We start from the raw sequence: 144,179 nt of genomic DNA, 5'->3' as shown, positions 1-144,179 counted from the left end.
GTACTCTCATGGTGTGGCGAGTAGCTTGGGGGACTTGGCCCATATAGGGCAGTATTAATTTGCAAATTGCTTTTGGGAACATAGGCAAGCATAGCTAACATTGGTATTCGAACCTGTTTAAATGAAAATAGGAGCAGTTGATGTTGCCAATATATAATTTTCAACACGACTTGTGATATGTTCTGATGGAAATTGGTTTTTCAATATGTCGATATGGATCGTGTGAGGAAAATCATATATATCGACATTGAATGGTAGCCCATTATGGGCGAGATTTCAATACAAATATTGCTTGTCTAAAATCATAAACAATTTGCGTTTATTTAAACCAAGCTAATATGATCGCCAGTAGTTGAGTACAACGAACGCTCATTTCATTTCATTGTATACAAACCGTTACAATATGGCGCTAATGATTACAAGGACATGCTAGTCCTTTGTTGTTGTTGTTGCACGGAAGTGGTGGCAATGTAATGTAATATAAATATGGCGGCTTCTGTGATGCCTGTAAACCATTGAGAAAGGCATACCCAAAATGCGTCTGTTTTTTTAGCGTTGTGAGTCACAATAAATCTTGACTCGACCCCGCGAGTGCTGTGTCTTTTCTTAAAGGAGGGAAGACTTGAAGCGTGGAGATATATATATATATATATATATATATATATATATATATATATATATATATATATATATATATATATATTCACTTAAAAAACCATAGGTTTCACACATGTTATAGTTAGCTGGACATTTCACTCGTGAAAAACCATTGAAATTCCCCCGTTATAGTTAGTGCAGGCAACTATAACTCACGCGACCGCAATCCTCTGCTGATGACGTCAGATATTACATCACTGTATTTAGACACTTATTTACCCATGTCTTCTTCCATTAATTTTTAGCTATACATATATTACAAATATTTGTTTTTCAGAAAGACACATATGTCATCAGTGATGTAATATCTGACGTCATCAGCAGAGGATTGTGGTAAGCTTGCCGTACGTGCTCGGAGCGCGCCTATAGATATATATATTGATTTAAATGCTATTTTCTCAGGAACTACTGAACAGATTTACACCAGACCTGCAAAAGGCACATCCCTGACCTGAGGACTACCTCTCTGCCAAATTTATACTAATTCTGTTCAGCCGTTCGGGCTGTAGCTTGGACTAAAGGTCCTATGGAAAAATGCATGGGGAAAACGCGTTTTGGGACCCCCCCTTTTTCTCAGCCCCCGCTTGACGAATCCCCCCGAGACTTTCAGGGAAGGAGCGGAGCGCCCCACCTATTTCCAAAATTTCGCGATGATTCGACAATCGGCGCCAAAGTTATTCAAAATAGAATGTTGCGGATATATATATAAATAAACCATTGCAATTGTGATGGTCGTTTGCAACGGAAGATCATTACGAAAACAAAGGGAAAAGATGGGGCTGAAACGTGGAGGAGATGCAACGTGATAAGGTTCTCTCAAAACAACAGGATCGCCATTATCAAAACTGCAAACAAATTACTCACGGACTACCCGGTCTCTCCCTTCGTATCACCTACGTTGCGTGGATTTCATCGGCTTGTGGCGATGTTGTAGTGCGCGTTTCGCAGTTTAAATATCCTAAAAGGAAACCGTGCATTTCCGGGTGCTTACGTGAGGTCATGTGACCTGCGTAAGCTTCGCCGAAAAGGTAGACACAGAAATGAGACAGTGGCAAAAGAAGGCACAGATAAGCCTCTTATTTACCAAACATAATGGGCAATTCTTAAAGAAATTGTTGCATCTCGTTGTAATCGCTCTTCGTTATTCTTGACGATTTTTATATATTTTAAGATATTGTCTGGACTATCGTCCATGGTGGGTAGCGGGGTTTATGGGAAATGTAGTTTTTTTGGCAACTAGAAATAGGAGTATGTTTAATGTTTGTTGGCAACGGCAGATTTATGAATGGAGAGTAGCGCCGCCTGTATTATTCTTCATGGTGTGCATATATAATGTAGAGAAGAATATTACTAAATTATCGGCGAAGTCCCTACACAACCCCACAGATTATATTATGGTGAATAATTGGGACAGTGACCAGTTTAAGAAAAAGAAAAAATGGAGAAAAAAAATTTGTGAAAACATTTTTGAAAAATTGAAAACAATTGAAGAACATTTTTGGGCTTTTTTTGTAAAGAAAAATGGAGACATATCCAGGTGGATGACCGATTTTTTATATATAAAACTAATATGACTAGAAACAATATCATATTGATGGTTTCTGGGTGATGGTAGCAGTGAGGAGGAACTCCTTCATGTAGGCTACTTATCCCCTTGATAATGTAAAGGTGTCCCTCTTTCTTTTGGGAATTCTCGCCCAAATTGATGTGCGCTTAGAGAAATGGCTACTGAACGAATGTTGTGTTGCCTATTATAAGGACCATATACAATGTTGTCTCTTATATGTATATATATATGCATTTTATGAACCTGATTTTAAAAAGGACAAGAAAAAAGAAATAATGATTGAAAAACGACATTTTTAAAGTGTCAATGTCGAAAAAAAGCGAGGATGTATATTTGTAATGTTGGGTTTGTTCACTATGTCTCGTGGAGTTTTAATACTCTAGCTCTTTTTGGTATTAATTTGATTCCAAGGAATGGAATCATTAAGTACATGAATATGTGTTCTCAGGCGGTACACCCACCGTTGTTTTCTTTCAAGTAGTTTACTTGTTAGATCACCTTCACCTTTGACCTTTTCAATAACTGTCCAGTTGACATCCATATCTGTGTGCTGCATTTCAACATAATGCGACGTTAGTCTTGTGGCTGTGATTGCTCTTCTGATGGTACTTCTATGTTTACTAATGCGTACCTTAATTTTTCTTCCCGTCATTCCAATATACATCAATTGGCAAGGTCATTTGATCATATAAATGACCTTGTCACTATTGCAATTTGTATGTGTCCTTTGCTCCCAAGCGTGGCGCAGGCCCAGGTCAAGCTCTTTTGTATGTTTTTTCAGTGGGCATATTACACATGCTCCGCACGGGTAGTGTCCACTGACCGACGGTTGTTGCCAGAGTGTTAGTTGTTGCGATGTTCTTCTCTTTAAGTCTGTATGTATCAGGTTATCTCTCAGGCTTCTGTTCTTTTTAAAGGAGAACATAGGTCTTTCAAATTGCAATTTGTTTGATGTAAGGATCTGCCACCTCTTATTAATGATCTTCTTGACGTCATTAGATGATGTATTGTATGTCGTAACACAGATAATGGTATCTTTGGATTCTTTCTTGTTTTCTGACTCCAGTAGAGCAAATCTAGGTGTATTGCGGGCTCTCTTCTTAGCTTTTTCTATGACGTGTTTAGGATAGGCTCGTTCTTCTAGTTTCTTTTTCAGTATTTTTCACTTCGGTTTTAATATCTTTTATATCTTCGCAGTTCCTACGTATACGTAGAAACTGACCGACGGAAAGATTTTCCCGGAGAGAACGCGGATGTCCACTCTCAAAATGCAATAGGCTGTTTCTATCAGTCAATTTGGTGTAGAGGGAGCTTGACAGGCCGTTATCTTTCGCCTTGATTTTTACGTCAGGGAAGGAGACCTCTTTGTAATCATACGTTATGGTAAATTTTAAATGTGGATTCAACTGGTTGAGCCACCCATGGAAACTAGACAGAGTTTATGCATCTCCCTCCCAAATCAACAAGACATCATCAATGTACCGCCACCACTTACAGATGTAATTAGGGTAAGGGTTGGGGGACCAGATGTGCTGTTCCTCTATCTGGTCCACATACAGACACGGTATGCTAGCAGCAAAGGTGCTGCCCATCGAAGTGCCATGGACTTGGAGATAGAGCTGGTCTTCGAAACGGAAAAAGTTTTCCGTTAATGCTAGGCGTATCAACGTGATGATCCAATCAATTGGGGCATCCCAGGTCCACTGTTCTTGTTTTAGCCGGTTTTCAATTACCCGGATGCTCCCCTCTTAAGGGATGCTTGTATATAGTGCTTCTACATCCAAACATACCAACAAGTTGTTTGTTGGGTCATATGTGACATCCGAAATCAGGCTTAATAGATGTTTTGTGTCCTGTACATATGACTTGATGCATTTTACCAGTGGGCGAAAAAAACAGTCCGTATATTGAGAGAGAGGTTCCAGTAGAGACCCTCCACCGGTTACAATTGGTCTTCCAGGTGGCAGAATTCTTCCTTTATGTATTTTTGGTATCGTGTAAAACACTGGAACTCTTGGATTGTCAGGATTCAGAAACTCATGTTCTTTCTTATTTATCCATCCAGGCACAGTTTAAGGCTTCAGCAGTGATCGTAGTGATTGTTTTTTTCAAATGCATTGTTGGATCTTTGTTAATCCTTCTGTGGAATTTAGTGTCTGTAAGAAGATTGAGGCAGGAGGTTCTATATGCTGTTGTACTCTGAATTACAATATCTCCGCCTTTATCGGCGGGTTTTATGATTATGTCATCTTTCATACTCAAAGTTTTTAGAGCCTTCCTTTAATTTTTACTCAGATTGTCATAGCTGTTGTATTTTGGTGTTAGCTCCTCAATGTCCTTCGAGACACTTTCTTCAAAAGCAATGATTTCTGGAGGCATAAGTGAAGTTGGAGGGAAGAAATTTGATTTTAAACGTAGTGTCGTTTGGGAATTGTAATGCACAGAGGATTATTTTCCTAAAAAGAAAGTTTTTATACGTATCTTCCTGAAAAATGCACTTAATTCACAGCGCAGTTGGAATTTGTCCAGATATGTTGTGGGGACAAAACCCAGCCCCTTGTTCAGTATTGCTATTTCATCTGTATTCAGAGTCAAGTCTGAAAGGTTCACCACGAGTCCTTGTTGTTGTTCACTGCACTCTGTGGTCCTTTTGTCATGCTCCGTGTGTTCATCGGAGTGTTGCTGTCCTCCCATTGAACCTGTTTGATTTTACCACACCATTCATGTTTGCATATCAGAATGAGGCATAACAATCATGTTTGGCTTTACCGCAATATACAACTTCATAAAAATTGCAGATCGAAAAGCTAGTTGAATAGGGTTTGGAATTTAAAATTAGGTGCAAATAAATGTTTGCACCCAATTTAACTGCACTTAAAGTTGGCTTAAAATTCCACAATTCCACAATTGAAATCTTTCATTCTACATCAAGTCCAGGGAGACTAAAACAGTAGAAAACCTCTTCTAATAATAGAACATATTTCCATAATTATACAAAACTATTTTACCACTAAACCTGAACTAAACATAAATACAGTAAGCAAGAAACAAAGCTGAAGTTGAAATTAGAGGCCATCACCAACAACATAAGTTCTGGCAAAGTCAGTCGATCACACCTATAATTATCAGGTACATGCTATTGGCTTTGAATGGTTGTGTGCATTGCCATCATGCAAACTATGTAAAAAAATCCCAAATTACATTAATGTGTCAACACACCTGCACGCATGAGCATTCATGGGTAGCTATCTTGGAATGTGTTTTAATTTCTTAATGAAAAAAACATTCCAAGATGGCCACTGGTGCATCAGCAGGCATGCACATGCATAGTTGCCCATTATGGAATGTTTTTGGTTATCAAGAAAAGCATTCCAGGATGTCCATCTGTAAGTGAGCATGCAAGAGTTTATGTGCTGATGTGCTGAATGCCCTTCTGGAAAGATTTTGGCCATAAAATAGAAGACAAAAACATTTTAAGACAGTTGAGAGCCATTTTCAAAGAGTACATTAAACAATAAAGTGTGCATGGAAGGCTGCACAAGTGGATAGAGCCCCTGTTATAGTGTGCAGCTATGGGGTAACAAACATGAAAAAAAACTAAAGTGGAGAATGGGAACGGAAGAGAAGAGGTGCAAAAGCATTAAATGATCCTGGGGATGAGGAAAAGGAGAGAGTGGGGCCAAGGAGAGAGCTACAGGAGGAAAGTGATGCGCTCCCATGAAGTGCTGAAAGTGACATAAAAAAAGTTCTCTAGTAGAAGCAGTGGAAGGATATAACTAATCGAATTAGAAACAATGCTAAAGAAGAAATACTCCAGAGGTTGGACAACCACTAGAATAGGGAGGCATGCCATAGAGTTTTGGATGAATTCCGATTCATTCAATCTACCATATAGAAACTGGAGTAAATGCATGGAATGATTCATTGGGAGAACAAGACAAATGTAAACCCATAAAGGACACTGTTCCTGTGGCCAGGCGCAAAAAGTCACCGATGCCCAAAAAGATGAGAAAAGAGAGAAGAGTGAAAGGAAATCCTAGGTGAAGGACCCACTCAACTAATGGAAGACCACTCTTTGTCCTCTAATGCCCTCACACACCCTGAAGGGTGTCATGCTTCATCATCGGGCAGTGTTCCTCGTAGGGCCGGCGCTGCAATTCCCTACGGGCCCCCCGAAGGGTCACTTTATCGGAGATCTTTTAAGGACTGACGGATGATGCATGCGGGTGTGTGGGGAGTGGGTCCTCTGTGGAGGGTGAAGACAGTGCGTGCAATTGTGTGAAAAATTAATAAAGGGTCATCATGCAGCCAATGTAAAACAGATGTACCCTTAGCAGAGTCTGACTGCTAAATAAAATGTTCCCCTGAAGGCATACTATGCCCAGGTGTCATTGGTCACAGGTCGACATGTTTCGCGCCTCTATCGCCATAAGGGTCGTTTGCGCTTCTTCAGGACCAGAACTAAAATGAAAGTGCATGTGAAAGACAAAAAGTAAAATATCCTCCATGCAGATCAGGGCAGTAACCTGTATACCCTCACTGCGGTTACAGCGTAATGATGAAAGCCGCTCCTGATCAGTATCTGGAAAAAAAAAAACAGGATAGACAACAGGCATGTGCATCAGCAAAACTGGATGCATCATTCGTGTGCCATAGCTGTGTGCACAACAACCACATAAAATAGAGAAATAGGTACACGAGTAACACTGGTACATTAGTGGTGCTAGATGGAATGACACCCTAAACAACATAAAAATTCAATAAATATGTATGATAATAAATGATACTGAGAGATTAAGGGTTAAGTGCAGGCAAAATAACCTAAACTCCAACTGGTTCACGTCTGAGATAAATGCCACAGAAAGGGAGCGTTGAGTCCTTACCAAACTGTACCAAGACGATCGCTCCACAGACTGGAGGCATGGACTGCCCGCAAGTACCGGGCTGAAACGACAAGGATACGAACAGAAATACTGTCAATTGCGTATCCCCAGCTAAGTGAAAAGCCAACAAATAAATAAATAAATAAAGCTCTGTATTGAAATGACTGAAACTCGTAGTTAACTCACGGTTCTGCCCTGGTAGTGGCCCCTATAAGCCTACCCCATCCATACACTGCCAGTTAGCAACTTGAAAAGGCAGCGAACGCGGTTCTAGGAGTCAAGGGGCAGGCTTCTGGGCGGCTACCCTTTCCGGGGATACCGGATAAAGATAAAACAGGTTGCGCATGTGCAACTGGTGATCAGGAGTGCGCATGTGTGTAAAAGGAGAACTACTCCATATCCTCATAATGTATCCATCAATGCCGGCAATGAAAAAAAATTGGTTCATGTCGCCAAGCGTGCTTAAATATGCATGCAAAGCGCGTCAGGCTGCCGTGCAGACAGGAAATGTCGTACGCTAACCTCCGACACCATGCATTGTCGTGGGAGTGCACACGCAATGGCGATTCAGTTATAATAAACCGAATACAAACAAAAAGGAGCTTGATTATTTAAACACCCCTGCTGGGAAAAATTGAGGAAAGAAATAACAAATAAAGAGGACCTTATCAAAATATACAATGTTTTTAAAATAACTGTGTCCTATCGTTATAAAAGAAAAAATAGAAGACTCATGGGGACATTATGGATATACTAAACCCTATAAGCCCACATCTAACAGAGCTCACTATACTATGTCATATAGCAGAAAAGGGGGGGGGGGAAATTTGCCAAAAGTGTCGCATCGTATGAATCAATACGCATTCCACCACTGGCAGTATAGTGAGTCCTCGTGTACCTACAGGAAAAGAAAGAAGGGAAAGAATGGGTCCCACGGCTGAACCGCCGTACTTTATCTATATCACAGAAAAAAGAGAGGGGGGGACCAGAGAGCTGATTGAGGTCCACTGTCCATGCTCCCTATAGCAACATGTAAACCCATAAAGGACACTGTTACTGTGGCCAGGCGCAAAAAGTCACCCATGCCCAAAAAAACGAGACAAGAGAGAAGATTGTGAGAGGCAGTGTATGGATGGGGTAGGCTTATAGGGGCCGCTACCAGGGCAGAACCGTGAGTTGACTACGAGTTTCAGTCATTTCAATACATAGCTTTATTTATTTATTTATTTGTCGGCTTTTCACTTAGCTGGGGATACGCAATTGACAGTATTTCTGTTCGTATCATTGTCGTTTCAGCCCGGTACTTGCGGGCAGTCCATGCCTCCAGCCTGTGGAGCGATCGTCTTGGTACAGTTTGGTAAGGACTCGACGCTCCCTTTCTGGAGTTTAGGTTATTTTGCCTGCACTTAACCCTTAATCTCTCAGTATCATTTATTGTCATACATATTTATTGTTTCTAGGCAGCATTTTTATGTTGTTTAGGGTGTCATTCCATCTAGCACCACTAATGTACCGGTGTTACTCGTGAACCTATTTCTCTATTTTATGTGGTTGTTGTGCACACAGCTATGGCACACGAATGATGCATCAAGTTTTACTGATGCACATGCCTGTTGTCTATCCTGTTTTTTTTTTCCAGATACTGATCAGGAGCGGCTTTCATCATTACGCTGTAACCGCAGTGAGGGTATACAGGTTACTGCCCTGATCTGCATGGAGGATATTTTACTTTTTGTCTTTCACATGCACTTTCATTTTAGTTCTGGTCCTGAAGAAGCGCAAACGACCCTTATGGCGATAGAGGCGCGAAACATGTCGACCTGTGACCAACGACACCTGGGCATAGTATGCCTTCAGGGGAACATTTTATTTAGCAGTCAGACTCTGCTAAGGGTACATCTGTTTTACATTGGCTGCATGATGACCCTTTATTAATTTTTCACACAATTGCACGCACTGTCTTCACCCTCCACAGAGGACCCACTCCCCACACACCCGCATGCATCATCCGTCAGTCCTTAAAAGATCTCCGATGAAGTGACCCTTCGGGGGGCCCGTAGGGAATTGCAGCGCCGGCCCTACAAGCAGCACTGCCCGATGATGAAGCATGACACCCTTCAGGGTGTGTGAGGGCATTAGAGGACAAAGAGTGGTCTTCCATTAGTTGAGTGGGTCCTTCACCTAGGATTTCCTTTAACTCTTCTCTCTTTTCTCGTCTTTTTGGGCATGGGTGACTTTTTGCGCCTGGCCACAGGAACAGTGTCCTTTATGGGTTTACATGTTGCGATAGGGAGCATGGACACTGGACCTGAATTAGCTCTCTAGTCCCCCCCCTCTCTCTTTTTTCTGTGATATAGCACAAGACGAATGCCAATAAGAAACAATAACCAAAAACCAACAATAACCCATACCACTGCACTAACCCTAATATTATATTCTAGATTAGCAAGCTACCCATTGCAAAGCATTTAAATGCCTTATCAGGGGAAGTAAAAGCTATGTGAATTAAAATACCATACAATATGATAAGGAGTAGGCAAACTGGGACAGAGAAAAAAGCAATCCAGTCAGAGCAAGGGGCTAACACAAAGCCCACTACACGTGTTTATTAAAATTTAGGATGCAATATTAACTCGTTCCGTGCTCATGACGGAACCACGCCGTCATGAGCCACGGTTGCCGTGTGCTCATGACGGAGTGGTTCCGTCATGTTGTGGCCGTTGGCGGCCGCGCCGCCCACGCGGCGCTAATTCCCCGCCTGTGCGGGCGATTAGCGCTGTGGGCGGAGTCATGACGGAACCACTCCGTCATGAGCACAGCCCAACCGTGGCTCATGACGAAGTGGCTCCGTAATGAGCACCGCGCCACCGCGCTGCCCCCCCCGCACCCCCCAGCGCTGCGGCGGAATTTCCGACGCAGCGAAGGGGTTAAAGGAGTCTGTAGCAAGAACACAGAAATGGCATGTGGAACATAAGTCCACCAATTTCAATATGGACTTCAATATACTGCCTGTTACACTTGAGGAAAGTGTCCGAAACATCAGTACAATAAATATAAGCCATGGCTGAACATGCTTGAGGAGACGCTCACACTAAGTAACTGTAGAGGGACGCATTTGCTGGTCCACTTATCCTCTCCAAAGCCAGAATCCCCACCAGTCTCTGATAGCATCTCTGCCTCCGACCCTGTGCAGTGCTCCGTTACCTTCCTGCTAGGTGTATACTTTACATATATTACATTTATCAATATATACATATTTTGAGGAAGCTGCATTGTCCATCTCAAAAAAGTATTTTTAAGTGTAGCTGATAAAAATTTATGTTGGGTGGTGTCTCATCTAACTAAAACTTGACAGGCACTGATTAACCTATGGCGTATCAGCTTAGACAAACAGAAAGTTTGTCTTTTGGAATTTGCGAATTGGATATGCTTCATATTGAATAATGTTTTTGTGTGCTTGTATGCCCTTTTGTGCCGAAATAAAGCTGAATCAAATTGAATTGAATTGTATATGAAAGGCTTTAGAAGTGTCTGACATTAGGGATGCCTGTGACTGCTGTTGCTTTGGCATTATGAAGACTTGTCTTGAAATACGGGATACAGAGGCCAAAACGTGTCGACATTTTGTACATTGACCTACCCAGTTATCTGCTTAAGAACCATCAGTGTATAAAAAAAACTGTCTGCCAGTCTCTGAGACTCCATTGCGGGGTACCTCTTTCACAGAACCCTAAATAACTTTATTGGCTTCATGTTGCCACGCCTTTCACATTTTAGAGCCTGTGTATCTGTCATAAAGTTGCTCATGGAAACGGTCCTGCATTAACACGCAATCTTATCACTCCTTAACAACCTACTCAGACATTATGCTTTGCATCGCCCTGTTTATTCATTCCAATTTAGATTCACTCCTTCTCTTTTACACTTTCTAAATCTTGGAATTCTCTTCCCCTTATTCTGCACCTCTATTCCAACCATTTGACTTTCATGAGATTTATAAAAACTCTTCTTTTTTATAGACTGGTGCTGGTGCTACAATACTTTTACTGATTTTGTTTCCAGTACCAGGATGCCTGGAATGGTAGCAGCATGCTCTCAAATACAAATTCATACTACTACTGCTACTACTACTAATATTAATAATAATAAACATTATAATAAATATTTGGAATACACTCAGGCATGCAATATCCACAATCTGTTTGGTTTATAATTAGAATAATATTTGTATGCTACACTGTTATGAAAATTGTGAAATGCTTGAGGAAGCTGTAATTATGTTAATGCAAGAAATAAATGGTTTTATTAAATAAAATAGATTTAGCATTAAATGACTTGTAATTTCTAAATTAACTGGAATGCTAGCCATTGACCGTTGTCGTTTTTACACTCTTTTTTTTTTTACAGCCGTCGCATTCATGAGCACATGGTTTGTTCTTTGATCTTTTCTTTGCTCCATGTGAACATCTCCTCCACTTGTGTTGACCCTTCGTCCGCTCCGTATCGCTGTATTGCTTTTCATGGTGAGTTCTTGGCACCTGCCCATGTGCTGCCCGATTCCCTGTTGACTTTGGCCAGTTTCCTGCCCGTCATGTGTCTCTGACGTGCTGGCCAACGCCTTTCCTTGAACGATGCCTCCATCTTGAGTAGGTCTTCACTTTCTCCGCTCATTCTTTGCACTGTGATAGGTCACTTCTCCTGAACTAACCCTCTGGAGCCTCGGGCCAGGTCATCTGGCATCTTGGTCACAGTGCTTGGTGTGAGTCAGCCAATCAGAAACGCTCCAAAAGAGAACTGTCTCCTCGCGCAATCTCCAAGTAAGCTTTTAGGATTGGAGAACTGACACAGGGGATGACTCGCTTACAGACCCAAGGTTCAGGGAAGCTGAGTTCATTTGAAAACACATGTACTCTTTTTGTACAGACGCCAGCCTGTGACGTTGAGCACTTTCAAGGTTTGCTGTTGGCCAAAGAGACAAGTTGGGTCAACAAAGGGTCAGCGTTCTATTGTTAGCAACCTTTCCAAATTTGCATTACAAATGTTAGATTTTAGAAAGCTTGAGATGATTTTTGCTTTTCCAGATGTGCATAGAAAACTCTGCACGAAGTTAACTTGCATCACAATATTTTGCAGACATTTTCAATGTTGCATAGAAAAGCTTTGCAAAAGGCTAACCTGTAGAGGACATTCCGCGTACATTTTTTTACTTAGAGTGGGTTTAATTAGCTAATTAGTAATCTGTCTGTCTGTCTGTCTGTCTGTCTGTCTGTCTGTCTGTCTGTCTGTCTGTCTGTCTGTCTGTCTGTCTGTCTGTCTGTCTGTCTGTCTGTCTGTCTGTCTGTCTGTCTGTCTGTCTGTCTGTCTGTCTGTCTGTCTGTCTGTCTGTCTGTCTGTCTGTCTGTCTGTCTGTCTGTCTGTCTGTCTGTCTGTCTGGGGAGAGGAGTTAGCCTAACTGCTAGGGCGGTCGTCCTCGAATCTGGGGAACTGGGTTCGAGTCTCGGCAATGACGCTGAACATCCTGTGATTCTGGGCAAAACACTCAATCTCTCTGTGCCTAACAAAAAATATGAATGTGTCCTCATGTAACACAACTGGTGCTATGTAAAGCGCTCTGATACCCGATTCGGGTCAAGTTCGCGCTATATAAAACTCCGTTAAAAAAAAATTCTTGCAAGGGGGGGAAAAAACATCTCTGATTTGAAAGCCAATACAAACTAGGAAACTTCACACATGTCTTGAATGGTGGTAATTAGGGAATTTACAGAACTTTGCAGGTGTATCAAAATGGTTACACATCCGTAGTGTCAATAAGCAGCCTTGCTCGAACCTGGACGAGTTCTGCTCGCACGCTTGGCTGCAGTTCCAAAGTTTTGTTCGACCGTCTCTAGACCGTTACCTGATTTAATCTCTATTTTTGCTGCTGAAGGAGTCAAGAAAGACTCTGCTCCCTTTAAGGCAGAGAATGACAAGTTTGTTGTTTTATTATGAAGGAACGAACAGTGCCCTTGTCCTGACAAGAGGAAAAGTCACTTCAGGAAGTTCTCGGCCCGGTTGCGGTTAAACTGGGCTCCTGAATGGGCACTTCCGCTTCCGGTCCCGTGGAGCCATTCCGAACAGACAGTTTTATATTTAGACCCATTCATGTGCATATAAAATGACTGCTTTGTATTGCCTTCTGAAATATGTTGTCAGCTACCATAATATATGGGAACGAACGCATGTATTTTGGGAATTCTTTATTTGACTTGTTCAGTGTTGTACATCTGATTGCAATCTTGCAGGACATACATTTCGGTAACGTGAATGAGTCATGAAAAAAATATCTAGTTCGGATGTGCATTCAAAACTGTATGTAGCTCGATGTACACGTATATTTGTGTTTTTTTATAGGTAGAAAGCAGATTTGTAGGTAGATGAACTACTGGAGGTTGGACAGACAGACAGACAGACAGACAGACAGACAGACAGACAGACAGACAGACAGACAGACAGACAGACAGACAGACAGACAGACAGACAGACAGACAGACAGACAGACAGACAGACAGACAGACAGACAGACAGACAGACAGACAGACAGACAGACAGACAGACAGACAGACAGACAGACAGACAGACAGACAGACAGACAGACAGACAGACAGACAGACAGACAGACACAGACAGACAGACAGACAGACAGACAGACAGAACAGACAGACAGACAGACAGACAGACAGACAGACAGATCATTCAGTGGAAAGGTATATAGAGTTAATACCTACGCATGCCACCTCTAGGCACACTTTCTGCACTGGGAATTGGGCACTGAGACAAGTTCAACACATGCCCTCAGTTGCAAAAGAGATTTATTGGGTGGTGTTTGTAGCTCGGCATCATTTTTTCGAGAGGCTATGGCGCTCATTCTAGGCATTCTGAGTATGAAGTGGAACTAGCTCCTCTTGCTTTCAGGGGCAGACACTGACTCTCTAAAATGTGGGTCTCGTCCCAGTCTTGCTTTAAAACCCTAAAACTATCCTCGAAGAGGATGGTTGCCTGGTCTTCCCTGCACAGGTAGTTGAGATGACATCTCAAGGTTGGGCCTATCTTGTTCCATATGTAGTATCGCAAGCCATGAGGGTTCTTCCTCTACGTATCATCTGCCTGGACTTCTTTTGGCGCATTCCAGCTGCATGTTTGGGTTTCAGATTTTTCAAGGACTAAAGGACAGCTTTTGCTTATAAAGACGAGTCCATTTTCAAAGAGCGGCTTCAACAAAGACTATAGGGCCTTTAGTTGAAGCTTTTGGTGAACTGGAAGTCAATGGAATTATGTTATAATAGATACTTACATAGGCTGGATGACGGATGGTCAAATGGATGGATGGATGAACTGCTGGATGGACAGAAGGGTAAATGACTGGACAGATGGACAGATGGATGGATATTTGGGGCTATTGTACCATTCCGAGGAGAGTGTATTAACAACAAAATCATAGTTCTGATTTCAACCAAACTTCTTGTTGAACCCCCTTTGTAATAGGAGTTGAGACACAAAAAATTATCAAATATAACCATTCAAGCACCAATGTCCAAAATTCTCTGAGGTCATGTCACCATAGTCTCCAGATAGATCAGCCCACTCTCTCCTTCTCTTTGCTCTGCTTCTAAGGACTGTGTTCTTTCTGTTTCCTAGGTTTAAGCTGAAGCCCAATGGGGTCAGAGCCATTAAGTAGCCCCACGGCCATCTGGTAGAAGCTGTTACATAAGGCATAAGGCTCCACTGGATACCTGAGTCAAAGATGTTATATATGCACATGGAGTACCCAATGCATTGACCATGACATTCCAGGCCAATATTTAGTGCCTCTTCATTAAACATATCTGGCTCCATTTCGGTATTGAGTGACTATTACTCTATGCGCAGCACCCTGCAAATACATAACGGATACCATTTGTGTAGAACACAGCTGGCTCTAATTCTATACTGGGGTGAATGTATGACATTGGTCTCCATTCTGTCCATCAACTGTTTTTTTTGCATTTGTCACCCCGAGTGGGAAGGGTATGCCCAGACGTGGGACCCGTGCTCTCCATGCCACTGGAATCAAGCTATCCTGGCTGAAGAGGGGTGAAACTCTGAAACCGGTCCTAGGATGCTTGTTTCCAGTCCAGGGAGGACCTGGCTTGGCAGTTCGGGCTGGACTGTTCCCATGAGGCACAGGGTCAAAACTGATTTGCATATGGCTGGGTTCAAACTGGAACGGCATGGTGAGCAAAAAAACTATGGATTTAGGCCCAGATCTCTGTACTGGGGTGAATGTATGACATTGTTCTGCATTCTGTCCATCAACTGTTGTTTTTGCTAATTCTATACTGAGCATCTATATTTTCAAACACAGTAGATTCCTATTCTATATTCATTCTCTAGTTCAGTGAACTCAACTGATTTGGAAGAAACAATTTTATGGTACACAAACTCCAATTCTATATTGAGTAGCTACCCCAAAAAGCACAAAAGGTTCACTTCTACTTGTTGCCTGAACTCATCAGATCATTTGTGTTGTTTCTAGGCACTAGGAACAGTAGGTTTGTAAATCTAGAACGAGCCCCTTTTAAATGTAGCAGTTCGATATGTATTTATGCACCTCTTTTGTTGAACCCAGCATGATGGAATTGGACACCACATACCAAGAAGTGGAACACAATATGTTACAACTGTGCACTGAATACCAGTGGATGCTGGAGATTTGGGTCGTTGGCAACAGGTTTTGGGGGTTTGCCAGCTAAGGATGTGGGCGGTCTGGAGAGGGTCTTGTGATTGACAGGTGTATCAGCTGTTCTGTAAGGGGTTGGCGGTGCAGTAGGCTAGGAGCTGGGAACCAGGGTGAGAAAGACCTGCTCACTAAGGACTTGATGCTGGGGAGACCTGGCTAACTGAAGTGTATTCTTCATCTGAGGCAAGGGGCTTCTTTCCGATATCGGTGAGTCAGCGGTTGAGGAACAAGGCCACTGATGGATATAGGGTTATGGGCCCTGCTGTCCTTCAATGAATAAATGTATTCATTTGAAATCACGCATGGATCACCTCCTCATGGGTATCTCAGCACACAGTCAGTATAACAGGTTAAAAATGAGTTAAAAAAGAAGATTTTTAAAGGTTTCCTAAAATTATTATAGGCAGGACAGGTTCTGACATGAAAGGGCAGTTTGTTCCAAAGGGTGGGAGCCAGATAGGAAAAAGATCTTCCACCCCATGTAGGTAGTCGAATACGGGGGATTGGCAGTAGTTCTTTCTCACTGGAACGCAAGTTCCGAGCAGGGTAATATCGTTTGAGCCTCTGACAAAGGTACTCGGGACCCTTGCCCAGCCGGGCTTCATAGGTTCATAGGTTAGGCAGCACATTTTGAATATTATCCTGATCTTTTCTGGCAGCCAGTGAAGGGATTTTAGGAGGGGAGCAAAAGCTGATCTAGGTGGTTGATTACAATTTAACCACGCTGCTGTCTTTTGCACGACCTGTCTTTTCCACAATAGCTTTGCTGACTTGGTATCACGGTCTGAAGGTCTGCAGAGTGGTTGCTTCCTGGGATGGTATTATGGAGATATTGTTTTTCTGTTGATTTCTCTGTTTCAAGGTGCATTCTGTCTAGACAACTGCATAGATGCAGGATTTGTTTCAGCTACTACTCCCATTGTGATTTCAGCACCACCAATGAAGGAAATGGGGGTGGCCAACGGTTGGTGGGAAAAGAAATATATTGTTCATTCAACTATTTGTTCTTTGAGTGGCATGGGGAGTCCTGGACTTCTATTACATTTCTTTAGCAATTTGCATTTTTTTTTATTTTCATCTTTACTTGGTTACTGGAGAGGCCACACCCAGTGCCAAGATGGTTGTTGACAAAAATATTGAGTGGACAGAATATTGTGTCAAAAATATAAAGAACCAAAATATCGAGAAGGAAAGTGCAAATAGGTAAATGTAGATTTACTATTCCTAGCAACACATCTACGTACCTTGTAGATATATATATCGTCAAGGTTCATATTTGTGGAGGGAAGTATAGCAAAACTCTGTTTACCCATGGAAACACATCTTCACTCTATTTTTTACCTCAATATTGATATTTTGTCCACATGATATTTTTAACTCCATACTTTGTCTAAACACTGCCAAGACAACAGTCCAGTGCTATCAAAGCCTGATGTAGGCGTGGCTGTGAAGCGGACACACGCAAAGGCTGAACCCGAGGTGCTCCAGTGGAGTGACAAAGACAAGCCAGGCTGCAAAGATTTCCCCTATGTACTTTGGATGCCTGGTGTATCTTCTCACCAGCCCCTCTCTCTATTTTGAGACTTCTCAGAATAACCTTATTACACCCTTTGTTAGCCAGTCTTCTAGATCTATTTTATAAGGGGTTTATAACATAAGCACAGAATACAACAAGCACGCAAAACCTTTTAATTTTCTTGACACCTGTCAGACTCTTGGTCTTGTGCAGAAAGTTATTAACACAACTTATCGCGCTGACCATTTAATGGATCAAATTTGTAGCTCATTTGATTGTCTTTTTTAAACCGGCGTTCCTTGTCCTGCAATGGATCATGCTCTCTTTCTTTATAGATCGAGTTACCTGGCCCGCTACTACTATTGCATTTACCGAGGCCTATCATTCCAGGAATTATCTAATATTCAATTGGAATTGATCTTTGATCCTCTACCCCTGCTGCCCCAGGACCCTACCTTTGCAGCCTGTTTCTTTTCTAAATGGCTTCTCCCTGCCAACAATCAGCTTGCTCCACTTGAAAACAACTTTTTAAAGGTCACATCCCAATGTGCCTACAGTGGATGTTGTAAGATTTTTTTCATTAACGCTAGGAAAATCTCAAAGAGTCCTTGAATAGGCCTGTTCTAATCACTGCCAAAACAAGAGTGATTATGCCACTAGGTCATTTAAGGAAATTCTTAAATTTGTTAAGGACTCAGTCAATCTTATTTTGACCTCTATTCCTTCATCTGAGACTGAGAAGATCTCTCACTTTTTGTCTCCTCCAAAATTGAAAATATTTGCACATCTTTCTGGATGAAAAAAGATTTGGAAATGGCTCTGCAGATGATGTGCCTCGACTTTGAGTTCATCATAACATGCTGAAGATCTTTGACCCTCATCTCGGCACACAGGACCATCATGCATGTGCACTGGAGGTATATGTGATACAGATGAAGACATAGAGGAGGGCTCTGTAGTCTAGAAGAGCACACCATGAGTACTCTCCCTACCAAGCGTGACTACTGTGCGCTCTCCGGACTGTGCATAATGTATAGTTTCTTACCTGTCGGTGTATTTTTGCAGCTTGAAGACTTTCGGGATTCATTATGCTGTGCAATATTCCGCCATCTAGTGGTTGGGTCCGGAATTGTAGTATTTCTTCTCTTTTTTTTTTTCGTGGCCCAGGTGGGCGTCAACATACCACCATTTGGTGTCCTTCGTGACGTCGACGCTCTTCCTCCGGAAGCTCCCACCTTTGGTCGCCATCTTCGGATTCTTTTTTTCCTTCTTGTGTTACTTTTTCCCATCTAACCTTGTAAAGTCTTTTTTCACCTTCTGCCCCCCTTTATCCTCCTGTCTCATCTTTCTGGCGGAGGAGGGTGGGTTCGCTAGTGAATCCAGAAAGTCTTCAAGCTGCAAAACTACACCGACAGTTAAGAAACTATATGTTTTGCAGCGTGAATCTTTCTGGATTCACTATGCTGTGCATAGACTTTGTAGCGGTTTGTCCTTATAGTGGTGGTTGGGTGGAAGATGAGCACTGGTTACTGAAAATGTGTTGCAAGACCTTCTGTCCCACTTGCGCATCTTTGTTCATTTGGATATCCACACAGTAGTGCTTAGTGAACGTGTGCACTGAAGACCATGTAGCCGCTTGGCAAATGTCTTGAATTGGTGTGTTGGCTAGAAACGCAATCGTTGCTCCTTTCTTCCTTGTTGAGTGAGCATGAACTGCTCCTTGTAATGGTTGAGCTGCCTGTTTGTGGCAGAGCAGTATGGTTTGTGCAATCCATCGTGCAATGGTATTTTAGGTAACTGGTCGTCCCAAAAAACTGCTGGCAAAGGATACAAAGAATTGCTTTGTTTTCCTGCACTCTTTTGTCCTTTCCATATAGTGCATCACTGCCCTCCGGGCGTACAGTGTGTGTAAGGCCCTCTCTGTGCTTGTGGAAGGTTTTTGGAAAAAACTCGGTATTTGAATTGTCTGATTGAAGTGGAACTTAGACACCACCTTTGGCATGAAATGCGGGTCCGTTCTCATGACAATCCTATCACTGTGTATTTGCAGGTAGGGTTCTTGGAGCGGTAGCGCTTGTAATTCACTTACTCTTCGCAGTGATGTGATAGCTACTAGGAAGGCTGTCTTTAGCGTGAGCATATGCAGTGTAGCTTTGTGAATAGGTTCAAATGGTGCCTTCATCAGTTGTGTTAGCACTACATTGAGGTTCCATGCTGGTGCTGGCATTCTTCTTGGAGGTGCGATCCTTTTTGCTCCTTCTAGGAATCTTTTCACCACCTGTGAGGTGAAGAAACTTTTCCCTGTTTCTCCTCTTGTGTAAGCCACAATTGCCGCTAAGTGGACCCTTAGGAATGTGTAGCTTAGTTTTTTTCTGCAGTAGATGCGTTAAGTATCTTAGTACTGTTGATTCCTTAGTAATCCTTGTTTGCAGTTTCTCCTTACTGCACCATTCGGTGAATCTTTTCAACTTTGCTACGTAGCACGTTCTTGTGATAGGTCTCCTTGCCTCTCTGAGTACTGCCATCGTGCTTGCCGGTAGTTTGAGGGGTGCGAACTCTAGGTCCTCAGGAGCCATGCAGCTAGGCTGAGGCTTTCTGGCTCTGGGTGTAGTACTCTTCTGTTTTGCATCGTTAGCAGGTCCTTCCTGGCGGGGAACCTGTGTGCCTGCGTGCGTTTGTGACATCTCCATGATTTGTGAGATCCATGTTTGCCTGGCCCACTGGGGTGCTATCAGGATGAGCGTCATGTTGCTGAACATGCACTTGTTCAGTACCCTGTGTAGTAGCAGTAACGGGTGGAAAAGCGTAGGCAAATGTCCTTGACCAGCTTATCCATAGCTATTCCCCAGGGACTGTTTGCACGGTACTCTGGATGCGAAGTTTTGGCATTTTGCATTTTGGTGTGTTGCAAATAGGTCTAACGAATTGGATTGTCACGCTGCCGCTGCCGCTTCTGAATTACTGCTGCACTTTTAAAATATTGTCGGAGCACTTTGCTCCTTTTTCAAATTGGACTTGTTGTGTTGTTAATTTTTTCATAAATCGGAATTGGTGGTAACCTAATTTTTAATTTCATCCTCCTTACTCCCCCCATGTTCGCATTGCCTGCACATTAATAGAAATTAACACGACTCACCACTTGGGTGAAATTCGCGCCGCCTCACTCCCGACCGCCATCTTGAGTGTGGGCTTAGAGATGCTCCCAAGACGCCTCTGGGGGTAGCGCTCTAGTCTTCCCGAGTGCTCTTTGCCATACACTATTTAAAGGACTAGTATGCAAGCGCGCAGCTTGCATACTAGTCCGGAGGAGCGCCAGAGGAAGCCCGTCTGCGCCCGTCCGCGCCAGGACGGGCCCAGGGGCCAGTATCCCTCGTCTGCCTCATATTTACTCTATGGATACCCTTCGGGCTCTAAGGACAGGTAATACGGGGCTAGACACTACAACACTAGCTAAGCTTCGAGAAGAAGCTTTGCTGCAGGGAGAAGGCGAACCCAGTCGATCCAGGAGTTCGCCACACCCCCTTAGGTCCCGAGGGCTAAAAATTGCGACGCTGAACATGCGCTCTTTGCAAAAGCACCATTTGGAGGTTTTTTCACACCTTGTTGATGGCAAGATTGATATCCTTGCCCTTACGGAGACCTGGCTAGGTACTTCATCTACCCCGGACATACTGGCGGCATTGCCTCCCGATTTTGATGCGCTATGGTATAATCGCCTTAATGACTGTAGAGGGGGGGTGTCGCCATTTTATTTTAAAAAAGTCTCAAGGTGACACAGGTCGTAGCTGAAAACTGTGACTGTGCGGAGCTCCTGGGGATAAAAATCTCACTCAAATCCTCCTGTATTATGTTGCTGGTAGTGTACCGCCCACCACAGAGCTCGCCAGATTTTAATGATGCCTTCCTGGAGCTCTTGACGGATTTGGGCTCCAGATATAAATCCCTTATGGTGGTAGGGGACTTCAACTACCACTGGGATAAGGTACCTAGAGACCTTACAGAGGCAGAGTTTGAAAATAATCTTTCCTCGCTTAACTTACTGCAACTAGTAGTAGGACCAACGCATGTGAAGGGCCATACACTTGACTTAATTTGGTCTTCCATATCCCAGACAGAAATAACTGAGGTCAGTCCCTGCATATGGTCAGACCATTTTCTGATCATGTGCTGGGTCCCAGGAGACCCCTCACCTGCAGTGTCTAGTCAATTGTGGAGAAAGGTCCGGTCTTGGAAGAAGATAGAGGCAGACTCTCTACTTTCCACGCTGCTCTCCACTTCACTTCCTAAGACGAGGGAGACGAACCTAGACTCCGATACTACAGCCCTTTTGGCCTGGATCCATGCTGTTCTGGACAAAATGGCCCCTGAGCGGCTGGAGAAGACCAGAGCAAAAGGAAAGGGAGCACCGTGGTTTGATGCCTCACTTAGGGAAAAGAAACAAGCCCTCCGTAAGGTGGAAGGAAGGTGGAGACTCAGCTATAGCCCAGCGGAGTCGGAAACCTATAAAATACTTCTCTCAAAATACAAGGCGGATATCCTGATGAGGAAGTCAGCCTTCTATGAGAATAGAATTAGAGGGGCCATGAACAAACAAAGGGAGACCTTTGCGATCCTAAGGGAATTGACGCAGCTGAATGGGAAGATTCCTGCTAGTGACCAACCCGACTGTGACATCTTTCAGAGGTTCTTTCTTCAGAAAGTACAGGACATTATTAGGGACATCACGGAGATCCCAGCTGAACCTCTGCTGTCATCTTGCCCTGCTAGTCAGGAGACGATAGGGAGGTTGAACAGTTACCCATGTATTGACGAGGAGAGCTTGGCTGAGCTTGTCGGCCAAGTCAAGTCTGGCTCCAGCACGGATCCATGCCCCCCGAGAATCTTTCAAATGGCCCTGCCTGGTATTCAAACTCAGCTGTTGAGCCTACTGAACGATTCATTAGAGGCGGGCTATCTCCCAGTCCAGCTGAAGGAAGCTAGGGTTTCTCCACTCTTAAAGAAAGCAGGAGCAGACACCAAGGCTTTAAAGAACTATAGGCCTATCTCGCAAAATCCTGGAAAAACATGTTCTGAACACACTGGCCAGCCACCTGGAGGAACATGGTTTACTCCATGCCAGGCAGGCGGGCTTTCGGCCCCAACACAGCACAGAACTAGTAATGGCCACTGTCACTGATGAGCTGAGAATCAGGGCGGACAATAAACAGCCTTGTGCCCTGATTCTATTGGACTTGTCAGCGGCATTCGATACGGTCAGCCATACCATCTTGCTGGACCGTATCGCAAAGCTGGGAATAACAGGACAAGCGCTCAAGTGGCTTGAATCTTTTCTGACGGGTCGAACCCAGAGGGTGCAGCTGAGAGACCAGTTATCTGAGGCAAGTGATGTGACCTGGGGCGTACCCCAGGGGTCCGCACTTTCTCCCTTGCTCTTTAACATTTACCTACAACCCTTGGTGGAGGAGTTAATGCATAGGAATTGTCAAACTTTTAACTATGCTGACGATACCCAGCTATTGGTCCAGCTGGAAGATACAAGGGAAGCACAGGAATCGGTAAGGAATTTGCTCCGATTCACTGTAAATTGGATGACCAATAACCTTCTGAAAGTGAACGCTGAAAAAACAGAGGTACTGGTCATCACAAACCGAGTCAATCCCTGGTGCGATCTGTTCTGGCCCCCAGAACTAGGTATAACACCTATTCCTGGTAGGGTGGTCAAAAGCCTAGGGCTAAAGGTTGACGTAGACCTTTCCATGGCCCCTCAAGTCTCGGCGGTGGTGGGGTCTTGCACGGGGGTGCTGAGGCAACTGCGAAAGTTAGCACCTATTCTATCAGCCCCCACTCTGCAGTCCATCGTGTCCACCACAGTCATCTCGAGGCTGGATTATGGAAATGCTTTATATCTTGGCCTGCCGCAGAAGTTGTTGAGGAAACTGCAGGTGGTGCAGAACGATGCGGCCAGGCTGATCTATTCCCTACCTAGCAACTCGCATTCAACCCCACTTCTCCGGATGCTGCACTGGCTGCCTGTTAAGTTTAGAGTGCAGTTTAAGTGTCTTTGCATGGCTCACAAGGCAATTTTCGGCAAAGCCCCAGAATACATTAAACAGCGCTTGAGGAAGTACATTCGAGGCAGAACCTTGCGTTCGGGCAAGGCCTCCAATCTGATCCAACCCAGATTTAACTTAAAATCTAAAGGGGGCAGGGCTCTTTCTGTACTTCTCCCGCAATTGTGGAATGAGCTACCGGCCAGCCTGAAGGAAGACTCGCAGCTACTGTCCTCCAGGAAGAACTTGAAGACTCATCTGTTTACAAAAATCAACATCCTCGCCCTAATTGGGGCGGACGGCGGAGTGATCCAGGAGACAGCAGGTTATGTTCCTTTTCTGTGTGAGCGCTTAGAGAACGGCGGTGATAGGCGCTATACAAAAACACTATAACATAACATAACATAACATAACATATTTGCGGAGTTCCCCATTTGTGGAATACCTTCTGGATTTCTTGTTGGTTGATCTCCCATTCGTGGGATCCTGACGTCTGTCTGCTGAGCCAGTCTGCTTCTACATTGTCCTTCCCTGGTAGATGTATTGCTAACAGGTCTATTTTCCTGGGGATTGCCCATCTCCATATTTCCTGCGCTAGCAGGGAAAGTGTCGCAGATTGTGTCCCTCCTTGCTTGTTGAAGTAGAACATGGTAGTTGTATTGTCTGTTTGTATCAGTACTCTGTGTCCGTACAGCAGTTTCTGAAAGGCTTTTAAGGCTAGGAACACTGTCTTGAGTTCTAGGTAGTTGATGTGCTTTATTGCATCCTGATGTCCCCACAACCCCCTTACTTTGAGGTTGTTCGTGTGTGCTCCCCACCCCTTCTGGGAGGCGTCTGTTGTAATGGTTACTGTTGGAGTTGGTTGTGTGAATGGTCTCCTCTGTGCTAAGTTCTTTTGGTTCCACCATGCTATTTCGTGCTGTACTGCCTGCGTGACAACCACTAGATCCTCCCAACTCCCTGTCGCTTGTGACCATTGCTGCTGGATCCATTCTTGGAATGGTCTCATGTGTAGGCGAATATTTGGTACCAAATGTATGCATGATGCCATCCTCCCCATCAGTTTGATCTCTGTCCTCACTGTCAGAGCTTGCCCCTTGCAGTAAAGACGCGTCTCTTTGCATATTGCCAGAGTCGTCTTTGCACATGGAATCACCGTGCTCTGTATGGTGTTGATCTCTGCTCCTAAGAATATCTTCACTTGTTCTGGTTCTATTGACGTTTTCTCCCAATGGATTGAAAACCCCAGTTGGGCAAGCATCTGTATCACTATCTCTATGTGCCCTTTGCACTTGTGATATGAGCTTGCTTTTACCAGCCAGTCGTCGAGGTACGGGTATACATGTATCCCCTTCCTCCTTAGGTGTGCTGCTACTGCTGCCAGACATTTTGTGAAGACCCTTGGTGCAGATTTTAGTCCGAAAGCCAGTACTGTGAACTGGTAGTGAGTTTTGTTGATCATAAACCTGAGGAGATGTTTGTGTTTGCTGTTGATGGGGATGTGCAAGTAGGCGTCCTTTAAGTCGATAGTTGCCATGTAATCTCCCTTTTGTAGTTGAGGTATGACGTCTTGGAGCGAGGTCATCTTGAACCTTTGAGTCTTTATAAACCTGTTTAAGAATCTTAGGTCTAGAATTGGATGTAATGTTCCGTCTACCTTTGGTATGAGGAAGTAGGTTGAGAATACCCCCTTGTTCCGTTGTTTTTGTGGTACCATTTCTATGGCTCTTTTCTTTAGCAGTTCTCTTGCTTCCTGCATCAAGTGTGTCCGCTCTTTTGTTGAGCGCACTCTGACCCTTGGCCTTCTGTTTGGCGGTGGCTTTTCCAGGTCTATGCAGTACTCGTATTGTATGAGGTTTAATATCCATTTGTCTGATGTTATTTCCCTCCACTCCTGGAGGAAGTGTCTTAATCTGCCTCCTACTGGTGTTGCGTGTTGGAGGAACTGTTGAAGGTTTTGATTTTTTGTTGGTCCTTGCCTTGACTCTTTCTTCACCCCCTGAGGTCTTGTCCAGGTGTGCGTTGGTTTTGCTGGTGAGTCACTTTGCTGCGGGAGGCTGACTCCCCCTCTGGCCGTTACCCCTTCCTCGGCCGCGCCCTCGAAAGGATTGTCCTCGGGGCTGGTACTGCCAGTTCTGCTGTTGCTGCACCTGCTGCTGTCCCTGGTTACCTCCTTGATAACCCTGCTGGGAGGTTTGGTGTGGTGCCACAGGTTGATGATTTCCTCCGCTTGTTGGCCTCCTGGAAGGTGTTCCTCTTCTCATACCTAGGAACTGCAGTGCCCCTAGGGACCTTGCTGTTTCGTTATCTTTTTTCAGCTGGTTCAATTTGTCATTAACTGGTGCTCCGAACAGTTGTTTCCCACTGAAGGGTGTGTTGAGGATGTTGTTTTGGACTTCATTTTTGAAACCTGAAATCCTTAGCCAGGCATGCCTCCTTTCTGTGATCCCCAGCATCATCTGCCTGCTAGATGTCTCTGCTGCGTCTAGGGCCGACTTCAAACATGTATTTGCCATGTTCTTCCCCTCTTCTACCAGGTGGCTTGCCCTTCTCTGGTATTGCTCTGGTATGTGCTTGAGGAGTTCTCCCACTTCTTCCCAGTGCTGGTATGCGTGTCTGTTGATGAGTGCATTGGAATTGGCAATGCGCCATTGTATAGCTGCACTCCTTTCCACCTTCCTACCTATCAGGTCCATCCTCTTGCTTTCTTTGTCTGGTGGTGGGCCTGAGTTTGTGGGTATATTTGCTCTTTTCCGAGCCGTGGATGTGATGATCGAGCCGGCTGGTACTGACCCTCTAATGTACATGGGGTCTTTTGATGAATGTTTATGTTTTTTCTATGCTCGTGGAGTCACTGCCCTACACATGGCAGGCTCCTTGAATGCCTCCTACCCCTGGTCCAGAACACTTGGGAGCATGGGCAGGAACTGGCTTCTAGTCTGGGATGGCAACAAGGTCTCCAAGAGGAAGCAAGACTGGGGTTTTTCTTCTTCTAGCTGCACTCCATATGTGTCTGCAGCTCTTTTGATGACTTGGTTGTAGATTCCTATGTAGTCCGGCGGCGAAGGCCTCGACGGATATGATTCTACACCCTCTACCGGGGATTCGGCGTCGAGATCTTGCCACAGCAAGTCCTGAGCCTCCGAGGACGTCGAGTCTTGGTAAGTTTGATCATCTTCCTCCCCTTCGGCGCCGCCGTAGTACAGGTCTTCTTCCTGTTCCTCTCCAGGTTCCGGTGTGGTCGGTGGTTGGAAATCCTCGACACATCCTTCTGTTTCGGCCGTGGCTTTCGACGGTATGCTGTAGAATTTCAACTTTTCCTCGAAGTCTTTCTTGCGTTGCAAGATGTTCGCCATTTCAGCCTCGAGCCTTTTCCTTTTCTTTTCCATCTCGGCCGCGTGATCGGCTTCGAGGGATACGACTTTCCTTTTCGCGGTTGTCGACGCCGAAGTCTAAACCATTTTCGGGCCTTCGCCTTTCGACGTCGAGGCCTCTCTTTCGTGACTGCTCTTCGGCGCCTTTCCCTTGGGATTTCACCGCCTGGGGGTCCTTCTCAGAGGATCCGACGGTCTGCTTGTCCCTGGATTCAGTAGTCGACGTCGAGTGCTTCGATGGCCCTGCTCCTTTCGAGGACTTTGGCTCGCTTTTGCGAGTATCAGTGGAGTGTTTATGGTTCAACGACTCTCTTACCTCCTTCGACGTTTTCTTTTCGACCTCGACGACCAAGACGTCCTCTGGTCCCTCTGCTATGTTGTCTTCCTCTCCGCTGGAGAGTCCCAAATCTCAGAGCGATGGGGGTGTCCCCTGCATGTTGTAGTTTGCTCTTTTCTGCCTCTACCTTACTCTGAGGGTCGTCGGGGTGAACGCTGCACAGGCGTTGCAGTCCTCGCTTCGATGGTCGAGCGGCAGGCAGAGATTGCAGACCGAGTGTTGGTCCTTTTGCGCGTACTTGTGGTGGCAGTTCGCGCAGAACTTAAACGGAGTTTTGTCCATCACCGTGCCCAGGGAGCCCCCTATATGCAGATTCTCCATTGAAACGTCAAATTCTTTGATGTTCTCTCTTCTGTCGTCGACCTTCTTCCTTACTTGATCTCCGGTGTCTTCCCCGGTGATATATTCTAAAGTTTTCTTCTATTTTCATTGATTCTTCTCTCCAAAGTTCTTGGAGCTCCTTCACTGGTGATCCAGAACCAACGGCGGAAAAAAGAATCTGAAGATGGCGACCAAAGGTGGGAGCTTCCGGAGGAACCGCGTCGACGTCACAAAGGACACCAAATGGTGGTATGTCGACACCCACCTGGGACACGGAAAAAAAGAGAAGAAATACTACAATTCCGGACCCAACCACTAGATGGTGGAATAATGCACAGCATAGTGAATCCAGAAAGATTCACGTTGCAAAACTGTTAGTAAAAGCAGCAATGGCGTCTATACAGGCAAGTCAGACCTTTTTTACATGTCCTTACCAGGGAGAGTCTCCTGCTGGCCTCTACCATCTTTTAAAATTGGTCTGCCAGTTCCCTGAATCCAGGCCCTTTGCCCATCCATATGGGACATGGATGATGTGTTCATGCTGATGTATATGTGTAGAGAAATGTGTGGAGGGTATATAGCCTTCACAAGTTTAAAATGATCACTTTACCATAATAGAGAGACGTATCTGCTAGAAATTTGGAGGTATCTGGAGTGAGGAATGTATGACGTTACAACGTATACATTTACAACGCATGCCTTTACAATGCAGTTTTTACATTGCAACATCCTTTACAACGCATTCTTTTACATCGCATACCACTACATTGCATTCTTAAAAACAACCTTTACATCGCATTCCATTACATTGCAATATACCATTACAACGCATACCATTACAACGCATACCACTACATCGCATTTAAGGTAAGTGTTGGATAGTGGAGGGGTAATAATTACTATTCTAACTCCAGTGAGTGCAACAGTAGGGAAAGTGTTGGATAGTGTAGGGGTAAAAATTACTATTCTAACTCCAGTGAGTGCAACAGTAGGGTAAGTGTTGGCCAGTGTCGGGGTAAAAATTACTATTCTAACTCAAATGAGTGCAACAGTAGGGTAAGTGTTGGATAGTGTAAGGGTGCTATGCATTGTAATGATATGCGTTGTAATGACTTGCGGTGTAATGCCTACGTTGTAGTGACATGCATTGTAATGACATGCGTTGTAGTGTCATGCGATGTAATGGCTGCATTGTCATGTCATACGATGTAAAGGATGTTGCGATGTAATGACTGCAATGTAAAGGTAGTGCAATGTAATGTCTGTGTTGCAAAGGTTGTTTCCTGGAGTGATACACAGTAGATAAGGGTATTGAACGCTCCTCATCTTGTCTCTACATTCAAAGAATACATTATGATGCATCAGCTGTGGGTTCAAAGATGGTGCACTGATTTTATAATGTGATATTCCTATAGCCCAAAAGGAGGTTGTGAATTGGAAGAGAGATTGTAATTGTAATTGCATTATATAGCGCCTGCTACCCCTATGCACAGTGGAGATCAACGTACATACTACAAATCATTGCTAGCAGAAAGAGCAGTGTCTTGGATAGATTTCTGAGTAGTCAAGCAGAAAGGTCACTGATTTGGAGACGGCAGCACATCAATGGAAGACAAGCATGGAGTGATAAAGGCAAGCAGTAGTAGGAAGCCTGAAGAAGTGAATAATAGAATTATTGATCAATTGAAGAGGATAGAAGACCAATCACCAAAAAAGAACAGTAGTCCAGATGGGAAAAGATGGAACAACAAATGACAAGGTTTTCCTGACTTGCAAAGTAAGAAAACAAGTGAGTGGAAGGGAGAATGAAATAGAGGATAGCAGATGAAAAGGGTATGGAAAAGAAATAGGAGAGTTATCTTCCTGGAAGAAATAAAAAAAAGGGTAGACTCATCCAAGACGGAACGACCAGGAGGGAAAGAGACAGTTTATAGCTGAAAGTTGAAGGTATGATTATATAGAATAAGATAGAAAAATCTGCAAATTATCCAGAGAGAGGTGAAACAAATGGTTAAATGTGGAGAGGCAAGAGTGGGTTGAGGGTTGTACGCAGTGCTTAATTTGAGCAAGTGGTTTTCATTGCTCGGCACTGGCCTTTAATTGTCAACACCGGAGTTTATAGCACAAACCCGACCCAAAGTTATTGGAGTGCTTTTCATGAGCATAAGTGATTTGCCCAGAATCACAAGATGTTGATCCCACACCAAGAGTCGAACCTGGTTCCCCAGATCTAAAGTCATCAGCTCTGGCCTTACGCCATATCCTTGCCCCACTTGTGAGGTTTCATAGTTTGTACTTAGTTCTGTTATAGGCAGTGCTAATAGGAGCAATGGGCTGGTGCAAGCTGCCGCCTGACGAGAGCCCCTGCACTTATTTTTTCACAAATGAACCACTGTTGTACATATCTAATGGGTTAGAGTAGGGACTGTTAGGGACCATGGTTGGGAAAAGGAAGTGAAGGCATGGTCAGCACTGGTCATTTTATGTTACAGTGTGTTGTGTTGTTATGTTATGCAAGTGAAAAGTATGATAAAGACAAAACAGATATGTCTGAGATTGCCTAAACCGATGGACGTTCATCAACCCAGAACTACTCCACTGTTTCGGGCCAGTGTTTCACAAAGAAAGTAAAGAGACCTCCAAAACTTGTGTGATGGACAATTCACCCCACTTTAAAACAATACCCTCTCCTCCCTGCACTGGGTGCTATTGGAACAAAACATGAAGTGGAGAGGTATTACAAAAACCAGTGTTCCCTGAGGATCAGCTTATTTGCCAAGTTCTGGACAAGTTGTAATTTGGCCATTAAGTATTTGTGCATACTCATACATTTTTATAGCATTTAAGACATCAATAGCTACTGCCAGACAGAATAGGTTACAATAGGGAGATTCTTATAAAATTAAGCGAATATTGTGGATCACATCAAAAAAAGGTGGGACATTAACCCATTTAGGGTTGCCGGAAATGGTGCAGCCCCACGGTGTACATCGTGAATATCCGAGACGGAATATTGAACGGTCAGAACATTGTGAGAAGAATATCAAGGGACATCTTATTGAAAGGTACGTTTGTATAGAGTTTTTTATATGTGACTCCATATATACGTACCTTGGTGATCTGTATATGAATAGTAAATCCTTACCCTCTTTGTACACTTACCTCTTCGATAGTTTGTCCCTCGATATTCCTATCATGATATTCTATTCTGCCCGTTGATATTCTGCCTTCGATATTACATAGAAAATCAATAGATACAGTTCCAGCACTATTCATATCCCTGGATGTTTATGTTCCTTGGGTAATGTACACTTAGCAAATAAAAAAAAAGCTAATTACACCTGATTATTCTGGTTGCTGGTTTCGGACAATGAAGGGATGGAAAGGGGTTTTCACTTCTAAACAGAGGATCCCATTGGGCCCGCCATTTGCCAGTGATTCCTCTGCAGCAGTGCAACGTTACCCAAGTTGATACAAGTAACAATCGGTTCTGTCGGGACAAACAATTTCTTTGTAAAATTCGATATTCAATGAGAACAACGTGATTGATTAGGAGCAAGCAACATGAACACAACACAGAGTAAGCAAATTTATCTCATTCATAAAGAAATATTTTACTTCATATTTGCAAATTTTGTAATAAAGTCACGAATTATCATGACATAAACCCAAGTTGAATCCGTTAGACAAACTTTTTAAAAACTGTTATGTTAATCTTGCATCTTTTATTTTAGAGAGCCAGGTACCATAAAGCACAGTGTTAAGTTGCCTGCTTCAACATATTTGTTTTTCACCATTCTAGTTTTCTCCCATTAATTCATCTAGAGATATCCAGTGCAGAGCGATACGTTTTGTAGTCTTCTTTGAAGACCATTGATTTCACAATAAGGCACATTATTTTGAGCCTTATCTTGCTGTCTGTCTTATTCCTCATGTGGGCCCTTTTAGCTTTGTTGACTCTGTGCTGTTCTATTTATTCTATGCAACTGAAAATTTCACTTTCTCGCAGAACCGAGAATCCTCAGTGTTTATCCATGCTTACATTTATTCCACACAATTTATATTGATCCTAGATTATTTACCACTGGAAGAATATAACATTGCAACTTACACAGTTCTCTCATATCAGATCTTCATGCTTTTAGGTAAATAACTACTAAATGAAATAAGTTGTCCATGGGTTAGGGATTCGTTTCACCGATTAAAATTACTTTAAGATTTATGGTTTAAATCTTTTATTGAAATTTCAGGAACACACATAAAGCCTCTGACAGGTGAGATTATCAACTCCCTATGGACATAAAATGGGTGACCAAACCAACTACCATGGAAGTATGTATTGAGCATTGGGCACATGCCCTAAAAGGAAGCCTGAAACACAAATCACCCAAGTTGGAAGTGCTCACAGATGATATATGAAGCAAAGTCTGTGGCATTGGATCATCTCAGTTGACCATTGGATGATGAGCAGTCAGGTGAAGTAAAAGTCAATCTTTCGGTGACCTGCATATCAGCTTCATACCTTTAGTTAGTTTTCAATGTTCAGATTCATTAGATGATAAATGTGTTCCACAGATGCTGACTACAGGCAGAGTCTAACATCTGTTATACAATCTAAAGTAGCAAATGAGAGGAGATTTTATAGTAATGAAGATGAGTGAGCCTGATTAGAGTGGAAGTAGCCAATGCCTGAGGGCGTAGAGGATACATGTCCCCGTGATCATCCAGCGGCAGCTCCTCCGCTAAGGTGGAAAAGCATCGCCCCACTACTTTTCAGCAGATCAAAAAAGGAAAAAGGAAATAACACAATGTTATTATCATTTTATTTTTCCGTGCTGAAGCCACCTTTGGGGCGGGGCTTGACTGTTGCCACAGCCTGCAGAGGGAGGAGTGGTTAGTGCACTTAAATGCGCATGATGGTTTGGCCAGCTGTCTTGCGTGGCCAAACAGTCATGCACACTCAGCATGTTCTCCACCTGGCTGCATTACACAGCCTGGGTGGAGAACATGCACAGGCATACAGTCCCTGTCTGTGCGCCGAACCATGGTGCTCAAACGCATCACAACACTGCAGTCATGTTGGTGACAGCAGCGTTTTGATTGGTTTAGGGGAGCCTGTGTGCTTTTGGGAAGAGATGCGGAGGACAGACGACGAAGGAAGCCGGAGGCCATGGAGAGTTAGGTGATTTTTTTTTTTAACCCTCCCCCACCCCACCACTAACCTTCCATACCAGCCGCCAAGGTGATCATCAGGAAGATCTCTGCAGGGCGTTTCTGATGATGATGCAATCATTTAATGGTGCTTTTGCTGAGCAGATCTCCAAAGAACGCAGCGCTTGTAGGTCTTGAAACCTCTCAATTGAATACAAAGAACAAAGACTTCCATACCTAATAAGGTCCTCATGTCAGCTCTCCTGCGGCAGTCCTCCTGTCCAGCTTGCTTGCAGTCCACTACCCTCTGCTGCTTTTAGTTTTGTGCCTCCTCTGCTCGTTTTCTGATGTTTATCTGTCTATCTCCTGCTTGTTTTTCTGCCTCTTTTCTGCTCACTCATGCTCTCTATTTAGCCTGTTTCTGCTAATTTCTGACCTTTATTTTGCCTCTTCCTCCTTGTTTCTGACCTTTATTTTTCCCCTTCCTGCTCATTTCTGGCTTTTATTCTGTCTCTTTCAGCTAGTTTCTAACCTTTTGTTTTGTCTTATTTCTGACCTTTATTCTGACGTCGCATTCACGGCGCCCAGAAACTCCTAGAGGTGGCAGTGCAGCGCTATACAAATGCTGATTGATTGATTGAAAAATATCTTCGCAACACTTGGTTAACATTTATATATGTGATTCCAATGCTCAGCTTTCTCTGTGTACCTGGCACAGCTCTTTGATGTAATTTCTTATTCTCCAATTTAGGCTCCAAAAGGTTTGTGGTTCTTAATTAATAAAAAAAAATAGACACAATATTTGTGAAGATTCTTCTTCAACACTTGTAGCCATATTTCCTAGTAAGCAGCATGCTTTTCCAAGCACAAGCCACTCTTAAAGATCAATGGTGTCACCTACCAAGCCATCAGAAATGGCACCACAATTTATTTGGCCAAAAAACGTAGCACCTCTTTCTGAAACAGCCACATATGGAGCCACAGCATCTCTAGACTACAGACAAAAAGTATAAGAAAGCAAAAAACATTATGCAGGTTTTTAATATTTTTAAACACAGGATCTGACTGACATCAGAAATTATCCAACCCTCTTGCAATTATGATGTGTATACATCAACTTCTGAAGGCATCCCACCAGGGAACACCCAATCCTTGCCCAAGGAAGCAGATTTATTCCCAAATAATTGTATAACATATTGGGCAATTAGTCCCGGAAGTATAAATTCATCCTTTTGAATTCCAAAGGTGAATTTGAACTCCTCAGTCAATTTATGTTCATGAGTTGATCTTTCGCTAACACTTTAAATCGGACCCATTGTCCTTTTACCTTAGTAATTATGTTCAGTGTTGTTACATATATGCACAAATAAAGAAAAATTCTAGAAATTATTTAAAAGAATATTTATTTATGCCCAAACCAATAAAAATATCAAAAGGCAAATCTGTTAACATTCTTAATAAAATTAAATTACTTCATGACATATTATTGGTCTTTATTGGAAAGTGAAATAAATTGCACTTATAAAAAGTAGTCATAGAATGAAATCATTACAAAATTGGTGGGTGAAATTCATGGCGGGGAGTAGAAGTGGGCGCAGATTTGAAACTAAACTCTCAGACTCTTGACTTCACCAGGAGGTTTGGGATCCAAGACGTGGGGTTTAAGCAGTGTGGGGGCTTCAGGCGTTTAGGGTCTGAGGAGTCTTGGGGTCTCAGGGTTTTGGTTCCTGAAGGTTGGGTTCTCACGAAGGTCTGGGTCTCAGTGGTGGTCTCAGGAGGTTGGGGGCAGGAACAGTGGGGGGCAGGAGTGGCAGGATATCAAAATAATGTGGGACTCAGGAGGGTGGGGTCTCAGGAGGATGGTGGTCCAAAAGGATTGGCTTGTGGGGATGGAGGTTAAGGGTGGGTTTGGGCCACATGAACCAGGGAGTCTTGCGGGGGTCGCTGGAACAAAGAAGTTTGGTGGAGGTTGTCAGGGGAGTAGGGGTCTCAGTGGGTCTCCCTTGGGTGTACTGTTCAGGCCCAGCATACACCTGTTGTTGGCTCTCGAATGAGAGGCTTATTTTTGTTCTGAGAGTTAGTGGCCGGACACTGATGACATTTATTTAAATAAACTATAATACTACATTGCATAGCGATCAACAATGAAAGCCACCCAAGTGGCATTACTTTCCTATTCCATCAAAAAGTATGCTTTCACCCACACACCAGTTGATTCCATTAATATGTACATTGGCACTGGAAATTTGCATGAGGTCATTGGTGAGCTGTAGACTCGAAAGTTCTCAGAGGCCCCAAAGGCTGGATTACACAATCAGATTTGACAAAGCTCACGAATGGTGAAACAATCTGGCTAGTGTGAGGTTTGCTACACATTTTCCATTTTATTATGATGATGTGAACACATTTTTCAATGGTGATAAAAAAATCCTCTGCGAAAAAGCTTTGAGAAAAGAGGTACCCGGCTGGTCTCCTTCAAGGAACTCAAGACCCAAGGAGCTGTGAATATATAATCTCACTGGTTGGTACAAACCCTGGCCAAGCTGTCAAACCATGTCCCAGATTCATCTGTTTTGAAGCATCAAATTTCACTTTCCCCCCGACAGTCCTAGCAGCTGCTGAGTCACATATCCTGGTGGCTGTTGAGTTGAGGATCCGAGCAGCTCTTGCATTGACGTTCTCAACCACCGCTGAGTCCCAGTCGCTGTTGAATCTAAAACCCCATGGCTTTTCATTCGGCAGTCCCAGCGGCTCTTGACTTGTGCTAGCTCTTTCACAGGAAAGGCAGTGCTTGTGACAAACAGTCTTGTAAAGGCAATGTCTTACGCTAAAGCCAGTGCACACCAGGACTCCTGACGCAAAGGGACGCCGAATCCAGACTGATGATTCATTGGCGTGGAGGTGAAGATATATTCATCAGGAATGAACTTCAACTCTGGGGGACCATTAGCAAGGTCATCTGCATGGGTCTGACCCTAAGGGAGAAAAGCACAAGGAGACAGGGTTTAGACTCAGCACAGTGGGATACAACTTCTCTGACTAGACAGATAACAAATGTCAATGCCAAAGACAGCAAAAACCATGTAAAGAACTTTGGGGATTGATCTTTGAGCAGTATCATATCCCACTGGGTTTGTGGGGAACCCTAGTACCAGTCTAAATTTCTCTTATTTTTAAATATAGCCAAATATGTGAAGATGGTATGACTATTTGACTTTCTGTAAGGTGTTATATGTATCCTACAACAAATTCTACTCTATTCTATTCTATTCTTTTCTATTCTATTCTATTCTATTCTATTCTATTCTATTCTATTCTATTCTTTTCTATTCTATTCTATTCTATTCTATTCTATTCTTTTCTATTCTATTCTATTCTATTCTATTATTTTCTATTCTATTCTATTCTATTCTTTTCTATTCTATTCTATTCTATTCTTTTCTCAGATTTATAACAGCGCACGACTACCTACAAGGGCCACCCAATGCTATCCAGTAGCTATCCAAATAAGTGTAGGCTAGCTACTGTTAGTAGACCATGTCCAGAAAGCACTTGGATGGAGGTAAGAAATAGAGTTATATAGCTGAGGGTGCTTGTGCATTGAATCAGTGTTCAACCGTGTGTCCATTAAATAGTACGGCGAGATTGATGGATGTCTTGTCAAACTGTTTACCGTTCAAGAAGAGGACTAGTATTTTCTATATAGCTCAGTTGCCAAGGTCGCCATTCATGGCTCACCCATTTCACTTCTTTAGTTTAATAATCTTTAAAATCAGTTTCAATGCATTTTTGCTCCTGTGCAAAGACAATGAGTAGTTTAATGTAATCCTATGGAGAGTCAATTCAGGCAGCTTTTGATACCTTCCCTCTGGCTTAAGAGAACCCTGACAGGCAGAGGAAGTGGAGCCCCAAAACCTCCTAGGGTGGCGTACGGTAACAACCTCATACTTCCGGGGGTAATTTGGAACAGCAAAGGAATGGTTGTTTCTCAAAGTCTCTCAGAGATCTGAGAAGTTGGATTGTAACTTCTGCACACAGTTAAGACATGCTAAAGCAATCTCACAGGCTGGAAGCAACAACTCTTTGGAGTGGTGTAAAGGGGCATTTAAGAGAACAGATTTACAGAAGATAACACCTTATTTGTTTATCACTTCAACTGCTCTACAAAAGAATTCTTTCAGTAAGATTATTATTGCTAAAGATTCTTTATTTTAGATAATTTATTTTAATACATTTCTGATCCTTGATTTAATTTTCCCCATTTGTTAGTTTCTTCATTGGTCATTATGCACCGCCTGCCACTTGCAAACCACTTCACAGTGCCTCGGAAAACAAGCATTAGAAATGCAATAGGTCTCCTTTGAGTGAGAGCTATTGGCATAGCTCAACAGCTACTGGACAGAAATTGCCACTTTGCAGGTGCCGCACAGAGCTTTGCTCCGTGAAACAGCCTGAAAGCCTAAATCGATGTTGATAGCATACAAAATAAAAAGACAGATCAGGATGTCCAGGAGGAGCTGCGGACATATTTGGATGGCGAACTCAAGCAAATGAGTGAAATTGCCTGGGCGTGACCCAAGCATGCAGGCGGGAGATTCAGACCCAATGCACCAATAAAAACCCTGTATTTCTAAATGGCACAACAACAAACAAATGGCAGTTCATGGGTATGCCAAAATCCGATAGAGGAGATAACAACAGGTCTTGCAGGCAGTGCATGCACGCTACCTAGGCTCGACCTAAAAAGGGGTCATTGGAAGGTAGCAAAGGAAACTGAGACATGGAAGCCACATTCCAGTTTTGTTATCCAGAGGAAGATCATAGTTCCTCTGACCAGCCTAATACTTGGACAGACTTCATTCCCATGGTGTAACCAGAAAGTTGCTCCAGCGCCTCAGCATAACTTGTTTTTCCACAGTGATCGAATTTACAGTTATTGTATTGTACTTGCATTTATATAGCGCTTACTACCCCTGATGAGGAATCAAAGTGTTTTTTTGGTGAGTAGCACGCTACTTTGGAACTTGTAGAGGATTAGTGGTGAATTAGTATAGTGAAATAAGAAATTATTTTGAAGGGTGGATATGTTAGTCTGTTATTTGGATTGAGAAGGATAGTGGAGGGATAGAAGGGGGAATAGGTGTGCATTTATATAGCGTTTGCTACCCCCTGATGAGGTATTGTAGCGCTTTTAGGCGAGTAGCACACTACTGCGGAACCCAAAAACTTATCTTCGTACAGCCTTTTGATAAGCACGTAAAAATTTGGGAAAATCCTGATGGAACAAGAATTTTTAAAATCCATTCTGACCCGAAATAGACATGCTGTTGTCCAAGGGATGAAGTCAGGATGCTACTGAATTTTGGACCAAGTCTTAATAGGGCTTATGAACTGGCAGCATTCTTGTTGAAAGACACCGAGTAATCATGTCATCTGAGACTGATCTCAGGCGGTGAGATGGCTTGAAATTGTGGAAAAATTGAGACAGATTCGTATGTCCAGTCAGTAATGTAAAGATCATGAAAGCAACTTTCTGTTTTGGAGGCAGCTGGCAGGAGTGACGTGTTCCATTAAAAAAAAAAAAAATGAAGCCGGGTGTGGTGGCTCAGTTAACTAATGCGTCCACGATAGGGGCCTGTGTTTGACCTTGGAGTCACAAATTCAAACGGTGGCAAGTCCACTCAGACTTTCACCCTTCTGAGGTCAATAAAATGAGGACCGTTGAGTTGGGTAACAATGAAACATCTGTTATTCAGCCCAAAGGTACCTGTCTGGGTGAACATGTGCTTTACAAATACACATTTTATGTTATTTAGAACTACTTTTGCTGCTTGGTTTTGTACAAGATGAAGTTGGGAGTCATCTCTTTTCTAGAGACCTACGCACAGGTTTTTACAGTAATCTGGTGTGACAGTACTAATGAGCAGACAAGATTCACTTTGTGATGACAGCAGCATTCGCTTGTGGAGTAAACAAGAGTAGGGGGTCTACAAAGACTCCTCAATATTTTACCTTGAGAGCTGTGGTGGAGGGTCGCACGACTTAGGGATTCACTGGAAAGGTAACTGGTGTAGTTTACTAAAGAGTGAGTATGTGTTCAGGGTTGAACCACTGAGGCAGAGGTTGCTTTTTCACCTAAATTCTTGTACATGAGTAAACAATGAAGTAATGCCCTAGCTGTTACCACTGACCACTCTTAATACAAAAGGCATTTTGGTATGTTAAAAAGCAAATTCTCTCTACAACGGTGATAGTTTATAAAGCTGCTGCCTGTAAGGTTTAGCTAGCCATGGGTCAATTAATCATTCAGCATTTGTAGAGAATGGCACTGTCACCCCTGGGGGTATCTGGCCACTGGAGTGCGAGGTCTCTGTTGAAAAGGTAGATCTTGAGGAATCAGCAGGAAGAGGGAAGAAACTAGCAGGAAAAGACAAAACAGAGGGCAGAAAAAAGATCAGAAAAGACAAAACAGAGCAGAAGAGGGCAAACAGAGGGCAGAAAAATTAGCAGAAAAGGCAAAATGGAAGGCAGAAAATCCAGCAGAGAAGGCAAAACAGAGGGCAGAAAAATGAGCAGAAAAGGCAAAACAGAAAGCAGAAAAGGCAAATTGAGAGGACAAAAAAACGAGCAGAAAAGGCAAAACAGAGGGCATAAAAACGAGCAGAAAAGGCAAAACAGAGGGCATAAAAACGAGCAGAAAAGGCAAAACAGAGGGCAGAAAAACAAGTAGAAAAGACAAAACAGAGCAAGAAACAAGCAAAGGAGGCACAAACAGAGGGCAGCAGGTAGACAGGCAGCACAGGGTAGCAGACTGTGGGCAAGTGGGAGAGGAAAACTGTAGCAGGAGGAGCTGGCACAAGGCCCTAAATGCAATTAGAATATTGTGGTTTTGTTGGCACTTTGTGATGAAAGCAGCATTCCCTTGAGGAGTAACCAACAGTGGAGGGTCAAAGATAACTCCTATATATTTTACCTTGAAAGCTACGGTAGAGGGTCACCCAACATAGGAATCCAGTGGAAAAGTAACTGGTTTAGATTATTATAGTGTGTGTGTTTGTTTTGAACCACTGAGGCAGGGGTTGCTTTCCCTCACCCATTCTTGTACATGAGTAAAGACTGAAATAACGTCCTAGGGATTGCTTGTTGCAGTAAATTTGTACTCGTATTATGGCACTTTATTTTCTCTGCTGCTAACATACCTTTTATTGCACTTCTATTAACATAGTGGCTGCAACTTTGTTCTGATTTTTAAAGTGTTTTGAATCTTCATCAGGTCGCCTATCAGCGCAGCTCCGAAGACACTTTGTTCTTATTTCGCATCCTTTTGAAGGCCTTTAACAGCGTGGGGGCTTCTTTTTTAAAAACTGAGGCTGAAGGAAGGAGGACTTTGGCTGTGGCATCTGATAGCCATGTGACTGAGGAGGGTTCTAAGCACTCTAGTGTCTATTGAGGCTGGCTACCAGCAGAGGCACTGGGCGGCCGTCAGTGGATTGCTTGTTGCGGTAAATTTGAACTCGCACTAGGGCACTTTATTTTCTACTGCTGCTAACATACCTTTTATTGCACTTCTATTAACATACTGGCTGCAACTTTGCTCTGATTTTTAAAGTGTTTTGAATCTTCATCAGGTCGCCTATCAGCGCGGCTCCGAAGACACTTTGTTCTTATTTCGTCTCCTTTTGAAGGCCTTTAACAGCGTGGGGGCTTCTTTTAAAAAGACTGAGGCGGGAGGAAGCAGGATGTTGATCGGCAGTGGTGTCTGATACTCAAGTGATTAGGGAGGGTTCTAAGCACCATTTTGGTCAGCGCTCTAGTGTCTATGGAGGCTGGCTACAAAAGCAGGGGCGGGGTGCAGCAGCGGACGCATGTACCGGGCGTGCTGCTGACACGCTAAAGGCACACCAAAGGCAAGCCCGTCTACACCTGTCCGCACATGAACGGAGCCAGGGCCAGGACACCTATCCCTCACAGGCTAACATCAATATGCTATACTAAAAGCGATCTAAACGTACCTACGCCTTGACCTTGTCAGAGCTGGAATGGGTCCTTAAATCTGGGGAATCTGGACACTAGATGTGAGCACTGAGGCTTTGCACCTTCAACCCTCTTGTCCATAGCAATTACTATTAATCAGAACAGAGGGCTCTCAGAACAGGATCCGTTTACATTTCTCTCCTTGAACTGTAGGTCGCTGGCTAAGCATAAGATCGAAATACATGATTTGTGGAGGAACTTAGGCCAGATGCAGTTTCCTTAACCGAAACATGCCTCAATGAGGATTCCTCCCCCGATATACTCCAGGCCGTTCCGAAAGGTTACACGGTTGTTAGGCAAGATATGCTACAGCCGAGAGGGGGGGGAAATTGGAATAACTTTTTTTTAAATGATCTTAAATGCTCTCTTTCTGACCTCGCTACTGAAGGTTGTGATACTTAATTTTTCTCCTTGACCCTCTCCAATACATTTGCAGTATCAGAAGTTCTTATCTATTGCCCTCCGGGGCTGGCATCTAGCTTTTCTACCTCACTAGCAGACACCTATCCCGCCTCATAATACAGTACTCCAACCTGATGGTATTAGGTGATTTTAATATTCATTTTGATGACCTGAGCTGACAAATTTCTAATGTTTTACTGGGTGATCTAAAATGTTTACAGCTTTATTAGTGAATATCTATTTCCACACATAAATCAGGTCATATTCTTGACCCCCTATTTACCAATATGGGAACAATGGACGTTTGTACACCCATTCCAGTAGTGTGGTCAGATCATTTGGCCATCCTATACATTTATTTGGTGTAAGGACACCATCGATCCTTCCCCTTGCCCCCATATGGGCCGTAAAGGGTCTAAAGTTACTCCAAAAATGCTCAAGCAGGTTTTGGAAAATAATAGCTTGACCCTGGATCATAAGTAAAGCTAGTTTCCAGCTGGATACCTGGTTAAGAGAGGCTCTTGACCAGATTGTCCCCCTGGTCAAAGAAGCTGCCGGAAGACGAAAGCCCCTCCACAGGGTGGTTTAACGATGAACTATTTTTGGATTAAAAAAAATTGGAAGAGGCTTGAGCGCCTCTGGGGAAAAACTATGACCCCCTGTGTTAGGGCGAACTACAAATTGGCTCTTAAGACATACCGTCTGCTTATCGCTCAGACACAGAGCTATCTCAGCTTCTAATAACTCATCACAGGAAGTCTTCCAGACTGTAAACACTCCTATATCATTATCTTCTGTGGCACCCTCTTCTCTGCCCTCTGAAGAGAGTTGAAATGTACTTGCTTCCTTTTTTGAGGAAAAAGTTGAGAAAATCTACCTCTCCTTTCCTTTTAGTTTTTTTTATAAATACTTTTTATTTGATTTTAATTGCGCACAAAGTATTAGACAGTTCCATTAGCTATTAAAATCCACATAAGAGTTTGTACATGCATTTTAGTACCTTATCATTTCAGCTGTAGGCACTGTCACCGTTGATCGCTGTATCTACTTCTCCTTTCCTATATAAGCCAGATGTCACCACGGTTGAAGATGTGGGCTGATTCACCAGTCACAAGCATTAAGCTAGAACAATTTTGTCGCTTATCATCTACAGAACTGACTTCTCTCTGCTCTATTTTTAAATCTGGTTCACTGGCGGATGTCATCTCCCCCACCATTTTGGAGCAGGGTTGCAAGATTATCCAATCTGCTGTCTGTGAAGTGATTAATCTCTCCTGTCCTCTGCCTATGTTCCTCAACAATGGAAACACGCCATGGTGGTTCCTCTGTTGAAAGAAAACATTATTTGTCCTGTCTAGGCCTGATAATTATCTACCTATATCATTATTGTCTCTCTTTAGCAAATTGGCAGATAAGCATGTGAATAGGCAACTCTCCAGTTTGTTTGAAGATAATATGCTCCTGCACAAAATGCAATCAGGCTTTCATCCAACCTACAGCACAGAGTCTTCTCTGTTGCTTGCCTCTAAGCCTGCTAGGCGGATTATGGATAAGGCTATAGAACAGCCTTTCTCATGTTGGACCTCAGTGGTGCCACATTTGGTACTGTGTCTAATAATATTTTAATTAAGCAGCTTTGGATCAGTGGCATTAGTGACAAATGTGTGGCTATGGCTGTATTCCTTTTTGCAGGAATGCACATTTCAGGTGACACAACAACCCTTTCAGTCATCGATTCGTTCCCTACAGCAAGGAGGGATCATCATGGAGCCCGACGCTTTTGAATATTTATATCAGCCCCTTGGCTGCAATTATCGCGCAACATGGTTTCACTATCATTCCATATGCTGATGACACTCTGCTTGTCATCACCTTGTCTCACAGTAATAAACAAGCGGCCACCTCCCTTCGCACATGCTTGTCAGACATTGCTCTGTGGATGGACCACAATTGCTTAAAACGTAACACTGGAAAAACTGAGGTTCTGGTATTAGGCAAACACATCAATATCTGGTCCAATGCTTGGTGGCCAGACAATTCTGTTCCTTTACCAGCTCCCAAGGTCAAGAATTTGAGCATCTGATTTGATGTGAAACTCTCCTTTGATGCCCAAATCACCGGCCTTGCTGACAAGCGCTTTGGGATGTTGAGATCTCTTTAAAAAGTTCATCATTTTCTCCCAGAGTATGCTCAGAAAACAATAATTCAGGCTCTGGTCATATCACGTTTGGATTACTGCAATGTTCTTTATTTGGGGTCACCCAAACGCAACTGAACATACTCCAATGGGTACAGAATGCAGCACTGCTTGGCCTTCGAAGACGAGCTATCAGCACCCCACTAAAGAAGGTACACTGGCTGCCTCACCGACAGAGAGTCACTTTCTAGGCTACCTTTTACTGTTTTATGGCGCTGTTCACTCAAGGCCCAGCCTTTGCAGGCTAGGGTTACCCCTCATGCTCCAACACGGAATCCTAGGTCGGCCACTGCTAAACAGGCCACGGTTCCAAGATTAAAAAAAAAAAAACACGAATTGGTAGTTGCACTTCTAGTTATTTGGACCCTGAAATCAGGAACTCACTACTATTGGAACTCTAGATGCCCCCCTACGTGGGGAATTTTAGAAAAAAACAGAAGACATGGCTATTTGGATTTCGCTCCCCCTTGGGAATGCCACTTGGTATTCCTTTGGTTACCCAAGTAAACCGATCCATGGACTATCTAGGACAAGCCCTGTACCACCCGTGCAGTCTTCAATGTGATGGAGTTGGAAGCTACAATGAAAAATGCCATAAGTTGCTGAGGAGCCTATCAGTATTAAAGCTGCCAGATGTGTATCATCAAGGGCTCCAAAGGCCTTCTCAGATATGGTGATGTGTGTCAGCTGGAGGCTCTTGTTGGTCTAAATCCTTACTGTTTGTTGTGTATGAGGAATAGTTCTTGACTTGGTTGTTACAGCTGTCTCTTCATGGCCCTTTATAGTTTTTTTCCTCAGTTAGTAGATTTAAGATGAAACATTAGATAGACAGATCATTTGCGTCCAAATTCTACTTGTCAGAGACCACATCATGATGAAGTCATGAGTTAACATTGTCCGTTAGAATCGGATTTGTATGTGGGTGGGTGTTTTTGTGCTTAGTATTTTTTTATCTTAAATCGGGGCATGTGGTTGTATGTATCTTTGTTTGAGGTACTGCAAAGTTGTAGTGTGAAGTCACCTTGCCTTTGAGAAGAGCACAATGCTGTGCTGGAATTATGCAATACACTGTGCACGTGAGGGTACCACCAAGGGCCACAGTGGATCCTTGCCTGAGAGAGAGAACCCATGCTTTCCCCTAGAGTACTCCAGTGAGTTAACTAAAAGCCAGGACACACAGGATCATTACTGTTTGCCTTACCTGTGATGATGGTACCATGCTATGCCCAGAGTACTGCGATGTGCCACTGGGTTCTGTCTTCACCACTGTGTTGGTGTCGGAGTGCGTGACGGAGGCAGGGGAGTTTGTGGCTGATGTTGTTGGCCCTGCAAATAGAATAAATAGTAGCTTAGAAAAGCTGTGATACCCTTTGTGTTCCATTTTCCACCTACCTAAAAGGTTTCAGATGTGTACCTTCTGTGTGCATACCTGAAAACAGGGCACCAGCCCATATGTTGTGGACAAGCGCTTACACAGAGAGGTTGTGGCATCAACTTCTTTGTGTAAGACCCTGTCCATACTGTAATTCATCCAGTGGAGACTGGCAAAATTAACAAATGGTGCTGGCCACGGGCCCGCCATCCAGTGCTCCTCTCCCCACACCGATCCTGGGGGTGATGAGGAGCAGGAAGGAAAGGGAAGGACTTCATTCCAAGTGCAGCTCGGATCCAACCAATCCTGGAGCTGCTCCCAGCATGAGAGCAGCTCCAGGATTGGTTGGAGCAGGCTAACCCAGCACTCATTTAGAGGCCTGTGTCAGCAATCCCCGGCTGTTTCTCAGCCCTGGGATTGCTGGGTCTGAAATGCACATTTCGGATAGGTCGGCTGTAGACACCTCGATAATCTGACATACACACTGATCCCCGGGAGACATCATGCAATCTGCAGGAACCTGCGCCGCCCCCACCCTCACATTCGAGCAGTGCAGGTCGGCGGCACACAGAATAATAAAATGGTAATGATCATTTTATTATTCTGTGTGCACCGCTGCACCAGCACGTGGTGCGACACTCTTCCGCCCAAGAAGAGAAACTGCTGCTAAATGTATCCACTACTGAGTGAGAAACCAGCTACCATAAAGAATGAAGAGGGTCTCCGTCCTGGACATCATAAACATGCTACATCCCAGAGGGTGCATCCTACAGACGGACACAGAAATGGAGAACATGCTCCAAAATGAAGACACCTATGCTATGATGAGATCCCTAGACAGACTGTGGTGGGAGAGTCCACACCCACTATTTCTACCACTCTCCGCAACCACAACCTTTGATACCTAATATCCTTGCAAGCATAACTTTCCACTTCTACCCAGGCATAAACCTATTTGTCAATCACTCATCAATAGACACCACTCTTCACATCCATCAATCTTTCGGGACCCAAACAACACATCTGTCATTCTGCCTGGGAATCAATCTCCCTCAAATCACTTTTCCCAGGCACAGCCCTCCATGCCCATCATTCTCCCTAAAAACAACCATCCACATCCACTCTCCACAATCACAACGTTCTATGTCGATCAGTCTGCCAAGGATCAACCATCCAAGTTCATGACTCTCCCAAAGCATGCCCTCCCAAGTCCATTACTCTCTCCCCACTCAAAACCCTTCACTTCTATTACTTTCCTATGGCACCAGGTTCCTTGTCTACCACTCACTTCCGGCACATCCGCTACATCAGTCACTTGCTGTTGACATGACTCTTCACTTGCATCTCTCTCCTCTGACATAGCACTCCATGTCCATCTCTTTCCCCAAGCTTGACACTCCGCCCAACACTCTCCTCAAGTACAACCATCTACACCTAGCACTTTCCGCAAGCACAGCCATGGTGAAGTTTGTGACTCCAAGTTCCTCACTTGACTGAAAAGTGTCATCCTGGAAAGTTCATTGCATCTCCCAGATCCGCAGGTCAGTGCTTAACTTGATCCGTGGTTTCCGGTGCTCGGCACCGGCACTTAATTGTGAGCACCGGCGCTTGTGACAGTCTGCCACAAGGTGGCACTGTCTAGCTAATTTAGATATGACTACAACAACAGTAAATTATTAATGCTATACTCATAAAAAATTACTATTACTTGCCTCCCAAGCCATTCTTATAGCTTTTGGAACCTGAAATAGTCCAAATTGTCACACTTGTAGGAGTGTGATGGTTAGTAGTTGTGTTGTTACAATCATTGGCAGCATGGCTGGGGCAATGTGTGTTGCAAGCTGCAAATTAGAAATTACCAAATGACCAAGAAATTAAAAAGTTACCAAGTACGAGAGTGGCATTGGAAGGCCGGTAGAGCTGAGATAGAATCAGTCACATATAAATAACTGATTTGCAACAGCCCTTTCAGGTCTTTTAGAGACTGAGCAACTCTGACTCTGCCTCATCCGTACCAGCCTGCAGTTCACTGACTCTACAAGCCCTACTGGATTTGTAGTTATCATGATATGTGACTGAATCTGCCTTAACCATGGCATTGTTTCAGAAGCCTGGCATGATGTGCAGCAGCGGCACCTCAGCTACGGCGGAGGAGAGCTGCCCCACCTGCCTGCAGCCAAAAAATAAAACAATAATAAACCCTTGTTTAATATCATTTTATTTTTGATCTCGGAGCCAAGGCTTGGGGGCGGGGCCAGGGGATGACAGGGTGGTGGAGGATTGGTTGCACTGCTGTTCAGTGCTCATAACGGTCTGACCGGCCATCTGAGGCCGGTCAAACTATCAGGCGCACTGAAGCTCTCTCCAAAGTGAGCTGTGTTGCTGGTTTAGAGAGAGCAGGCACAGACTCCCAGTCTAACTGGGAGCGCAAATCATCGGCGCTCAGGCCAATCCTGATGCTGCTTTCAGCAGCATGCCGCAGTGGACTTTAGAAGCCTGTTCCTGCAGTGAAGAGGGGCGCGATGCGGCAGGTAAGTGTTTAATTTGGTTTTTTAGGTCTCGCTGAGCTCAGCGCATGCGCTGGCTCGGAGAGACATTTTGTATGTGGCTTTTTTAAGTGCTGCTGGCTGGCCTAGCGCTTGCGTGCACGTGAGCATGCATGCGCGCTGCCGCCATGCGCTAGGCCAGCCAGCAGCACTCAGGAACGCCATTAGCGCGTCATCGCGATCACTTTCGCTTTCACAGCGATCGTGATCGCGATGACTTTCGTAGCATTGGCCGCGCACGTACACAACTCCCGCTTCTCCCCCTCCCCCACCACCCCGCGCGCGACCAATGCTTGTTCTCTTTTATTGCTTTTTAAAATATATTTTTAGATCAACAACATCTTATTTATGTGGCACAGAGCACTACCTATATCAATTATAAATCTGCTTATTTATTATATTAAATACGAAACTACCCGATCATCCTTTTTTTTTTAATTGTACGTGCGGTCAACAGCTTCGTCCACGCCCATCCTCCTGTCCTCAAACACTTTTCCTGGATTTGACCTCACGCCTCTGGTCTCTGCGGGGTGTGTTTTTTGATTCAAGGCTGCCTCAAATCCCTCGGCACGCAGTCGCTGTTCTCGGTTGGTGCGTGCAGCTCTTGTTAGGGGCTTATTTTTTCTGGTTTGTTATTATGTCAGCAGGAGTCCTCTGTGAGTTTACAATTGGGTTCGCGATGGAAAGTGGGCCTTCTCCTGACAGCGCTTGTTTTCGGTGTCTTTCAAACAGACTTAGATTGTCTTGTTTTGTATTCTGTTTTTGATGTCCATTTACAGGGATTTATACCATTCCATTTTGGGCTTAGTGCTTTTCTAACTAGTTTGTCTTTGCTCCCCCTTATTACAACTTTGAAGAAACCCCAGTTATCCAGTTCCCCGCAGTCGCCTGGTGCTATTAAAAAACATGCTTTTTCAATTTGATCATAACAACTCCTCAGTTTGCACTCTCTCTGTGCGGTTCCCTTGACCTGCAGTATTTTTCTTTCTACCAATCCTGAAATTACTTTTTCATTGTCCACCTGCTGCTCTTGAGCCAGTGTGCTTCGAAGCTGGAGGTCTTCCATCTGAGAAGCATAGATTGATTTCTCGCCCTCCTCGTCAGGGCCCCTCAGCCTATCTACAATTTTCTTTGCAATTTGTGGCCATTTTGCTAATTTGAGCGGATGGGTGTGGGAGCATGAGCTCCTCGTCTTGATCGATAGCAGACTGTTCAAAGTGTGATTCATTAATTGATACATTCCTCACTGGGTATGGCCTCTTTACATTATTCTGTGCAGGACACTTTGTATGCGAGGAGCCATCAGAAGAACTTTAGCTGTGCTAAGAGTCGCTGGGCGCACTTTTAGGACTTCATTCCATAATGTTCTGCTCTTAATCAGGCACATAGTTTCTTCAAAAGATATAGATATGGCCAGACACTGGGTGGCTACTTTGTCATACTGTATGCAATTTGCATTTGCATCTGTATGCAATTTGCGTACTGTATGCAATATGCAATTTGCCTGCTGGGGTTATCCTTCACTCATTAGCATAGCTACCCTTTGAGTATCTAGTGTACAAAAGGATTTACTTAATTTATTGAATTGGGATTAAATAGCACTTTCAGCCCTGGTACACCAATGGTAAACAAAAGTATCTAGCATGGATACTGGCCAATAACCACGTATCGCACCGGCCAATAACCACGTATTGCACCGTGACTCAGCAAAAAGGCCTTGTCCTTCTGCCTTTATTCTTTGTCCTTCTGCCTTTATTACTTTATGAGCAAACATTAGGAACAATTAGAAAAAGGCTTAGTTCAGTTACTGAATACTATTAAAAAGCATTAACACGACCCCCCCCCCACCAAAAAAAAGTGTGGGCAGTGGGTTAGGATGAACTGGTATAAACACACAAAAAATGGCACTGTACATCCAATCCTAGCCTTTCCACTTTACCCAAACACATTTGCATTTTCCACAGAGGGCAGTCCCTGGACCTCTTAAAAAGAACCATCACTGTTGTGTTGTAGTGAGCCAGATGGAAACTAGTCAGCCAGATGTGCTTTTCAATCTCAGCTTCCCAATGCAATCAAATTGCGTGCTTTGGCGCAATCTAACGGCCCTGCTCCTGTGTTTTCTATAGAGTGGACGTAGGCTAGGTTTAGGCGGAAAGCAGGCAGTAAGTGTGAGATAGGAAATCTGGACTTAAAACCGACCTTCATTGAGTATAAACCGATATTCATCAAGTATCACACTTGCTCTGTCAGACCGTGCCTAGTATCAAGGTCGACTCATTAAATTATGGTATAGTGGGAAATTTATGTGCAGTTCTGTTTCAGTTTTCATTTTTCTACTTGACCAAATGTTTGATCTTGGGCATGCTATGTTTTCCCTGTGCGTCTGTCACCTTATCCTCCATTACACAATCTGGCTATTGTAAAGGCTTTAGGCATTCAACTTGTAGTTTCGGGGTACTTCCCCAGGGATTAAACCCCTTCACTGCAAGTGTTCACATTCCTCTATATTAGCATAACCAAAGGTAAACCTATGGATGAAACAGCATTATGCAGGATACCTTCTGGCTGCAGCTCTCTGTTATTATGTTAACACTAGGGGTAGGTGTAACTAGCGTAATTCATTGTAGCGTAATCACGCGGAATTACCCATGAGTTGCGTGAGACTACACATAATCATGCGAGAAGAGTAATTCTGCATTTAGTGCTATTTCTTAAGGCAAAAATGGCTCCTCACTTACAAAATGGGCACGAGAATGCATTTTGTGCTAAGAATAGTGTTAAATGCAACAGAATGCGAATAGTGAGTGGGAGCAGCCGCTCACGCTTGCTACAAGTGCTCAATGGGACATAATTTTCCCCCAACTTATTCCCGGCCTTTAGCACTGTTTTCTTTGAGCATATTGTCTCCTTGCATCCAAAATTGGTGTGAGAATGCATTTTGCTCTAGGAAGCATCACTAAATGTGCTCTTAAGGTCGTATTTTCCCCAACTTTCTCCCAGCATTTAGCACTATTTGCTTAGTGCAAAATGCATGCTCGAGTCCAAATGGATGGAAGTATGCATTTTGTGCTAAGAAATTGTGCTAAATGCAGTAAAACACAATTAGAGACCATGAGCGGCCACTCACGCTTACTAAATGTGCTGCTGCAGAAGGATTTTTCCTCCCCCACATTACTCATCATTACGCAAGCAGGAGTAATTTCATAATTATCAGTAATTCCCAATCAACGTGTAACGTGGAATTACTAAAATTATTTCGACGTAATTGAATTTATGCCCAGGCCTAGTGAACACATTCAGGCTCCTCACTAACCCTGGGCGGACAACTACGCTACGCTCGCATAGTTTGCGTAGTTTGTGCTACTTCGCGGTACGCGAATTGCACGTAGCACAGTGCAAAAATGCATAGCGTAGTGTAGTGTAGTTGGCATTTTTTGCTCGCTCGTGGTCCTCAACGTCAAGGTGGCGTCCGCGAGCGAGCAAAATGACATCCCGCCAAGACTTTTTCCTCGTTCGTGATCAGCAACATCAAGTTGCCGATCGCGAGCGTGGAAAATAAACCTCCCGGCGAGATTCTCAATGCAGGGAGGTCAGGTTTCTCATTGCGAGTGGTCGCGTATGTTCCCAACCGCTCGCGATGAGAAACTACCAGTCCGCATTGAGAAAGCTGCCGCTCGAGTAAAAACCTACTCGAGCAGCAGAAAATGACAGCTCGCACTGTGCAAGATTCCGTTTTCAATGATTGCACAGTGCGGACAAGCATCCGGCACTGTGCAATCATCGCGAACAGCGCACTACGCAATTCGCGTAGTGCTACGCCTATCTCGCTTAGTGCAGTGCATTTTGCGTAGCTACGCATAGCGCTACTACGTGAACTACGCCCAGGGTTACTCCTCACAGCACATCTGCACAGCTCTTGTTTACAGTGTCAGGGTTTAGATGTGCAGGCAGCCTGCTGGAGGCTTCCTCGTATGCCTAATTGGCTCACCTCTTGCTGGCTAATAATCTGCACCACCACCAGCGCAGCACTAACTCTGCACCAGCGCAGCGCCACCTCCGCATCAGTAAACCACCACCAGCGCAGCCCGACCACAGCACCATGACAGAAGCAACTCAGCACCAACACAGCACCACTTCAGCATTAGTGCAGTATCACCTCAGCACCAACACAGCATCACTCAGCACCACCCCAGCACAGCAACACGAAAGCATCACTTGGCACCACCTCCGCACAAGCACCACACCACATCAGCATCACCTCAGTATTACTCCGCACCACCTCCGCATCAGCACTGCACTACCCGAGCATCACCACAGCACCACATCAGCACAGCACCACCTCCTCATCATCAGTGCACCACCAGTGCACCAACAATGCAGCACCACATCAGCACAAGTGCAGCACCAGTGTAGCACCACCTCAGCACCAGTGCAGCACCATCTTAGCACCAGTGCACCACCACCAGCGCAGCCCCACCCCAGCACCAGCGCAGACCCCACTCAGCAGTAATTCAGCACCAACACAGCACCACTAAAGCATCAGCACAGAATCAGCACAGCACCAGTGCAGCACCACCACCTCAGCATGGCTCAGCACCACCTCAGCATGACTTAGTACTACCTCAGCTTCATTCAGCATTACCAGAGCATTCCCTCCGTACCAGCACACCTCCATCTCAGCACCACCTCAGTCTGTCTTTGGGATCTGGCGTCAGTTGAGTCTCACCTAGTGTCTGTCCGCTGCTCGTGTTCAGGTAATATTTCCAACCTCCACCCTTCCGTTGATTATTCCACCCTCCCCAACAAAAAAAATCTATAACAAATGAGCATTGGAACACGCACAAAGAATTTGCCAGCATTGCAAGGACAAAAAAACTAGAAGACATTCTTTATGCTAATTCGATTTTTAATAGGGTCGTTCAGTTGTACATAATGTCCTCTTAGTTATATATAAGGTAACAAAAATGCTTATAACACTTTTTTTATTGTAACTTTTCAACATGCCACACTGCTCTATAACATAGCTTAAAGACATTGGCAAAGCCAATAGCTTTGGCTAAACACTTATAAGGTCCCAAAGGCGAGACCTATTGACTATGCCAATGCTTGTTTTTTTGGCCATCCATCCGTCCATCTCCCCCATCCCACCTCTCTATCGACACACTGGCCCCTACTGATGATGTGGCTGTTGCCGCTTCATCTTTCAGGGACAGTGGACTGCTAGGTTGAACCACCTCCGATCTTTGATAAGTAAAAGGTAAGCGTACCTGAGGAGCTCTTGGCGTTACTCTTTGGTTTCCGTTTCCTGGTCTGGATACTTTCTTTTTTCATGGCCAGCGGTCGCGGCACCTTGACACAAAAGGAAGAGGCGTTAGCATGGGTATTTAAGTGGCATGTGTGTGAGTCAGGTTGTACTGGTTGCATGTTTTTAGCTACTGCCTTAGAGCAACATTTCCTTCCTTTCAGTGTGTGCCTCGTGTATTGCTTGCTGTTTACCCAGACCGCGTGGCTTCAAGGTTCTTGTCCTTCACCATGGGCTATTTACATCTCTTGCAGACCTTGGGATGGCCTAGTGGAGGCCTTCCAATCAAACTAGACCTTGCGGGCCTTGGCGGGCTCTGGTGGGTGTGACCGGCATTTCCAACACATCAGGGCTTTGCGGAGCTTGAAGGAGACCATCCCACCCTAACAGACCCCAGTGGGCCTTGAAATTCTCAGCAGAGGAATTTCCATCACACTACGCCTCAGCAGGACTTGGCAGATCTGGGAGGAGGCCTTCCTTCCACAGTGGACCCCACCAGACCTTGGCATAAGTTAGGCAAGTCCTTCACAAGCAGTAGCGGAGCTATGGCGCCATGTGCCCGAATGCAAGCAAGGAAAATGGTACCTGCAATCCATGGTCTGATTGGAAAACACAGTTTTGTTTGGAGCCCAATATGACCCTCACACCTCTGAGCCCCGGTGCAACTGCACCTTCTGCACTATTGGTCACTACGCCCACGTTCACAAGTCATCTGGCCTACTTCCTGCTTTCCTTTGCCAGATTGTTGACTTAGAGAAAAGCGAATAGAACAGCCCTCTTCTCTTTAAGTGTTCTGAAAATTACAATATGCTGTATTTATGAGGGCTCACATGAGAGAGTGGCTCAGTGGGTGGCCGAAGCAAAGTTCTGTGAATGATGTTACCATACGGCCTCTGGTCCCTAAGCAAGGTTGCCGAGTGTGGTAATAGTGATGGAAGAGCTCGACCTTCCCTATTAAATGACACGCACTCTTGGCAGATGATGCGCACAGTCTCCTTGGTATTATGTCAAATGTACTGTACACACCTCGGGCTCTGCATGCAGTCCAGTGGCGGCTCCTCCATTATGGCGGAGGAGTGTCGCCCTCACTGATGAAAGCCAGCAGAGTCAAAGGACAATAAAATGACAATAAAACATTTTCATTATCATTTTATTTTGCATCCTGCAGGCGGCCTGCCAGCTGAGCAAGGGGCGGGGACAGCCAAAGGACCGGCATGAAGCACCAGGGAGGAGGGGGGAGAGTGGTGGGCACAGCTTAGTGCACATCAGGGCTCGAGTCGGGGTACCACGCGGGTGGACGGCGTCCCCCCACTTATTTTACCAGGTTTTTCCGGGTGGACGCCGTCCCCCCTGCCCAAAAGCTGGACAGCATTGTGTGAGCAGAGAGCCCGGGTGGGAGGGAAGTTTCCCGTAAATTACCAAAGATATGCTAATATTTGTAATTGGAGACTTTAAGAGGCACCGGTGGTGTGTGCAGGCTGGAGTGATTGGGAGGCGGAGCGAGCAGGCGTTGGCGGTTAACGCTTGGAATGTGTGTCCTTCTGTATCTTGTGCACTTCGTTGTGCAACTGGGGCACCCCCTCGGGGGAGTGGGGGGGAGGGGGGGTTGCAAAGGACATCGAGGAACAGACCAGGGGTAGCAGTGCTGTGAAATGCCCCGTCATCTAAAGGCATATGAATACTCATGAGATTCCTGTTGTGACGTCACTTCCGGTGACAGCGTCCCCCCACTTCTTTTCATGAGATTCCTGTTGTGACGTCACTTCCGGTGACAGCGTCCCCCCACTTCTTTTTTTAGGACTTGTGCCCTGGTGCACATGACGGTTTAGCTGGCCTCAGAGGGCCGGCCAAACCATCATGGACATTTACCCTTTCTCCACCTAGATGTGTCGTACAGCTGGATGGAGATACCAGCACAGGCTCCCAGTCAACACTCCGAGCACTGAACCAAGGCGCTCAGACCAATCCCAGCACTGCTCACATGCTGGGAGCCTGCGCAGTGTGTGTGCAGCAGTTCCTTGAAGGAGGCAAAGTTCGGGAGGAAGGTGGCAGCCGTCGGAGCAGGCAAGTGCTTTATTATTTATTTTTTTATTCTATCTTTTTTTTTATCCTTCTCCGCCCGCCTCACCACTTCACAGTACTAGCGGCCGCTACTGACACAGTCACAGGCTCCCTGGCTAGGACTAACAGCGAGTAATCTCAAGAACAACCCCACACAGCCCCGCCCTTTTTACGGTTTTCAGTCAAAAGTTGAAACCTGGAAGTCTGAAATTAAAAGTTTGTAAACTCAAAAGTTTGAGTTAAAGGTTTAAAACACCTAATTAGAAAATAATGAAGTCTACGTGATTGTCAATTAGTTGAAATGCCACAAAGAATAAATATTTTCCTTTTTTTCAAACGTTACATTTTGCTGTCATAGGTAATACCAGATGCTAAGAGGTACCCTAACCGAGCAGATCTTAACCAGTTGCTCAGGGGACCACTGAGGATCTGTAATGCAACTCGACTGCTTTGAAATATAAATAATATATAAAAATTAATAAAGTGTATATAAATGAAGAAGCAAAATCTAAAACTGAAAGTGCTAAAACACTCTTTAAATGAGAAGGAATTTTCAATTTGAGGCTAAAAATTAAGTTGGAACCCTAAGCTTGCTTCGTGGGAGCAGTACAAGTGCATCAAAGAGAATATAATTTGGAAGATGAGTGGCCTCAATAAAATTTAGAGAAGTTCCAATCATCTCATTAAAATTAAAATTTTGATTTTTTTTACTATTTGTTTGTAAATTAAATATTTCATCATTTGTGTATTTGATTGATGAATACTTGTGTCTGTATTTTTTTGTATTGTTTTGCAGTTCAAATCAGCGAAATAGCTGAGCCCAGGGTTCCAGACTTACAGTAATGACTAAGTAGGGGTCACCGGATTCCTATAATGTTTTAGTGGTGGTAGCAGCGGCCAGTGCAGATAAGCACGGTGGGGCGGGGCAAAGCGCTGCGGAGGGATGTCGACAAACAACGGAATAGGAGTTATTTAGTTATTTATTCCTATTCCGTCGTCTGTCGACGTCCCCCCTGCAGTGCATGGGGGTCCACAAATTCAAAAGGTTAAGAATCCCTGCCCTAAACCTTTAAGAAACCTCCTCACATTATTCCCCTTATTTTTCCACATTCTGTAATGTGTCCTAATCTAGTCCACACCCCTTACCCTGCTACTTGCCCCATTGCCAATCCGAACCCTAAACGTAAGCCTAACATGAACCGTGTCCCGCAGGCTACCATTAAACCTACCCTTTTAAATGTAAGCCAACCATAACCCTAACAAGTACCCTGTCACCACATCTAACCGTAACACTAACTCAGCACTAACACTTTCCCCAATCCTAAACCACACTTTATTCCTAACCCCTACCGTCTCCCTAACAAAAGCTATACATTCTGAAATGTGTTAATGTGAACATATTTTAATTATTTCATTTTTTTCAGAATCTGCTTTTTTAATTTGGAGCAAATTGCTTTCTGATAAATGTTTTTTCGAACTTTAAATTTCAAACTTTTGACTGAATGGCGTAAACTCCATGTACATTCTTATATGTCGCAGATGGCACCCGCCTTCCCCAATTGGCTACATGGGGAGGTTCCATGCAGCGCACATCTATCCTATGCAACTTTATTTAAGAATATAGAGGTAGTCACCTACCCCATGTAACTTCATATACAAGCCGCAAGCGTTGCACACCGGCTCCCCTTCCGTGTTGCGTCTCCACAGAGTGGTGGTGGTCGTATGGCAGTTGGTGCAACAAAGACCAGCGCGTCGAGAGGAGGACTGCAAAAAGAAAGAAAGGACAAAGCATGTATCAGACTGGATCTTGGCCTTATGGGAGCAGTTTCTTAGATTGTCAACATGGAAAAAATGCTGAGGTATCTGGTTTCGAATTAAACCCTCAGGACTTGGGTACTTTAGGAGAATATTGTAGGAATCCAACTATATTGATTTATCTTATTTACTTATTGTCTTCTATAGGGCAGACTTCACCCAACTCAGTTTCAGAGGCACAACAGCACTACCTTCAGCATCTGTACATTGTTCTTACACATGTCAGCTAAGAGTGCACCATAGCTCAGATAAGAGAGTAAAGAAACAGTTAAAGGGCAGATAGAGGATAGAAGTGAAAGTAGAGCAGGAGATATACAGTTCAAGGTGAGAGAAACAGATATAAGTCACTAGTGCTCATGAGAAACGACTATCATTGAGATTTACATCCAACAATATTACGAAACTCACTGATAATGTCATATACTGCCCCATTTAAACTCAACAACAGCACAAGGTAAACTTGGTGATATCCCAGTGCAACTCAACTCCTATGATGTCACAGTAATCATAAAAAAAATTACAGTGTTATATATATATATATATATATATATATATATATATATATATATATATATATATATATATATATATATGTATGTATGTATGTGTGTATACATATATATATTCACTTAAAAAACCATAGGTTTCACACATGTTATAGTTAGCTGGACATTTCACTCGTAAAAAACCATTGAAATTCCCCCGTTATAGTTAGTTCAGATAACTATAACTCGCACGCCCGCAATCCACTGTTGATGACGTCACATATTACATCACTCATGACATGGTCAGTGGCATCACTCATGACATCACTGATGACATCATCCTTGTGATAGAGTGGCGGTCGCATGAGTTATAGTTATCTGAACTAACTATAACAGGGGAATTTCAATGGTTTTTTACGAGTGAAATGTCCAGCTAACTATAACATGTGTGAAACCTATGGTTTTTTAAGTGAATTTGCAAGGTTTTTTAAATGCTAATTCCTAACTATAACGTGTGTGAAACCTATGGTTTTTTAAGTGAATTTGTAAGGTTTTTTAAATGCTAAGTTATGTATGTTTTATTATATTTTTTATATATTTATTTTACAATAAGCTACCTATGTATATAGTTATAGATTGACTGTATCCTGTAATATGGAACGGCTCATTTAAAATGTTTTTTTTTTTTAAAGGTTTTTAACCGTGCGCGCACCCAGCGATTTTTTGAAAAAAAAAAAAATGTTTTTTTCACTCTTCGGGGTCCTTCAGGGACCCCCTGACAAAGGCTAGGGGGTCAGGAACTCTCTACCCTGCCCCCTTTTCACGTTCTCCACCTTTCTTTTTCACTGTCACACACAAAACATACAAAATGGCGGCCGACACTTCCTGATTTCGACCGATTCGAATGTTGACTGACATGTAACCACCAATCAGAATTACGCTCGCGCACGTTATGGTGCGTGCACGGTGCGCGCTTATAGATATTTAGGTGCTTTTAAGTGCAATTTTCTCAGGAACTACTGAACAGATTGACACTATATATGCAAAAGGCACATGCCTGACCTGAGGACTACCTCTTTGCCAAATTTCAAGTAATTCCTTTCAGCCGTTCGGGCTGTACCTTCGACTAAAGGTCCTATGGGAAAATGCATGGGGAAAACGCGTTCTGGGACCCCCCTTTTTTCTCAGCCCCCGCTTGACGAATCACCCCGAGACTTTCAGGGTAGGAGCTGAGCGGAGCGCCCCATTAGTTTTGAAAATTTCACGAAGATAATTCAACCGGCGCCAAAGTTATTCAAAATAGAATTTTCAGATTTCCTATGGGAACTTGGTCCTAACTATAACTATCTACTGGCGACCGCCAGTAGATTATATATATATGTATAATCACATTTCGAGCTGCTGCTGAATTCAGGTGTGTGACACTATTATTTCCCATACTGAACCTTGGATCAAATTTAAAACACCCGTTTCAGTTAGGGCATCTCTAAAGAACACTTGCAATTTCGAATCTCTTCTGCCAGCACACACCAACGGACTTTGACTTTCTAAGGCCAACAAAGGGAATTATGGGTCCTGTAGTTCCAAGGAACAGCAAAACCAAAGCGCCACGGACATTGGACCACACTCCCATGTGATGCCAGTAATGGATTCGTTCCACAAACATATTTGCATATTGACAATTTAATTATGCTCTACTTTTTACGGGACTAATTGAAGACAATTGGATGGCTGGGGTTTTTTTGCTTCGCATTTCCAGTGCAGCAAGTGTTACATAATATTGTGCAGCCCGATTTTATACACTGCATTTTACGCAGTTCTTATTTTATTCTGCTATCCATCTAATTAGGGTAGCATGTGATGAGAGAAATGGCACCACATCTAAACAGTATATACCCCCACCACTAATGAACAGATGTTTGTTTTTTTTAATCTCTGTGTTATTACACTGTAGAACTGTTATCCATTTATAGTATGGCACTAAGTATGCTAATGAGACATTGTGTCGAGATCTTTACACATTAGCTGACACTTGGAATATCGGCACTGGGCAAAGTTTAGTTGAGACTTGCCAGTGACCTCGTTACATCTAGTCTTTCCACCATGTTTATCCATGTTTGAAGGAGTGGGAGGGCGCTATATATATCCTCGATGTGTTGGTGTCATTTGGATTGATAAAGCCTGCTGCGCAGGCGAAACGCGTCTCTCTCTCTTGTGGGATCGAGGGTGACCTGAAACATCATTAAATCAGCCCCATACTCACAGACCGGTGTGCGTGCCTCTTCTTTGGGGAAGTAGGATTGGTGATGTGATATATATATATATATATATATATATATTTTTTTTTTTTTTTATACATATCAAAGGTGTGTTGTATGACTTGGGTAAACCGGAACTGTTCACCAGCCCGGATTAATTTGTAAAGAGGATGTCACAATGGCCAAAGAAGCATTTAGCGAGTCTAAAAAAAAAAAAAGAGAGGATTGTTTCATACTGGAAAGCTTTAGCAGGCACTATGTCATGGAAAAAACCCCAGGTCAAATGAAATTGTATTTTACATTGGATATGCCTATCTTGCACAGACGTTTGTTATCCTATTTCCATCTATACTTGTTTCCAAAGCTTTCAGTCGGCTGGCATAAGTCATCAGAACCTGCCATTTGCACATGTGATTTGGTTGCTGCATTTGACACTTTACATGTTGCTTTTATCTGTCCTAAATTTGCTAACTTGAGACAAAAGTATATTATCCACTACTTTTGCCACTGAATTTTACCCAAGTGAGGCCTGCTCTGTTGCACCTCCAATTTTTAGACAATTGTACTGTTTGTTTTTATGTATCTATGTTTTTAGCGGGGGTGTTTCATTCTACTTGTTGAAATAACTCTTGTCTTATTTTTGTGTCTTTTATATACTTTGTACTTTATTGGCTTTTAGGATTTTCTGTGATGAATCGAATTGAGCGAGTTTGATATATATAAATAAATATATATATATTTTTTTAAAATATGTATGTATATATATATATATATATATTTGTGTGTATATATATATATATATATATTTATATATATATATATATATATATATATATATATATATATATCTTCACTGAAAAAACCATAGGTTTCACACATGTTATAGTTAGCTGGACATTTTACTGATAAAAAACCAATGAAATTCCCCCGTTATAGTTAGTGCAGGCAACAATAACTCACGCGACCGCAATCCTCTGCTGATGCTAATACTGTATTTAGACACTTATTTGCCCATGTCTTCTTCCATTAAATTTTAGCTATACATATATTACAAATATTTTTTTTTCATAAAGACACATATGTCATCAGCAGAGGATTGCGGTCGCGTGAGTTATAGTTGCCTGCACTAACTATAACGGGGGAATTTCATTGGTTTTTTTATCAGTAAAATGTCCAGCTAACTATAACATGTGTGAAACCTATGGTTTTTTCAGTGAATTTGCAAGGTTTTTTAAATGCTAATTCCTAACTATAACGTGTGTGAAACCTATGGTTTTTTCAGTGAATTTGTACGGTTTTTTAAATGCTAAGTTACTTTACGCCATTCGTGGCGTGCGCGCCCACTTAACGCAGTTTGTTCCGTAACGCAGTTAGTGCCGTGCACGCACGGTGGGCACGCGGTGCGCTACGCGCACTGCGTGCCCACGTTAAGCTGGATGGGCCATGTACGCACGATGCGCTTCGCGCACCGTGCGCACATGGAGGACATATTATGCGCTTCGTTGTGAAAGGTAATCTTTTAAATTTTTTAAAACAATTATGTGCCATGCAAAAAAGGTGCCCTTCGGGCACCATTTGCCCACGGGGTGGGGAGAGTGTGGATGTTTTTTTTTTTTTAAATTATTTTTACCGTACGTAAGCGATTTTTCAAAAAAAAATAAAATTGTCTTTTTGGCCTTGGGGGTTCTTTGGGGACACCTTCATCAGGGCTAGGTGGTTAGGAGCTGTCCAAACAGCCCCTTTACATGTTTTTTGCCTTTGTTTTTCCTCCCACCCTCAGAGTGCGAGAGAGAAAATGGCGGCCGCCGCTTCCTGGTTTCGACGATTCGAATGTTTACTAAGATCTAACAGCCAATCAGAATCGCGCTCGCGCACGTCACGTACGCGTACGGTAAGCTTACCGTAAGCGCACGGTAAGCGCACGGTAAGCTGGCTCAGATATATATATTGATTTAAATGCTATTTTCTCAGGATCTACTGAACAGATTTACAGCAGACCTACAAAAGGCACTTCCTTGACCTGAGGATTACCTCTCTGCCAAATTTCATGTAACTCTGTTCGGCCGTTCGGGCTGTAGCTGTGTCTAAAGGTCCTATGGAAAAATGCATGGGAAAAACGCGTTTTGGGACCCCCCTTTTTTCTCAGCCCCCGCTTGACGAATCCCCCCAAGACTTTCAGGGTAGGAGCGGAGCGTAGCGCCCCACCTATTTTGAAAATTTCGCGAGGATTCGTCGACCGGCGCAAAAGTTATTCCAAATAGAATGTTGCGGATTTCCTATGGAAACAGGGTCCTAACTATAACTACCTACTGGCGACCGCCAGTAGGTATCACACAAAAGTAGAAAGTGGTCAGGAAAAAGACTGCCCAGCGCCTTACAGCCTTACTCACTTCTACAGCACGAAACCCTCACTGATGTAGTCCAGATTAATATTGATTCAATGGGAGGATAATCATCAGTTATCAGAAAGATAGATAATTAAATGACAAGGTACTCAAACGCTTTATATAGTTTTGTTTCTTTTATTACATATTTGAATAGAAACATAATAATCTTCAATTAGAGCACCGCCACACAGCCAGCACATGTTTCGAGGTACCACGTCTTTTTTAAGGCCAAATTCAACTATATGCCCATATTCAGATTAAAATTTCAGAAATCCAAATTCATAACTTCCCCCAATTTAAGGTATCTAGAGCTGTTTGCAGCAACCCTCCGAACACAAACAGGCTCTCGTGAAACTAAAAAGAAAATATATATCTATCTATCTATATCTATCTATATATCTATATCTATATATATCTATATATTCACTTAAAAAACCATAGGTTTCACACATGTTATAGTTAGGTGGATATTTCACTCGTAAAAAACCAATGAAATTCCCCCGTTATAGTTAGTTCAGATAACTATAACTCGCGCGCGCGCAATCCTCTGCTCATGACGTCACATATTACATCACTCATGACATGGTCAGTGGCATCACTCTTGACATCACTGGTGACATCATCCTTGTGATAGAGTGGCGGTCGCGCGAGTTATAGTTATCTGAACTAACTATAACGGGGGAATTTCATTGGTTTTTTATGAGTTAAATATCCACCTAACTATAACATGTGTGAAACCTATGGTTTTTTAAGTGAATTTGCAAGGTTTTTTAAATGCTAATTCCTAACTATAACATGTGTGAAACCTATGGTTTTTTCAGTGAATTTGTATGGTTTTTTAAATGCTAAGTTATGTATGTATTATTTTTTTTTAAATATATTTATTTTTCAATAAACTACGTATTAAAAAATTGGTTTTTTTTAAATGGTTTTTCACCGTGCGCGCACGGTGCACGCACTCCCGCGATTTAAAAAAAAAAAATGTAAATGTTTTTTTCTGCCTTCGGGGTCCTTCAGGGACCCCCTGACAAAGGCTAGGGGGTCAGGAACTCTCTACCCTGTCCCCTTTTCACGTTCGCCAAATTCCTTTTCCACTCTCGTAATGAAAACAAACAAAATGTCGGCCGACACTTCCTGATTTCGACCGATTCGAACGTTGACTGACATGTAACAACCAATCAGAATTACGCTCGCGCACGTAAGGGTGCGCGCACCGTGTGCGCGGCTATAGATATGTATGTGCTTTTTACTGCAATTTTCTCTGGAACTACTGAACAGATTGACTCCATATATGCGAAAGGCACATCCCTGACCTGAGGACTACCTCTCTGCCAAATTTCAAGTAATTCTGTTCAGCCGTTCGGGCTGTACCTTCGACTAAAGGTCCTATGGGAAAATGCATGGGGAAAACGCGTTTTGGGACCCCCATTTTTTCTCGGCCCCCGCTTGACGAATCCCCCCGAGACTTTTAGGGTAGGAGCTGAGCGGAGAGCCCCATTAGTTTTGAAAATTTTGCAAAGATTCGTCAACCGGCGCCAAAGGTATTCAAAATAGAATTTTGAGATTTCCTATGGCAACACGGTCCTAACTATAACTATCTACTGGCGACCGCCAGTAGATAATATATATATATGTGTGTGTGCATGTGTGTGTTAGGAGCCACTACAATTCTCAATTAATAGTTAGGAGTACAATCAATAACTTGCACAACAGTCATACAAACTGTAACTTGTACACCAAATTCAATGCAAAAGACTAGGAGTATGAGAAATTTGAAAATAAATTCTTCATTTAGAGCTACATTTTAGCGTGAAATTCGTCCTTGAGTCAATTTTTCACATGAGGATGCATTTCATGATTATAAAAAAGAACGAAAAACACATGTAGTGCAAGGAACAGACCCTCACATTCTGGCCATCTATGTTATTCCTGTGCGCTTACTATAAATGTTTGCAGAAATCAATGTGTAATTATGTAATATGGTGTAATTGCTTAATTCTGGGAATTTCACGTAACACAAAATTCCTAAAAATATGGTAATTATGCGAATGTCATTTAAATTTCACCTGGGCCTAATTAAGACCTCATCCATAATGAAAGAGATGCAATTACAAATGTTACAAATCACCTTACAGATGACATTACATATCACATTACCCCTTACCACATTGAGAGAATGTATTGTCTTTAATTTATTTGATTATGTGTTGTTGTTTAATTACATTTAGTTTTTAGGTGTTGCTCTTTATCGGTGTAAATATTGAAGGTTATAAGCATTGCAGTTGGTGTGCAATGTATGCTGTGCATGGCTGTTGTGCGAGTTATGGATTGTAGTTCTAACCAAATCTTGTCAACATTGTTTTTAATCTGTAACTATTACTGCACTTTAACTGTGCTTTTTCAGAGAATTTCTCAAATTTCCTTAAATCCATATATTGAGCTGTTATTACCAACCCTAAGCATATATTTACTTTGTTTTTTCTCAGCTATTTTTTGTGACGATATATAACATCCATACAACATCCAAGAGTTGCCATAGGTTCCAACCACAGTTGAGCACAGCTTTTGCCGGCCCTTGGCAAACCCTCTGCAACAGCCAACACCCACAGTGCAAGGCTGAAGGTCATGTGCACCGGGTTTGGTCACAGAGCCTTGTCTCCACAACCTGCGCCCCACAATCCACCATCCACAAGCAGCCAACTACTGCTGTGCATGGTGTTGTGCCGTTTACGGTGGGACTGCAGCTAAGCGCTAATCGAATCTCGCCTCTTGCAGCCAAACACCACATGTGACGCTTGAGTTTTGAGATGTTATCAGTCAAGTCATCAATAATGTTATTTAATACACTAGTAGTGATGTAATATGTGAAGTCATAAGCATTCCATGGCAATGTGCATTATAGTTAGTTCAGTTAACCCATTACTTTTTAGGTCTCACCTGGGCAGCACGTGCACTGCCTCAAGAGACATGCTGCATCTACTGTATGGCATTTCAGCACACCCATCCATTTGGATTGGTTCCTTCCTATGCCTTTCGAAATTCCATCGATTTTGTTGGCGGATAGAGTACATTTGCCCCTCCTTTTGCTGTTTTGGTCACGCCCTGGAGACTGGCCCTGTCACATGGATCACTTCACTATCAGTAATATAAGTTAGTTTCGGCACACTACTTTTTCTTTTGCCTGTAATTGTTTTGGTATTCTGAAAGCGCTCAGCCAAGGGCTGCAAATCATGTCATTATCTTGTTTTCCACTGTCTTTGGTTTCACCGGTGCTTTTTCAGCAGGAGCCTATGTTATTTTTCATCCTTTTCTGGTTTCATTAGCTCAAATGTCCAAACGTAAAATAATATACTTACTTATTGGAAGTGTGGTTTAAGAAGACGGCCGACAGTAGGATCAACCTATTTACATAGCGCTTTTGACAACATGATTATTTTGATACTATTTAAGAGGTAAACATGCTATTGTTACTCCATTTTATGAAAATGGAAGAAGCTTTAAGCTGCGCACTTTCAACTTTTGATGCTTTCTTTTGGGTTTCAATTGTTGGTGTAATACAACCAATATCGAGAGATGCCTCCTTGTGCTCTCCGAATGTGGCATGTAATGTGAGGTTACTTAACAATATATCCGGCAAGTAGACAGAGCAACACCACCTCACCACCGCAGCACCACCTCAGCATCAGAGCAGCACCACTTCAGCAACAGTCAGCGTCACTCAACATCACTTCAGCAGCACCACCGCAGCACTAACTGAGCATCACTTAGCAGCACCTGAGCACCACCACAACATCAGCACAGCACTACCTGAGCACCACCACAGCAACACTCAACACCACCTTAGCACCATCCCAGCATAAGCACATCACCGCCTCAGCACCACCTCAGCAGCAACTCTTCAGCAGCAACTAAGCACCAACGCAGTACCAGTGCAACATTAGTGCAGCACCACGTCCATACCAGTGCAGCATAACCTTAGCACCAGCACAGCAGCAACTCAGCATCACTCAGAACAACCTCAGCATCACTTAGCACTACCTGAGCACCACCTCAGCACCACTTTAGCATAACTCAGCACGAGCTCAGCATCAGTGCAGCACCACCTCAGGATAAGGACAGCACCGTATTAGTACAGCACCACCTCAGCACCAATGCAGCACCACCTCAGCTCAAGCACAGCATCACCTCAACATCAGCACATCATCTCAGCACCAGCACAGCACCACCTCTGCATCAGTGTACCACCACCATTGCAGCACCACCTCAGCAGCAGTGCACCACCTCAGCACCAGCACAGCATCACCTCAGCACCAGCACAGCATCACCTCAACATCAGCACAGCACCATCTCAGCATCAGCACAGTACCACTTCTGCATCACTGCACCACTACCAGCGCAGCCCCACCTCAGCACCAGTACATCACCACTTCAGCAGCAATTCAGCACCAACGCAGCACCTCTTCAGCATCTGCGCAGCACCATCTCAACATCAGCGCAGCAGCATCTCAGCACAGCACCAACTCTGCATCACCCAGCACCACCTGAGCACCAGCACAGCACCACCACCTCAGCATGAGTCAGCACCACCTCAGTATCACTCAGCACCACCTCAGCATCCCTCAGCACCACCTCAGTATCACTCAGCATTACCATAGCAGCAACTCAGCACCAACACAGAATCACTTCAGCATTAGTGCAGCACCACCTAAATACCAGTGCAGCATCACCTCAGCACCAACTCAGCACCAGTGCAGCCCACCACAGCATCAGCGCAGGACCACCTCAGCACCACCTCAGCAGCAACTCCGCAGCAGCAACTCAGCACCAACGCAGTGTCACTTCAGCATTAGTGCAGAACAACCTCCGTAACAGTGCAGCATCACCTTAGCACCAGCACAGCACCACCTGAGTAACACCAAAGCATCAGCGCAGCACCACCTCAGCATGAGCACAGCACCGCATCAGCGCAGCACCTACTCAGCACCAATGCAGCACCACCTCAGCTCAAGCACAGCATCACCTGAATATCAGCACAGCACCACCTGCGCATCAGTGCATCACCACCAGTGCAGCACCACCTCAGCACCAGTGCACCACCTCAGCACCAGCACAGCACCACCTGAGCACCAGCACAGCATCACCTCAACATCAGCACAGCACCGTCTCAGCATCAGCACAGAACCACTTCCGCATCAGTGCACCACTACAAGCGCAGCCCCACCTTGGTACCAGTGCATCACCACTTCAGCAGCAATTCAGAATCACCCAGCCGCACCTGAGTACCCGCGCAGCACCACCACCTCAGCTTGACTCAGCACCCTTCAGCATCATTCAGTACCACCTCAGCATCCCTCAACACCACCTCAGTATCACTGAGCACCACCACAGCACCACCTCAGCATCAGCACAGCATGATCTCAGCATCAGCACAGCACCACCTCCTCATCAGTGCACCACCACCAGTGCAGTACCAACTCAGCATCAGCACAGCACCACCTCAGCACCATCCCAGCACCAGTGTTGCACCACCTTAACATCAGCATAGCAACATCTCAACATCAGCGCAGCACTACCTCTGCATCAGTGCACCACCACCAGTGCAGCCCCAACTCAGCACCACCTGAGCACCAGGTCAGCATCACCCGAGTCCCAGTGCAGCACCACCACCTCAGCATCGCTCAGCACCAGCAGAGCATCACTCAGCACCAGTAGAGCATCACTCAGCATGACCACCGCATCACTCTGCACTACCTCAGCACCAGTGTATCACCTCCTCAACATCACTCCACACCACCACAGTACCACCTCAGCATCAGGACAGCACCACCTCCGCATCAGTGTACCATCACCACCAGCGCATCACCAACTCAGCACCAGTGCAGTCCCACCACAGCATCAGTGCAGCACCACCTCAGCAACAGTGCAGTGCAGCACCACCTCAGCAGCAACTCAGCACCAGTGCAGCACCACTTCAGCACCACCGCAGCACCAGTGCAGCATTACCTCAGCACCAGTGCAACACTAACTCAGCATCACTCAGCACCAGTGCAGCACCACATGAGCACCAGCAGAGCATCAGCACAGCACCACCTCAGCACCAGTGCAGCACCACCTCGGAATCAGCACAGCTACACCTCAGCACCACTACAGCACCAACTCAGTATCAGCACAGCACCACCTCCTCCTCAGTGCACCACCACCACCACCTCAGCATGACTCAGCACCACAGAATCACTCAACATCATTCAGCACTACCTCAGTATCACTCAGCATCACCTGAGGATCACCTCCGCACCAGCACACCACCACCTCAGTCTACCCTTGGAATCTGGTATCTGTTGATTCTTCCCTAGTGTCCGTCCACTGCTCGTGTTGTAATTTAGGTACTATTTCCCAACCTCCACTCTACCCTTGTTTATGTCCCCCATAACAAAAAATAGCTATAACAGACAAGCATTAGAACAGGCAAGAAAAAGTAGCCAGCCTTGCAAGGACCAAAATACTTGAAGACATTTGTTTATGTTCATTCTTATTTTAATAGGGTCGTTCAGTTGAACATAATGTTTTCTTGGTTATATATGCTCCATAACATAGCTTAAAGACATTGGCAAAGCCAATAGCGTTGGCTAAACCCTTATAAGGTCCCAAAGGCGAGACCTATTAGCTATGCCAATGTTTGTTATTTATTCCAACACCTAAATATAGCGTCACTTTAACGTTTGATTTTTTTCAAGTGGGAAAAAAGTAAGTGAGTGTGTGTGTGTGTGTGAATTAAAAAAATAGCTTTATTGTGCGGTATATCTGTTTGTTTGTTGTGACCAAAGTTGCACTTGAACTTTTTTAATGGAATTCCAGATTCTTTTTTAAAACACACATTCATAATACATACATACAAAATTATCTTTTTAGCAGAATAAATCATAACTTTCCTTTGACACTGTTTTCTTTGAGTGAATTTCTGGAGTGGTTTGATGATATACTATGAAAGCAAGAACAGCTACTCAAGGGCTCTGGCAGCAGACAGGAGTGATGGGCTGCAGGAGTTGGACTTTGGTCACGCGCTGCACTCATCACCCTGCAAGCGACCAATCGCAGCTGGGCACGCCCTCTGGTAAGTGCAGCGGAGGTTGGCCTCAGGATCCTGCCTATGACCAGGCTCCATTTCCAAGCCACCATGGATGGCTAGCAGCCGCGGTCGGTAGTAGGAGTAACTGCAGGGCGGTGACGTGGGCAGGGGGAGGGTGGGGGTAGTAAACTATGGATTACGGAGGTTTACAGGTAATTTAACATATAAATTAATAAAACGAATTTCGTTGCGTGCACTGCATCCCCAAATGCGATGCAGTGCACGCAACGAAATTCGTTTTATTAATTTATATGTTAACTTACCTGTAAACCTCCGTAATCCATAGTTTACTGCCCCCCACCCTGCCCCTCCCCCTCCCCACGTCACCGCCCTGCAGTTACTCCTACTACCGACGCGGCTGACTGCTAGTCCCTTCTGAGCACAGCTTTCATGCACTGAAGGGGCGGGCTTTTTTTGCTAAAAAAGGGAGTGATATAAAACCCATTGGGGCATATTAGCAAGACCGGCGACAAAATTAGCTAACACAGCGATAATGGGCTTGCTAATATGCGTTATAGAAAAGCCCAGGTTAGATGTGCAGGACATCTAACCTGGGCTTCTATTGGAATTCTATAACGCATATTATCAAGCCCATTATCGCCGTTTTAGCGGCAGTTTCCTGTCGCTAAAACGGCAATAATTTTATCGCCGGTCTTGCTAATATGTCCCATAGTTCACTGGGACGTGGAAATATGCAAAATATGTCATGGATGCCTTTGAAAATCAGGTTTCAACATAAAAGGCGGTGGGTGGATACACCACTCAGCAAAGCATTACCATTGGAAGGGGCAGAAGGATTAGGTAGTAGTGGAGGCCAATTTATTAGGCAGGTTAGCTAACTTATGCAAAAGAAAAGGCAAATTGTGCAGCATTATGTTGCACCTTCCCTGGTAGTATTATTTTGATCCACTTGAGAATGAAGCAACTTTATAAAGTAATTTCGCGGCAAGTGCACAGAATCCATAATTAAAGTGAATGGAGCAGTCTGAGAATCACACAATTGCATTTTCTCAAACAATTGTAAATTGTTTTATCAACATTCTGTTAAATAAAGATAAAACCTGAACATTCTGATTCCAATTAGCGCCCATTGTTAGCTGAACCTTGTAGAAAGCACCTTCTCCCACCCCTCCCTTCCACAGAAAAGAATGCGCTTTTTAAAGGAATGTGTTGTTTTCTAAAATTCTGCATTCCTAACTACAAAATTAAAAGTATTTATTGCAGACAACTAAAGTGAGGCAACGTACTTTACCCACTTTTTGTGTGAATAATTTTCAAGCTAACGTCCCACACAAACCGTAAAAAAAACATAATGAGTGACATGTAATAAAGTCCTATATACCTTAATGTTCTTGTGATATTTACAAACTATTCACCCTTGGCCTTGATGTTGTCATCAGAACCCCTTAATGGCAATATTGGGTTTAGTACATGGTAACCAGTTAATTATCCTCTCTCTCTTTTTAATCCACAATGAAGACATTCATTAATTAATTCTTTAACAACATGGACCATAAGCATAATAGTTTGGGGCCAAAATGGCGAGTATTGCGGCTGCAAACATTACATTTTAAAGAAAATATTTGCATTATCATTTGCGAAATCATTGCTGTTGCCAATAAAAAAAAAATTAAAAAATGTTTTAGTAAATAAAGGTTTCTTCAGAGGACTCCTGGATCAGACAACCTGGCAACCCTTCTGTCGGTTTTGGCTGAAAGAGAACTTGTAACAGGCACCAGATTATGCAATAAAGTTTTTTCATCAAAATCTAGCAGCATGTTTGAGAATAAAGAAGAAAAGCTGGGCTATTTCAAGTGTATACAAATGTGGAGATGAAAGGCATGTGTGCTTTGAATACATTTCTCTGGTGAGCTGGGTTTTGACAGAGAGCATTTTTATTTCTTATTAATATTTTTCTCAGATGACGCGCGACAGCCGCACTGTAACAAGCTGACATTCGGTTTACGCTCCAGAAGTGGTATTTTCCAGTGGTCCATTCTGAGGGTATTTGTACCATTTCCTTTTCTGATGCTCTTTATTCGTAATAATTGAATATGCTAATTACACATAGCTCATTATCGTATGAACTTTACGTTCTTTTTGTCAAGGACATTTTCTGATTTGAATCTCAACTTATCATTTTTGTATGTTACTGCGGGATTTTTGTTTTCTTATCCTATCTTACTTTCTTTTTTTGTGTTATTCATGCCTATTTTTCATATTGTATCTTTGCCTTTTTAGATTTTTGTGCAGATAAGTGATTATTGATCATTGTTTGCTAACTATTTTTAAAAATGTAATAAAGAATTGAAATATAAAAAAAGACTCTTTGCACATGTAAATATGAGTAATTTACGTTTGCACAAGTTAAAACCTTCCTTACAAAAATGTAAAAAGCCTGTGTAAGCCAAATGAATGAGAGTAGCTAACTTGATTATTTCTGCAGAATTTACACGCTTTTGAATTTTATCTCAAGTGTCACTTGTCGGAATCCTCATGGGTGTAACAGAGGAGTTGTCATGGAAAATTTGGAATTCAGTATTTATTACAATTTTGTGGCCAAATTTCTCCTATTTGTGCTTGAAGAACTCTGAATCTTTGTGATCACAGAAACTCCCTAGTCGAAAAATGAACAATACCAGATCAAACTTCTTAGGGCAATAAAATACTTCATTCAAGATTCTGACTTAAAATCTGCGTCAAGTGCTAGCTAGGATGAATGAATGTGCTCTTTACATGTGTCGGACGGGTCCATAGGGCCCTCAGACAGTGCCTGATGGGCTGGGCTGGCGGTCAGTTTGTGGGTTGGATTTTTGGCTGTTTGCGGGCCTGCTTAATGGTCTAGTGAGTCACCTTTTACTATTGATTTCCCTGACATTGTCACAAGCGTTGCCTGCAGCAAGCACAAATGCATGGAATTCCCCATACCTTCCAAATCCCCTATACAGTGGGTCTTTATAAATTCAAAACTGCCCAGATTTGCAAATATAAGAGACGTTTCGCTTTTTGATGCGTTAATGGGGGCCACTTTTATTTTGGTGCCCGGCTCTATTTTTTGCCGCAGTCCGGTCCTCCTCTCTACTGGGTGGTATCCCTCAATGTGGTGCAGCTGCAAAATTTGTTTCTGGAGCTGTAAGATCTGAGTACATCACACAGGTTCTGATCAATTGACTCCCCAGCAGGTCTGCATATTAATTAAATGAAACCTTTGCATACCAGACCTCTGTATTATCAGAACCACAACTTGTCCAAACAGGAGGAGCCTAATCCCTGTCATGCTTCAAAAATTAGCAGTTTGTCCTTCCAGGATAAAGAACATTCAAACAAGCCCTTCCAGGAAGCCCTGGCAAGGTATGTAGCTCCATCTTCCCAGTGATTAGAACCAATACTACTTGTGATGTATTTAAAAAGCCATTTAACCTTTTTCAGTGGCTTTAGCTACTATCAAAAACCTTTTGGTACTATTTATATTGATGTTTCAGATCCCTCACCGCCCCCAGATGTCAGTATCTTGTTGACTCATTTGCACTTCCACTAATAATAAGCTTGTATTCTATTTTCATATACAGCGGCGGCTGGAATGGATCAGGGGTAGCGGGGCTGGGGGGAGAAAGAAGAAACAAATACACCTACCTAACTGCGCCTCTCCTCCGTCATCTCTCCACATTTCTCTGGGCCAGTACGGAAGCAGGAAGCATACAAGCTCCCCTAAGCCAATCACAACACTGCAATTCAGCTTTGTGATTGGACTGAGCAACGTCGTTCGGCGCTCAGTCAGGCAGTGGGAGCCTGTGCATGTTTTCCACCCAGGCTATAATGCAGCCTGGGTGGAGAATATGCAAAGTGCGCATGACTGTTTGGCCAGCCCAAGACGGCCAGCCAAACTGTCATGTGCACTTGCAGCGTGCCCACCACTCCTCCCTCTGCTCCTCTGTGAGCAGTGCAGCCCGCCCTGTAAACCTGCCTCAGCAGGGAAAAATAACATGATAATAACATCATGTTATTATCATTTTATTTTTCCTAATTTACACAGCTGAAAAGCAGTGGGCGACGTTCCTCCGCCTTAGTGGCGGAGCCGCCACTGCTCATATAATTGCACTCTTTGTCAATCTGACACTGTATTTGTATTGGATATCCCATGTGTTACCCTTGTAACTTTTGTTACTGTTTTTCACCCCCACATCAGATGCAAAATGCTCAGGTAGCCACTCCAAGTCTAGTTGGTGGTTTATAAAAATAGCGAAATACATGAATACATTATCAATATGTTTATTGACAACCAATAAGGACCAGGTGTGACTGCTACAGAAAATAGGGAAGGTTAGCAAATACCATCACAAGGTGCACCTTAAGTACAGAAACAGACATAACGTTCAGGAGTCATAAATTAAACCTATTTTAGTAAATTTGTCTATCTCCCTTTTTTGTTGGTCGGAATTGAATTTGACAATTTATAATGGAGATGTATGGTCACAGACAAGAAAAACTGAATATTTAATTAGAAAAATCTCCCATTTAAAGTCCTAACCCCCATCTCCCTCCAGCAACCATACGATTTCCAAGTGTTGGTTAGAAAAATGTTAACAAGAAATTAATATTAAAAAAGCAAACCCCACTTCTTATGGAAGTTTAGGTACGTTTTTTTAATCTTACTAGGACAAGACTGCAACTTAAACCATAAATATAATGCAAAACATATTGGTAAGGATTATAATATATTTTAATATAGTCCAATATTAAATTTTAGATCAAATTAAGAAAGTAAATGGCATTTGGGATAACATTATCAAAGTGTTTGAAAGGTGATTTTACCTAATTTGTGTATGAGCAGGTTATCTTAAGTTTGCTTTATGGATGCAACAAAAGTGAATTTATCTGTTTCTCAAATGCTGATATTTAAAAATACATATGAAAATTGTTTTTGAAATATCTCCTTCAAATTGAATCATATGTGACACCTGTATTATTTAATACTTTAGGTTTCATTTTGAAGAGCATAAGACCTTGAAGTGTATTTCTTTTCAATCATTTGATTCTAAGCACTGTTGTCTTTGATAGCGTACATTGTCTATCAAAAGAGAATGTGCTGAGCACGATGAAAGTCAGGTTTTGATACTAGAGATTTGAAGCTGTCAAACAGGTGGTTTGTTTGCTACATCCAAAGTGCTCTCAAAACACAGAACCCTATCCTATGATCAGTAACATATACCACTTAAAGCATAAAAGAGATTAGAGTGAATGACAAAAGTTGTGTAACTAACAACAATATTAAGTTATATCTATGTCAGTTCTTAGATTATCCCTCACTATGCAATTCACAAAACTGGGCAAGGCTTAACTTAAGAATGTCTTAAGTTTGAAATATAGAAAGATAGTATTGACAACAAAGAGTTACTTTTGACATTGAATAAAAATGGGGTTTAATTTATGTCATGGCTAACTTATGACAGTGGTATAAATAACAGTCATGAAATTGAAAAAGGTAAAGATAAGCAAACATTTTTGTCTGAGCACAAATATTGTTCCACAAAAACACCTTTTTGTTCTACCACCTATCCTGTGAAAATGAGATGATTTAAGTTCCTGCACACACACAGTCAACCTCTCTTACTCCACCAATTTGGACTTTTAACTTAGTTCTAGCTAAACTGAACATGCATGTTATAAAACTTTTGGGAATTTCCTTAAAGAAGTTGGAGTGTGTCCCAATAAACAAACAACAACACCCGTCCCCTTCCATCATCTAACTATAACCTTTCCCTCTTGTGAATCTTCCTTACGACTGACCACTCCATGTTGTTATGCATCATTTGTCCCTAACAAAGCAGTTTCAATGAAATTTAGCTGTGCATGTTACAGACCCATGCTATTTCCTGGCACTGCTTCAGAAGAAACATTAACTAAAGAACTTGTTGTGATATGACTGGAATTTTTAAATACAAGCTTAGCAACTCATCAACATATTCCATGGATTAAAGAACCAAACCACCCTACTGGCTCTCAGGTGGAACAAAAGGGGCCTTTCAACCTACAGCTCTTTGTGGCAGTGGAACCCAGAATTGATTTCCAAGTATTTTGACCCTGCACAAAGGATTGACGAATAAGTAAAGTTGAGACTAGGTGCAAAAGCTTGCCCTTACTATATTCTAATGTGGAATCACAGTTTACCAACACATAGAGCCTCTATCAGAAACAGTGAACATTTAAACGAGGGACCTGGCTCAGAGAGAAGCTCAGCCAGTCATTGGAGCAGAGTCAAACCATCTGTACAAGAAAGCTAGTGAATAAATATAGGGACAACTAATTTGGATGGCAGAACTCCACCTGCCTATGGTCTACAACACAGTGTCACCAAGAAACAATCTGAGCTGTGATAATAATATCCCCATCAAAAACTAACCTCCAAAGAACTACGGCTTCATCTCCTTGGACTATGGGCCTAATTATGATGTCTTGTGGATCGCCACCGACAAGCTGTTGGTGACAGTCCATCCGACATCTAAGGCTGCGGTCCGACCGTTGAATTTGGATACTGGTAGTCGGAGATCATCAGGCGAGGGGAAAGACCGCAGCCTCCGACAGGCTCAAGGAGCCAGTTGGGGAGGCGTTCAGGAGCCTAATCCCTACAATGGGGTGGTCCCCCGTGGAGGCACCGCCATAGGGATTATGATGTCCCTTTCCCCTCTGCCTGTACATGGTGCTCTGACCGCCATGGAAAGGCAGTCGTAAAAGGACTTTGGGGGCTCCTCGCAGGGCCCCTGTCCCCTGTGGGCCTTCGCTTTGGGGTCAGGGGGGGCACTTGTGGTGCCCTCCTAAACATCCATGCACCGTATGGCAGGAACCACATGGTGCAAACATCCCCTGTTCTATTGCGTCTTGTGCTGCTGTCCTTTCACGGGCTGCAGCACAAGACGCAATAGAAACAGACATGTTTATGAGTGCCTGCACATCGGTCGTATTGTAAATGACCAGTCAGACCCACCAACCTTGTGGGATGGTCCCATGCCTGAAATGATGGCCATCGTAATGATGGCCTATCTTCTTTAATGTAAGCCATTTATTCTTACCATGACCTTCCGTGAAGGTCTCAGTGTTCAGTCTTTCTGATTATTGTGCATAAAGCCCACAGAAGTGACCGCAGTATGACAGCAATGGTGATAAAGAAAAGACCTCAAATACACAAGTAAAGAAACAGAGCCAAAAATTACTTCCGCCGACTGAATTCAGTTTGAAAACTGAACATTTTGCTTTAAAGTAATTTTTATCTGAATACAACTCTTCAACTAAAAATGGCGGTACATTTAAAGATTCAACTGGTAATTTTTCCATATATTTAGTTTTTGGCACAACTTAGCATGCGAAAGGCTGCATCTCAGAGTGCTATAGTAGAATTAGGTGTACAGAATGCTCAAGGGAAATTTACGTTATGCTGGTGTAATCTTGCGTAATTTCACTAATTTTATATTACTCTTGTTCTATGATATCTCCAAAATTATGCTATTACACCACGTTGTATAAATATTTGCTATTTGCAGTAAATATGTAACACAATTGCACAGGAACAATGCGAATGACAGAATGCAAGCGCTGTTGGTTACTGTGCTTGTGTTTTCTTGTGCTATTTTTTAAGAGCAGGATGTGCCCTTGTGTCCAATAATAGATGTGAGGATGTATTTCATGCCCAAAAAGCAGTGCCAAAGGTCAGCTTAGAAGTTTGCACCAAATTTCACATCAGTTTTCCAAACTTTCACTTACAGTGGAATCAGTCGCGTGTGGGCATGACTTTACCTCATCCACATTACCTTTAACAAACATTTACTTGTCACATTTACCTCATGATTACAATGATCTAGTTTGCCATTACATTACCTTTATTGTTACTACTACCTTGTCTATTAGTTAATTTAATTTACCTTTATTCAACTAATATAATTAAATATTTGAATATTTACATATGGTTATAATTACCATAAAGGGTAGGATAAAAGCTCCTTATTGTTTAATTAATTTATTTTACTTTAATTTTTAATATATAATACATATTTAATATTAGGGTTAGCATTACATTTAGATTAAAGGTTCTATATTTTTGTAATTTATTTCAAATAATATATTTAAATATCTAACATCGACTAGCGTCTGCATTAGAGTTATTGTATCTGATTCTTATCTTTCAATATAATTATGTTTAATTGAATTTGATGTAATTCCTATAATTAAATATGTAATATTGGCTAGAGTTATGGTTAGCGTTTGGTTGAGGTAAGCATTTTATTCAAACTAGTTTAAAGTATGTAATAAAATAGAATATTTAATATTGGCTATGTTAGGGTTAGAGTAAGTGTTCCTTATTTTTCACATTGAATGTAATTAACTTAATACTGAAATAATGACAGCTACCATTGCTAAGGTTAAGAGCAAAATTAAGTTAACATACTAATATTGATCGGAAGAGGTGTAGTGCAGTGGCCAGGGTGGCTGACTCCGGAACACGGAGGCTCACGGTTCAATCCCCGGCACCGGCGACAGTTTAGCCCAGCACCTTGTGACTCTGGGCAATAGCTCGCTTAATCTTCCCGACGGTCGTCAGCGCCGGTACACCTCTCAGGAGGTAGCCGTGCGCTTTACAAATGCTGGTATTTCATTTCATCAAGATTGTTTGTTGTCATTTATAGACTAGTGATGTAATGGTAGATGATGTATAAGCAACAAGATAATGGTTGAAGAGGTAATTTCAATGAAGAGGCTGGATAGCATACCGTGGTGATGTGGAGGGTGGCGGCCCATGTGCTGTTAAGTAGGGAGGAGGTCAACCAGAGTGAAATTTACTGTAAATGGAGCGACTGGGGTACCACGGGTTAGGTAAGAAGGATGCTTGTGTACAGTGTGGTCCGGAATGGTGTAGCTGATGTACAGTGAGGACTTGGGTAGACTGCAGCTGGTGCACTGTAGAGTTTGGATGAAGGTGAACCTTGTACAGTGATGTCAGAAGAAAGACAACCCATGGGGGTGAAGTGTATAATTGAAGTTGTTACTGGAGCTTATGTACAGTGGCGTCAGCAAGAGCCTAACCAAGTCATGGTTAGGTGTAAACAGGAGTTTAATGGTCAATGGGAAATTAGAGATGAAAGTCAGTGTGTGGTGGGTTAGGAAGTGGACATTGGAGCACAGTAATATCTTGAGACGGGGCAGTCAGTGTTCAGACAGTTCTCAAAGGGACCGTTGCAATACTGTTGGATAAGGGAGGGAAGTTGTTTACAATATTGTGAAGAGGTGTGGAATTACTGGTGAACACTTGTGCTACACCTGGAGGATCTCCTTGTGTAAATTGGGTCCACGTGTGGTAGGACGAGCTCATATTGTGCAATGGGATCTTTAAAGGGGGTCTCCAGGGATTCAGTGGTTGCTGCTGGAAGGGAATAGGTGACATTTGTTATACAGACGGACAGTCAGTGTATGGTGACGATAGCGGCAGAAGCTGTAAACTGTAGACCGTAGCTGCAGGAAAATAATCATAGAGGCCAGCTTGAAGGGATTTGGAATTTCATGTCATATTTATACTCATTTATTGGTTACATCTGCAAGTAATCTGTCTTTGAAGGACAGAGGTAAGGGGTGGTTGCTCATGCTAAGATGGTAGCTGGAGCTCTCTGTAAAGGGGATATTCCATCTAGGAGAACCTTTGCAGAAACCTTGGAAACATTCATATGAAGCAAAGCTTGTAAGCCAATTTATTTGTGGCCTTGAGATTATGTTTAAGAGGTACCTGAAGACAACTGTAATAACAGAAACAACAATTTGGAAAAACTGGCTCTCCCACTGTACTAGAATTTAAACCCTTAAGTTAAGGTCAGAGTTAGGAATGACAAATATTAGATATACCTTCTTTGAGAGGTTTCTAACACACTTCCATTAAGGTGACCTGGCTAATGAAGGCATATTGAGATATTCTATACAAAAAAAGTTGCTTGAAGAAGAAGTACTATTTTTATTGGTGTTAACCAGGGTCTGAATTCTGGATTCATTTCGGTTGGGGGATAACAGTGATCAATTGTTGGTGAATTGTTTGAAGATTGTGAGGCTGGAAGCCCTATATTAAATTGATGACACGAAATGCAAATTTAAAAGCAGATTTGGGCTTGTGTGATAGATCATGTACATGGAACTACATGTCACTGAAATATCTACTATCTCTTTAATGGCGGGAGGTTAGGCGATAGATGCTATTGAGGTTGGGGTAGCTCATCTAGCAGAAGTTACAGGGGTCTGAATAAACATTCATGAACGGGAAACGCCAAATGCTCTCTGTTTACCTGCCGTACAAACTCTTATTTAGATTAATTTGTGTAGCTCCTTGATTCAGGAGCATGCATAGAGACTGCCCCCAAAGTTAAGGAAAACCAAAATTCCAACATTTAATAATTTGTTGATGTATATAATTAAATATGAAGAGTTTATTTTATGTCAGAGAATGTGGAACATTTGTAGGTTCTGTTTGTTTGGATAAATTGTTCTTCAAATAGCGTTTGGGACGGTATATATTAATATGTGTAAGGAAAATTTGTTGTATTGTTTTGTAAAATGTCTTATCGGGTGTTGTGGTTTATATGTATGATTGTTTGGCCATTCTGTTGGCATGTAACACAGGGACATCTTAAGGATTTTGGGGGCCCGGGACGATTGTATTTTGGGGGCCCCGGTTCAGAACAGTTTTGAATTTATGATCCAGTTTCACCTCTTACATGCCCTCTTTGGCCTGGTCATTGACAGTGCACAAGCACACTCGTCCAAATTCTAAAGTTGTTACATCAAATATTCATGGACAGTGATGTGTGTTTTCAATATAGTCACTCAGCAGCAGCTCACTAATATTGCTGCAAATATAATCTGTGACACCCTCTTATTTCTCATATATGAGGTCCTGTTATCTAAAGGAAACTTTATGTATGGATGTTGCAGAAGACATAAACACAACATTTCGCTGCAAAATGTCTGTAACAGACTTTCACACATCACTCACATCAAAAATAAATTAAAGAGAAACATTATTTGAAACAATCTGTTGAAGAATTATTCAAGGTCATCCGGGCAAGATTCTGTAGAACAGCTGACTTTATCAGGGGCCCCCCCCCGAAAGGCTCCTGGTCCAGAGCCCACTTTGCCCATGCCTTAAAACGTCTCTGATGTAACAAACCTAAAAGAAATTCTGAAAATACTGCTGACTCTTAAGTGAAGGGCACAAGATGTGGAGTAAAACCTGCAGCCATGGAGGGATAGTGGAGGTGGTGGGGTCTGGGTGTAAATTGACAAATTCAAGTAGAAAGGGGGGTGGTCTTACCAGTCTCTTCTGAGGCTTGATGAGGGGTCGGTTGATACCATTCATCTTGTGGTAGAGACCACAGGCGTTACACAGGTAGTGCCCGGTGCCATCTCGCCGCCACAGTGGAGTTGACATCGCCCCACAGTTCACGCACTCCCGGCCTTCCCCGGGAAACTCCTCCAGGTACTCTGCAGGGGACAAAAGCTGGTGGTTAGAGGCAAGAAGCATCCCTCTCTAAACTATGGGATCTACATGCCTTTCGTGTGATGGACAGGGGGTGAAGAGATGCTCTAGCGGCAGTACCATAGGCATCTTCACTCCCTGCCCTAGAGGCTGAGGAAAAAGTGACACACCTGAAGCATGGTCAGTTTCTGCCAGAGACCAAGAAGGTAGTCAGTCGGGACATGCCTGAAAAGAGAGAAGGTCTGTCTGTTGTAGCTGAAGGAGGCGATCAGAACGAATACGCGTTAGGAGGGACACTAACCATGTGAGAGAATGGGGGGACCTTGGGGAGATCTCACGCGTGAACTGGGCCGCTCTCCTACACACACATGGGGGGGACACTTTATGTTAGATAGGGCTCTCACTGCATGATTTAAACAAACATTCATTCATTCATCCTTTATACGGCATGATTCAGACAAAAAATGCATTTGAAATCCAGGTGTCCTGCATTTGGAAAATGTATTCAGAGAAAGTTCTTTTTGCATAATTTAAATAATTTATTCAAGAACACTCTAAGAATTTCATATTATCTTCATTCATTCCTAAAGTGAGATGATTTGTGATAAATTTAACAATTTATGGTGGAGGATTTTAGAGAAATGTAAAATCACTGTGTCCTCTTCAGAGAGATTTAGGGTGAAAGTTAGTATCTTATTTATAGAAATTTATTTTGATATCTTACACATTACATTTGACATTATCTGCTTCAACTAATACATTTGAATTATTTTGGACATTTTGGGCCTTCATTTTAAAAGCATCTGCAAATTTTCAAAGCCTGTGTTTATCATTTTTGTAACCGAGTGTTTCATTCGAACACTTTCTGTAAAGGAATACATTGTGAATTTTGGATCAAAAAATGCAGGTATATGTCTATATAAAATGGATAGGATTGGAGGGAAAAAAGTAATTCATCCATTTAAAATTTATTTTAAGGGGTATTAAATGCCAAAGTCAAGTTACTGCAGGGTTTTAAAACATTGAAATGGCTAAAAGAAAAAGAAAGCAATGTGGGGTTTCGTAATATATTTTCTGTTCGTATTTAAGTCTGTGACATTTTCAAACTTATTGTGTTTGAGCAAAGCGTTTTAACTATAGATCCTAGTAAATTTTAATATTAGGTTTTGCACATTTTGTTTAGAAATAAATGCATTTCAAAGTAAAAATGTTGATCTTCCAATCCTATTTCGTCTTTCATCCCTGCTCTAGAAGCGGCTGATGGGGTGTAGGCACAATTGTCAGCTTAAAATGCATCATCCCAACTCTCTGATTAGCACTGGATGGCTCTCTGAGGACGTCAGAGTCAAACTTCAGTCCTCCATGATGTAGGGTAACCAGGACAAGCCAGACGCGTGTGTGTGTGTGTGTGTCTGTGTGTATAGAGTCACACATGTACATTATATATAGCCACACATTTACAAGCCATGCGAACATAACATTAGCTATGGCAGGACCCCTACCCTGAGCCCCCCTGCTCTCCTCCCCACTGCCTCCCCTCTGCTGCAGCACCCATGCAGCCGACCTGAGTACACCTTTCAATTCTCCTTTGCAGGATAACTTGACCTTTGTCCCAAAAACCAGGGCATGTATTTAAAATTAAGGAAAGCATCGGGACACCTGGACAGTCCTCTGAAAACCGGGACTGTTATCAGATTTTCAGGACTCCTGGTCACCCTACCATGATGGCTTGTCAAGCTTCTCAAGGCCCCTGGTCAAGGCCACTGACAAACTGGGATTCATCACAAAACCTGTTTAACCAGCACTAATTCATATCCTTGGAGGTAAATAAGGCAGTGCTTGATGTAAACACCTTTTACCACCGTACTGTCAAAGCATCTATCTGAAGGCGGGAATCTGTGACGAGAAAGTTTGTACACATACGGGACACATACGGGGCATTTTGTTGTGGTTATGATGTGTTGGTTTGTGTAGAATTATTACAATGTGTTGTACTGTGGCTGTTGTGTTCACATTTAGGTTGTTTTGTTGTGTTGTGCCCTGTTATGTTTTAGTTGTGTTATTTCGCTGTGTTCATGGTCTGGTGTTTAATTTAGATTTGTCAACAAACGCTTCTAAATTGCAGCCAAACGCAGCACATGCCTTTAAAGTTATTACGACAAGCAACCACTTACCACTGGCTACAGCGGTAAAATAGCGCTGCTGCAGCTCTTCAAGTATTCAAAACACCCGTCAGCCCAAAACTGTGGCAGAGTGGGCTTAAATTAGCACTTCCAGGGCTCACTTTATGTGATAATGCAAATTCAACTAAACTGCATTAGGTTTTTAAGAGGGTCATTTTCTCAGCTACGTGTGCCCCCATAGATTGGCTGGCGGACATTGGTGGACAGTGTGTTGGGACCGTCCTGTCCAGGCGGAAGCCTTTGTTTTCAACGTGACTTTTAACTAGAAAGACTTCTTTCTGTTGTGGTTTTAAAAAAAAAAAAATGTAAAAAAAGCAGTCATTTTCTGCAGCATATATATATATATATATATACATATATATATACATAATATGTGTATGTATGTATATATATGTATGTATGTATGTATGTGTGTGTGTGTGTGTGTGTGTGTGTGTGTGTGTGTGTGTGTGTATATATATATATATATATATACATGTATATATATATGTATATATATATATATATATACAATAAACTATGTCCAGGAGAATAAATCCTTTTCCTCTTTCTTATTCTAAGGGTCATCGTTTTTACAGGGATGATCAACAAAAATATACATTTCGGAGAGCGCGACGGCGGTGTTTTCTTTTTGAATTAACCTTGCAGTGTGTGTTTTTCATGACTTCCCCGGTGCTGCTGATGATGGATGTGATGTCATTTCCTCTGCGCGGATAGTTTGTGTTGCATACTGTCCCCCGCCCCCTCTCGCTCTGCCCTCCTCCTCAGTCAGGGCTGTAAAAATAAGACATGGGCCAGTGTTATTATAAGATGATAAGAGAGCGGGGGCTGGCTCTGGAGGAGACCCCCATCTCCATCACAGGCTGCTGGCCCTGACTGCTGGCGACAGGCAGGCTGGGGAGCTCGCCGTGGAATGTCTATGGTTGATACCGGACTTGGAGCGGGGAGAGAGGAGTGGTCCCACACTCCATCAATCACGGACCCGCACTGACAGGCTGTCAGGGGAAAGGGTCAGCCGTCCCAAGTCCCGCCCCCTGTCCTCCAGAGCACCCCCTCACCCCAGACAGAAGGACTCTTTCCGGGTAGCTGGGGTTCACGTCCCACGCTATGACATCATTCCATGTCCCAGGCCCTTCTGCACTAGTCGTCCCCCCGGACCCAGTAAACGCTCTTTCAGCCAAACCCTCCGCGTATGTCCCCTTTCTAGGATCACAGTGGCATGCAGAAATTGAAAATTACACACATGTATCAATAACTAATATTTATGAAGCGCTCCCCTAAGCTCAAGTGTCTGTCAGCCCTTCAATAATGGAGCGTTTTTTACCCAACGGAACATTACTCTCATCGACCTTGGAAGGACGAAAGGCTGAATCGGCCCTGCCAAGATTCGAGCCTGTGGCCTTCGTATACACAACGATCTCGGCAGTAGACACTCATCACTAGGAACTCTTTGGCCATTCGTCGAAGGAAACATTAGTCTGATGGTCTATTGTTTGTTGTGGAAGGAGTCAAACTTATAATCGTGCCCATCGTTTGCCTGGGGTACGCTGTGGCTTGGAATAAAAGGCCATGTGACTGTAGCTGCTGCTGTAGCATGAAATATTCACATGCAATATATTAGTTTACACCCTCGCAAACACTAACCCTCCCAAATGGTTACATATGCTGTACTCTACGACGAGAACGTAAAACACCATAACTCCCCCATTACACTTCTTGTCGCATCCCATTTGGTGAGCATGCTTGCTAATATGAGTGACTGCTAATACCAGGGGCCACATTGGCGGTAAACAACCAGCTATATGTGCAGGGACGCCGCTCAGCACCGGTATCACAAAAGGTGGCTCCTGGAGAGTACACTGGCCGCAGAATCTGGGCCTGCCAGACACTTCACGATGATTCTGAGTGGCAGCCGTCTTACGTCAGGGGTGACAGGTCATGGACTTTTGCTGAGCCCATGGCGCTTTGGGTTCAGGACGTGGAACTTATGATTGCCCTCTGAACCAGAGCCGGTGGATCATATGGTCTTAGCTTTGGGTTCAGGACGTGGAACTTATGATTGCCTTCTGGACCAAGGCCGGTGGATCATATGGTCTTATACGTGGATCTTGCATTTGCTAGACCAGTTTAAGTCCCTCTATAGTCTATGGACGCGACCGAACACTGTTTGGTCGCATTCCAACATTTCCCTATGGGAGCACGTGTTACCGCCGTAATCCAGCAGTAGTACATGCTCCAATAGGGAAATGGGAGCATTGATGCCCCCTTGGCCCCCAACCAGAGGAAGCGCACACAAGGGGGCCCTGCCAGGGGCATCCAAACACGCTTTCCGACAGAGTTTCCATGTTGGAAAGGCTGGCATGGAAACCCTGCTGGAGAGCATGCATCGTAATCCCAAGGCTGGAAAGGCCGTCCTTTGGGATTATGGGCCAGCCTCCAACTCACCGACGGGCTCCCGTCAGAAGCCAGCCGGAATGACCGGTCGGTTTCAATTCCGACCGGCGGATTCATAATCCGCCGGTCGGAATTGAAACCGACGTAATAAGCCCCATAATATATCAAGTCAGGGGATGCTCACTCTGTTACCTTATGCACAATTAATTTTCTGTGATGCAGAATTTTCAAATACTCAAGGCTACCTTTAATATGGAAAAATATTTTTTTGATTTGCTAATAACTTTAGCACCGTTTGGTGGATCTTCACAAATCTTAACAAGAAAAAGTCCCATCCACATCACCCCCGCCATGCACAGTGTTGTCATCAATGTCATTTCAAATGTCATCAGTTATGTTATCAATGATGTCATAGGAGGTGTCATGAGTGATTTAATATGTGAGGTCATTAGCAGGGCATGGCGATGGCGTGAGTTATAGTTACTTGAAATAACTAGTGAATTTCAGTGTTTCTCTAAATTTAAAATGTTACATTTAAACTGGCATTTTCACCGAACTATAAGGTCTCTTTAACCTTTGTTTTTTTTCAGTTAATTTAAGAGTTATTTTAATGCAAAGTAGGATATTAGTAACATACCTAACTCTAGTGTCACATTAACCTTTGTTTTCTTCAATGAATTTCTAGTGGTTTTGTTAACGTAATGTAATATTTTGTTCCCATATGTTACTATGCCAAGCCCCCCGCCAAGTATGGCCTGCGGCAGGCCCTGCACCCACCTCCTACGAGCAGCTAATGCCCCGCTGAGGACAGGCACTGCGCTCAAACCCCTCAGGCAGCCAACCCCCACCACATATAGCGTTTGGCCATGCGAGGCGTGGGATTGGCCCAAGCCCTGTCGGCAGCTTATCCCAGGCTGTGCGTGTCATATTTTTTCCAGTCATGTGGGAATCTTTTAGGAGCCAGGGATGCCTTTCGGCTCCCGAGGGATCCTGTGAGAGTCACGTGGGATCACTGCAACCCACAAGTTCCAGGGGGTCAAGGTACCACTACCCTGCCCCCTTATACCTTATTGTTTTTTAATATTTAGGACACAGAGACCAAGTCCCCATGTCCTGAGATGGCAGCCACAATATTTCTCTTCATGTTGCGGCCAGCCAATCAGAGCACAAGCTCCTGAAGGACTCTTGCAAGCTTCTCTCTCCAGCTGAAGTAAGAAAGCTAATGGAAAATGAGGCCCCCTTGGCCAATCAGACCGCTCTATTATTTGAAGTTCCGTGATCGCGGGTCTCCCACGAGAGTCCTGCGAACCCAACCGTCACATTGAACCTTAATTTTTAAAATTTTCTTCAAAACAATTATAACCAATCCCACTTCAGTTTTACTTCAAGTTCATTTTCGAAATAATGACTAAGATGTTATGTGGAAGAGGATGAGAAAAAATAATAAAATACACAGATATCACAATCATAGGCATTTGACTGTGGGCTATACTCATGTTAGACTTGTAAAGCAGCAGAGCCTTCAGATATCAAAGTTTTGGAGGCCCAGGCTGTATAATAGTTTTACATGGAGATAACCCAGTCAGAATACTGCCTCCACAGGCATCTTGAAATGCCTCCACAACTGCAAGAAATGATCCTGTATGGAGGTAAAATCAGCAAAAAGTCCCAAAATCCGCTCAAATAGTTTCTGAAATATCATGACATTCCAGATTGTCAACTTTGTCATTTTCTTTGGAAACAGCCATTTTTACCCGAAGGCTTAGTTTTGGTTTTAGTAAGTAAACTAATTTTGACCCGGGGCACCTCTGCTTCTCATTTAATAAAAAAAAAAAAAATCAGTCACCAAATGCAGCTTTTGAACTTCGAGTCCAGGGCGTTATATGGCCATACAAATGGTGGTAACGTGCTAGACAAATGGACATAACATAACATGAAAAAAAGTGTATTGCACTATTTTTGCATGCAGTTGAAGATGAACAATTGAGTGTATACAACAAGCCTGCTGAGCAGCATGTACATTTAAATATATGTATCATTTCTGAAATTTATGATTTCTGTATGAGTGTATATTTTATATCTCCAGTTTAGGATGCACATATAGACAGCGGCAGCTCTTTCACTAAGGCGGAGGAGACTCACCCCACTGAATGTAAACGGAAAAATAAAATGATAATAATGCAACTTTAATAAAGTAATGTTATAATTATTTTAATTTTCTGTAAGGAGCCCGAGCCAGGTCAGGGAGGGGCTGGGCTGTGTCACAGGGAGAGGGAGGAAGAGTTGTATATTATGCACTGAAGTGCGCATGACAGTTTGGCTAGCCGTCTTGCGCCGGCCAAACAATCATGCACACAAAGCATTGCACAGCCTGAGTGGGGAACATGCACAGGCTCCCAGTCCCTGTCTGAGCGTGGAACCACAGCTCTCAGACCAATCATGATGCTGCTGCCACATGACAGCAGCGTCGTGATTGGCTAGGGGAGTCTGGAAGCCTGTGTGCTTCCGTGCTGCCAGGAGAAGAGAAGCGGGCAGAGGAGAGGCAACGGCCCTTCAGGTAAGTGACATTTTATTATTACCTTTTTTGTTGAAATCGAGCCTCCCCTCCCCCAGCCCTACCACTACATTTCCAAAGCAGTTCCACTGCATATCGATATATATTATATTGCTACTTGTAAATGTATCTGAATGTGTATATATTTCAAGTAAACTATTTTGCACATGCAAGGTGATGTACACCAGCACCCCAATACTGGTGACTCGCCCTGCTTCACACTGGTGAGTCAGGCCGTGTGATACAGCCAAATGAGTCCCATGGAGTCAGGTGTTTTGCGGCCTTGCACTGTCAGTCCCACCATTGGTGGTCTCCTTGGCCTCCCATGCAGCAGGACTCAGGTGGAGGTGCGTGAGAGGGACGTGTGGCAGACAGGAATGTATCTCAGCTTTGTAGGTTAAATATTCAAAATAAGACCGGTGTGTCAAAGAGACAGTCTGATTGTGATGTACACACCTGGGTTGTAATGCTGAAACAGGCATAATTGTAGAAATTCTTGGACTATTTTGGTATCTGTCAAGATGGCGTCCACAGCTGATTTAATGCTGACCTTGGCACATATTGGTAATTCTTACAATAATTTAGGGATCTGTGTCATGTTTGTGCCCGCCCTGGTATAATACTGGCCTTGGCATAATGGTAGTCAATTTGGTCATAATCTTTAAGGGGGTGCTTGAAAAAGTTGGAGAATGAATGCACTAGAGAGGTGGTGCCTTCCATGCTGGCTCTTTAACTGGCTGCCACCTCGAGCACTCAACGATGCTTCACCAGAAATGGAATCAAAACACCATATATGTACCAGATGCACTTCAGGAGTCACAGGCGTTTCTATGTAGAGTGTTGATTCCACATGTTCTGTTCCCTTACTGTCTCAGTGTTTGAAATCTGTCACTCAAAGCTTCTCTCATTCAATCTACATTTCACAGCCAGTTGGTAACAGAGACCACTGCTAGTTATTCTGTTTACCTTTGGTAGTTAAGGCTGTCAGCAGCTTTCCTCCCAGTGCGTCAAAGGTTAGTCTAACAGTAGACATAGAACACAGCATGGCACACACCTAACACAGCTTAAGTTATGCTTAAATGGCTGCAATGGTACCCAAATAACCCCCTAATATACATGCCACACAACGTTCCGCATGCAAACAACACAGTGCAGGCATGCCATGCAGTTGGGTGTGAACATGCTCACAGCAGCCCTTGTACTATATGACAACAGACAGAAATGCCCTGCACATGAGACAGAACACCTTACACAAATCCACAAGATACAGATATACCACACAAGTGGGTATGAGGGTGCCCACAACTGCATTACACATACTATTAGAACACATCACCATACAAGAGTAAACATCAAAACAGAACTCGGAAAGTCCATTCAACACAGCCCATTTGTACCAGCAGGTGGGTTTCTGGGCTCTGTAGCAACACCCAATATCTACAGTTAACACACAAACATGCTAGGCAATGTGCAATGTCATGATCCCAGTTACCATGTATACTCCATTGCCCCATGGTAGATTCCGCAGTCACAATAACTACCTTAAAACTCATCTAATTATCAATGAGATAATATGAAATATTCTCCCACCGCCTACTGTCTACTACATCTCACAAACATCAGACAAGCTGTGCTCGAATCCTTCAAAACTGTGCAAAGACTGAACCTGATTGGTGCAGCACGGCCACACCAATGGCAGGATGGGTGCCCTACCTAGAACATAAAATAACATACAATAACATGTTTTTTGCCAATTTATCTCCACTGTGAAGATTTTTTATACAGGGTGACAACCATGATGGAATGATGCTCATTGGTTTCAACATCATCACCTGTTTACTGCAATGACGTCATCAAAATGGTCACTAAATTTTACAGTCAACTACATACTATTGCCTTTGCCACATGGCAGCCGTGGAGGCAAACAGGGTGCCATTCTAAAAGCAAAGATGCAGGTATCCAAGCAACAGCAAAACCTCTCTGTTGCACATTCAAAACACAGACACACTCAATGTAGGGCTTGGAGACATGTTCGATGTGGCTAACTTTGAAAAAATGATTTATAATTAAATTACAACTTGGTTCAATTTAATCACATATGGGGTTCTTTTGTAGGATCATAATGACTTTGTTTATATATTGAACATTTGCTGCTTCTGGGTTTACGCTTATTTTCTCCAAATTGATTACATACATTACTTTGTTCTCTTGTAATATTAATTTCTACTTTTTTTTAGTTGTAAACAAACTTTATTCATTTACAACTCATTCACCAGTATCATCTTTAGGAGGAAACAGTGCACAACAGTTCTAGGATAGTTGTGATCTATATCTCTACCTGGAGAATCAATGAATTTCTACTTTATATTGTTATATACTAGAAGTGTTTTGTATGGAACTGAGGTACTTGTACTTCTCTTTAGTTTTTTTGTTTTACTCTTTCTCGTTTTCTTCATATCTCATAATGTACCCTTGGCATTGTTTGTTTATATGACGCTACTTGATTGTTGATCATTGTTTATATAATTTTTTTAACATTTAATAATGAATTGACATACAAAACACAGACACACAAAGAATACTCCAAAAAGCAGACACACAAATAAGCCAGACATTTATTAAATATAATGGCCCCAAGTTGTGTGGTCTTTATTCTTTTGACATTTCTGTCTTTACTTATTCATGTTCATGTTTTGCTCATCAATCGGGAATTTATCCATGTTTATTTTTTGTGAGTTGAAAACATGAATTTGAAAGCACCCTATTCTAATACTTATTTCAGTGATAAAAGTGCATTCACACTTGGATGCCTGTCGAATTTTAATGATATCTGCAGCCATAAGTGTCATGGAACAATACGTTAATCATTGTAATGCCAACGAATACACACGTACAGCTATTTCAGTTCCATTAGGAAATATATGTTCGTTTTTAGGTCTGGCTACAGACAGTTTTAGCTGTCTGTGGCCTTCTGGCATCAAATCTTCAAAAAAGTACAATAGGAGATCCAGAGAAAAAGACAGAGAATTGGCAATGGGTCATCTCCCTTCAACCAAAAGCTAATCCTTTGATGGGCTGTCCATCAAGGCTATGGTCCTTTATGGAGGTTTACGTTTCCCCATGGTGTTCCAATTCAGTTTTGGTGATGAGATATCCCCAGACTAGAGCTAGTGTTTACTTTATGACATATTTACTTTGCTGACACAACAATTGAATTGCCAGTTAATGTGGGGGTTTTTTGGTCAGGAAGTGTGTGCTCTTTGTATACTTTAGCTTGTCCTAAAGCCACAGTGCAATTCACTCGTAACCCTTGCGCATTCATTTGTGTTTTTTTCCTTCCAGGCACCATAGCATGTTTTTGGATTTAGGGTTTTCTTTCTTCAAAAATTAAAGACATGTAGGATCACAGGCATACTTAAAGATGCAACTAAAGTAGTGGCCTCTAACAACGGTATTTACTATGCAATCATTTGATGTGACACCTTTTAAAGTCAGATCTTGCTACACAAACATCATCTCCTGGCTCATTTTTACAACACACGTAAGTTTACAGATTAACTCCACTAATGACATCTTTGCAGCTAAGGGTCCCAGCCTTCCATACTGTTGTAGCCCAAGATGTTGCTTTGTTATGGGATTGCTTTGTTTTGGGATTTTAATTTGGAGGACAGCGGTGCAGCACATACAAAATCACCCAAATATTGCCAAACAATTTCTATATCAAAATACCAGTCCTACTGCCCTTGCCATTGCTAATTTTAGCTTGGTACACGAAAACGTGCAGGGCCATTGTTTTGACCGTCATTGAAAGTCTCAGAAAAAAACTAAATTTCTCTTCTTCTATGTTTTAAAAAATTTGAATAGATACGAAAATAGACTCTTTTCTGTGAGTATTTATGTGTAAAAATGGAAAACTGAGTGCCTTTAATGTAATGTAGCTGTCCCAGTGGATTCATGTGATTACTGCATGCGCACACAATCCTCATCCTGGCTGGATTTATGTGAAGTTCTTAATATGGCTGGTCCTTCAGTTCTCTTCTATACGCCCTGGACAGTAGCAAAGGTACGGGGCACATCCCCTTGCACTGGTTTATGGGTTTCCTGTCAGCGTTTCAAAAAGCCCATCATCGTACACACTTCACCAGCAGCGGCCCGTGGAGGGAGTTCCGCGGGGCGGGGGAGGGGCAGGGGGGAGGGTAGTAAACACCGGAATATGGATGAATGGAGGTAAGTAAACAATTAAATAAATAAAATTAATTTTGTTGCGCACACTGCATCGCATTTTTATTAATTTTACTGTACTGAGGGCTATTTGTATTTCAATGGTTTTAATTAACTAGGCAACTATAAAAATGAAGACATGTCCATATGGACAGTTCTGCTTGGCGACCTGCCTTCCCATAGCTCTAGTTTTTTTCTTTGCTAATTTTCCACCTCTCAAAAAATATTTTCCTCTTGTGGAAACCATTTAACCCACACCACCACCAAGTGTATTCAGAGCCTTATCTCTTTCCCTTTCCCACAATGGAAAGAGATTCAATTTCCATGACTGCTCTTGGCAGGAGTAAATCGCTGACCGTTTCCAGGGTGGGAAAGGGTTGTGAAAATCTGGTTAATATGTTTGTTGGTGTTCACAAACTTTCAGAGCACTTCTGTCCTGGTAGGATTACTCCAACTTCTGCGGTCAGGAACCTCCTAAGAAAGCCTTATATAAATTGAAGGGTTTACCGGATCAGGAGTCAAATCAGTAGCAAGGCTCTTCAGGGCAGATGACATCATAGATGATTGGGCTGTACAGGCTCAACACAGTGAACAGAACTCAATTTAAAGGCCTTTGCCTAGTATACAAATATGTCTTTGATTCTAGAGCATCTTAACTGAGAGAGGCCATCTTTCCCTCCAAAGAAAGATGATTAAGATTCTCTGCCAAGGGCCTACTCAAACCTTTCCCCTACTGGCTATCCAGCATTGGAGCAACAAGCCCATGATATGTACTTTCATATATATTTTGGATAAAATGTTCCTTACCAAATGACAGATGTTGGTGTATGACTCGTCTGTTTTCTTCTTTTTAACCTCTCTGAATATCCTGTTAGATTGTAAGTAATTGGTGTCTAGCGCATAGAAGTGTCTTCTTCACCAACATCACCATCGTCAACATCATTACTCCATCTCCAAGGCTACTTCCTCACGTCTCTTGGCCCAACCACCTTAGGGGCATATTATCAAGACAGGCGATAAAATTATCGCCGCTTTAGCGGCAGAAAACTGCAGCTAAAACGGCGATAATGGGCTTGATAATATGCTCTATGCAATTCCAATTGAAGTCCATGTTAGATGTGAAGGACATCTAACCTGAGCTTCAATTGGAATTTCATACTGCATATTATCAAGCCCATTATCGCCGTTTTAGCGGCAGTGTTCTGCCGCTAAAGCGGCGATAATTTTATCGGCTGTCTTGATAATATGCCCCAAAGTGCTTTGGGGCAACCATTGGGTGGCACTATAACGATCTGCAATACAACATCATGTAAATACCTTAAATAGGTGAAGTTGATGCTTTTATTCCCGCTGAGGAGAAGGGATGAGGTCGCCTTGAGCCCAACCAAACAAATTGTTTAACTTATTGTTTACCTTGCCTCCTAGATTGTTGGGGCCCAAAAGTTTTCAAAAAAAATCAGAAGTCTGCACCTGCATGTTTAGAGCCTCACATGGGTGCTGAGGTCCCACTTATTGCAATTTACAAATATTTCTCATAGCACAATTGGAAACTGGTGTCATTCACCGGTTTCCAGGCATACTACTGGAAAACCTGTGGATTATAGCACCCAACAAGGCAGAAGAATGTCCATATGGCCAAATCGAGATGAGGAGCTACACACATGGGCAAACAGCACAGCGGGCCCAAGCACAACCACCCCAACAAAGTTAATAAATACTGTCTCAAGATCTAAATCCTCTTATAGCCCGAAAAACCATATAAAACCCAAATTATCATTTTACGTGCAAAACATTGAAAAGCAAATTTCCAAAGGGTGCGAGAAGGAAAACCAGGTCCAAATGGAAATGAACCAGCTATCTTTAAGAACCATCCTAATGGGCAAAGAAGTTAGACCACTCCAAAATTGTGTCCTACACAACGGCAGGGTCCTCGCCTCATGGAATGGCTCAGTGATCTCGCCAATATTCAAAGGGAGAGACAGAAGCAAGTACAGGAATTACCTCCTAGTGGTGCTGGTAGACAACGAAGCAAAATACTTCGCAGGAAGAATTAGGAGAAACAACAGACTTGGGCTGAGGAAAATGATATAATCACACTGTGCCCGACTTACTTCACCAAACAAACAGGGTCGTTAACTAACATCATGGCCCTCTCCCTGCTGAGTGACTTCACAATTTCTCACAAACAGCCTGTCCATCTATGTTTTATAGATGATAAATCCGCATTTGACAGGGTAAGCCGCAGCAAACTGTGGTCAAAACTTGAGGTTTGGATTGTTGTCAGCAGCCTTGCAAGAGCACTTCAAATGCTGCATACAAACACGTGGATTAGGATTAAACTGGGGGGTGGTTCCAGACTGTCCATGATTTTACCGGTGTGGCGCCGCGGCCAGGGCAACTGACTCGAGAATCTGGGGATCACGGTTCGATCCCCGGCGCCGGCAGCAGATTAGCCCAGCACCATGTGACTCTGGGCAATAGCTTGCTCAATCTTCCCGACGGCCCTCAACGCCTAGAGACCCTTATTGGTGATTGTTCGCGCTTTACAAATGTGGATTATTATTATTATTATTATTACCAACAACTGAAGGACTAAAACAGGGCTGTGTGCTGGCTCCAACTCTTTTTAACCTGTTCCTCCGATCTTCTGCCCTTACTAAACAAATAGAACAGTCATGCACCAAAAAAGGGAGGAATTTTGCTATCAAATTTGCAGTATGCAGATGACTTAGTTCTGGCAAGTGGGTCACAAGTGGGCTGCAATGTCTTCTGGACGCAATCTTGGAATAGCCAATAGGAATGGATTGACTATAAACTTGAAAAACACTCATACCTTAACATTTAACGCGAAAAAAATTGAACAACTACAATTAGTACCTGAGAAGTGAAAAGGTGGTACCAGTCCATGTGTATAAATATCTTGGAGCCATATTCAATTCTAATGGAAGGTTTGCAGCTCAAATCGACGAAATTAAAGGAAAGGCAAAGCACTTGCGGTCGGACTGGGCTTGCTGCACCGGAAGACAAAGGGCTCTTCGCTCTGTCCTATCCTGCAGGTGGCACAACCAAAGATTTCCCTACGCTGACTTATCGGAGCAAGGCTCTGAGGGGACGGGACAGTATTGTGCTGGAAAACAGTCTCAAAAATCTTTCTGTCCATTTTCCACCTGCCGATGTACACGTCTCGTGCACAAATTAGGTTGGAGTTCGGCCTGGTAGAACAACTTTGGGCAGGCAGGTGGCTTTTGTGAACTGTTGGCAAAGCCTTAAACTCACAAAGGAAGGCTCATTGGGCCACCACCTCTGGATGGGAATACAGGGGAGGGATTGCTCACCTATGAGAGCTTTCCTACAAGTCACTCGTCACCCTTGGCCTCTCTCATCCACATGGATCTCAAACTGGAGCTGAAAAGAATAACAAAACTAAACACCAAAGCACTGTCTCTTCTGGAAGACGAGCAGTCGCTGGCAAGGAGGAGCCAAGGATGGCTAACACTCAGCAATGATACGAAGGTATCCGCTCAAGGATATTTAGCGATACATCATAGCAATCACACCAAGGAGCAGTTCATAAAATTCAGACTGGGCATGCTGCCTGGATCAAAACATTATCCACCTTGGAGAAGAAAGGAAAGCAGGGAACTCTGCATCTTTGCAGACAAGCACCACGGGACATCATTCATGGGCTGTGTCTCTCCTAAGCCACTCGATGATCGTCAGAAAATCCTACGAAAAGACTTCATCAATAGAAGGATAAGATCAGTGGCGTAGCAAGGTCAGGTAGTACTCGGTGCGGAATTTTTTTTGTCACCCCCGGCTTGACAAAATGGCAAAAATATGTGTTTAAAACACATATTTTTGTCTTTTTGTCACCCCTCCTCAGTGATGACACACGGGGCGGCCCACACCCACCACACCCCCCTTCCTACGCTGATGGATAAGATCACACAGAGAGGCTGCTGTTGCATGTTTCAATCCTATGGACTTAAGACTGAACTGTGCACTGGTATAAGTTCTTAGGAAAGTGGAGAATAAGGTACAGGCTGTAGGATGCAAAGAAGCAGAGAGGCCCAGCAAGTAGGGTGTGACTCAACTATTGGAGCACTACTGGCATCATTAAAGGGGTGACATGCAAGGGCTTCACAAAGCTTAGGCACAGCTGCACTTGTATACTGTGATCACTAGTTGACACGTCATCAGTTAGGCGTTGGATGGAACATGTTGCACAGAATCGAAAGCTCCTCTTGCGGACTGCCACTAAGGCGCTTTAAATCCACCTCCTCCGCACAGCATGCCTCCTTCACTGGTAGAGGGCGCCAGCAACTTTTCCCTACTACTTTAAAGATTTAATCTGCATAGTCCTAGTAGCCACTCGCCACTTACCCCCCTCTGCCTCTGCACCCAGGTTTCAGGTGAACTGTCAGGAAGTCATTTAATAGTAACTGGGGGTTTTACTCGGCTCTTACTCTGTGCAGAGACTTGGGCTACTTTGTTCTATAATAATTGAATTCTTATTGGGAGATTTGCACACTGTTTTATTAATGTATGTTTTTACCCAACAATGGGTAAATGGTAGATTATAAAGTTTTACCGGTCTTTTTTATTACTTTTACTGCACTCAGGGCTATTTGTATTGCAATGGTTTTAATTAACTAGGCAACTAAAAAAAATGAAGACATGTCCATATGGACAGTTCTGCTTGGCGACCTGCCTTCCCATATCTCTAGTTATTTTCTCTGCTCTTTTTCCACCTCACATAAAATATTTTCCTCTTGTGGAAACCATTTAACCCACACCACCACCAAGTGTATTCAGAGCCTTATCTCTTTCCCTTTCCCACAATGGAAAGAGATTCAATTTCCATGACTGCTCTTGGCAGGAGTAAATCGCTGACCGTTTCCAGGGCGGGAAAGGGTTGTGAAAATCTGGTTAATATGTTTGTTGGTGTTCACAAACTTTCAGAGCACTTCTGTCCTGGTAGGTCTACTTCCTGGCCCTGTGAGTTGATTTACTCAGACACAAATCTTTGTCTTAATAAATATTTTAAAATTGATAAAATACTTTTGTACATTCCATAAGTGGTTTATACTTATTTTTTAAAAAGCCTACATGTGTGTGTAAGCTAAACATTCACAAATACCTTTGTGAATGAAGCCCCACATGTCTACACTAAAACAGCACCAAAGTGGGCACAGCTGTGCATGCTTTGTTAGGCCAGATCAGGCGAGAGGCACTTGAGATTCCAAATTCTGCAAGCAATACAATGGGTACAGGTGGATGCTGAGGGTTCGGGGCAGAAAACAGGCATGAAGGAGCCCATTCTCTTTTGTGCATGTTTCATAGTTCATTTTACAATCATGTGGTGGCGCTGAGAAGATACCTGAGCTCAGGAGAAGTGTGTGGCGGGGACTGGGGAGAGCCTCACTCACAGAGGGACGCGCCAGGCACGGCGCACTACAATGCCTACTCTTCCCCATTGTAATACAGGTTTTGGAGGAAGACTCCTGCCTGGGTAAGGGGTTATGCACAGTGGGCAAAAATGATTCCACCCTGTATTGTTGCCCCCTGTACGCCTGTGCTCATGAGGTGCATGAGCTCTGGTGAACAGACTTTCATTCCTACTCTAAATTAGGTATCATAGCACACCTCTTTTTCTGAATTGACCCTTAGGCATAGATGTTGATTCTCCTAATGCCAATGGTAGTGGAAGTTGCGGAGAGGATGTGGTCTAACGGCTAGGGCGGTCGACATCAAATCTGGGGAACTGGGATCGAGTCTCTGCTATGACGCTCAACATCCTGTGATTCTGGGCAAATCACTTAATCTCCCCGTGCCTACCAAAAATGAATGTGTCCTTGTGTAACCAACTGGTGCTCTTGTAAAGCGCTCTGATACCCAATACCTTCGGGTCAAGTTCACGCTATGTAAAACTCTGGAAAAAAAGTGAGTTCAGGCATGCTTTGAACCCCAGTGATCTCACCATCACCCCTCTTGCCTACTGTGCATTGCTTCACTGTCCTATTCAACCCGCTAGAGAGCTAGAAGAAGGGCAAGCAGTGGAAACTGTGGAACGTAAACAGGCCTCCAAGAGTCCTCTTACCTTTGTCCTCCTGCTGCTACTACTACTCCTAATTGACTGCTATGTCCTTAAACCTAATCTCTGATCTGCTGGTGGCATCAGCTGGTGCTTCTCAAGTACTCAAGGCAAAAAGCAGGAGCAAAGTCTTTTTTCCTCATTGGCAGCTCACAGTGGATCTGCTCACTTGTAGATCTCATGAAGATCCAACAAACTACATACTTCAGAAAGGCTTTAAAGGCACATTTATTTGCATAAATTCTCCTAGGCTCGAATTAGAGCTAGCGACTAGTCTCTCCATGGTAGGAGTTTTCAGCTCTACGTACTTCTTCGACTGGATTAGAAGGGTGGAGGTACCAGGACGTGCTAGCATCAGAAGACTCCTGCACCTCCTACTGCACGTTTCATCAGACTCCACGAATAAAAAAGTAGAAGGCGAGTGCCCACTGATTTAGGGCCTCATTTATGAAAAGTGTTGTATCGCTGCGTGAAAACAGCAATGTAACACTTTTTACTGCGCCCTCCTAGAGACAACACGGATGCCTGTATTTACTGTACGGCGCTCCATGACAGATACATCAGGAATCTTGACGTATCTGTCGGCGCAAAACCCATGCATTGCTGGATTTGTGTCATAAGAATGACTGAAGCAACTCCAGCAATGCATGGGAGAGGCCTAGACCTATTGCACTGCGTCACCCTAATGCCTGCTGTGAGGCAGGCATAAGGTTTTGACACAGTGATGTCCTAGAAGTGGCGCAGTGAACTGCCAGCCTGGCCTTCCTCTTTCAAACAGGCCCCTTGGTGAACCAGGGCTTACATGCAGATGATCGGCCCCATGAACCTCATTTAGGGTTTGACCTGGGTGGCAGCTACTTCCGCTTTGTCCTTCGGTACCCCGGGTGCTGATCTTGCTGTATGTGATCTCAGGAGTTTGGAAGCCAGTGTCCAAAAAAAAAGCATTGGCAAAGCCAACAGGACTCATCTTTCGGCTGCTTATGTTGACCAATAGGTTTGTCAATGGTTTTTGACGACGGACGTTCATCGGCATCGGCAAATAGAGAAAAAAAAGCATTTTGGTGATGCTGTGCAACATTGGCAAAAGAAAGAAAAAAGCTTGTAAAGACACATATCCATCATGACACAGTAGTCATTTTTTTATTTACTGTTCAAAGATGACAGACACCAGACTAAAGGGAGACATTTAAAAACAAGATTAAATGTGTGCGAAAGTTCTTTTTGAAAAAGGAGTGACCCTGCAGCCGTTTGTAGCTACCAGGACCTCTCCAAATGAAAAAGTAGTTTTGAAAGAAAATTAATGCGACATGGAGGATTACCGGATGAGTGTTAGAGCAGCGCAGCAGAGAAGGGGCACAACACAACAGTGGAGCTGACGGGGCAACAAGTTACAGAAAATGAATGCTTCTGAGTGACGGCCATCAAGGTGAGGGTAAGGAGTGGAGAGATACATTCACTGAGGGGAGCAATGGGAAACAACAGAATAAGATTGAGGGCAAGGGGTTACAAAAATAATGAACCAGACGGGCAGGATTTCAGATGAAATGGATGAGCGGGTGGGTGCAAGCCATACAAACATTACAGGAAGAGGATGGAAATTTGATGGCAGAAACAGCATATGAGAGCGAGCAAGAAAACACATGCACTTACAGCGCTCGCTGGAACAAAAAGAAAGAAGTAGTTCCCTGAATGTAAGAAGTGAAAGGATCCATCTTACCAAAAGGCTTTTAGACAAGCAATGGTCCAACAGAGGGACAGACATAAGAATAGAAAGGAAGCCATCAAATAAGAAGCAAGCAAATGAGAGTGACAAGAGAGCCAACCAATGGTAAGCAATGGGCTAGCCATAAGCCCTCTGTAAGTTTTTGATGTGGTCCACAAGAGGTCTTTCAACAACAGAAAAAAACTACCTATAGGGGGGACCTAAAAAGTAAGCATGGCTCTGAGAACCCTGTTTACTTTTACTGTTTCCACTTATTGCCCTTTCCCTAGCCACTCCGGAGCAAATAAGAAGCTTTTGAGGGGCTAGGTGTCTGACAAGAGATCCATCCTGTGAGACAATCAGGGACAAAGAGTACGTCATGACATTTCCACTGCCCCTGGCGATTTGGTAAATTGACGTCCACTGCGTTCTCTTGCTCATCTGTGAGGTGCTTACATCACTTAACAGATGTTCGGATCTCCGAGTACGGATCTATAGATTTGTTGTACTGTGCACCTTCCCTTCTGAGTTACATCGGGGCCACCATTGGATTATTGTGGGGGTTAAAGGCAGTGCTTTAAATGGGGAAAAATAAGTGCAGGTACTCATTAAAATAGAGGTGTGGCAAGTGGGCGGGGCTAGGGGCGGGGCTAAGGGCAAAATATGATCGTACATAATTACTTCTGTATCAGTTGCAGCACATATTGAAACACGTGAGAAATGTGTTTCTGTAAAAAAAAAAAAAGATTTACTCATTACACAAAATGAAAGTCATGATGGCACTTTCACCCGAATGGTGGCTGCGCACCTGATTGACAGTGCAGGGTCTGCCCTGTCCTGTTAATCACAGCGTGGCACAAACCCTCTCACCCCCCTGCAGTTTGGGGACTTTCACCTGGGTGCTGCTGGAATCTTTGCCAGCAAATCTGCAAAGGCTGCTTCAGCCGAGTTAATTAGGAGAAAACTAACCTGAGCCTGCCGTGCCGCTGATCAGGGTACCGGTATTCTCCCTGCCTACAGAGAAGTGCCGGTACTGACTTTAAAAATATTCGGAAGTGCCGGTATTCAGTACCGGCGAGTACCGGCCCATTCAAAGCACTGGTTATAGGTAATTTTATAATGTGTGGTTTTATGTGTCTGTACATACATATGTACTAAGTGAAAAAAAAAAGCTATATGTTTTCATTAGGGGCGAGGGTACAGCTTCAAACTTAAAAAATATACAGTCTCAAATGTTGTGCAAACATGAGGTAAATTGTGATACCAAAAGTATCATAGCGCTTTATAAAACCTAGGTTACCACGAAAAAGGTGTTGTATCAAAGGTAAACATACACGTTTGTGTAAGTTTATGCTTTTTCAGTATTCACAAAAGTGCATTTTGATATTAAGTTTATGAGTGCAGAGATTCCGCAGTGGGGCAGAAAACTCTGTACATAAAAAGATAGGCCTGTCCTATCTTTTTTATGTGGGGAGTTCTCCGCCCCGACTGTGAGTCTCTGCACTTGTAATCTTGCTATTAAAATGCAGCTTTGTGAATACTGAAAAAGCGTAAACTTACACAAACGTGGAAGCTTACCTTTGTGATTCAGGACCTGAGTGTGTGGAGAACTGCTCCCGGTGACTTAAGAATGTCAGACTGCACATCTTTTTATAAAAAAATAAAGTACGTATTGGTTTTAATGCATGTGGGTCCAGAGCATGCAAGTTATTTTTGTCACTCTGTGTAAATCATGACATGCTCAATTCTCACAAAGCCATCGTGAGCGCCAGTTAGTAAACTATTGAGACAAAATTACACCGGCAGTAGTTAGCAAAAGTAGTGCAAATCGTACATCTTTAACTCTTAGGGCACATGGAACAGAGCCCACGCACATTCACTCCTGAAAAACAATATACAGAAAAACATAGTGCATCTGCGGTGAATGTGCCTACATTAATCTACATTCATTGAAAAATCCCATTGTGTCTCGATACTTTACTGACATGCACTCACAACGCCCTTGTGACAATTGCACATGTCATATTTCCCACAGAGTGGCAAAAAGACTTAGGGCTTGATTTGGATCTTGGCGGATAGGATACTCCATCCGCCATATTACAAGTTCCTTAGGATATAATGGAATTGCAATTTGGCGGACAATATATCCGTCACGTTTGTGACGGAGTAACCCTGTGCGCCAAACTCATAATCAGGCCATTAGTTCGCTCTGAATGCATCTGCATTATAAATCGGGCTCCCGGTTATATGGTATTTATTTTTTTAACATTTCCATCTGTATTTATCCATATTTATTCTTTTAACATCTTTTTGGTATTTATCCATACTTATTTTGTGTTTTGGGAAAAAATGGAGCCATAAAATGGTATATTTCTACATTTATTTAATTCTTGAACGTACGCTCATACATGGAAGCCTGTCACAATTTAGCAGCCACGTATAACAAAACACTACACTCACAGGTACATATTAGCAATATACTACAAATATATGTTAACATATACCTATTTAAGGAAATCCCATCCTCTTTTTGAACTCTCCATGATGTCAATCTGCTCAGGTGTTGCCTAGAATTCATGAAAGAGAACATGGAGAGTCTCTCACAACAAGCACCATTTTTAGTATTTTTCTACTTTTAACAATAAATACAGACAGGAAACCCATTGTTTTCTGTGTGTATTTATCTGTAAAAATTAGTAAAAATGGAAAAACAGCAGCCTTAATTATAAACTTATCAATATGTACTTTAATTTTTTTAAGATGTGCAGTATGACTTCTTAACTGCTGTGGTTGGTTGGAGGGCCTAGCCTCTGACTAGGCTCTCTGCCCATCCTCCGCGCTGGCCAACCCCTGCTGTGCACAGCCTTTGGCCTTACGCTGCAGGGCCTGGTCTAAAACCAGCCCTTCTGCCAAAATCCTGTGGGGGGCCAGCCGTCATGTGGCACATGGCCTTTGGCCAGCTGCTGTGGTAGTTGGCTGCAGTTGGCCATGTGCTGATCCCCAACTCCCATCGGTGGCCTATATCCACTGAACAGACTTTGGTCAGGTACCCTGGGAATCCCACAGTCACCACACTTGTCCTTTAGTCATGCACTGCAGTGGTTTGTTACAGAGGGGTACGCGAGATTGACCTGTTTTACTTATTTCCTTTTTTTATAATTATTTCTCATTTTCATGATTAGTATTTTTTTTAATACTATTTTTATGAGTTTATGTTATGTTATGTTATGTTACCTGTTCTTGTAAAGCGCATGGCTGCCCCAGCAACGGGGCGTCCTAGCGCTAAGGATAACAGGGGCAGACAGGGTAGAGAATTGAAGTATAGATTGGAAAAGATCCATGTCTTGATCATTTTCCTGAAGGCCCAATGATCCTGCGAGCAGCAAGAGGAATAGAATTCCAGAGGGCAGGTGCCATAGCCTTAAACGAGCGTCCCCCTGCTCATGACCTGCGAACTCTCGGGACACAGGCCAAATGAAGGTCCGCCGAGTGCAGGGCTCTAGCCGGAACATACATCGAGCACAGTTCGTTCAGGATTTCCGGGTCTATACCATGCAAGATCTTATGTGTAAGACATAGCGTCTTAAAAAAGACCCTCTGTTCTATCGGCAACCAATGGAGTCGGCAGAGAACATCGGAGATATTGCAGTATTTAGGTAGTGCTAAAAGCATCCGGGCCGCCGCATTCTGGGCCTGTTGAAGTCTTTGGGTCACAGCTTTATTTACGCCGAGTAGTAGCCTGTTGCAATAATCTAGGCGAGACTGTACGGTAGATTGGATGATCATCTGACGGGTGGGTGCGTCAAAGACTCCCAGAATAGGTTTCAGGCCGACTAGAAGGCAGAAACAGGTGCCAGCCACTGACTTGGCATGGTCTTCAAATAAGAGGGCGCTGTCCAACAAAACTCCTAAATTCTTAACCACGGTTTTCGGTTGAGGGGGGGATCCTAGGGCCGATGGTCACCGTTGGTTGCCCCATAAGTGGGTGTCCCGGCACACCAAAAGCACCTCGGACTTGGTGGAGTTTAATTGCATCTAGTGCTAGGAGCGCTACCACCTTTTTCCCTAATTAACCATGGCGCGCATTCCTTGGATTTTTGGACAGCGGAACCCGTAACCCGTCAGCTGCATACCAGTTTCCTTGGTTACAGCCACACGGCTGGCTCAGCACTCCTGATTGGTTCTCCGTCCTCACAGGATGAGCAACCTGTCCCCTGATTGGCCCATTAGTGCTGACACATCTTTTCTTAATCCGTCTCCGTCCAACCCCGCGGGACCTCCGGCTGCAGGCTCATTCCAGCCCGGTTCCCCGACGGAGAGGTAGGATTTCTGACGCTGGGCACACACTGTCCCGCTTTTCATTTCTTTTTACATTTTTATGAAGGCAACCAACCCCCCACCTTCTAGCGATATGTTTGGGCACATATTTTGACATTTGATTTCAAATGTACAGACATTTCTAACTTCTTACTGCTCAGATCGATTCAACAGGACAGGTCACTGTTTCCCTACCGGTCTACCCTGTTGACTATCGATGATCATTGCATCTATCAGCATTCTGTGCACACGCTGTTTTTGTCAGTATCCCTCGTTGTTAGATTACCTACTCACATTTTTCCACACTCGCTTATGACATGTAAGCACCCCATTCTTCAGCAGTCTTACATCTTTTTTTCAGAGCGGTGTTCCTTCCTGAGCGGTTGCCAGGTAGAGGTCAATTTTCCACCCAGTTTACACGGGTGAGTGGTGCTTGCTTTTAGTTTATACATTCTCACCTGTTACTACTGAGCAATTGTGACCAACACACTTACACTGAGTCTTTTTTGTCTAGGTGATGTATGAATCATTGAGGAGACGCACACCCTACAAGCAACTTGAGGGTGCCCTCTATATCCTTTGATACGTTATTTTTTCATTTCTGCAGTAGCTTACCGGGTCCTGATGAAAGCCTAGTTAGGCACCACGGCTGAAACATGTTGACCACTATCTTATACATTGCTCCATTGATTACATTGAATTAGTGGGGCGTTCACTCCTTTTAATCTAGCATCGGTACGGCGGTGTCCAAGAGATTCCTCCTGGCCGTCCCGTAACTAGTTTTAACACACTCCTATTGCACTATTATTTCATCAGCACTGCACCCCCCACTCACACCCAGTTCATATGTGTATTTAGTCCACCTTTCAGTGCAAAACACAAAACATCATAAAGCTCTTACCTCTCTTAGAGGGGCCTACGGCCCCCTGAGAGTTTGAGATTTTTCTTTGGGATGAAAATCCCATGTGATGGGGTTTGTTACCCGGGGTGAGTGAATGATCACGTCTCTAAGGGTTTGCCCTTTCACCACGTACATTAGGCTTCTGTTCCTCATTTCACACACCACCTTTCTTCTTTGTTATTTCAGACCTCAGGATTTTCAGTGTCTTTAGGAGTTTAATTGCAGACAGTTGTCCGCCATCCAATCCGAGATGGCGAAAAGATCGTCTTGAAATTTCACCTGGTCTTGATTGGAGTTATTGAAGAATGTGAACACCAATTGGGCATCATCGGCATACGATACCATGGATATGTTCCGAGCTTTTGCCAGAGAGGCCAGAGGTCAAACATAAATATTAAATAAAGTGTGGCTAAGAGCAGATCCCTGTGGTACACCACAACCAAGAGGATAAACATTAGAGGTGAAAGGTGAGGCAGAGACCAGGAACGAACGATCGGTCAAGAAGGACGCAAACCATGCCAGGGCTTTACCCTTGACCCCGATCTCCTCTAGCCGATGTAACAGGATCCTGTGGGAGATTGTGTCAAAGGCCGCGCTCAGGTCTAGCAAGATCGATGCGGAGGTTCTGCCCTCATCCAAAGCGGACCGTAACTGCTCTGTAGCTGCAAGTAGGGCAGATTCCGTACTATGTTTAGGCCAGAAACCGTTTTGTGACCTATCTAAAACTGAATTTGCTTCCAAATACAAAGTCAGAGTAGTATTGACATGGGTCTCCATGATTTTAGCAAGATATGGAAGTAGAGATATTGGGTGGAAATTCTCTGATAGAGATGCATCCAACGTTAGTGTTTTTTAGCAGAGGAATAACCTTGGCATGTTTCCATGACTTGGGGATCACCGCTGCTGATAGGGACCTGTTAATCAGCTCCCGACCCTCCAACAGGAGGCAATCGTGGAATTTCCTGAAGAGGTCTGGTTTAACAGGGTCATCAGGGGAACCTGATTTTACCTTGGCCGACGGAGCCTCCATGTCTTTAGGGGACATGGGTGGAAGGTCCTGGAGGGCCCAAGAGGAGTTTTCCCGAAGTTCGGGAGCAACCTTCCCTGTACAGAATGTGTTATAAATGCGCTCCACCTTGCTGATAAAAAATGTAGCCAGTCTCTCGCATTGAAGGTAAGAGGATATGGTGCTATTGGCAGCAGGCAGGGATTTTACCATTTCTTTCATGAGACCAAAAATGGTTTTAGTGGGATTGCTACTCGTGGTAATCATATTGGCGTAGAATATTGCCCTGGTCTTCCAGACCAGTTTATGGTATACTTTGACTGCGTTCCTGTATATAGTTTTTGCTGTGGGATCGTATGCGCTTCTCCAGGCCCGTTTACATTTTTTCTGCAATTAAAGACTCATCACACCATGCGTGGGTTAAGATATGTTTGGCAGTGTTCATTTTTGCTGGAATGCAGCAGTCTAATGCTTTATTAACCCATCCCCTCTAAAGCAGCAACAGCTGCTTCTAAATCTGTGGTCCATTCTGGATGGTGCGAGCTTAAGATGTCTGTAAAGGTGGTTGGGTGTAACTTGTGCCATGGGTGCTTCATTATTGGTGGCTGGGGGAATTGCAAAGGAGGACCATCTATGCAGAGCCACAGTGAGATGAGAGAATGAGCCATCCAGAGCATGGGAAGGGAGGGGTTGACCTCCATTGTCTGTAGATTAGATAATACTGGGTCAAGAAGATGGCCTGCTGCATGTGTCAGTCCCACCACCAGTTGCGTTAGCTGGCAGGTGGCCCTATCACCCAGGAAGTTGTTAATCTCCTGGGAGTCTTGGCATTCCAGGTGAAGATTAAGATCCCCGATAATACTAAAATTAGCTGTTTCTAGTATTAGTGTGGATGCAAAATAATGGACACTTTAGGACTTGAGGGCCCTTGTTGGGCCTCCTATGTTTCTCCGGTGTTCACAAACCTCGTCATGGGGCCAAGTCAACTTACCGGGGTCTGCAGACTAACCCTGGGCGACGAACTCCACCCCGTTTGCGGAATCTGTGGAGTTTTCTGCACTCCGCGGAGCACGTGGAGTTCCCAAAGACTCTGCTCCGCTGAGCGGAGTTTTTTTCCTCGCTCGCGCTCGTCAAAGTCAAGTTGGCAAGCGCGAGCGATGAAAATCCACCTCCCGGGGAGATTTTTCCTCGCTCGCCAAGGTCTAGTTGTTGAGTGCGTGCGAGGAAAATCAATCTCCTGGCGAGATTTCTCAATGCAGGCAGTTGGATTTCTCAATGGCAGTGGTCGCGGGAGGTCATGACCACTCGCGTTGAGAAACCTCTGTTTACGTTGAAAAAGCTGTCACTCGAGTAGAAAATCTACTCAAGCAGCAGAAAGGAATCTGCGCTCTCTTGCGCAGCACATGGTGCTGTTCGCGATGAATTTACAGCACAGGACAAACACCCAACGTTCAAAATCACAGCGAATGGCATGACCCTGACGCACTCTGCGTAGCACAGTGGAGTTTACTCTGCTCAGGCATACTGCAGACCCAAACGAACCATTTGTGAACCTGCAAACCCTGCCCCTGGGTCCTTGAATCAAGTGGCAAATGTATAAAAAAAAGGTTTATACAAATTGGATTTCATTCTGGAACCCCCTCCCCCATGATCCAAGAGTCACGGGATTCTCAACTTGCCCCCTTGATATTGTTCCCAATTGTTTCATAAGACACAATGACCAAACCAGCATCCTGTGATGGCAGCAATAATAAATGTTTCCCATTGCCATCCAATCAGGGCCTTTAGGACCAAGGACACCAGGCTGGATTCGTGAACACAAAATGCATGAGGGGAGCAATAAATCTCTCCTGCCCAATGGTGGGAGGCTTTATTTTTTTATTTGGATCCACGAACAGGGCACAAATCAAGGTTCAACGACTGTCCATGGATTGGACTACGGTCCTGATATCTCTAGTAACACTTTCAAGACCACAAAACACATTTTGTAACACTAATTTCTCGAAAACTACTAAATGGACCGACATCGAACCAAGTAAACGTACTTTCCTCGGTAAAGGTCTAATTTCCTATTCTACAGCTCTGCACCAAACATAACATGCCAAAAGTAAACCTGACAAAAAATTGGGGAAAAGTTTTGTGCAGATTCCTCTAACAGTGCCTACGTTATTAGTAAAACAAAAAATGTCTTTGCAATAAAAACTCTGATGTAACCATAACTACAGTGTCGCTATCGCTGACATATATGTGTGTGTGTGTGTGTGTGTGTGTGTGCTCGTGTGTGTGTGTTTAAAAGTTCTCATTCTTTAGAATGTACGGTATAGGGTGATTTATTTCTTATCTAAATTACATTGTTACATTGTTACACAATTCAACTTCCCTGATTTTAAATCCCTGTCTCTTGCTAAATCTTATAAAAGAGATACTATGCTTGCAGATGCAGAGAATGAATATGAACTCTACAGTGGGAATATAATATGTAAGCAATTTAATGAAGTTGCAATTCAAAATGTTGTTGGCATGCAGTAAGTCTCCTAGTTTCTTGTAATGAACTCTAACAGTGCCATAAATAAACATGTTGTCATAAATGTCACCATATCAGCTAATTAGGGAACATTTTCAGAGAAAAATAGCTCAACTAAAAAAGCTTAAAGGCTAAATGTCCTTTTCCTTGACTTGTTTCAACAGCAGTTGTAATTCTGCTTAGTGGCCTGAATTTCACCCTATCTAGTGGTTCAGGGAGCAGGCTTTGTTTTGTCACAGCTGAACTTAACTTCAATATTACAGCTATGCCATATTCTTGTTATAGGTGAGCAGTGATCCAACAGCTAGACTGTAATAGGAAAATGATGGACAGGCTTTCAAACAGGATGCGTAACTGGTAGCCTCTCCTTTAATGGGACAGATGCTGTTCCAAATGCCATATATAATCTTAAAGATGAGACTACATATCACAACCCTTAACATTACAACAATATGAAAGAGTCAACTATGTATGAAGTATTATTTACTGGGTTGACTATGTGCTGTTATTTGAATAGATGGTGCTTTAGGTGTTTTTACTTATTAATATAAATATTGTGAGATCATAATCAGTACAAGACAGCATTTGTATGCAGTTGTGTGAGTTAGAAATGGCGAAGGCTTTTGGTTACATTATAAACCACGAAGTTGAAGGCCAACTGGTTTATATAAGTGTCACCAGAACCCTGAGATGGCAAAATAGAACATCCTGCCCATGGTAATTTGTATATTGCATGCTTATTCGGGAGTGGGTAGATTAAAAAGGTGGTTTTCTTTAAAGTGCAGGTAAAAGTGGTCTCTGATAGGAATTGGATTGTTTAGATTTTTTCTTTCTTGAATTAAACAGACACCTCTCCCCTTTTGTTGGTATCGCGCCGGGACACTCATGAGTATCCGTGCGCGTTATAAATTAAAATAACATAACATAACAAAATAACAATTGTTAATAAAAATAATGGGCAATGGTAATGGCAAGTGAATGTGGGAGACTCTGATGCTGCAGCATTTACTACATAAATATTGAGCTCTGCATCTGTCACATAAAATACTACATCATTTGCAAAATTTGCAGATTTCGTAAAAAATGCTGCTTTAATCTCAAATGGAATGAAAATGATACTGCCAGAAAACTGTGCTGCATAATTAGCTTCATAATTTATATAACCTTGTGCATAATTTAGTCCTCAAAGCTCCAAGATCTCAGTAGCGTTGACAATTATAAAATACTGCAGAACAGTTTAGGAGCTGCACGAAACTTCCTAAATAAAAAGTTTATCCACCTCTGCTCTTTCATGAAAGGTTTCAGGTTGAGTTATCAGGCGAGGGCCAAAAACAAGGCGGTCCCTAAAGTGATATTTTGCATGTTAATTCCCCTAGAAAACTTTGGTTTCCAATGCAGAAAAATATCTGAATGTAATTTCACCAAATCTGGCAAAAACTTAAAACTTTACCCAAAAAGACTACCTTTTGTGATTTTTGTGCTAATACATTTAGCAGCATTCAAGAAATTAGCATTTAAAGAGGAAATCAGGCTGGACATGAAGAGTTTAGAAAGTCAGGTATTTCTGGAACGTTGGTGTCCAGATATGCCCTGATTGGTCAATTTAAAGGGGACAAGTCTTTCCTTATTGGCTAGACCCACCATAAATATGTTGTAGCAGTCATTACAGGATTCTGGGACACATCCCTGCATCCTGAAAATGAATTAAAAATAATTTAGGGGGCAGGGTGAGCACAATCATACACCAAGGAGCATGTCACAGGGGGAGCCCAAAGGGACACCTGCATGATTGTCTGGCCACAACATGGACAACATGTTATGGCAGCCATCACAGGACTTGGGGGCGTGGGCCTCATTGGAATGCAGTGTAGTAAATTTAGGGTTTTGATGGTCTCAAAAAGGAGCAGGTATAAAGGGTGAGAACAGATATTTGTCACAATATAAATTATTTGTTGTTGGCATTACATTCATTTGAGGGATTCTGATGACTTCTCAGGTGATTTTACCCTTTGAAAAATACTGACCCTTTTCTGGGATTTTATGAACCATGTTCGAGTGAAAACTGTTTTCTTTCATGATTTTCTCATGAAGGTTATGGAAGTTGCGCCAGAATATAAAATGAGAGCTCATTTTCTGTAAGTTCATACTATCTTTATCAGCTATCTTGCAATGAAATCTGATATTCTGAGTAAAACATGTACTTCCAACAGCAGCAGCCTCTCGCAGTTGATTCCCCAGTGTTCTCCTGGAGCTTCACCACCAGGTTCTATTGAACAACTGGAGCACTAACTTTCTATATTTATAACAGAAGTGTGCACACCTGAACGCCATCTTGATAGAATCAAAGCTGTAAAACTAAAAGTATCTCCTTTAGAAATTATCAAATGGTAAGGTTCATTTTGCCAAAGAAATTATAGTTAATGCTCTAGAAAGCTAAAATAAGGACACGTTTTCTATCAATTCTCAAATGTCTTCATCATCATTGTGAGATGTCATCAGTGATGTCATAAATGATGTCATAGGACATGTCATGAGTGATTTGATATTTGAGGTCATAAGCAGTATATATAAAACAACTCCTCCAAAGGAAAGAGCGGGGGACGGGTTGAACGCGCTTTATTGGATTTCAGACGGCATAATGCATTTTGGCCGCAACGGGCCTTCTTTGGATGCCTTAATGTTCAGGTGGCCTTTAAAACACATGGATATGTAGGTCCAGCTTCTTCCCCGTAGGTGGGAACCTGCTCCTCCCCCTTTCCTTAATGCTTGCTCACCGTCCCATAGTTCGTAGGAACTACAGGTCCCAGGATGCACCGGTGGTTCAGGTAGGTGCTGCAGGGGGGAAATACTGTTCCAGTGGAATGGCGGGGTGCTGGTCACACAGAAATGTAAAGATTGCCAAATTCCAGCATATAGTGATCTGCCAGCGTCTCCTCAAGACCCCAAACACCGCTTCAGCCGCTCGCTCCAGGTACCTAGGTAGGCAGAGGCAGGAGATATATATATATATATATATATATATTACCTACTGGCGGTCGCCGCAGGGCACCTTTTGTGAATGGCATATACTTTTTTTTTGAACAATTAATAGATACCCTTTCACAACGAAGCGCATAATATGTCCTCCGTGTGCGGACGGTGCGCGAAGCGCATGGTGCGTACATGGCCCATCGAGTGTAACGTGGGCACGCGGTGCGCGTAGCGCACCGCGTGCCCACCGTGCTTGCACGGCACTAACTGCGTAAAGTGGGCGCGCGGTGCGCGAAGCGCACCGTGTGCTCACTGTGCGCGCACGGTGCGCGAAGCGCACTGTGCGTGCACGGAACGAACTGCGTGAAGTGGGCGCGCACGCCACGAACGGCGTAAAGTAACTTAGCATTTAAAAAAACGTACAAATTCACTGAAAAAACCATAGGTTTCACACACGTTATAGTTAGGAATTAGCATTTAAAAAACCTTGCAAATTCACTGAAAAAACCATAGGTTTCACACAAGTTATAGTTAGCTGTACATTTCACTCGTAAAAAACCAATGAAATTCCACGTTATAGTTAGTGCAGGCAACTATAACTCACGCGACCGCAATCCTCTGCTGATGCTAATACTGTATTTAGACACTTATTTGCCCATGTCTTCTTCCATTAAATTTTAGCTATACATATATTACAAATATTTTTTTTTCATAAAGACACATATGTCATCAGCAGAGGATTGCGGTCGCGTGAGTTATAGTTGCCTGCACTAACTATAACGTGGAATTTCATTGGTTTTTTACGAGTGAAATGTACAGCTAACTATAACTTGTGTGAAACCTATGGTTTTTTCAGTGAATATATATATATATATTCACTGAAAAAAACATAGGTTTCAGGGGTGTTATAGTTAGCTGGACATTTCCCTCGTACAAAACCCTAGAAATTCCCCTGTTATAGTTAGTTCAGCTAACTATAACTCGCGCCCCCGCAATGCACTGCTGATGACGTCACATATTACAACACTCATGACATGGTCAGTGACATCACTGATGACATCACTGATGACATCTCAAATGACATCACTGATGACATCACTGATGACATCATCCATGTGATAAATTAGTGCATCTTCTCACACCCTAATCTAACCTTTGATACACCGACTCAAAATTTCAGACGGACATTTTGAAAACCATAGATACTCCAATACTAATAACTACATACCCACTCATTAACTCTTAGGTCTACATACACCTCCACTCACTCACCTGTACAGTCACTCATACTTACAGTCACTCCGTACAAGACTATCATATGCATTTATACACCTATATAGGCACTTACACACCGCCAATCATCCATTGAGGTACTGACACACCTAGTCAGTCGTGCAAGTAATTAAACACAGTCCAATTTACTCACCTATACAGTTAAACACACTCAAGTTCACTTACTCATAAAAATAGTACCACATTCTTACGCTCTTATACAATCATTGATACAAGCACACACTCATCCATACAGCCACTCTCACAATCACACACTCTCACATATACCCACTTATATACTCTTACACACATATATACTGCCTTTCACATATGTAGTTAGTCACACATGTACCACTGAGATATACATTCGATCCCTAACACACCCATACATACACTCACCCAACCATACAGTCCATCACAGATGCACTCTTAAAACCATGCACCCATAGAATCACCCACTCACACATCTATGCATAGAGTCACACACACCCTACCCACACAAACACTCAGGCACACATACAGATACTCAGATAACCAATCAATAACCCATATAGACACTCATATAGCTATTCACAAAACCATGCAGCCACTTATACACATACACACAGACACATACGGACATTCACACAGTTTAGTCACTAGTCTGCAGTAAGATACATTTAATGACTCACTTATAGTCAGTTACGCACCTAGAAAATCATCCATTCACACACTTGTACACCCACTCATTCTTCAACAGACCTTTCCCTATATATATTAAACATATTAAAACTGTACAGAAACACATACTCGCTAGATGATGTCATCATTGATGTCACTGACCATGTCATGAGTGATGTAATATGTGACGTCATCAGCAGTGCATTGCGGGGGCGCGAGATATAGTTAGCTGAACTAGCTATAACAGGGGAATTTCTAGGGTTTTGTACGAGGGAAATGTTCAGCTAACTATAACGCCCCTGAAACCTATGGTTTTTCCAGTGAATTTCTAAGGTTTTTTAAATGCCAATTCCTAACTATAACGCCCCTGAAACCTTTGGTTTTTTCAGTGAATTTCAAAGGTTTTTTAAATGCCAATTCCTAACTATAACGCCCCTGAAACCTTTGGTTTTTTCAGTGAATTTCAAAGGTTTTTTAAATGCCAATTCCTAACTATAACGTGCATGAAACCTATGGTTTTTTCAGTGAATTTCAAAGGTTTTTTAAATGCTAATTCCTATCTATAAGATATCATGTTTAATGATTTTGATTGGATTTGTATATTTTTCAAATTCAGTGTGTCAATTTCATTAATTACATTTTTTGTTTAAAATACTTTTTTATCACCATTTTTTTAACTTATTTTTTCAATTAATCCTTTTAAAAATTAAAAATTATTATTTGAACTTAAGGGGTTTTTCAAACATATTTTTTTATATTTTGCAAAATATTTTTTTAACTAAATATTCAAAACTTTATTTTATATATTTTTTTTCCATGTTTTTGGATCCGCGCACCCAACGCGAGAGGAACCGTGCACCCAACGCGATAGGATGCGTGCACCCTGTGCGTATTCCACCGTTTTTTTTTTTAAAGGGGTCCCCAGGGGGTCCTTCTGGGACCCCCTAAGCACCTCTAGAGGGTCAGAGTATTTCCCCTCTGCCCCCTTTATATGTTTTACACACTTATTCCCCTTGCTTCTTCAGCCTCGCTTCTACCGAGGCAGAAAATGGCCGCCAACAGTTCCTGGTTTCGAATGTAGAGAGACACTCGACAGCCAATTAGCATTCAGCGCGCGAACGGGACGGTGCGCGCTCGGTTCGGGGAGGGTGCGCTTACGGTGCGTGTAGGGTCCGTGGATCCTCCCCGGCCATGGATATTTATGTACTTTTAACTCTAATTTTCTCAAGAACTACTGAACGGATTCACACCATTTATGCAAAAGGCACGAGTGTGAACTGAGGACTACCTCTTTGCCAAATTTGGTGTCATTCCGTTCAGCGGTTCGGGCTGTAGCTGCGACAACAGATCCTATGGGAAATTGCATGGGGAAAATGCGTTTTCGACCCCCCTTTCTTCTCGGCCCCCGCTTGGAGAATCACCACGAATCTTTCAGGGTAGGAGCGGAGCGGAGCTGGCCAAAAGTTTGGAAAATTTCGCAAAGATCCCCAAATGCGATGCAGTGCACGCAACGAAATTCGTTTTATTAATTTATATGTTAACTTACCTGTAAACCTCCGTAATCCATAGTTTACTACCCCCCACCCTGCCCCTCCCCACGTCACCGCCCTGCTACTCCTACTACCGACCGCGGCTGATACATATATATATATGGAAAATGTTTCACTAATCCATGTGAAATCAAAAAAAAATAGGTGATGGGTCACTATGTTATCATTATGATGACAGCCTCATAACAATCTGCAGAGTGCAACCATTATCTATTTTTAAAATTATTATTATTTTTGTGAAAGGAATACAAAATTGCAGTCAGTGCCCATCATCAGTTGCACCTTGCACGGAACAATCTCTTCCATCTACAGACAATATGTGGAACAAAGTAAAGAGTGTTTTTTTACAATTTTGCATTTTTCATCTACATCATAAATTATTTTTCTTTCCTTTTTACTATAGACAATTCGCCAACATAGTCCAATGTTTCTCTTAATGTTTTCAATAAATATATTGTTTGAAAAAATGCATTGCTTTTGCCAGTGCTTAATTTGTAAAAAAACATGTGCCAGGGCCCTCGTCAGGAGGCCACTGCACCTCGCACCACCCATTGTCCCAGCCAGCGCTCCCAATCACAGTATCAACACAATTACTAACTATCACACTCCTACAAGTTTGACAATCCAGACTATTGAAGGCCACCCAAAGCTATAAGAATGACTTGGACTGCAGGTATTAGTCATCTTTAATGGATAGTTAATTAATAATCTACTGTTGTTGTTCTCATCCCTAAATTAGACAGGCAGCACCACCATGTGGCAGACTGTCATAAGCCCCGGAGTTGACAATTAAGTGCCAGTGCCAAGCATGAGAACCACAGGCTCAAATTAAGCACTGCCTTTTGCAAAGCTAACTGACGCACAATAAACCTGTTGTAGCAAAAAACTTAACGGGTAAAGTGTAAAATGGTCCTATATTGTCACCACTGGCTTTTGGTAACATATACAACGCATGTAGTTTAAGATGACTCCTGGTGGCAACATAGGATCACTTTGCAATGTTAGCATTATGAATCGTCTCTCTCTATATAAAAGATATTTAAATAATATTAGGTTATAAGGGGTTAAATCTGTACCGTGAGATAAAATCACATTGAAGCTCCGTGAGGCCATGAACACAGTTCTTTTTTTCTGTGAGATGGCATTGTTACATGCCATCTGGGCATCAAGAAACTGTTTTCTCAAGTTGATGTCACTGCACTGTGGTAATAACATGGCATGTGAACTTTGCACTTTAGTAATAAATGTGTGTTTATTGGTAAACTTGCTTGAAGTTTGATGTTATTTTAAAGTGACATGGAATATACACAACATGCATGTGTGCCAGCACACCTATATACACCCACTTAGCTATGAGAGTCAGTAGTACATTAAATTGTACATGAAATAAACTAGAAGTTGTGAATTGAGGAATATTCCGAAGTCACTGCGTTGAAAGAAAAGTTGAAAATGTAAAAATGTGGATTTTAAAATATGTGGTCGTTGGTGGGTGAAGGGGCCATTCAGGCTCATAGGACAAAGAGGGGTGGTGCATTGGCACCTCTGTGCACACATTTGTTCATGCACTTGAGTATAGTGCAACACAGTGCACCGATAACACAAAGTAGATATATAGCTCTATACTATACAAAGCCCCTCGATAAATAAAGGGGAGGGGGGAGGAGTCTAAAATGACATATAATGGCCTTCCCTGAGATCTACTGTGGGTTACTTCACTTCACTTTGGTTTTTCTATATAAAACACACCTGTCGTTCCCCGACCCTGGTCTGACTCCACCTCCAGAGCGCCAAGAAAGACTTTTGTGTTCCTGACTCTGAGCGCCACAAACCAATGTGATGTCACCGTTTGTGGCTGCAAGTGGGGAACGAAACCAAGGCATACGTGCAGTTTCCTGTAGGCACATGGGTTTACCTGTAGATAGATATGTACTTGATACCAAGAAACGCCTAGAGGCGATTTACCTTTTACTGGTAGGCTCTATAAAGCGCCCAAATAAAGCAATGAGAGCATGTGTTTTTCAAGGCGTGTCCATACCAAAGTAACTATCCCACGAAAGTGGTTATTTTTGGGGTGTTTACATTCTTTCAAATGGGCATTACTTATCTTTAACACAGTCGTGTTACGGGTTTCTTTAAAAGGAGTGCAAAAAACATCATATGCAAATATGTGTTATCACCCACATCAGGGACAAAGCACAGATGGTTAAGAAATCGCGTATCTTTCAGCTTCTGTGCGCTTTGCCAGCACGACAACGGGTTAATGAGTGGATGTTTCTGTTCAATAAAACTGGTTTATGGACATCTTAGGTCAACAAGTTTACTAATGACGCTCTATGACAGATAGAAAAAAATGTATTCCTGCGTTACAAACAGTAACACAATTAATAAAGACATCTGTGTGGAACGGGCAACAGGTGGAGCATTCTGGCATGAAAGGAAATTAAAATTTGTCTTCAAAATGAGTGCGGGTGGATGGTTTTCCGAGGCACGATTTAAAGTACATTTAAAGTTCTTTTTGAAAGGGCGGCTGCCAGAGAAGGGCTTTTATTGCCCCACGCATGGCCGACCCCATTGCCCCTTTAAAGCGCTCCAGTGATGGTTTTGGGAGTGTGTTTAGATTAAGTCGAATTAGGAGACGACGAGTCTGTTGAAACATAAACTCATTTGCCACAATAAATGAGTTAAAAGGAGCCCGGGCAATAAATCTGCCCCGGGGTGTAAACACGGGCCGGGAACAAAGCAAGGTCAGTTAGTGGGGTCAAATACACCCCCAAATCCATGAGTCGGGTGAGTCAGGGGTACGGAGACAGATGACGGCTTTTCATCTCTGTTTTCATGTTTCCGTTCCTATGGAGAGTCCTGTGCTGAAGGAGCCAGGGGCGGGGGTGTTTGCAAACGGGGCCAATGTTTATCAAACACTATGAACTAATACTGCAAGAAATATATTTTTTTACGGACTTTAAAATAAGCCTGGGCCGTGTCCGAGAAAGTCTTCCCTAAGTAAATATTATCTCAATCTTTTCAGTGTTAGGATGGAAATACATCCGCTTTATTTTTAAGAAGAGTGGGGGCCTCCCACGTGATTGCAGTTTCTGTCGTGTCTGGGTCTAGCGGGAAATCTCTCTAGTCAGGGCGTCAAGGAACTGAGCGCTGAACAGAGGCAGTTTACAGAGGGTTAAACGTCACGACAGTAAGAAGCAAGGTGAAGGATTTCATCACAGACGTCGAAACATACGTAAGCACACAGGCAGCACGTAGTCTTTACGCCTAATGTTTGCTTGTATGAAAAAACACAATCATTCATTTTACACAAAGGGATCAGTGGCCTTAAACGCGGCCCTGGATGCTTCCAGGGGGGGTGGGGGGGCCTTTAATGAAGGGCAAAAGCATCTTGTCGATTTGAAATAACTTAAAAGAACAAAAACATCCAAGGGGATTCTGAGCGCCTGTTTTTGTGGCATAACAAAAAAAAAAAAAGAATTACACATTCCATTTCTGTGGGCACCTCCTTGATAAATTCCACATTTCTTGGACATGCAGATATTTCAATGTACAATATTTGAGGTATTCTTTAAATTGTAAAGACAAAAAAAGAATAATAATATAGGAGTTGCCAGTATGTTTAATAGTTGATATCTCTCTCTCTCTCTCTCTCTCTCTCTCTCTCTCTCTCTCTCTCTCTCTCTCTCTCTCTCCACAAACACCTTTCAACAGGGCAGGGTCTTGTTAATGGCAGATATCTATCTGCCTTCTGCACCCTGAGTGACAGCATTTTGTTGATCACTACTTTAATGGATTTGCATTTTAGTACAAAAGCTGATGGACATATATGTCACTTTGCCAATGCATTTTCCCGTCCATTCTATATCATCAGTGTTTGCTATTTTCATTGTCATTCTTATGAGTTTAAACTACGTCTTCAGCTTTCTTGGCCCCAGTAAGAATCCTATTTTCCTTTGTGCTGCATTAAAACTGCCTTTGTGGATTCACAGAGGCGGTCGTATGTTTTGCTGTGTTTTTCGCTGGGGGATTGGGCATAATAAACCACTTAGGAATATACCATATTTACACTGGGGTCATATTTACAATTGTAGATCAAACACAGCAACAGACTATTTTTTCCAGCAGTATTTCCATCCTTTTTGTATACCACGTAATGGTATTTGACACAGAAGGTCCAGGGGTGGTAATCCATCAGGGTTCATTTTTACTTCAAAAGGCTGCCTGGTGATGTATCTAATCTCACATTTACTTAAACCTGCTGAATCCACATGTTATATTGTTTTGAATAACTGAAAACGAAAGAGATTTACAGCGAGTCACAAAAAGGATCAATTTTGAACGAAATCTGTCTCCATGCCAAGTTTAGTGTCAATCCACCCACCACTGTTGCTGCAAATGAAAGTAGAAATAACAATGGGATTTCCTGAACAGACCTAAAAACACTTAAAGCATTTTATCATTTGTACCCAACCTGACCCAAAAGTAGAGAGGGCAAGCAAAATGAAATACACTAAGTGTCTGCCAACTTTGGTGCAGATTAAACTGCTGTCCAAAAGCCCATAATTCCAGCCGCCAGACCAATTAATTATTTCCCATAATATGTAGCAATCAGACATTACCATGAAACATGGGTTTCATCCAATCGGAGGCCCAGCCTCAGTGAAATGTCTTCTCACCCAAAAAATAATCCTCTAAACATGACAATGCTTTTAGATAATACAAGCATCAACTACTCTCTGCCCACATACATCAGTAACCTTTGTTTAATAGTATCCAGTCAATGAGAGTTGAACAAAACGTGTTCTCTTCATTTGCAGTCAGGGCCCATTGTTAGCTGGACACTCAGCGTGCAGCTCCAAAGTGCTTCTTCTGGGGAGCACTGCTGAATGTGTGTCTATTGTTTTACAACTGATAATCAAACAGCACAGAACTGTATGTAACATACTGTTTCAACAAACAGATTTTGAAAATAAATGCATTTTTATGGTGACTGAGAAAAAATAAAAATGTAATATAAAATCAGATTGTGGGTATTTTCTATTTATAGGATGTTGATTGAAGTAATAGGGTGATTCATTTAAGAATATGGTTTGCCGAATCAAAGATATGTTCATGGTTAGAATGACTGATTGTTGGGAAAGATAGATTCTGTCAAAATAACTTATGCCTAAAGTTCAAAATACTAAATGAAGTCCATAATTCACTGCAGTGACACATCTCAAGACAAAGGCAGACAGGCAGGCAGTTGGACAGACGGATTGATAGACAGACAGACAGAGAGACAGAGAGACAGACAGATAGACAGACAGACAGACAGACAGACAGACAGATAGATAGATAGATAGATAGATAGATAGATAGATAGATAGATAGATAGATAGACAGACAGACAGACAGACAGACAGACAGACAGATAGATAGATAGATAGATAGATAGATAGATAGATAGATAGATAGATAGATAGATAGATAGATAGATAGATAGATAGATAGATAGATATTAGATAGATAGATAGATAGATAGATAGATAGATAGATAGATAGATAGATAGATAGATAGATAGATATTAGATAGATAGATAGATAGATAGATAGATAGATAGATAGATAGATAGATAGATAGATAGATAGATAGATAGATAGATAGATATTAGATAGATAGATAGATAGATAGATAGATAGATAGATAGATAGATAGATAGATAGATAGATAGATATTAGATAGATAGATAGATAGATAGATAGATAGATAGATAGATAGATAGATAGATAGATAGATAGATAGACAGACAGACAGACAGATAGATAGATAGATAGATAGATAGATATTAGATAGATAGATAGATAGATAGATAGATAGATAGATATTAGATAGATAGATAGATAGATAGATAGATAGATAGATAGATAGATAGATAGATAGATAGATAGATAGATATTAGATAGATAGATAGATAGATAGAAAGATAGATAGATAGATACGATAGATAGATAGATAGATAGATAGATAGATAGATAGATAGATAGATATTAGATAGATAGATAGATAGATAGATAGATAGATAGATAGATAGATAGATAGATATTAGATAGATAGATAGATAGATAGATATTAGATAGATAGATAGATAGATAGATAGATAGATAGATAGATAGATAGATAGATAGATAGATAGATAGATAGATAGATAGATAGATAGATAGATAGATAGAACTGCGAAATCAGAGATCTATGTTTGAATAATATTTCTCTTTAACCTTCCCCAAAGTCTGCTTTCAGTTCTTTTTGGATTCCCCAGCCTTGCTTGATTTTCAGATGCTTCAGCCTGTGAGGACATCTTCGAATTTTCAACAGGCCGGAAGTCGAACTAATGTCAAACACCCTTAAACTGGTGGAAGTGCACTTAGACTGGCAGTGGCGGTGATTCCACCCCAACGCCACCTGCCACATATGTGGGGTTACAAAGCACAGGACTCTGATTGCAGAAGTATAGGTGACTTCTGCGCACCAGGAACCACTTCCGGGTCTGGTGACGTCATCTCAGGCTCAGCAATTGATTGTGTAAATGCTAAACTTCTATTTCTCTCCTGTCTCGACCTTTGCCTGCCCTTCACTCTGAAATGAAGGTCGCCGTTTTCTCCCCTTTTCTCTCCTGCCTAACCTCGTTTCAATATTTTGGAGATGCCCTTTGTGCTTACCTTGATTACTTCTGTGTTAGAGTTTTGCTGTGGTGTTTTATCTTTTCACTTTACTCATACAGCGCATGGGTGGGTGTAAGGGGTTCGATTTAACTTTTGGACAATTTTAAGAAGTTGATGGTTGCAGTGCATGAAAGTGAGAACCAACCAGTTACATTGCACCCGTTTTGGGTGCCGACTGGGGGCTAGGATTTCATTTTCACCAGGCGAGCGGTTCTTGCCAAAGGGCTCCTGTATGGCTGGCCTTTGTCCTGGGCACATGATTGAAAAGTGGGGCCTTTATCTCGAGAGGGTGCCTCTGCTCAGGTGTTTGCCCGGAATCTTCCAGAATGTTTTCAATGGTCATTTTAATATTCAGTTTTTGGGTAGACCATATTGATTGCTCCTGTACAGGTTAAGAATAAAGCTGGCAACGCTCTTTTGCATGCACTTTTAATTTTGAGTCATTAATGTGACTCTTTAGACTTTAAAAGTTCGGGAAAAAAATAGGTTTGCTTCTACAGCTCGATTTATTGTCAGCAGACAGGGTCACCACTAAACTATTTTAAGAGACTTTTGGGACAATACAGAAATTTCCCCCAAGAATATAAGAACATTGTGGAGCAAACAAGAGTTGTTGTGGGATGTCTTTTCCACTCTGAGCATTGCAGAATGAAGTGATAGCAGCACAAGCCTGTGTACACACTCTGCACCTGAGCCTGCAGCTCACCTCCCTGCCTCTATCTGTTGGTGGGACAGAGAACCGAAGCCATCTCTGATACACAACAGTTATAAATCTGAACCTACACATGGAGGACAAGGTGCGCTCTGGGTAATGAGGAAATGAAAACAAATTTCACTTAAGGAGACCTCGGCGGCCATCTTAGGACCTCAGTGGCCATCTTTGGTCCAGGCAGGCCGGATCCAAGTGAGATTCTCAGGTTGACCACTAAGTGAATGAGTGCCATTTCAATGCATTGAATGCAAATGTTTCTTATGTGGATATATTGAAAACCTGGCCTGGATCTGGCCTTTTTGGATATGTTGAGAGTCCCACACTCAGGAGAGGGAATTGGTGGTGGGTCAAACAAATAAGTGTACATCAGAGGATCTAAAGTTTGAAGGCATACTTTAAACACAATGCAATCTATTAACATCTATGTCTTCATGGCTCGTATTTTTCAGGCTATTTTTGGCTTTTCCTGGGCATGCAAACGTTCTTAGAAGATTTAATAAAAGCATTGCCTCCTCTCCCTGCCCATCGGGTGCTCAGGTACCTACCTAGACTTGATCTTCGGCCCTGCAGAGCCTGTCGGTGCATCATACTGCTGTCCCAGTGCCCACTGGCCCAGCTGGGGGGCATCTCCGGGTTGCCATATGGTGTGTAGGGGCTGCCGTAAGAGCTGCTGGTCCGCATTAGGGCACTGCCATACTGCTCCCGGCCCCCGCTGTTGCTTAACACCAGGGGGCTCTGGTAGGTGCTCTCCCTGCCTCCGCTGCCCATCGGTGGGCTGTGGGAGTATGGGAAGCCTGGGGAGGTGTGGGCACTGCTGGTGCTGAAGCTGTCTCCTGCTGCTGGGCCCCAGCTTGGGTGTGTCCCTAGGTGGTGCCCCTGGTGAGCACTTTCGCAGCTCTGCAGGTAGGGCAAGGTTGGCAGCATGGAGGGCACCCTGCTGCTGGGCACGTACACCGGGGAGCTGGTGGGCCCATGCAGGAAGGCGCTGGCGTCGTGTGGGTAGGACTGCCCATGTGAAGGCGCGAGTGCCAGGCTCTGGTACATCTCTCCCGGGTTTGGCTCCTGTAATCCTGGACTCTACAGGGGCACCAGCTACAGCTGGGCAGTACGCTCCCCTCCAAGGATTCACCACTGGCACCTGAAAGAACAAAAACCAATTGATTACCATCTAGGGAATACCAGCCTAAGCACACTTATGTGTAACACTCAGTAAATCTCCTAAGCACACCAGCTAGTTTAATTCACAAGTAACACATTATACCTAAGGCTCCCAGTCTTCTATTTTTACTGTTTTTTACAGATAAATACAGACAGACAACAATGTGTTTTCTGTCTGCACTCATTTTTAAAAGTGGATAAATAAAGAAAATGTGGCTTTTTTTAAGTGACTCACTGTGCTGGATGAAATTTCTTTAACTAAAGGCATATGTGAACATACATTTGTGGTTTAATGCTATATTTTCCAGCGGATGTATTGTTATGTAATATTTTGAAGCTTAAATATCTGAAACATGACAGACGTCAAAGAATGAGTGCCCGTCTATCAGATAAATATGGAAATGTACAGTTTTACCACTTCATTTATGCGCAAAACACCAAATAAATATGGATAAATACAGATAAAATGGCCAAAAAATAAATATGGATAAATCAGATGGAAATGTTACAGAAATAAATACCATAAGACCAGGAGTCCTAATTATAAAACAGTACAGTACAAAACACTACAATACCCACTGGGCCACTGACTGACACACTTTCGAACAGACTTTGGGAAATATGAGGTACCAAGGCCCGCCGACGTCCAAAATGAACTAGTGATGAATGTTCCACAGCCGCCCTGTCCAAACAACAGCTACAGCGATTGGCCAATGACTCCGCTCATATACCAACTGAGGACAACAGGCTCTGCTCAAACACCAACTGACAGTGAATGTCCCAACTGGCTGTGCTCAAACATCATGTAACAGGCAATGTTCAAATTGGCTCAAACACCAACTGTCAGGGAATGTCACTGAGCCACCCCCACACAGCAAATGTTCAGCTAACGCAACTCAAACAGCAAAGAACATTGATTTTCCCAAAAGACTCCTCTCAAACGCCATCTAACAGTGAATGTTTCAATGTTGTCTGCCCAAATATTAACTCGTTCCGTGCTCATGACGGAACCACGCCGTCATGAGCCACGGTTGCCGTGTGCTCATGACGGAGTGGTTCCGTCATGCTGCGGCCGTTGGCGGCCGCGCCGCCCACGTGGTGCTAATTCCCCTCCTGTGCGGGCGATTAGCGCCGTGGGCGGAGTCATGACGGAACCACTCCGTCATGAGCACAGCCCAACCGTGGCTCATGACGGAGTGGCTCCGTCATGAGCACCGCGCCACTGTGCTGCCCCCCCGCACCCCCCAGCGCTGCGGCGGAATTTCCGCCGCAGCGAAGGGGTTAAGAAACAGAAAATGCTCCATTTGGCTTTGCCCAAACACCAACAAACAGCAAATGCAGCAACCAACACTGACGAACTTTAGTAAATGTTGTGGTGCGGCCCAAAGACAATCCAACGGGGCATGTTTCAATCTACTGCATGAAAACACCAGCTGATGGTAAATCTTCCAACCGGCTCGCGCCACACACCACCAGCAAAGGTGCCACCTGGCTCTGTGCACACACCAGCAATGAAGGTGCCATCTTGCTCTGCCCACAAACCATCAGCAAAGGTGCCACCTGGCTCTGCGTACACACCACCAGTGAAGGTGCCATCTTCCGCTGTCAGACACCACCAGTGAAGGTGCCACCTGGCTCTGCCCACTCACCACCAGTGAAGGTGCCACTTGGCTCTGCGCACACACCACCAGTGAAGGTGCCACCTGGCTCTGCCCACTCACCACCAGTGAAGGTGCCACTTGGCTCTGCACACACACCACCAGTGAAGGTGCCACCTGGCTCTGCCCACTCACCACCAATGAAGGCGCCACCTGGCTCTGCCCACACACCAGCAATGAAAGTGTCACCTGGCTCTGTGCATACACCAACAATGAAGGTGCCAGCTGGCTCTGCCCACTCACCACCAGTGAAGGTGCCACCTGGCTCTGCCCACACACCAGCAATGAAAGTGTCACCTGGCTCTGCGCATACACCAACAATGAAGGTGCCACCTGGCTCTGCCCACACACCACCAGTGATGGTGCCCCATGGCTCTGCCCACGTACCACCAGTAAATGTAAATGTAAATGTATGTGTCTTGTAAAGCGCACTGCTGCCCTGAGGCGTCCTGGCGCTGTAGACCGCTGGGGAACCCGTCCTGGCTATCCCTGTGAGATGGTCCCTCCAGGGTATCTCCAAGGTGAAACCAAGCATCCCCGGTGAATGTGGGGGGCCGTTGTGGAGATGAGGCAAGCTAATGCCCAGAGTCGCCGAGTGTGATCCCTGGTTAGAGTAGGCACCGAAGCGAGAATTATCGAGTCCGCTGGCCCTGGTCCACGACCCTGCCGCGTCGGGGATTGAACCCTGGTCCCAGGCCGTCCTCTGCTTCTGGGTCTGCTTCCTCTAACCAGTGAGGTGCCACCTGGCTCTGCGCACACACCAGCAATAATGGTGCCATCTTGCTCTACCCACACACCACCAGTGAAGGTGTCACCTGGCTTTTCTCATACACCACCAGTGAAGGTACCACCTGGCTCTGCCCACACACCACCAGGGAAGGTGCCACCTGGCTCTGCCCACACACCACCAATGAAGGTGCCACCAGGCCCTGCATAAACACCAACTAACAGCTTATGTCCATCATGATTCTGCCTGAATAACACAAAAACGCAGTCTGCTCTGATGTGTACATAGGAGGAACTCTCCACGACCTGGTTACTCCTGCCAACTGACCTCCCACACCCCACAAATGTGCTCACTCACAGGGGCACAAGCGGCTTTCTTCACCGCCCTCCTTTTCTTCTCCGCTTACAAAAGTCACTGACCTGCCTTTCGGACCTCTGAAATACAGATGAGAATGAAGACCCCACTCCCTCCAAGCCCCTCAAACCTCCCTCTGGAGTCTCCTCACTGTACCCCACTCTCGGGGAGACCCTGGTCTGCAGAAAAAGCTGCTGCAGGCCTCTGTGCCAACCTAGACACTGGCATCACGCCACTTTAGAGCTTTAGTCACAGACTCTCTTAACTTCACAACTCCACCGCCCACATAACATGAATTTATTTACTAATCACTTTTGTGAAGCACAGACCAGCTCAGCAAAGATCTGTCTCATCTTGTTGCCCAGAATAATACAAAATCATGAGTCCATAAAAGACTTTGGCATGCCCGTATCTGTATTTTGTCACTGCTCGAAAGCACGTGGAGTGAACCTGATGTATAGAAGAGAAAACACAAAGTGGAAAGAGGTGGTCTCAGCTTCCACACCACTAGGCAAAGAAATCATTTTGTGAAATCAATGACATATCACTGGGAATTTAGGATTCCTTGGGGCTTATTTACAAGCCCCTTGTGCCGCAGGTGTGTCACTTTTTCCCATAAAAAAGTGACGCACTAGCGGCACAATGGGCTTGTAAATAAGCCCCCTAGTTTCCCGGTTATGCAGCCTATGCCCCACGGCCGCATGGAGGGGCTTATTTACAAGCCCATTGCATCTCCTGTGTGTCACGTTTTTTGACACACCGGTGCCGCAATGGGCCTGACCATATTTACAAGGCCACGTAAAGTCAGCCTGCGTGACTTTTTATGACCTTCTGAATATGGGGCCCTTTCATGGCTCACCCTGCATGAAAGGGGCGTTCCAAGGGTGTTGCTGTTGGTGTTCCCAAGAAACTTCCATGGAACTTGACACATTCCCAGATTTAGAACATTTTGTAAATCTGGGAATACATCAGAATTCTGCGTAATTAGGTGTTGTTTCCTCTTTTTATGCGTGCTGCATTCTGCAATATTATGCACCCTTGCAATATGATGCAAGGGTGTCTGTGCTGGCGCACGGCTGCTGTTTGTGCTTCTGGTGCAAGGGAGAAGGATAGAAATGCGCCGTGTCTTGTAGATACAGCGCATTCCCTCCCTTTTCTTTGGACGCACGGCAGCACGGCAGGAGGGCTTGCGCCAGTGCTGTGTGCGTCAAAAGACTGTAAATGAAGCCCGAAATGTGTATTACACAAGAATAATCTCAGGTAAATCCCGATTATTATTTAGCAAAATTAATAACATTTCTTGCTGTGATTTTCTCTTGCAAGAGACTGGTTCGAGCAGAAAATATCTGATGGGAACTTTGACACAGGATGTGTGCCGTGGCACCCTGTGCTGCGTTGGCATCATGGAAGCTGTGCGGCCATAACATGGAGCAGGTAGCTTGAGTGCCTTTTGTACCCAAGGGCAATCTGTGGTACAATTTTACACATAGACAACTGCCCCACAGAAGGCCACGTAATACTCTCAGTTCTCGCGAGAGTGTACCCGGCACAATACACATAGAAAAAAACACAATTTCACCAGACTTAAATACTGAGGCGTTAACCAGAGACGTTTTAAGCCTGAGCAAGGTGGGCAAATGTCCAGGACCCCCAACTTCCAGGGGCCACCCCTGGCAAAGTGAACTTTATCTCTGTTTGCCCTCTGTCTACTCTAGTTCTCTAATTAAACCTCTCTCCCTCTCTGACTTTGGGGTCCCGCACAAGACATTTCAGACGTTTTTGTGTGACCCTGTTAAAGTTTAACATATCATTTAGCATTCTTTGGCATCGTGTGTGCTTGAATTAGTAGGAAATGGGTAATAAAAATCACATTTGTTTGTACAGGTTTCCCAAAATCCTAAAGATGATACTTGCAAAAAGTGATGTACAATGAAGGGCAGAGTTTGCTATGGGCGCAGGAACATCACCCACTGTGCTGCAGGGCAACATCAGAAACGCCGTCTCAATAACTATCACAGGTGCAAATGTTTTAAGCTTCTTGGAGTCAACTTGCTAAGGGGTCACTGGGCTTGCCCGGTTCATCCCTATTCCTAAAGTTAAGTTTTCATTTTGGAGGTTCTGTTCCTATCTAGGTAAGCATCTGCGCCCACTCTTCATGGTGCCATGTGAAAACAGACTGCACCAACAGAGACTGCAGAACATGGACCACCGACCTCCCGACCTTGAATAAATGTCTTCTTACCAGAATTTCAGCTGCAACACTGCCAACCTCACCATTCCCAGCTCCTACACCAAACATTCTAGATGTGGAGTTAGAACAGTAAACGAACCAAGTGTTAAAATGTGTGGTAAATGGTGGTGATCTATTATACTATTGTGTAAAGTAAGCATTTCATCCGCCGAGGGCATAAGTGCTATATGGTGCACGTGGGTATAGACAGATTTCCACGCATTCATGTAGAACATTATGCAATAATTTTGGATAATGTGAATAAGCGGGTGTTGTTGCAGTAGCAACAAGCTCAGCCTTTCATCTTCACGCTTTGATGAGAAGCACCCACAAATCCCATGTATGCCGAAAGCCAGACGTAAAGATTTTCAGGTACTTTGATATAAACAGGTGAGCAGGCGGGGAGATGGTGCCTTCCATAAATAAGCATTGATGATACATATGTCACAGATTGTGTCACTGTACGTTTGTGTGAAATTATGATTCCGTTGACAAACTTGAAGGGGACAAACTTCACCTATGGATGACATTTCCTGCAAAACTTTCCAGCTAAAATGTGTTTTATTTTTTTGCTTTTTGCTTTTGACAGAAGATTCTGTTACAAAAATAGTACGTTTTAGTACTTTTCTCTTATTTCAAAATTCCGTGGCAATTTTTAAAATGTTCTTTTTGTTTTTGCTTTTTGGCTTTTGACAGGCGTTTTTATTACCAAAATAGTACGGTTTTTCTTCATATTTCATAACTCCGTGTCAATTTTTACCCACTATCTTTTTTAATCTTCGTCATCTGTGTAAAATTAAGAGTTGACAAATTACCCCAAAAAAGTCCTAGTGCCTGAGAGCAGAATATCTCTTTCCGTGTCTGCCTGAGTTCTTGCGTTGCTTGAGTTCTGTCGAAGATGATCTACAGATTTCGAATCCGAGGTGCACTTTAATGTTGGGACAAATGGGCTTCACCCGAGGGCTTCATTCCTGACCCATTTCACTGAGGATCGCCGTAGGTGAGTGAGATCTGGGGCGGATGTCAGTCACTGGGTGCCTTGTCTAAATCGGCCTCGTGCGTTTTTTATGCATCCCAGTATTAAATTCTGTGTTACTGGCGAGGTGCCTTCCCTTCACTGTCTCTTACATTTCTGCCGACGTTTTATTATTTTTATAATTTCAAAAACACAAAGATTTAAAGCAAAATCCGTGCGCAGCGATCGTAAACCTTCCCACGCTGCGAAAATAAGGCATCAAGCGAGTAAACCGATTCCGTTCGGCGAAAACCTGACTACTGTGACCACCTCAGAGCTACCTGAGGACAGTGCCTTAGCAGCAAATTACCGACAGGCACCAGTGCAAAAATGAACACACCAGAGAACCAAGCGCCAAGATATCAAGGATTGGCGCATGGTACATTTTGCATATATACTTGCTAATAGCGCGACTACGTGTCACGCACAAACATGTCCGCACTTACTATCAGCCGCAGCCATACCGGCCTTCAAATGCCTCCTCACCCCGAGCCACAGCTCGATCTGGAAGCTCAACCAGTTAAGCGCTCTCTGCTGACATCTGGTGAGATCAGCACAGCACAAGTTCACAACCGAGCCTTTCATTCTTCCGAGGTCGGTAAATAGCGTGAAATAAATCTGGGTTTAATCGACACTTGCAGACCTCACAAAGAGGCGCTATAAAAAAGGGTTATTGTTTTATAAAGTCCTCAACTCACTGCCCAAGAAGCACAGTAGACAGCCCTGGAGCGCTTTCAGTGCGACACGTGGCGCTTTACATAGCGTTATGCATTCCGCATAAGGCCTTCTGGGACAAAAACACAAGCGTCCCACAGAAATGGGCCCCCACCAGGTATCATACAAGCTTGCGACATTGCATAAAATACCAAGATAGGGCCGCCAATCAAAATTCGGCCGTAAAAAACAAGGTGGGGGAGCAAAGCTGGGGCTCCCCTTCACACAGCCCCGAGACTGGAACCGAACCCACCCCAGAGAGAGAAAACGTTAGTTTAGAGCGACACCCTTCAGAAAGGCACGGAAAAGAAGAAGTTGTACTGCAGCTGAAACTTTGCACTGGTCCAGAAATAAAAGGGTCGATTTGCACGACGCTTGCTGCGTGTGTAAAGGGGAGGCTCCTTGCGCAAAGGGTGGTAGCACCGATATTAATGATAGAACTGAAATTGATGAGCTGTGTCCTGTGTTTACATGATACGAAGGGTGAACTGCGCTTTCCCCATCCAACCGTGAAATGCCACTATGTGTTCCACTTGTTTTAAAGGATCGTTCAAAGACTAGGAGTGAATATCTGTCACTCTTTTAAAATAAAATGCAACGGTTCCGCATAATTCTGAGGCTGTTACAACCATGTGTCCCTTTTATATACATATTTCTATAATATGGAAAAGAGGAATTATATTTGCCCCATTCCTTGGCCGGCAAAATCGTGCGAACTCCGTTGCCCTGTTTTATGCACCAGTGAAAAGGCGTCCTTTGATGGTTCGACTGACTGTACCTCCCATCATGCCCCTGGGGGTCCCGCAGGGGCATCAAGCCTCTGCCCCCTCGCCCTCGGGATCTGCCTACAGCAGCAAGTGCCTTATTCGCTCAATAGAAGTACCCGAACCGTGGACGGCCCGGGCTGCGACCGGACCGAACCAAACCCCTACAGCCTCCGACCGCATTTACCGCCCTCGTGCGGGGACAGAACCCTCTCGCCACCGGTCCAGCCAGGCTCTGAGTGAACCCCCCGAAGTCCTGGGAGGACGGACTGCTTCTCACATTCCATTTTCTTACAATCCACTCTGAACTGGACTGTTCGGGAGCCCAATGTTCCATTCCGAGATTCTCCACCAGAGCACACTGTGTGATCCGTGGCACATCGTATCACCTGTATATGTTCTCATTTCCGAACCAAGAGCCGAGGGCAGTGTCAACAACGACATTTGCGTATGTATCGATATATCGTGGGTAGCAAAACTCATATGTCAAAAGTAGACTACAAAAATAAATCACTAAAACAGAAATTGAAAATGTCGGTGCAGCCAGGTTCACCTCTTTCGAATATGACATAAACTAAAACACATACTCGCACTATTATAAGATACTTTCCTTATAATCCACGAAGACGTTGCACTGTGCTTTATATTAATTGGCGCCGGTCATATTTCAAAATCACGCGAAAACTAACAAGAATTCATATTTCAACCCATCGCTCCAACGAGAAGATTCATTATTATTCGTACCAATATACTTGAGAAAAACGTACATTTAAAAAAACTATCAAAATATCTATTGATCTTGCTACTTTATATATTGCAGCCTCAAAATAATCAGAATTTGACGCAAAAAACCCAGCTTCTTTAAAATCCATATATATTCCAGGTGAAAACGTCTAGTTCATGTAGACGTTTAACTTTTTTTTCATTAGATATTATTGTTTTAATATGCTTGTTTTTATGACCTTTTGATAAGCTGACACTCGTGTTTTTCCGGGAAATCACCATAAAGTCAATCTCTCATTTCTATGTGGAGAGTTTCCAGGGCAGTTTGCTTGCCCTTGTCGCGTACGGTCTAAGAGTCCCTACTGTATTCTTTGTGGAATCGTCGCAGCAAAAGTACAGTGACATTAGAGTGTAGAAAAGTCTGACGTCCCCTGAGACTGAAGCGAAAAGGGAAAACTAGTAATGTTGAAATAAAGTACAATGTCGAAGAAAGCAACTCAAAGTAAAAAAAAATGAGGAAAAGAAAGAAGAAAAGAGACGCGCCGATTATGAGCACAGAAAACAAATACAAGAACATAATTTTAAAAAAGTGTTCCATAAAAAGTGTGATGTTCCAGCCCAATGCCCTGTCGAGCTGCCGATGTTTCCACAGCTCCCATCAGTCGTATCCTGAAAGCAGCGATGATGCAGACGGAAGCCGAGCGGACCCATTTCCACCTCTTTGGTGTGTGTGTGTAGCATGGACTGGACCAAACTATATTTTCTCTAGATTTAATATTTGGTCCAGAGAAAATTTCCAGCACATTGAATTCAGGTTTTTGTTTTTTGCGTAATTTATGTAACACGGAATTAGGAAAATATATATTTTCAATACTTTTCAGCTGTGAAACATTAAATTGAGTCTGATTCAAACTCACTTAGTTACGTTTTTTTCTTACTTGCAGTTAAAAACGTTAGTTGGGCGTCTCAAAAAGGGTTATAAATGGACAGACAAAGCTACAACACATTTAAAATAATTTATATGTAATACTTACGTCTTATATCTTTAGAAATAGTTTCACGACGCATGTCCCCTGTGTTTGGACTGGTGCGCACATCCTTTATATGTGGCATTGCCCGGCACTGCACCCGCATAAATACGGTGCGAAACGAATTCGCCGTGTTTCACCAAAAGTGAAAGGTGGTCGCATTTTTTTAATCCTCCCCGGGACTCCAAAGTTGACCCCTTCTTATTACCCAAAACCATAGTAATTGACATCATTTCAGTAAAACAGGCAGCACCATATACTACGAGATAAGGACGACTGACAGAGGGTTTGAGACAAGTACTCACCGCACACGCGGCGAGCGGAGGTAATAGTACTCACCACACACAAAAAAGTACCTACCCATCGCACTTGAGAGACGTACTTTTTGGGCGAGAAAAAGAAAGCACTTCTCACCACACATGTGGAGAGCAGAGAAGCACTCGCCACATATATTGAGGGAAGTACTCGCCCCAAAAATGGAGAGAAGTACTCACCACACAAGAGAAGTACCCACCGCACTTGAGAGACGCGCTTATTGAGTGAGAAGAGAAGCACTCGCCACATATATTGAGGGAAGTACTCGCCACACAAGAGAAGTACCCACCGCACTTGAGAGACGCGCTTATGGAGTGAGAAGAGAAGTACTCGCCAGACACGTGAAATGCACAATAGTGCTCACCACATATGTGGACAGCAGAGAAGTACTCACTACATGTAAGTAGAGAAGTACTCACCACACGAGTTAAGAGGAGAAAAGTACTCACCACACGCAAGAGAAGTACCCCCTGGGCCTGCACTTGAGAGACGTATTTACGGGGCGAGAAGAGGAGATGAATGCTCACCACACGCCCGGAAAGCAGAGACGTGCTCACCACACATGAGGAGATAAGCACTGATCACACAGCAGGGATGAAGGAAGTACTACCACACACGTGGAGAGGAGCGAAGTACGCTCCATACAAGTGGAGAGAAGAGACGTACTACACACCACACATAGGAAGGACCTACCACACCCGGGAGTCGAACTTGCCACACACAAGACGAGAAGAGGAGAGAGGTACTCACCACACATAGTACGTAGGGAGCGCGCAGAGGAGTAAAGTGCTCGCCACACATCCTAGGGAGCGCGCGGAGGAGGTAAGTACTCGCCAAAAAAACCTAGGAAGTGCGCAGAGGAGGGACGTGCATGGTGCGTCAATGAGAGTGAAGTACTCACCACGCGCAGAGAGAGCGCCACGCGCAGTAGTCATTAACGGAATAGTACTTGACCAATAACTACTCTCTGAGGATTAAGTGTGTAGATGATACAGAAACGCACTCATAACTTATGGGGCATGCACGGAGACAAGTGCTCACCACACGCGTGTAGGGTCTAGCAGGTAAGTACCAATTGAATATTAAGTGTGCAAAATATAGCGAAGTACTCGCCACATGTGGAGGGTGCAGAGGACAGAAGTACTCACCACACGCGTGAGGTACTTGCCGTCCACAGTGGGTCAGAGCAGAAGACAGAAGCAAGCATCCCCTGCAGGTGAGATGTGCAGGATACAGAGAAGCGACCAGTCACTGCATATGGAGGAGGGAGAGAAGTACTCATCATCAGACCGGGAGCAGCTACGTCACCAGGGGACACAGTGTGAGCCCGCATGTGGCCGGCCAGCTCCCGGGCACTGGACCAGCTCCAGCCGCCGGAGGGCTCTTGCCTCCCGAGGGGAGCGTCTGTCAGCCCTGCCCGGGGAGACCGGAGTCGTGACTATACATGCGTGCCCGTTCCCAGGTCTGGGGTACCCCCACCCTTATCTTGAAGCCGGCGGGCCTCCCCTGCCTCTCTTTCCATCTCACCTGATCTCAGCTTGGAGTCCCAGCCGTGCTTCTCACTTCTCCTCGGATCTCAAGGCGGAAGTGCCTGCCCCGTTTCTCTCTCCCCCTCAGGGCTGGAGTGCCCGCGGCGCTTGTCTCTCTCCTCCTCTGACCCCTGGGCGGGAGTGTCCCCGGTGCTTGTCTCTCTCCTCCTCTGATGCCTGGTCTGGAGGGCCAGCTGTGCTTGTCTCTCTCCTCCTCTGATCCTGGGCTGTAGTGCCTGTCTCTCTTCCTTGCCTGCTGGTCTGGAGTACCTGCTGTGCTTGTCTCTCCCCTCCTCTGATCCTGGGCTGTAGTGCCTGTCTCTCTATCTTGCCTGCTGGTATGGAGTGCCCGCGGTGCTTGTCTCTCTCCTCCTCTGACCCCTGGGCGGGAGTGTCCCCGGTGCTTGTCTCTCTCCTCCTCTGATGCCTGGTCTGGAGGGCCTGCTGTGCTTGTCTCTCTCCTCCTCTGATCCTGGGCTGTAGTGTCTGTCTCTCTTCCTTGCCTGCTGGTCTGGAGTGCCCGCTTTGCTTGTCTCTCCTCCTCTGATCCTGAGCTGGAGTGCACCTTGTGCTTGTCTCTCCTCCTCCCTCCTCTGATGCCTAGGCTGGAATGCCTGTCCCTCTTTCTTGCCTGCTGGTCTGGAGTGCCAGGTGTGTTTGTTTCGCCTCCTTCCTCCTCTGATGCCTGGTCTTGAGTGCCCGCTTGTGATCTGAGTCCACGCTGTGCTCCTACCCCCTTTGATCCCCGGGCTGGAGTGCCTGTCCCTCTTCCTTGCCTGCTGGTCTGGAGTGCCCGCTGTGCTTTGTTCTCCTCCTCCTCCTCCTCAGGTGCCTGGGCTGCAGTGCCCGCTTGTGATCCGAGGGCTGAGTCCACGCTGTGCTCCTACCTCCTCCCTCTCTGATCCCGAGCCAGGAGTGCCCGCCCTGGACTCTCGCACAGACTCTTCACTGCCGGGCCCTGCGTCACGTGACCCGGGGCTCGAGCGAACCTGCTGCGCGCTCAGGATTGGGTGCGAGCGGAGGAAAAGCAGATCCCTGGAAGATCTGCCGCCCCGGGTGAATCACCAGCCTGCCTGTCTCTGTCTCCAGCCCCCGGTGCCCAGACAGGGGGGTCGCCCCTGGCTCCAGTCTCCCGGCTCAGGCGCCCCTCCCACCGCACTGTTTGACAAATTGATAATCCGCTGTAGAACTCTACCGAGGGAGTTGGAATAGAAGCGCCCCCGTGTTTTCTTGGCATTCGCTCACTGTCTACGAGCTGCCTTACTGGTCCCCAAGAGCGCCAGGATGAAACGGACAAGTGTTCTGGTTGCAAATTACTGTCATGGTGCATGTGTGCAATGCAGAGGCACAGGGAACAACAAAGGGTGGAGAAAAAACAAATAATCCAAGAAAAGTGACAGCTTTTATTTTAATCTGGTTGATAAGGTTAAATCTCTTCTGGGTTCGGAAATGTTGATGCCCATACTGCGTGTGAGGTATGCATGCTGCCGATCTGTGCTGAGCACCCAGGAGGCATGTGCACTTGAGACGCACTGGGGCATTAGATATGATTATGTATGCATATATGAGTGTGAGTTAGGCACCTTGACACGGTGGAAACCACAATTTAGCTGCCGCAATGACTTTACCTACTCTTGACCAGTTATCATCCAACTATACTATTGGCCCCCAAAATTCAGGCCTTTTTTTTAAAATGAGACCCCCAGTTGGAAGGCCACACCATTAGCAGTGTGCAAGGTGGTGGCAGCCCCATCAACCGTTTCCGCAGTCTTCTGCAGGACATATTTGTATTGAGGATGTTATGGTTGGTGGCGGCTAGTGGGTGGGCCAAGCACTTGGTTTAAATTTGTAGGTCATGACCTAGAAAACCTTTTGCCCCCAAGTCATCTCCTGTCAAAGAGAAACCCCACCGGGATTTCTTGCTTTTGCCCCAGTTCTCTTGTTTTGCCCCTGCTGCCACTCTGCGCCCCTGCACCTCGGCTTGTTGGTTCTGGGATCCATGGGATTGTCTCTAGACGCCTCAAAGGCACCTTTGAAGTTACGCTGGGTTAGTGCAGCGCTCTTGAGGCTCAGTCCCGCATCCTTGCATGCTGGGACTTTGCATTTTCACTGGTGAGGGGATGTGGTGGTGGACGGGCCGGTTTGAATTTTGGCCCCGGTGTGGCATGACTCTGGTGGGCAGCATTTGTCTATCATTTGAAAGGGGAAACAGAAGAATTTAGGAGGGCCATATCCTCTTTCAACATATGGAGTAAACATAACCAACAGAGATAAGATCTCGTACTTATGGACCATATATCAAGGAATCCCTTCGGATCCTGGTTTAACTTCTCTCATGCCTTACTACCGGACCTCAAAGAGTTGGTAGAAGGACTCTCACCCACAGAGTGTCTGTGGCAGCTTCATCATAGAGCCCTTGTCCGACTTGAGGATATCACTGGATGGGCTCAACTTGTTCCGAGGAAGCACCTGACATTCTTATCTGAGGACCTTATATAGAAAAAAGTTCAAATGAGCTGGTGGGATGTCCCACACTGCACATTTTATTTACTGGTCCCCTTGGCAACGTTAAAATGTACAAAAAGTACAGGTTGATGAGTTGAGATGCAAAAACACAAACGGTGCGACGGAAATTGGAGAAAGGATCTCATTGAGACTCCATCTAAACCCAACGACCTGCTGATAAGCCAATCTTATTGGATGAAGAAGCCACACCCACATGTTGTGGCACGCTCTATCATCGCCGCCTTATCCCACCCTTTTAAGATGATACCACCAGGGTGGACCCGACCTTACTTGAGCGGGAGTTCTTAATTTAGCTTATCACAGGATAATGAAGGGATCCAGGTAATTCTAAAAATACCTCTGGGTAAAGCTAAAGGAAAACCCTCAGGTAGGGTTAAAACCATAGGTTGAGTGATGATGGGTGCATTGCCCCTTGATGCTATGAGGCAGTTAGTACTCTAGTGTCGCACTATCTTCCTCAGAATCTAAAAGTTCCCCAGTGAGTCCTGATGTGAACCCAGCCCTGGTTCATGTGGAACACACATCTGAAACACTCAGCATTCACACAGCCATGCATACATACAGCTCTTATATTGTAAAAACACATGCAATGTTGATATCACTGCAAGCCATAATAGGTGATGTTTATAAAGACTGCACAGTGTGAAAGAAGATGCACAAAAATGGCAGATAGGTCTGAAGTATTTCCAAAACTTACCTCTAAATGAGCTTAATTAAAGCCCCATAGGGGCAGAGGACAAGGAGTCCTCTAAGTCAAACTCTACAGGGTAGAAGCTCCTTTGGTGGTGAACACGGATGTGTAAACGGCATACAACAGGTGAGAAGGAGGTGAATACTTTTCACTTACTTCAACCAAAGAAGAAGCAGACAGTTTTACCTGCCACTGTCTTTACCCTTGAATGTGAGCAAGTGATGGAAATGGTAAACCATACAAAGATCGCAGTAATCCTGCCCTTGTCTGGTATCTCCCTTCCGCGTTGACAAAGTGATGCATCAATGCAGCACATGTTTCCTGTAACGCTAGTGGTCGGGGGAATCACGCGGTCCATAGCGCACAAAACAACTTGGGGTGGGCGTAACTTGCATAATTTGCATAATTCAGTGTAGCATAATCAAGTGGAATTACAAAAAATTCTACTTTTAGTGCTTTCTTATCCAAAAATGCCTCCTCGCGTCTAAAATGGACGCAAGAATGCATTTTGGTCTAAGAAACAGCACTAAATGCAACAGAACAAGAATAGCACGTGCTCACACTGTGCTCTTGAGGAAGGATTTTCTCCCAATTTACCCCGCAGCATTTAGCGCTATTTTTTATTGTAAAATGCCCCCCTCGCATCCACAATGGGTGCGAGAAGGCATTTTGTGGTAAGAAATAGAACTAAATGTGCTGTTGGGGTAGATTTTTACCCACATTTGCTGCCGGCATCTGTTGCTATTTTCTTACTGCAAAATGCACCCTTGCCTCCAAAATGGAAGCAAGGATGCATTCTGCATTAAAATGCAGCAGAACTCAAATAGTGAAGCCGAGCGGCTGCTCGCGGTCGCTAAATGTGCCTTCGCTGTAGGATTGTTCCCCCAGATTACTCTTAATTACAGGAGCAGGCGTTATTATTGGTAATTCTGTGCAACAATTAAGGTGGAATTACTGAAATTACTCCACCATTATGTGAAGATGGATGTATTCTAAACTTCGTTGATACGGAATGCCATAGATTGTGGAATTAGGTGTCATTATGGGTATCCAACGGCAAAAGTTATTACACCGACCACAGGTAATCTGGGTGCCTAAGAGTTTTAGTTTGATTGCTGAACCCACCAAAACATGGGTCCTTTAACTTTTTTCCCGTTCATAATAATGTTTCCCTTTCTAATCTATATTTTTTCAATTTTCTGAAAATTAGGGCTAATAATTCCAAATAAGCCCTCTTCATTCGCCTGCCTTGATTACATTTCTTAACCAGTGTCTTCTATCAGGCCACAGTGCATCTAAAATCGACAAAACACAGGCAGAGAGGCCCCATCAAAAAGTGCATTTTTAAAAATGTGCCTTCATCTTTGACATAACAAAATTATCCTATGGTTTGCTCAAACCAAACTATTTGCCTCATACTTAGTTTACTGGACCCCAGATATATCATTTACATTAAAACTCTCGAATTCAGATATCTGCTGGTAAACAGTACTGGTGATCCCAAACGCATATTTCTTGGCTGTACGTGGCTGACCCCTGTGCTAACCAACTGAGAAACATTTTTAATGTCAACATTGACTTAGATTTTCCCACTATTATTCTTGGTCCTCATACAGCCCTGAACCTCCCTCCGCTCTGAGAATCAGACTAGGCTCTCCTTTTACTGACAATCACAAATAAAGTAATCCTCATGATTGAAAATTTGCTAATTAAATTTCCTATCACACAGGGTGAGCCTGGTTTACTTACCTAGAAAGTACACAGATCGCAGATGAAGATTATGGGCAATCCCAAATTATCTCAGGAAATTTGGAAATCACTAGATCTTTTTATTCGAGCCCCGCTACATACAAAAGACGACTTTTTCTTAAACTTGCCATTTTTAGTATGCTTCGAGTGTGGCCCATGTGGCTGTATGCCCTTCTTTTCACTCTCTTTACCTCCTTAACAACTTTTCTTTTCCACTGACTGGCATTTTCATGATTTTGTTGTGTCTTTTACAGCCCGCTGGACCGCTGTACTGGTTGAACCTCTAATGCTCGCTCAGGTAAATTTTTGGTTTATACTTATGTATTTTATCTTATTTACTTTCAATACATTCCTTTCATCGTCCTATAGTCATTTTTTTACCCTATAGAACTGCTAAATTGATTGATACATTTTTATTGTAGCTATATAACCTTCGTAGGTTCTGCCAATGCATATCACATCTGATTTGATTGCTGTACTTACTCCTGTACTTATGTACCAATCCTGTGACTATTATGCATTTTATTTTGTTTTCTTTATTAAAACTTAAGAAAAATGATCAGAGAAAAAATAATCAATTGACAGGAATTAATTATGTAACAGGCTAATTTTGTCAGTGATTCTGAGCAAGTCTGATGTGGATAATTTGGATCTGGTGTCCGAATGAAGGAGGCGAAAACGCTATCAAGAGAGTATGAAAAGATGGGGAGGGCAACAGAAGTGATTAATACTAAGTTTCCCCTTAGTTATATTGTCATAGTATTCTCTTAAAAATGAATATAGTAAATGGAAATGAACAGAAGGGGTCTATGGGTGTTGTTTAATATAGTTATTCCTATAAATTATATAAGGTGGACCCATGAGATGTTATCATGAAAGCCTACTTTGTATGTTTGAAGTTTATAAATCCATCTTTGTTCTTTTAGCGAAGAGCACTTTCAACATTTCAGTGGAAGGTCCACTGTTGGCTCTCTTCTCAATTGCCACCCAGACTATATCTCTTTCAGTGTGTCCTACGTCAAAGTAGTGGCTTGTCATATGTATATGACTTTTTTTGACATCTTATTATGCTGCGGTGTTCACATATTCGTGTTCTTATTGTGCTACTGGCCATACCTACATAACACAAGTTGGAAGGGCATGCTATCATTTATATAAGGCGAGTCGAGTTGTAATTAGAGCATTATTTAGGAGCATTTATGTAATTTGCAATATTGCGTAGCAGGTTTATCAAGCATGAAAAGCCTATATGCAATGACTTAGTCATTTGTTAGTTTGCTGGGGGTCAAATCAATTTCCTCACAAGTGTGGTGTTGTACTTCTTTTACCACATCAATTGGTCATTTGCCGCTTCTCTGGTCGTTAAAGCAAAGTTTTATCTCAAGTGGGGTGGGGTGGGGTGGGGTACTCCTAGAGTAGACCTATTAAATGCCATTGACTGACTACATTAATGTTTTTGCTTGTAACACTAGTGAGTCCAGTCCTTAATTTGTAAAAACAAACAAAAAAAAAAAACTAAAATGCCATGGCCCAAGTTACCTTGTAGCAAGCTACTGCAGATTGCACACCCTGTCAGTGCTGCCAAATGCAGCGTATATTGAAGTTGTAAAAAATTTGCTGATGTAGTCTTCTGAAAAATCGACTGACAGCACCACCATGTGGTGCGCCGTCAAAAATAAGTAACAGTACTGACAAGTAAATGCTGAAGCCGAGCACTGGGAAACACTGGCCCAAATTAAGCACTAAGTGAGTTGTAACTGATTGAAAGTTTTTGGTTTCACAGGTTTTGACAAGCGATTAAGTTTAGATCAAAGGGAAGGTGGCACCCCTGCGTGGGTGTTTTGAATAAGTGCTTCCCATTCTCTGCATTTTGTTGCACCCACATTTTGGGCTTTAGTCTAGTTTAGGTGTCGGGTCTACCTAGGATTGTCAGGCCATGTTAAGGCTCCCTTCTCTTTTTTTTTAGTTCAGAACATTTTTTATTGAAAGAATATATTCAAATATTACAGAATAAGAGAAAACAAGAAATTAACAAGTAAAAGTACATAGTAGAGTAAGTAATGGCAAAAATGATATGAAACACCAATATTTAAAAATAATTATAAGCAAAAACTGGCAAGTGATATGAAACGAGGCAATAAAAAGGGATACAAAATATAAATTAGAAGCATAAGAAAAAGGAAATTATGGAGGTTTAGGGACTTCTTGCTGTAACGGGGATAAAGACAGAGAAGTACAAGCATTCAAATAAAAAAAAAACTGTAACTGGAGTCCACAAGTCTCTTCGTTTAGCAGCTAAAGTTAGGGGATAAACAAAAGTCGTATCCAATCTGTGATTATAGCAAGCAGCATACCACCAAGCCTTATAAAATAATTTGGAGTAATCCTTCCAATTTTTAGTTATTTGCTGGAATGCCACTGCTAATAACAAATCTATTATTCTAGTGCTACGGGTGCAATGATTCCAGATGGGAGAGAGACTCCCCAAAAAAATGTGTGAAAAAGAGAAGGAGTGAGTGGACGAAATTTTTTTATTAATTTGAGACCAAACTTGTTTCCAGAAGCAAAAAGTAAAATGACAGCTAAAAAGCATGTGAAAAAGATCAGCATGTGGTGAGGAGCAGGACCAACACTTGTCAGACACTTATTGAAAATGTTTGTTAAGAGTAAGTGGTGTAAATAGTAAACGATTATAAATAAAAAATAGTGTTTGTGTAGTATTCGCCGCTCTGGAAGATTTACGTATCTTCAACCACATCTTATCCCATAACTTAATGGGCCAAGAAATTGCAAAATCTTTTTCCCAATCTTCCTCTACTGTAGTTTTAATGCAAGGAAAGGAAATACGTAGCAGCCTTAGAGTGCTTAATAAGTAAAGAGTGCAGGGAAGTAGTATCAGAGGGTATATGAGGAGATGAAAGATGCAAACCAAGTTGAGCATCGTAGGCCTGTTGTAGTGCGTGTGTCAATAGCGAATATTTAGTTCGACAAGCGAGAGGTAAATTGAAAGAAGTGGCAACTGAATCAAAGGAAATGATCTGAGTCTGATGGAACAATTGACGCACCCATATAAGGCCACGAGTTCTCCAGGATTTCCAAAAAATTGGCTTATTGTTAATTAAGATGGACGCGTTATGCCAGATAGGTTGATCAAAAAATGATAAAACAGGAACATCAGGAAGAATTTTGGAGGTATATTTAAGGATAGGAGTTGAAACAGACTGAGGTCTGCGAGAGAACATAAGATATTCTCTAAAGGAAAAGGGAGAAATGAAAGACTTCTCCAAGGTCAACCAGAGAGGGGAGGATAATGAGGAATCTTCAATCCAATGAGAGACTTGACGCAAGACAAAGGATTTATGGTACAAAGAAAAGTTTGGGAAGTTCACCCCACCTTCCTTTTTGGAACGCATTAGCTTAAACAAAGACATACGAGATTTTTTGTGCCCCCATTGAAAGGAAGATAAGATAGAGTTTATTTTCTTGAAATATTTCAAGGGGATAGCAAGTGGTATATTGGAAATTGTAAACAAAACAATGGGAGAGAGCATCATCTTAATCGTGTCTAATCTTCCCCACCAAGACAAATAGAGAGGATGCCACTTGTTAGTGAGAGTGGTTAATTTTTGTATACAGTCTTCCATACATTTAGCGATTGTACCAGAAAGGGAGGAATGAAAATTAAGGCCCAAATATTTAATATAATCAGGACTCCAAGAAAAACCTGAAGCGGAGAAATCATCCCTGAAAGTCACTTCAGTCAGTGGTAGGATTTCACACTTATCCTTATTCAGTTTATAACCCGATATTTGGCCAAAAGAATGGACTTCATCTAAAAATGCAGGAAGAGAGGTATCTGGCTGGGAGATAAATAATAGGACATCATCCGCATAAGCTGCCATTTTAATGTCAGCAGTATGAAAATTAAAACCATGTATACTATCATTTTGACGGAGGCGCAAAAGGAAAGGTTCTAAAGCAAGATTAAACAAAAAAGGTGAAAGCGGGCAACCCTGTCTGACACCTCTGCCTAAGGAGAAGTAAGGAGATAAGCCGCCATTTGCAGAAATTGCTGCTCTAGGGCGAGAATAAAGGAAGGAAATTAGGGAGGAAATTTTTGGACCAAACCCAAACCACTTCAGAGTTTTAAATAAATAAGACCATTCGACTCGATCAAAAGCTTTTTCCGCATCCAAAGCTATGGCTGCAAGGGAGTGGGGATAATGAGAGGACTTGGAAAGAATATCAAAAAATAATCTAGGGGAGGAGCCTAGCGCGCAACCAAGATGGCCGCGTAGGTGCGAGGCTCCCGAGGACCTCCGCGACCTCCTACATATATCCTGACAATATCCTGTCCTAGATGAGGGGACTGTGTTGGTGAGCCCGAGCTGAGGTGGCACCCGCTTTCCGCTTCCAAATTGGACCTCGGACTCCGGCGGTAGCACCGATTGAGATTTGCGGCCTTCTCCACGCCGGACCCCGGATTGGAGTTGTGGGGTGATCCGGAGGCAAAGTCAACAACAGCGGCGGGCTGGGCGCGGCGGCTCGCGTACCCCGCACTTTCACTTTCGCTTTTGCGCCCTCCTTGCTGTCTCGGCGAGGTTGGGTCGCGGGGCACTGTGAGGTGGTGTGGCCCCGTTGGGGTGCCCTGCCGGCCCGCCGGCTGTGACTTGCCCCGCGGCCCTGTGGTGACCCCCCCCCCGGATCCCGTGAACCGGCTTGCCCGCCCTCACGACGTGCCTGGCACGGCCGTGGGACTGGAACCATGTCCACAAAGCAAGATGGAGATCGGGCAAAGGTGAAATCGACCCGACGTGGCGCAGTCCACCAGTCTAACAGCATGGACCGCTATACCCTCCAGAAGGGATCTCCCGAGGTGCCGCGTAGGTCCCCTGAGGGCCCGACTGATGCTCCTGCTCTGCCCGCGGATCTGACCCTGCGGGACGTGATGGGCGCCATCGCTGAGATGAAGGCCTCGGTGGACCAGCGTTTTGATACACTGGCGCAGAAAATTGACTCGGTCCTCGTGGATGTTGGCCTGGTAAGGGCCGATCTATCCAAGACTAATGACCGGGTCGATTCTTTGGCCCACACCACATCGGGCCTCACGACGGATGTGGCAGCCCTCCAAAAG

At 43.5% G+C, this 144,179-nt stretch overlaps 1 protein-coding gene across 2 annotated transcripts; it reads right to left on the bottom strand.

The window, feature by feature from the left end:
* Window positions 1-33,997: 33,997 nt before the first annotated feature.
* On the bottom strand, window positions 33,998-135,010 carry GATA5 (GATA binding protein 5). 2 transcript variants are annotated; one of them, XM_085619750.1, is made up of 7 exons: window positions 134,078-135,010; window positions 122,410-123,002; window positions 79,935-80,104; window positions 56,164-56,289; window positions 52,430-52,511; window positions 44,446-44,570; window positions 33,998-35,586 (listed from the first exon to the last, which is right to left on the bottom strand). In XM_085619750.1, exons 2-7 carry the CDS (start codon window positions 122,906-122,908, stop codon window positions 35,434-35,436), a joined length of 1,155 nt encoding a protein of 384 aa, XP_085475876.1. In that variant the 5' UTR covers window positions 122,909-123,002; window positions 134,078-135,010; the 3' UTR covers window positions 33,998-35,433. The 2 variants fall into 2 exon arrangements, with proteins under 2 accessions (XP_085475876.1, XP_085475877.1); XM_085619751.1 differs by lacking the exon at window positions 134,078-135,010 and adding an exon at window positions 133,699-133,721.
* Between the last annotated feature and the right edge of the window lie 9,169 nt (window positions 135,011-144,179).

The sequence above is a fragment of the Triturus cristatus genome, chromosome 7 (genome assembly GCF_964204655.1).
Source record: "Triturus cristatus chromosome 7, aTriCri1.1, whole genome shotgun sequence".
Lineage (NCBI taxonomy): Eukaryota > Metazoa > Chordata > Amphibia > Caudata > Salamandridae > Triturus > Triturus cristatus.
The sequence above is the reverse complement of the archived record's forward strand: the minus strand, read 5'-3'. Positions and strand labels throughout refer to the sequence as shown.

Bases quoted from the DNA above. Each gene is read 5' to 3' on its own strand.
- GATA5 (XM_085619750.1), bottom strand. From the start codon at position 122,908: ATGTACCAGAGCCTGGCACTCGCGCCTTCACATGGGCAGTCCTACCCA. The intron at 52,512-56,163 runs GTAGGTGACTAC...TTTTGTGTCAAG, and splicing joins TGTATATGAAGTTACATGGG to GTGCCGCGACCGCTGGCCAT. The intron at 44,571-52,429 runs GTACGCTTACCT...TTCTATTTGCAG, and splicing joins TAACGCCAAGAGCTCCTCAG to GGCCAACAACATCAGCCACA.